General features: G+C 35.6%; 5 protein-coding genes across 6 annotated transcripts; 4 read left to right on the top strand and 1 right to left on the bottom strand.

Annotated features, from left to right (window-relative positions):
* Positions 1 to 14,325: 14,325 nt before the first annotated feature.
* Positions 14,326 to 27,860, bottom strand: LOC129922726 (uncharacterized protein PF3D7_1120000-like). The gene is made up of 4 exons (XM_056009671.1): positions 27,678 to 27,860; positions 26,834 to 27,644; positions 24,938 to 25,044; positions 14,326 to 14,382 (listed from the first exon to the last, which is right to left on the bottom strand). Exons 1-4 carry the CDS (start codon positions 27,858 to 27,860, stop codon positions 14,326 to 14,328), a joined length of 1,158 nt encoding a protein of 385 aa, XP_055865646.1.
* Positions 15,215 to 52,521, top strand: LOC106052499 (uncharacterized). The gene is made up of 11 exons (XM_056010322.1): positions 15,215 to 15,264; positions 32,442 to 33,333; positions 34,651 to 34,771; positions 36,148 to 39,082; positions 41,721 to 41,823; positions 42,517 to 42,618; positions 42,841 to 42,961; positions 43,788 to 43,888; positions 45,697 to 45,910; positions 46,755 to 46,813; positions 47,302 to 52,521. The coding sequence occupies exons 2-11, from the start codon at positions 32,443 to 32,445 to the stop codon at positions 47,347 to 47,349; spliced, it is 4,695 nt and encodes a 1,564-aa protein (XP_055866297.1). The 5' UTR covers positions 15,215 to 15,264; position 32,442; the 3' UTR covers positions 47,350 to 52,521.
* A 3,328-nt stretch (positions 52,522 to 55,849) lies between these two features.
* On the top strand, positions 55,850 to 70,136 carry LOC106052498 (cytochrome P450 3A8-like). The gene is made up of 9 exons (XM_056009968.1): positions 55,850 to 55,930; positions 56,661 to 57,020; positions 57,982 to 58,162; positions 59,971 to 60,109; positions 64,261 to 64,412; positions 65,006 to 65,310; positions 66,740 to 67,024; positions 68,320 to 68,479; positions 68,962 to 70,136. Exons 2-8 carry the CDS (start codon positions 56,661 to 56,663, stop codon positions 68,470 to 68,472), a joined length of 1,575 nt encoding a protein of 524 aa, XP_055865943.1. The 5' UTR covers positions 55,850 to 55,930; the 3' UTR covers positions 68,473 to 68,479; positions 68,962 to 70,136.
* A 7,534-nt stretch (positions 70,137 to 77,670) lies between these two features.
* On the top strand, positions 77,671 to 98,440 carry LOC106068469 (cytochrome P450 3A4-like). 2 transcript variants are annotated; one of them, XM_056009967.1, is made up of 8 exons: positions 77,671 to 77,820; positions 88,374 to 88,734; positions 92,545 to 92,725; positions 93,330 to 93,468; positions 93,572 to 93,723; positions 94,345 to 94,649; positions 95,661 to 95,945; positions 96,371 to 98,440. In XM_056009967.1, exons 2-8 carry the CDS (start codon positions 88,375 to 88,377, stop codon positions 96,521 to 96,523), a joined length of 1,575 nt encoding a protein of 524 aa, XP_055865942.1. In that variant the 5' UTR covers positions 77,671 to 77,820; position 88,374; the 3' UTR covers positions 96,524 to 98,440. The 2 variants fall into 2 exon arrangements, with proteins under 2 accessions (XP_055865942.1, XP_055865941.1); XM_056009966.1 differs by having other exon boundaries at positions 77,787 to 77,874.
* A 2,556-nt stretch (positions 98,441 to 100,996) lies between these two features.
* On the top strand, positions 100,997 to 118,190 carry LOC106068470 (NADH-ubiquinone oxidoreductase 49 kDa subunit-like). Its single transcript, XM_056009969.1, has 13 exons — positions 100,997 to 101,155; positions 103,271 to 103,374; positions 104,074 to 104,264; positions 105,654 to 105,774; positions 107,518 to 107,630; positions 108,281 to 108,355; positions 108,519 to 108,682; positions 109,621 to 109,740; positions 110,091 to 110,220; positions 113,793 to 113,888; positions 114,262 to 114,345; positions 115,949 to 116,006; positions 117,589 to 118,190. Exons 1-13 carry the CDS (start codon positions 101,061 to 101,063, stop codon positions 117,624 to 117,626), a joined length of 1,389 nt encoding a protein of 462 aa, XP_055865944.1. The 5' UTR covers positions 100,997 to 101,060; the 3' UTR covers positions 117,627 to 118,190.
* The last annotated feature ends 5,457 nt before the right edge of the window (positions 118,191 to 123,647 follow it).

Below are 123,647 nucleotides of genomic sequence, written 5' to 3'. Positions count from 1 at the left end.
AAGTGCTTTTTTAACTTTGTTTTTAATATACACAATGATACACACCTATATATATCGTAAATAAGGAGGCAGTGTAGTTTTGTTTAATCTCTAAGAATGAAAATCATGCAACTTTTCATAATTCGGAAATCCGAATACAATAGATATACATGTTTTCAAGTTACATGAAGTTACTTCCTTCGGCCAGTCTATATTTACGTATGTCTATGTTCTAAATATCACTCTCAATAAGTTTGGTGACTATTTCGTGACATAGATCGATGGACCTTACAAGTATCGTATTATTACTTACTTTATACTTAGATTAGCTTATGTATTATTGTAAACAATTATGGAGTTGATTGTACAAGTCTTCCTTTGGTTCTCTGAAACGACCTTTAACATTCCCTCCACAAACTAAATTTGATTGTATCTTGGATCTAACAAAGCAGATAAATACAAAACAGATGAATGCCATCTAAACAAGTTTTGGAATGGTCTAAAAAAACCTATTTCTTTTTTTTTTTTACTTCTAAATAATTGTTTGCTGTTTTGTTAAAATAATTTATTGCGTTATAAAAATATTTTGAAATGAAATTATTAAAACAATTACATTTTGTGCTTGCAAAAAAAAATTTCTTTCTGTTTTGATTTTTGTTGTAATTATGCTTATTGCACTATTGTTAGTGAAATGAAATCGATCTATTTAAACAGTAAATTGAGATACGCTATTGTGCTTCAGGTGTCATGTAATTATCTTCTTTTCAAAGGAAAGTCTGTAATTTATATCATAACAGATATTCATTGTAGGCCTAAGAATTTTATAATATAGGGAGTTTGCAACTTGCTTATCAGAATCAGAAGGCAGCTTAGTTTTTTGTTGGCCTCCTTCAGTCGTAACGACTATGGTTCATCTCGTAGAATACTTCTTCATATGGTTGTGGAGTCACGGAGGTCACGGTGGAGCCCTATTTTGGAGAGACACTCCCGTCCACAAATATCGCAGGTCAAGGTGGCTTTTGCTTTGGTGGTAGAGAAACGGCCATTTTCCTATGGACGTTTTTCTTCCACAGTTGAGGCCCATGGTTTTTCACTGTCCATAGCTTTCTTGGCCACTGTCTCTCCATGCAGCCCCCTCTTAAACTCTGTTGTTGGTTTTAAGCTCCTATCAACTAGTACAACTAAACCGACGTAGGCGTATTATATTTTTAATAAATAACTTGAGCAAACTTCTCTTGTGAACAAAAACTCAATTTAACTTTTCTTACAATATTCAAGGATTTAACTTGAGATGAGATTTAGATCTAATAGTAATGAAGTAAACTGATATTTAAACAAAATCTAATTTACAACAAAAACACGTCTTTACTCTTTCGTGTCTCTAGAGTTTTACATTTGCATGACGCTAGACTCATTGTAATTTCACTGCATAGCCACCAACCAATCACCAATTTGTCACCTTGGAAACACACACATACACATTCCATAGCAGACTTCCCACTACTAGCTAACTACACCACCAATTTCAATGTTGTAAATAAAAAAAGAAATAACGTAGACTTTCATATTTTAGACTGTAACTGCAGAAGCAAGGAAGAGGTTTCTAGCCATGGTAGAGGTTCCTAACCAGGGTAGAGGTTCCTAGCCATGGTAGAGGTTCCTAGCCATGGAAGAGGTTCCTATCCACGGAAGAGGTTCCTAACCTGGGTAGAGGTTCCTAGCCATGGAAGAGGTTCCTAGCCATGGAAGAGGTTCCTAGCCATAGTAGAGGTTCCTAGCCATAGTAGAGGTTCCTAGCCATGGAAAAGGTTCCTAGCCATGGAAGAGGTTCCTAGCCATGGAATAGAAATGTGATAAAAAAGGTTCTATGTATCCCCTGCTACAAAGACCACATCACAGATGAGGAAATTCGAAGGACCACCATGTCGATTTTTAAACTACTGTTTAAAAAATAAAACGCAAGCTAAGACTGTACAGCCATATGACGAGGTCCTCAGGGTCCGTAAAGATCTTCATGCAGGGTAAAGTTCCAGGGAAAAGAAAGAGAGACAGACAAAATTTGTGAAGACAACATCAAGGAATAGACGGGTCTGTCAATAAGACAAAGGGATGGAGAGAGCTCAGCAGATCCTGTGTGATGCCTCAATGGTTCAACAGACCAAGGGTCAGTGCAATGTGAAAAATAAAAGGAACAAGGTTACAAAAGACAGTTTGTGTGGAAACACAAACTCAAAATCGGCCCCCGAAGTGGTCCACCCAGGTAGGCTTCAATATTTTCAGAAAGAACATCCGAATGAAATTATAAAGACAAATCAGAGATAAGAATGGAGAAAGAAGGTTAACAGATCTTGTGTAGTGCCCCAACGGTCCTGCAGATCAAAGGATAGGTGAAAGTGAATGTAAAGTAAGATGCGAACCTGGCCTAACTAGTTCCCCTTTCAGACCTTGTGGTCTATAGGGCAGATGATGTAAAGTTCATCTGTTTTTTGTGGCTTACGGTTAACGAGGGTGTCATGTAGCCAGCACAATGACCAACCGCCTTTAATTTTCCTCAACTAATGTCAGGTACCCATTAGAGCTGAGTGGACGCCCAAAGATTCCAATGGCTTGGCAAAGTTTAAGTCTTAAATTAACACCCACGACAACGTTGACGTTAACACAAAGATATGCATTGGGCGTGATTGGCTTATATTTTAAAGAAACGTCTATAATTTATAAGATAAGAAAAGGTAGTGAGCAGGACTACATTAAGAAATTCGTAAAGATTTTGAGTTTTTATTTACGTAATATATAGGGAATTACATGTAAATACAACATTAAAACATACAGGTGCATTTCTACAAATAGTGTTGAAACTTCAGGGGAGTATGTAAAAAAAAAACAACAAAAAAAACAACAACAGCAATGCTAAATGATGGATGTTTATTTGTAATGGAGACTGGTGTGTAAATGATCACAACAGCGACTGTCCAGTTCTACCACTACATTGTACATAGAGTCTAGTTGTACCACTACATTGTACATAGAGTCTAGTTGTACCACTACATTGTACATAGAGTCTAGTTGTACCACTACATTGTACATAGAGTCTAGTTGTACCACTACATTGTACATAGAGTCTAGTTGTACCACTACATTGTACACAGAGTCTACTTCTACCACTACATTTTACATAGAGTGTAGTTCTACCACTACATTGTACATAGAGTCTAGGTCTACCACTAGATTGTACATAGAGTCTGGTTCTTCCACTACATTGTACATAGAGTCTAGTTGTACCACTACATTGTACATAGAGTGTAGTTGTACCACTACATTGTACATAGAGTCTAGTTCTACCACTACATTGTACATAGAGTCTAGTTGTACCACTACATTATACATAGAGTCTAGTTGTACCACTACATTGTACATAGAGTCTAGTTCTACCACTACATTGTACATAGAGTCTAGGTCTACCACTACATTGTACATAGAGTCTAGGTCTACCACTACACTGTACATAGAGTGTAGTTCTACCACTACAGTGTACATAGAGTCTAGTTCTACCACTACATTGTACATAGAGTCTAGGTCTACCACTACACTGTACATAGAGTGTAGTTCTACCACTACATTGTACATAGAGTGTAGTTCTACCACTACATTTTACATAGAGTGTAGTTCTACCACTACACTGTACATAGAGTCTAGTTGTACCACTACATTGTACATAGAGTCTAGTTCTACCACTACATTGTACATAGAGTCTAGGTCTACCACTACATTGTACATAGAGTCTAGTTCTACCATTACATTGTACATAGAGTCTAGTTGTACCACTACATTGTACATAGAGTGTAGTTCTACCACTACATTGTACATAGAGTCTAGGTCTACCACTACATTGTACATAGAGTCTAGTTCTACCACTACATTGTACATAGAGTCTAGGTCTACCACTACATTGTAGATAGAGTCTAGTTCTACCACTACATTGTACATAGAGTCTAGTTCTACCACTACATTGTACATAGAGTCTAGGTCTACCACTACATTGTACATAGAGTCTAGTTGTACCATTACACTGTACATAGAGTCTAGTTCTACCACTACATTGTACATAGAGTCTGGTTCTACCACTACATTGTACATAGAGTCTAGTTGTACCATTACACTATACATAGAGTCTAGGTCTACCACTACATTGTACATAGAGTCTAGTTCTACCACTACATTGTACATAGAGTCTAGTTGTACCACTACATTGTACATAGAGTCTAGGTCTACCACTACATTGTACATAGAGTCTAGTTCTACCACTACATTGTACATAGAGTCTAGGTCTACCACTACATTTTACATAGAGTCTAGTTGTACCACTACATTGTACATAGAGTCTAGTTGTACCACTACATTGTACATAGAGTCTGGTTCTACCACTACATTTTACATAGAGTCTAGTTGTACCACTACATTTTACATAGAGTCTAGTTGTACCACTACATTGTACATAGAGTCTAGTTGTACCACTACATTGTACATAGAGTCTAGTTCTACCACTACATTGTACATAGAGTCTAGGTCTACCACTACATTTTACATAGAGTCTAGTTGTACCACTACATTGTACATAGAGTCTAGTTGTACCACTACATTGTACATAGAGTCTGGTTCTACCACTACATTTTACATAGAGTCTAGTTGTACCACTACATTTTACATAGAGTCTAGTTGTACCACTACATTGTACATAGAGTCTAGGTCTACCACTACATTGTACATAGAGTCTAGTTGTACCATTACACTGTACATAGAGTCTAGGTATACCACTACATTTTACATAGAGTCTAGTTGTACCACTACATTGTACATAGAGTCTAGGTCTACCACTACACTGTACATAGAGTGTAGTTGTACCACTACACTGTACATAGAGTCTAGGTATACCACTACATTTTACATAGAGTCTAGGTCTACCACTACATTGTACATAGAGTCTAGTTGTACCATTACACTGTACATAGAGTCTAGGTATACCACTACATTTTACATAGAGTCTAGTTGTACCACTACATTGTACATAGAGTCTAGTTCTACCACTACATTGTACATAGAGTCTAGTTGTACCACTACATTGTACATAGAGTCTAGTTCTACCACTACATTTTACATAGAGTCTAGTTGTACCACTACATTGTACATAGAGTCTAGTTCTACCACTACATTGTACATAGAGTCTAGTTGTACCACTACATTGTACATAGAGTCTAGTTCTACCACTACATTGTACATAGAGTCTAGGTCTACCACTACATTGTACATAGAGTCTAGGTCTACCACTACATTGTACATAGAGTGTAGTTCTACCACTACATTGTACATAGAGTCTAGTTGTACCACTACATTGTACATAGAGTCTAGTTGTACCACTACATTGTACATAGAGTCTAGTTCTACCACTACATTGTTCATAGAGTCTAGTTGTACCACTACATTGTACATAGAGTCTAGTTCTACCACTACATTGTACATAGAGTCTAGGTCTACCACTACATTGTACATAGAGTCTAGGTCTACCACTACATTGTACATAGAGTCTAGGTCTACCACTACATTGTACATAGAGTGTAGTTCTACCACTACATTGTACATAGAGTCTAGGTCTACCACTACATTGTACATAGAGTGTAGTTCTACCACTACATTGTACATAGAGTGTAGTTGTACCACTACATTGTACATAGAGTCTAGTTGTACCATTACACTGTACATAGAGTCTAGGTATACCACTACATTTTACATAGAGTCTAGTTGTACCACTACATTGTACATAGAGTCAAGTTGTACCACTACATTATTCATAGAGTCTAGTTGTACCACTACATTGTACACAGAGTCTAGTTGTCCCACTTCATTGTACATAGAGTCTAGTTGTACCACTACATTTTACATAGAGTCTAGTTGTACCACTACATTGTACATAAAGTCAAGTTGTACCACTACATTGTACATAGAGTCAAGTTGTACCACTACATTATACATAGAGTCTAGTTGTACCACTACATTGTACACAGAGTCTAGTTGAACCACTTAATTGTACATAGAGTCTAGTTGTACCACTACATTGTACATAGAGTCTAGTTGTACCACTACATTTTACATAGAGTCTAGGTCTACCACTACATTTTACATAGAGTCTAGTTGTACCATTACACTGTACATAAGTCTAGTTGTACCACTACATTGTACATAGAGTCTAGTTGTACCACTACATTGTACATAGAGTCTGGTTCTACCACTACATTTTACATAGAGTCTAGTTGTACCACTACATTTTACATAGAGTCTAGTTGTACCACTACATTGTACATAGAGTCTAGTTGTACCACTACATTGTACATAGAGTCTAGTTCTACCACTACATTGTACATAGAGTCTAGGTCTACCACTACATTTTACATAGAGTCTAGTTGTACCACTACATTGTACATAGAGTCTAGTTGTACCACTACATTGTACATAGAGTCTGGTTCTACCACTACATTTTACATAGAGTCTAGTTGTACCACTACATTTTACATAGAGTCTAGTTGTACCACTACATTGTACATAGAGTCTAGGTCTACCACTACATTGTACATAGAGTCTAGTTGTACCATTACACTGTACATAGAGTCTAGGTATACCACTACATTTTACATAGAGTCTAGTTGTACCACTACATTGTACATAGAGTCTAGGTCTACCACTACACTGTACATAGAGTGTAGTTGTACCACTACACTGTACATAGAGTCTAGGTATACCACTACATTTTACATAGAGTCTAGGTCTACCACTACATTGTACATAGAGTCTAGTTGTACCATTACACTGTACATAGAGTCTAGGTATACCACTACATTTTACATAGAGTCTAGTTGTACCACTACATTGTACATAGAGTCTAGTTCTACCACTACATTGTACATAGAGTCTAGTTGTACCACTACATTGTACATAGAGTCTAGTTCTACCACTACATTTTACATAGAGTCTAGTTGTACCACTACATTGTACATAGAGTCTAGGTCTACCACTACATTGTACATAGAGTCTAGTTGTACCACTACATTGTACATAGAGTCTAGTTCTACCACTACATTGTACATAGAGTCTAGGTCTACCACTACATTGTACATAGAGTCTAGGTCTACCACTACATTGTACATAGAGTGTAGTTCTACCACTACATTGTACATAGAGTCTAGTTGTACCACTACATTGTACATAGAGTCTAGTTGTACCACTACATTGTACATAGAGTCTAGTTCTACCACTACATTGTTCATAGAGTCTAGTTGTACCACTACATTGTACATAGAGTCTAGTTCTACCACTACATTGTACATAGAGTCTAGGTCTACCACTACATTGTACATAGAGTCTAGGTCTACCACTACATTGTACATAGAGTCTAGGTCTACCACTACATTGTACATAGAGTGTAGTTCTACCACTACATTGTACATAGAGTCTAGGTCTACCACTACATTGTACATAGAGTGTAGTTCTACCACTACATTGTACATAGAGTGTAGTTGTACCACTACATTGTACATAGAGTCTAGTTGTACCATTACACTGTACATAGAGTCTAGGTATACCACTACATTTTACATAGAGTCTAGTTGTACCACTACATTGTACATAGAGTCAAGTTGTACCACTACATTATTCATAGAGTCTAGTTGTACCACTACATTGTACACAGAGTCTAGTTGTCCCACTTCATTGTACATAGAGTCTAGTTGTACCACTACATTTTACATAGAGTCTAGTTGTACCACTACATTGTACATAAAGTCAAGTTGTACCACTACATTGTACATAGAGTCAAGTTGTACCACTACATTATACATAGAGTCTAGTTGTACCACTACATTGTACACAGAGTCTAGTTGAACCACTTAATTGTACATAGAGTCTAGTTGTACCACTACATTGTACATAGAGTCTAGTTGTACCACTACATTTTACATAGAGTCTAGGTCTACCACTACATTTTACATAGAGTCTAGTTGTACCATTACACTGTACATAGAGTCTAGTTGTACCACTACATTGTACATAGAGTCTAGTTGTATCACTACATTGTACATAGAGTCTAGGTATACCACTACATTGTACATAGAGTGTAGTTGTACCACTACATTGTACATAGAGTCTAGTTGTACCACTACATTGTACATAGAGTCTGGTTCTACCATTACACTGTACATAGAGTCTAGTTGTACCACTACATTGTACATAGAGTCTAGTTCTACCACTACATTGTACATAGAGTCTAGGTCTACCACTACATTGTACATAGAGTGTAGTTCTACCACTACATTGTACATAGAGTCTAGGTCTACCACTACATTTTACATAGAGTCTAGTTGTACCACTACACTGTACATAGATTCTAGGTCTACCACTACATTTTACATAGAGTGTAGTTGTACCATTACACTGTACATAGAGTCTAGGTCTACCACTACATTGTACATAGAGTCTAGTTGTACCATTACACTGTACATAGAGTCTAGGTCTACCACTACACTGTACATAGAGTGTAGTTCTACCACTACATTGTACATAGAGTCTAGTTCTACCACTACATTGTACATAGAGTCTAGGTCTACCACTACACTGTACATAGAGTCTAGGTCTACCACTACATATTACATAGAGTGTAGTTGTACCGTTACACTGTACATAGAGTCTAGGTCTACCACTACATTGTACATAGAGTCTAGTTGTACCATTACACTGTACATAGAGTCTAGGTCTACCACTACATTGTACATAGAGTCTAGTTGTACCATTACACTGTACATAGAGTCTAGGTCTACCACTACACTGTACATAGAGTCTAGGTCTACCACTACATTTTACATAGAGTGTAGTTGTACCACTACACTATACATAGAGTCTAGGTCTACCACTACATTTTACATAGAGTGTAGTTGTACCATTACACTGTACATAGAGTCTAGGTCTACCACTACATTGTACATAGAGTCTAGTTGTACCATTACACTGTACATAGAGTCTAGGTCTACCACTACACTGTACATAGAGTCTAGGTCTACCACTACATTTTACATAGAGTGTAGTTCTACCACTACATTGTACATAGAGTCTAGTTCTACCACTACATTGTACATAGAGTCTAGGTCTACCACTACACTGTACATAGAGTCTAGTTCTACCACTACATTGTACATAGAGTCTAGTTCTACCACTACATTGTACATAGAGTCTAGGTCTACCACTACACTGTACATAGAGTCTAGGTCTACCACTACACTGTACATAGAGTCTAGGTCTACCACTACATTGTACATAGAGTGTAGTTCTACCACTACATTTTACATAGAGTCTAGTTGTACCATTACACTGTACATAGAGTCTAGTTGTACCACTACATTGTACATAGAGTGTAGTTGTACCACTACATTTTACATAGAGTCTAGTTGTACCATTACACTGTACATAGAGTCTAGTTGTACCACTACATTGTACATAGAGTCTAGTTGTACCACTACATTTTACATAGAGTGTAGTTCTACCACTACATTTTACATAGAGTCTGGTTCTACCACTACATTTTACATAGAGTCTAGTTGTACCACTACATTGTACATAGAGTCTAGTTGTACCACTACATTGTACATAGAGTCTAGGTCTACCACTACATTGTACATAGAGTCTAGGTCTACCACTACATTTTACATAGAGTGTAGTTCTACCATTACACTGTACATAGAGTCTAGTTCTACCACTACATTTTACATAGAGTCTAGTTGTACCATTACATTGTACATAGAGTCTAGTTGTACCACTACATTGTACATAGAGTCTAGGTCTACCACTACATTGTACATAGAGTCTAGTTGTACCACTACACTGTACAAAGAGTCTAGTTCTACCACTACATTGTACATAGAGTGTAGTTCTACCACTACATTGTACATAGAGTCTAGTTGTACCACTACACTGTACATAGAGTCTAGTTGTACCACTACATTATACATAGAGTCTAGGTCTACCACTACACTGTACATAGAGTCTATGTATACCACTACATTTTACATAGAGTCTAGTTGTATCACTACATTGTACATAGAGTGTTGTTGTACCACTACATTGTACATAGAGTCTAGGTCTACCACTACACTGTACATAGAGTCTAGGTATACCACTACATTTTACATAGAGTCTAGTTGTACCACTACATTGTACATAGAGTCAAGTTGTACCACTACATTATACATAGAGTCTAGTTGTACCACTACATTGTACATAGAGTCTAGTTGTACCACTACATTGTACATAGAGTGTAGGTCTACCACTACATTGTACATAGAGTCTAGGTCTACCACTACATTGTACATAGAGTCTAGGTCTACCACTACATTGTACATAGAGTCTAGTTCTACCACTACATTGTACATAGAGTCTAGGTCTACCACTACATTGTACATAGAGTCTAGTTCTACCACTACATTGTACATAGAGTCTAGTTCTACCACTACATTGTACATAGAGTCTAGTTCTACCACTACATTGTACATAGAGTCTAGTTGTACCATTACACTGTACATAGAGTCTAGGTCTACCACTACACTGTACATAGAGTCTAGGTCTACCACTACACTGTACATAGAGTCTAGTTGTACCACTACATTGTACATAGAGTCTAGTTGTACCACTACATAGTACATAGAGTCTAGTTCTACCACTACATTGTACATAGAGTCTAGTTGTACCACTACATTGTACATAGAGTCTAGTTCTACCACTACATTGTACATAGAGTCTAGTTGTACCACTACATTGTACATAGAGTCTAGTTCTACCACTACATTGTACATAGAGTCTAGGTCTACCACTACATTGTACATAGAGTCTAGTTGTACCACTACATTGTACATAGAGTCTAGTTCTACCACTACATTGTACATAGAGTCTAGTTCTACCACTACATTATACATAAAGTCTAGTTGTACCACTACATTGTACATAGAGTCTAGTTCTACCACTACATTGTACATAGAGTCTAGTTGTACCACTACATTGTACATAGAGTCTAGTTGTACCACTACATTGTACATAGAGTCTAGGTCTACCACTACACTGTACATAGAGTCTAGGTCTACCACTACACTGTACATAGAGTCTAGTTGTACCACTACATTGTACATAGAGTCTAGTTGTACCACTACATTGTACATAGAGTCTAGTTGTACCACTACATTGTACATAGAGTCTAGTTCTACCACTACATTGTACATAGAGTCTAGTTGTACCACTACATTGTACACAGAGTCTGGTTCCTATGTACCGAATACACCTATCCTTTCTGCAAATCCACCTTTCAGGCACCCGTGCCGTTCAGCACCCACAAATACCACTTCACAGTGTTGTGCCTGGTCAATGGCGACCTAATGTCTGTCTTTTAGTGACTATCTTTTAACCAAAATCTAAAAAAATAAGATGACGATCTAGCCTACCTATCATTTGGAGAAATCACAGCTTCCTAAGGGAAAAGACATGGAATAATGTATCTTAAGATATCTGAAATGGCGAAATCTGATAGTTTACAGTATGTTCAACAGCTCTACTGAAGTCTAGCTATAAGTACCGGTAAATAATATATATATATATATATATATATATATATATATATATATATATATATATATATATATATATATATATATATATATATATATATATATATATATATATATATATATATATATATTGATGTATGGCGATATGTAGATATGTACCTCTTGAATATACGTACCAATGCTAAACAAAATAATGATGAAAACCAACTTTAACATAGTTTATTATTTGTAGTAAAGGGAGGTCAAGTAAAGAATCGGCTGGTTTAGTCACACCAGACGGTGCCCTGACAAGAAGAAACTGAAACCAGTGATTCATCTGGGCGCAGCCATTGTCTTTGGAGACAGAAGGAGCCATACATTATTATTTATTAATATAAAATAATTATAAACTTCACCATTAACATATAGGGAACCAGAATCTATGGCTTTTCGAGTTTGGTCATTGTATTAGATTATTTACTTAATATTAAGTAGGTTCCACGTTAAAGGTATTGCTTTGGGAAGTGTATTATTTAAGGACGCCAGCGAATTTAATTTTTATTTACGCTTTACAAGCTTTGAAAAGGGAAACTGAAATATTTATGTTTAAGTTTGGAAATGTGCAGGGGAGGGACACGAAGGAGGAGGGGGTATTTGTACCTAGGCTTACAAAAACGAATTAATAAATACCATGAACTTCATTAACAAAGGGAGATAATATGTCATAATACAGTTTAAAAACTTTACAATATGTGTTCTCCCTTGTTTTGTTTGCAATCGCCCTGCATCCATAACTGGAAAAGCCGAAATTAGTTTTGGGTTGTCTTTCTGTCCAGGTCGCCCATAGACACCCCTTATATTCAGTGGCATAGCAAGGGTGTCACAGCTTTCCTATTATATTTATAATAATAACTCGATAGAATCTACCTTAGGTGTCGATACGTCTAGGTGTCCCTGGTTCAGTTCTAGTTAACGAAATAAAACAATGAAACCACTAGATCGAACACATAAACATCATCTTTACTGCATATCACACACGCTGGTCTCTATCTAACAACCAACACACTTCATGTCATTCGCGAAGAATGTAAAAATAGATTATACATACATACACACATTCATCCGTGACAAAGGGATTTTGGGGCTCTGGAGAAGCTTGGCCTCCCTTAGGGTCCCCCTGCATTTTGACAATCGACATCATGACGTGAGATAATGTACTTAATATATATATATATATATATGTGTGTGTATGTATAGGCTCTATCTATCTATCTATCTATCTATTTATCTATCTATCTATCTATCTATCTATCTATCTATCTATCTATCTATCTATCTATCTATCTATCTATCTATCTATCTATCTATCTATCTATCTATCTATCTATCTATCTGTCTGTCTGTCTGTCTGTCTGTCTGTCTGTCTATCCATCCATCCATCCATCCATCCATCTATCTATCTATCTATCTATCTATCTATCTATCTATCTATCTATCTATCTATCTATCTATCTATCTATCTATCTATCTATCTGTCTGTCTGTCTGTCCGTCCGTCCTACATCCATCCATCCATCTATCTATCTATCTATCTATCTATCTATCTATCTATCTATCTATCTATCTATCTATCTATCTATCTATCTATCTATCTATCTATCTATCTATCTATCTATCTATCAGTTGTTATGACATGATTAGGAATTAGTTATTTGTTTCGGGAATAAGGGGAAAGTTTTAATTAGCGACAAGTGACGTGACAGATCTTTAAAAAATAAGAACGCTCTAAGTGACGCTAAAAGGAAGACGCTTCTTGTAGAGTAGTAGACTTGAGTACGACATAATTGACATCGGACGATTCCCTTCTTGAGTATTAAACATATTTGTAGAACAACATATCAGCGTCGACTACATATTTGATTCTTTCGGCCTTACGCCGGTGTTACTGAAGTAGTTGAGTTCAGCGTTACTTCCAGTCAGATCTACACTAGACAGATTGCCAAGAATCAACACCGCGCGGAGGCCTTAACACTATCTATCTATCTATCTATCTATCTATCTATCTATCTATCTATCTATCTATCTATCTATCTATCTATCTATCTATCTATCTGTCTGTCTGTCTGTCTGTCTGTCTGTCTGTCTGTCTGTCTGTCCGTCCGTCCGTCCGTCCGTCCGTCCGTCCGTCCGTCCGTCCGTCCGTCCATCCATCCATCCATCCATCCATCCATCCATCCATCCATATATATATATATATATATATATATATATATATATATATATATATATATATATATATATATATATATATATATATATATATAAAGTCTGAATTACATGCAACATGGCCACTAATTTACCTAACAACATGATTAACAAGTTAAAATTGCATTGGCTTAATATTTAATGTAAAAAAAAAATTGGACACTCACTTAGGGGGCCCCCTCAAGTGGGTTCAAATTTGGAACCACCCTTACCCACCCTAGCTACGCCACTGATTATATATCTATAATTTATAGGCCAACACCTTAAATTAAATTGAGGAGGGAAATAAAATCTAAATCTAAATTTGTATCTAATCTATACGCTTGATTCTTGAATTTAGTAGGGATCTCCACAAATGTTATGCCCAGGCCTTTTTTGACAGCTTAGTGCTAGACATAGAGTCGACATAAGCGACCCTCCTTACCCGCGCATTGAATTCAAAGTGCTTATCAAGGGCACTAGTCCGAAGACTTTGAAATTCCAACTGCAATCTGAGCCTGAGGCTCTGAGGCAATCTGTTTATAATATTATGAAATAACAGAAATCATACTCCGAAGCGTGATACTTTTTAGGGGAATCCCCTCTTTTTGTCTATTTTGATTGATCCATACAAGCTCAATTGTCAATAGTCTAGCTTTTTAAATAGCTAATCTTCCTTCATGCTCTAAGTGTATTGTAAAAATTTAAAAATTAAAGATCTTTTTTTTCACCACAATAATTTCAGCATTAGTATATCTATGAAGTTGAAGAGTATTATATAGATCTAGAATAAGTCAAGATCTAAATGTATTCATTGTATTGTGGTATTATAGATTCTACTGGATGGTAATTTAAAAGTAGGTCATACACGACTATTTCTAGATACACAGTTTATTTTTAGAAAAACCGGAAAATTTTGTCATGGAGGCGAACAACTTTCGATTGTTGTTCAGTTGTAACTCTTGTTGGCAATACATTTTTAATGTTTACGTTGCAGAAGCTGTTTGTTTTTATAGTGTGATGCCCTGTAATATTTACAATAAAAAAACATAATCTAGATCTAGATAACCTAGCTAGATCTCACAGTTGTCACAGGCACAGGTGTTTCACATCACATCGTCACTGTCGACACTGTTTCACAAGTCAAGACTCAAGAGTGTGACAGTCACAGTGTCAAGAGTCAATAAGTAAGAGACACTGACAAGTCAAGAACCAGTGGACTGGAAGCTGAAAAGGTAGCCTATAGTCGCCTATAGACTTTATTATAATATAGTCAATATAGATCTAGATTCTAGATCTAGATTTCTAGATCTAAGACTCAAGACTAAGTTCTAACTTACACTAACTATTCTAAATTATAGAAGTTAAAAAACAAATAAAGTAAAGCCAGTAAAGGTTACAAGTACAAGCAACAAAAGGTATACAATGATATAATTTATTATAGATCTAGATATAGACCTCTCCCTCTATTTATATATTAATTATTATGATATGTCTAGAGTCTAGATCAAACTTATGATTTATGCTATTGACCTATAATTATATAGGACTATACTGTCTATAGACTAAAGACATTAGTCTATATAAATATAATATTGACTCTACTCTATATATAATTTTAATAGGATCTGATCTACTACTTGATCTAAATTAGAGATTTAATACTAGATCTAGATCTAGATCTTGATCTAAGTCTTTTTTTAGAATACTAATCTAGATTTAGCTCTTACTGAGTCTAAGTAGTAGGCCTACTAATAGTAGTATCTTGAGTTTTTAAGTTTAAGTAAGTGTATTTAGATTTAAATTTTGATCTAGATCAGTGATGGACAAACTATGGCCTGTGGGCCAACTCTGGCCAGCAGAAAGGCTTTATCTGACCCGCCGCATGTTTAAAATAATTTTACTCACACTCATGTAAAAATTCAAACTTTTAACACAAATTGAATCATAAGACTAATGCTAAGTTTTGTAATAATAATTTAAAATAATTTTAATCACTCATGTAAAAATTGAAACTTTTAATACAAATTGAATCATAAGACTATATGCTAAGTTTAATTTTTATGATTCAAGATTAGTTGTTTTGTAGAACGTTAAGTGAGCCTCAATCAAGTGACTGTTAATTTGATGTTATTCTTTATAAAACTTAGAAATATAAACCAGTCCTTTATAATAATTTATATCTAATAGAGAGATCTAGATCTCTCTCTATATATATTGATCTGGACCTAGGTCAAGTAGTAGTATTATATTATAGACTATAGGCTATAGATCTAGAATCTATAGAGTCTGTTACACTTACACAGTAGTACTTAACTTAGTAGACTACTTAGGACTACTAGTCTAGTCACTAGACTTCTCGATTAACTAAATCTATTAAATCTAAAATAGCATTAGACAAATCATGACAGTAATGATTGGAAGTCTTAATATACATCTTTAGTTACTAGAAAATAATTAATTTAATAATGCTTAATATTAATTGATATTATATAGATATTATGAGATTAAATAGATCTAGAAATCTAGTTCAGTAGATCTAGCTTGGGTATGCTTGATCTAATCTAGATTCTAGATAGACTAGGGTTTCCCAAACTTTTGACCTATGTGTAGGCCTACCCCTTTAATAATTTGTGCAATGCTGAGTAACCCTACCCCCCCCCCCCCCCACTTAATTATTAACGGAACATAATAAATGGTTAAAACATCAGCATAGTTAATGAGGTGCAACGCTTATCCCCTCCAAAGTCTTCCTGTACCGCTGGGGGTATGCGTACCCCACTTTGGGAAACACTGGACTAGACTATGTATATAATAATATAGATCTAGGTCTATTTTTTGTTTTATTAACATCATAGGGCAGGGTTTATAAAAAACATTACTCATCAGCGTAATAGTAGGGTTATAATATAAATCTATAATGATTTTGAACATTCTGACTATGAATAGCAAATAGAATTGTGAAACACTGAACCATGACTTAATGAAATAGAAACCACAACTTAATGAAATAGGCCTACTCAGAAAGACAAAAGCAAATTTTTTTTATTCCGTATATGCCAAGACAAGTTTCTATAAACATATTATCCTTCTTTCTTATTGCCATTAGATAATGGACCTATTTAATGGGCAGGCCTGCCCATTCTTTGATGTTATTTTCCCATTACTGCTCTTTGTTTGTGCGTGTGTGTGTGTGTGACTTTGTTTATACCTAAGGTTAGGGTTTGGAAAAAAAAAAGGCTTCCCCCCCCCCCCCCCCCCCCAACTTAAAAGTTATGAATCCACTAGTGACTGGAACTAAGCCTTTACAGCTTCTATGTTTGGATACTTTAAAGGAGCTTCATAACACAGCATCACAGGCCAGATGTGATCCACGGGCCGTAGTTTGGCCATCACTGGTGTATGTATGAACCTATTTAATTTAAGTTCATAATGTAAGCTTCAGTCGCTGTCTAAATTAGTCTCATAAATAATTTTTCACTTAGTACCCAGATAAGCAGATTACAACCATTTCAATATGCTCGCTCATATCCTGTTGTAAACAGCTTTCTTCAAGTGCTCATCAGCATCATAATCTGTCCTTTTTCGTCGTAGGGGGTGATGTGACAGCTCGCGTAACAAAATCCCTCTACTTTTACCGGTCAGCAGCTGTTCTTAGCATGATATCAAGAAAGAGGCCGGTCCATTCTCTAATGTTATCCGGCCAGTGCCAGTGCACTATTTATACAAATTTAGGAAATTTAAAATTCTTTATTGTTATGACACTTTAGTTAGACTCTAGTCAATGGCCAGTTAATTTTCTACAAGACGGGAAGACTTCGGAGGGGGTACGCCTTGCACCTCATTAACCTAAGCTGAATTTTAAAAAATTCACATTTATTATGTTCTGTTAATAAATTAAAGTGTGTATGGGGGGGAGGGACTCAGCATTACAAAAATTATAAAAGGGGTACACATAGGCCAAAAGTTTGGGAAACACTGCTTTTCACACATCTTAAAGAGCAAATAGCCAAGCTTCACTGATTCTTTGTCAATTAGGCATCAGGGGCGTAGCTAGGAATTTTTATTTCCCATCGTTTGGGGGCCCGGGGGGTCTTGACCTCTTTGGGGCCCCTGCATTTTGCATAATATTTAATTTTTAATGCAAAAAACACTCATTTGGGAATTTCAAATTCTCCCCCCTCCTCCCTCACCCTAGCTACGCCACTGTTAGGCTTACAAGCTGATTCCAAAATTCAATTATGAGATCCTACTAATTTTCCTAAGAGTTGAGTCTATGACTCTTGGAACTCTAGGCCCATGCAAACTTGCCCTAAGAGTAGAGTCTATGACTCTTGGAACTCTAGGCCTATGCAAGATTGTCCTAAGAGTTGAGTCTATGACTCTTGGAACTATAGGCCTATGCGAGCTTGTCCTAAGAGTTGAGTCTATGACTCTTGGAACTCTAGGCCTATGCGAGCTTGTCCTAAGAGTTGAGTCTATGACTCTTGGAACTCTAGGCCTATGCAAGCTTTTCTCCATCTGCCTGTAAACTTCTGTCTGAATAGATCCAAGCAGATGTTAAGTATTACATCCCTATTACCGATTGGTCCTATCCCAATGCGCTCGAATTAGAAGCGAGGCCTTTGGCTAAGCACACCAGAAAAACTCCCACACATTTCTTTTCTGTATCACATCAGCCGTGCAGGTGTCCTCCATAAAAACGGTCCTTTAAGGAACGCGTGATCTACAAATATAAGATGAAATCCTACACGGTAAAATTTATTGGGATAATATTTCTTCCCAAAAGTATTGCTTTGTCAGTAAATTTCGTAGACACCTACTATTTGGTGACTGGTCACATTTTTTATTGCAACCGTTAAGACTCAATTAGTCAGCTACCAAATCTGTAACATACATTTTCAATATAAACTCTTCCACATATACACTAATTTCGTTTCGGGTCACGAATTACTGATGACGAAAAAAAAATACATTGGATAGCGCAAATGCTGAGGTTTCCTTTAATAAAAAATAACATTCAGTGGCCTCCTTCAGTCTTGAAACGACTATGGTTCATCGCGAACACTTTTTCATGTGGCTGTGGAGCCCTACTTTGGAGAGACACTACCGTCCACATATTTTGCATGTCAAGGTGGCCATTTTCCGTGTGGCACGCTTTTCTTCTAGAATCGAGGCCCATGTTTTCTCGCTATCCATAGCTTTCTTGGTCACCGTCTCTCTCCGGCTAGTGCGGTCCAAGGCTATGTCTTCCCAATGGTCAGTATCATATATGTTCACAGATTTTAAATCCCTTTTTATCACATAAACTTAAAGGAGGTGGGGGTGACCAGTTTTTCTTGAGCCAGAGGCAAGTTGCCGGAAACAGAATGATTTTCGGGATGCGATTATCCTCCATCCGGCGATCATGTCCGAGCCAGCGCAGGCGGCGTTGCCTGAGGACTGTAAAGATGCTGGGAAGGCCCGTTCTCGCGAGGATCTCAGTATTGCACACTTTTTCTTTCCATGTTATTTTTAAGATCCTTCAAAGGCAGCGCAAGTGGAATGAGTTTAGTTTCCTCTCTTGTTTTGTGTAGGTAGTCCTCACTGACGTACAGTAGCGTGCTATGTACGCATGCCTTGTAGACCTCCATTTAGGTCGCTGTGGTGAGCTTCTGGTTTTCTAGCGAAGGTTGATGAGGCCTTCCCTATGCCTTTTTTTTTATCTCCTCTTCTAGTGACAGGTCACCTTGAATTGTAGACCCAAGGTAGCACTATTGTTATCACCAATACATATTATATAACCTATGTATACTTCAAATTATATAATATTCAAAACTTTCAAGCTTTTTAAAAATTATTATACTCTATTTTTTCAGCTCTTAAATAGTACAATGTACTGCTCAGTACAACAATGCACAAGAAAACATTCTTCAAACATAGTATAATGTACATTTTATGTCTAAATAGTTAGCTTAAGGTGAAATTCTTTAACTGTTAATGGTGAAGTTTGACTGGGTTGGTGCCTCCCATGTTAAAATCATTTGTTCTTTGTAAGTATAAACTATTATGTAGATCCTCAAGTACTTGTTGTCTGCCAGCTAGTATATTGACCGTCATATGCATGAATGATCAGTGTGCCAAGTCTTAAAGCGGTTCTCCAACCATTATTTTCACGTCTCTTTGCCCCAATTAAAACGCTTTGGCGTCTGTTTCAAACTAAAAAAACAGTTTCCACTCCAGCAATCAACAGATAATGGCTTCGCTAGAACTGTGTAGTGGCCACATCGCCAACGAGAACCGAATATAGTTTGGCTGGTTAATGTAAGAGCAATGTCATAATATAGTTTAGCAGGTTAATAAATATAAGATCGATGTCCTAATATAGTTTGGAGGGTTAATAAATATAAGATCGATGTCCTAATATAGTTTGGAGGGTTAATAAATATAAGATCGATGTCCTAATATAGTTTGGAGGGTTAATAAATATAAGATCGATGTCATAATATAGTTTGGAGGGTTAATAAATATAAGATCGATGTCATAATATAGTTTGGTGGGTTAATAATTATAAGATCGATGTCATAATATAGTTTGGAGGGTTAATAAATATAAGATCGATGTCATAATATAGTTTGGTGGATTAATAAATATAAGATCGATGTCCTAACATAGTTTGGCGTGTTAATCTAAAAGCAATGTCATAACATAGTTTGGCGGGTTAATCTAAAAGCGATGTCCTAACATAGTTTGGCGTGTTAATCTAATAGCAATGTCATAACATAGTTTGGCGTGTTAATCTAAAAGCAATGTCATAACATAGTTTGGCGGGTTAATCTAAAAGCATTGTCATAATATAGTTTGGCGTGTTAATCTAAAAGCGATGTCCTAATATAGTTTGGCGTGTTAATCTAAAAGCGATGTCCTAATATAGTTTGGCGTGTTAATCTAAAAGCGATGTCCTAATATAGTTTGGCGTGTTAATCTAAAAGCGATGTCCTAATATAGTTTGGCGTGTTAATCTAAAAGCAATGTCCTGACATAGTTTGGCGTGTTAATGAATGTTCCAACAACGACGTGCAAACTGTCTGGCGGGCTAGTATATGAAGTTTACGAACTTATTCATAAGACACATCCATTCGTTGTGTTTATGCAGTTTGTCTGTAGTGGTATGAGACGAATGATGAGATTGAATCTAGAAGGACTTGCAATAACAGGAAATAGTCTGGAAGTGTTCCGCAACTCCCTCCCCCCTCACACTTCCACGTGCTACAGATAAAAACTCTCTTTTTTTTTTAATTTCTTGATTTAAACTTCCTTGTCATGCCGTCGGTTATTTTTATCTGCACCGTTCATAAATTTTAGTTATCTTTGACTGTCAATGATTGTTATGTCTGACTGGAGTCGTTGGTGCCTCCCGTGGTAGGATCTTTACACATTTTGTAATCATTTTTTTTTGTTGGTTAAGCTTATGGTGAATTATTTTGGTGTATTCAATCTAAGTTTTATTGGACTTTCATAAATTTTAGTTATCTTCGACTGTAAATGGTTGTTAAGTGTGACTGGAGCCGTTGGCACCTCCTATGGTAGGATCTTTAGTTTTGTTACAATTTGTAATCTTTTTTTTTATTTTTTTTTTGGTTAAGCTTATGGTGAATTATTTTGTTGCATTTGATAACATAACTATGTTTTATTGGACACTAGTATTCTTTTATTCTGGCTGTATTCTGCGTCGATGTCTGTATAGTTTTGTAACGAGCTCTTTTCAATATCAAAGCATCACATCACTTAATGACATTTATTTACGGTAGGTTCATGTTCCTGTTACTCGTTCATCAAAAGGTTGCTTCTTAACCAGAGGCGTGGTGAACAAAACATGCGCCCCGGGGCAATGTACTTTATTGGCGCCCCCTCCCCCAACATGAACATAGGCGCCTCTCAGTGTGTGGCACCCCCCATGAGGGTAGCGCCCCACTGAGTATAGCGCCAGGGACATCTTGCCCCCCCTCTCACTACGCCTCTGTTCTTAACGTTAAACATACATTGTAGATCTCCATGTGCCCGTTCTTACGTAACACAGTCAGCAATTTATATTTCTTTGAATAGTGATACTTAATAATAAAAAGATATCTACCAGGATAAGCTAATATCTGTCCGAGCCTCGTTCTGTTTTCCTCTAAAATTAATGATTTCTGTTACATTGTTGTGACTTATCATTCTCAAGACAAGGTCACGAAAAATAGTTCGCGACCCTGGCCAGATAACATTTGCATTTTCTCGGCATTGAAAAAAAAAACGTATATAAAGAGATTAAAATGGAAAGTTGAAGTCGTTACTTAGTGGCAACATTAAGTAGCGGAGACAAAAAATATTGGATTGGATTCTGTCCAAATAATTTGTAAATGTTTGTGTAATTTTTTATTTCCTTCATTCACATTTATACTGGTTTTTTTTTTTTGGTATTTTTTTCATTTCAGTGATTAATGAATGCTTAAAGTTATAAACTTTATTAATATTATTTTTTTTCATTTGGTATGTAAATTATTAATCTTTGGAGAAATTTCACACACACACACAAAACCCGAAACTTAAAGGAGCCCAGATGTTGTTTTTTTTTTATCGACAACGCATGATCAGCTTTTCGCGGTATATTTCCATTGAATGAGAATGCAAATTACAATGGACACTTTCCTCTTGCTACCTTTGTTTTTCAAACAATGGCACTCTGAAACAATACAAACCCATACTTTTGTGAACGCGCTTGGCGCGAACAGTTTCAATCGGGAATAAAACGGTGTCTGGGTCAAGTTAATCTTGCCGGAACAAGACGCAATAAGACAACATATTAATCACTGTTATTCTAACACACTCAGTGTGCGCTCTGGTCGGATTGCAGTTGTGGACATTCGCGGCGAAGGCGTATTTGTGAGATGTTAGACAGCGGTGTTGTATAGCCAGCACAACGACCATCCTCTTTTTCTTTTAGTATTAACCATATAGCAGCTCGAGCTTACATATCGGACCGAACCACTAGCGGATCCAGAGCTTTGGAGTTGGGGGGGGGGGCGATTTTTTTCCAAACCCTAACGCCCAGTAAGTCCTAACCCTATGTATTGATATATATGAGAATGAAAAAAAAAAAAGCAGTGTTTCTCATCCTTCGGCGGAAAAAAAAGTCATGTTGAGGCCTTTCTCTTGCAAGCTTGGGGGTCTGAGGGAGCGCTGTAAGCTTCCCCCATTGGGGTTCGGGGCGAAGCCAAAAGCGTTTCCTTGCATTTTTCACGATCGCCCCCTGCCGCCCCCCCCCCTGGATCCGCCAGTGGTCCGAACACAGTATACGCTCTACTTTCTAAGTACAGTCGTCGTCTGTAGCTCCAAACAGCTAGACCACCTAAACCTCAGTAGATGTACTGTCGTTGTCTGTAGCTCCAAACAGCTAGACCACCTAAACCTCAGTAGATGTACTGTCGTTGTCTGTAGCTCCAAACAGCTAGACCACCTAAACCTCAGAAGTTGTACTGTCGTTGTCTGTAGCTCCAAACAGCTAGACCACCTAAACCTCAGAAGTTGTACTGTCGTTGGAAATCATTTGCATAATGAGTCGTACAGTAAAAAAAAAAAAATAATGGAAAAAACGCAAACTCGCTGCCAAATATCTCAATACTATAGGAATAAGATCCCTTTTTCTTTATTAAACACAGTTAATTACCACCAATTAATGTTAATGTTTTTATTGATACACGTATTTTCATGACCTATGAATGATTATGCAAAGTTTCCACGTGATCCTAACATGGGAAGTGGGAAATAAAATGTGTACAGAACGTAATGAGGGAAATAACTCCAAATATACATCCACATCTCTCAATAAATAGCATTTATTTCCCCTTTTCAGTAGGAAACAAAATAATTAACTACCAATAATTAATTAACTAATTGGTTAATCTTTTGATTGATTTATGTTTTGTTAGGTACAACAGATAATTGTGCAGAGTTTCAGCTTGATCCAAGAATGGGTGTGGGAGAAATAACATGTACAAATATTGTACCAGATAGAAAGCTTTGTACTAAAAAAAAAATGTTGCTTCTGTTTTTTAGTGCATCGAGGGAAAAACCTGGAAATTGTTCAATGCACTTGGATATTACTTGCAACAGAGATGACTCCTACTTGTGTAGAGTCAATTTACTATGAAATTCCTAACCCAAAAAAACGGGAATGTATTGCTTCCCGTGACATGCTAATATATTCATAAACACTCGATGAGGCATGTTGAGTCGTCTGTCTGTGATGAGATAAATTGGTCCTCTTACCAATTTCCTTTCCCTCATCCTCTACGTTCTTTTAAAAGGATGACTTGAAATAGGCGTTTATTTTCCCTTTTGGCTGCGACTGTTTCCCGAAGCATTACCATGGTCTACCAACTGTAAGAAATCCTTCTTCTAGGTCCCTGATGCATTATCATCTCAGAGTACTGTTAAGGTGGGGGAAAAATATGATGTCTTTACATGACCTTTTACTAAATCGTGTTCTTTACTTGTGATAAAGTATATGTATATATGTGTGTGTGTGTGTGTGTGTTGACTGATGCAAGACTTAGATGCTATTGCGTATACCGGGTGTAAAAGAGCAGAACGGCGGATGAAAGGGGAGACACTCATGAATGCTGAAAGGGGAGAGAATATTTGAACGAGAATATTTAAGTGAGTCGAGAGAATGTTGAGAATCCTCCTTGATTTAATTTGTAGTTTGTAATTGTTTACACTGCAATTGAAAGTCTGTAGATATTTGTTATTAAAATTAAGTACATTAAAAAAAATCATTTAATAAATACACCTATAGAATAGGTTGGGTCAGCTGACTGGATCTACCAACTAAAACACATTAACAGTAATAAGTCATGTACTTTTCCAAGTCATGCAGACTCCTACTTCTAGAATAACCACAAATTCCCTGTGTGTGACCCAAAGACTTCGACAGGTCGCGATAGTCACTTTCACCTAACTCTTTCTCTCGTAATTATTTACCACATTCTGCTGAAATCAACGCTGGTATCGTCAGTTAGGAGAGAAAGAGGACTACGCATAACCTTACCGTGACTACCGAATACTTACCCCCAAATGACGATTCAAGCATCTCAAACCATTTAACTTTGACTGATAATGATACCCCTCGTACCCATCTCCATCACCGCCAATATCTGCAGGACGAGAACCTTGTTCTGGGCAGAAATTTGTAATATGCCGAAATTAGTTTTAGATCTAAGCCCGAATTCCCGGATTTTTTTTTGACTTCCTGATGCTGCCAGCACTGACCCATGTTCTTTCTTGTACACATATTGTTTCACTTTCTTAACACTTAGGGGGAAATGGTATTTTGTTCTGTAATTCTTTCGACGTATTCATCAACAAGACGGGCTCGAGCTGCAACTCCACAGTAGAAACAGACTCGGGCCTCGTTGTCTTTCTTAAAGATAGGAACCAGCACCAGAGGGGATGTTGTGATATGTGTGAGTATGTGTGACTTTGAATGGATGGTAAATGGGAGCGAGGACAGTGAAGTAGCGCCCACTCCTCCCCCAGACATCTTCTACGTCATCGACTGTTACGATTGCCTAACACACTGACTCATGCACCCAATGCCATGCTCTTAAAATATGGATGAGACATGCCTAAAGCAATTCAGACCAAAAAAAAATGGTGAAATGTTTACGTCAGTTTGACCTAATTAGATTTCTTCTTCAAGTGGCGCTTAAATTTTTTATTTTATTTTAAATCTCTCAGTGGGATCATCCATTAATGACGTCCTCCACGAAATTGAAGTCACAAGTCTCCATTTCCTTTCTCTTAGACCTTGTTACTAAATATAGACTTAGATCACGTTTGTATTACCGTGAACATTGCCCGACATTCTATGGCTGTTGTCAGGTTTAGGAGTTAATTAGGTTGTTCAATAGCTGAACAAGTCAGGTTTAGGAGTTATTTAGGTTGTTCAAAAGCTGGACAAGTCAGGTTTAGGAGTTATTTAGGTTGTTCAAAAGCTGGACAAGTCAGGTTTAGGAGTTATTTAGATTGTTCAATAGCTGATCAAGTCAGGTTTAGGAGTTATTTAGGTTGTTCAATAGCTGATCAAGTCAGGTTTAGGAGTTATTTAGGTTGTTCAATAGCTGAACAAGTCAGGTTTAGGAGTTATTTAGGTTGTTCAATAGCTGAACAAGTCAGGTTTAGGAGTTATTTAGATTGTTCAATAGCTGAACAAGTCAGGTTTAGGAGTTATTTAGGTTGTTCAATAGCTAAACAAGTCAGGTTTAGGAGTTATTTAGATTGTTCAATAGCTGAACAAAAGTCAGGTTTAGGAGTTATTTAGGTTGTTCAATAGCTGAACAAAATTAAGGTCCCGAGATTCAACCTGACAGGAACATCATTCACACACAGTCGTACATAGAGTAACCAACTATGTGGATGAATTTAAATAACAAAATTAAATAACAAAATTATACCAAATTGTCACCATGGTTTCATAGTAAACCAGGTGCTGACTGATTGACGTCACAATACTGTCGACATCGGCAATGATAGAGTTAGACCTCAACTGATCCCCAACTGGCGCGAACTGTTGTGTAACGGCCACTGACACTCCACGCCGTCAATAATCGCCAATCTGACAAAGACACTCAAGATACTTCCGAGAAGATAAGCGACGCCAACACTGGCAAAGAATCGAGTTCTGTACATACAACTCCAACACTGGCACGAAATAAACACAAAACTCAACTTCTACTCTAAAACTAGAAGTAGTGACAATCTCATACAACCTATAATAAGAGATATCACAAACAAAGTAACTCACCCTAAACAGGGGTCCAAAAATCCCACAGAATAACAAGTCCAAGGAACTAGTATTTTTTTTTACACAGACTAATAATCTTTTTACGGCCCAACACACCGTTCGTTTCAACCAACTTCAGAGGGTGAACTGCCTCATGACAAAGAATGACCAATAAATGTCACCGGACTTTGTGACATAGCAAACTGCCAAGTCATCCTCTGTCAATGCCAAGTCATCCTCTGTCACTTCCAAGTCATCCTCTGTCAATGCCAAGTCATCCTCTGTCACTTCCAAGTCATCCTCTGTTGATGTCAAGTCATCCTCTGTCACTTCCAAGTCATCCTCTGTCAATGCCAAGTCATCCTCTGTCAATGCCAAGTCATCCTCTGTCACTTCCAAGTCATCCTCTGTCAATGCCAAGTCATCCTCTGTCACTTCCAAGTCATCCTCTGTCACTTCCAAGTCATCCTCTGTCAATGCCAAGTCATCCTCTGTCAATGCCAAGTCATCCTCTGTCACTTCCAAGTCATCCTCTGTCACTTCCAAGTCATCCTCTGTCAATGCCAAGTCATCCTCTGTCAATGCCAAGTCATCCTCTGTCACTTCAAAGTCATCCTCTGTCAATGCCAAGTCATCCTCTGTCAATGCCAAGTCATCCTCTGTCAATGCCAAGTCATCCTCTGTCACTTCCAAGTCATCCTCTGTCAATGCCAAGTCATCCTCTGTCAATGCCAAGTCATCCTCTGTCAATGCCAAGTCATCCTCTGTCACTTCCAAGTCATCCTCTGTCAATGCCAAGTCATCCTCTGTCACTTCCAAGTCATCCTCTGTCAATGCCAAGTCATCCTCTGTCAATGCCAAGTCATCCTCTGTCAATGCCAAGTCATCCTCTGTCAATGCCAAGTCATCCTCTGTCACTTCCAAGTCATCCTCTGTCAATGCCAAGTCATCCTCTGTCACTTCCAAGTCATCCTCTGTCAATGCCAAGTCATCCTATGTCAATGCCAAGTCATCCTATGTCAATGCCAAGTCATCCTCTGTCAATGCCAAGTCATCCTCTGTCAATGCCAAGTCATCCTCTGTCACTTCCAAGTCATCCTCTGTCAATGCCAAGTCATCCTCTGTCACTTCCAAGTCATCATCTGTCAATGCCAAGTCATCCTCTTTCAATGCCAAGTCATCCTCTGTCACTTTAATTTTGTTCAACATACCATTTTATAATATGACTAAAGTCTGCTACATTTATTTCATTTGATCTCAAGTTGACTTTGTCTCTACTGGAATACAAGTTTCTATTTAGTCTTAGTTCACAAAGAAGTTACTCAAGTCATTTCAAGTTTTACACGTGAAACTATAATACCCCTACAGCGGTTTAGTTGTCTACCAGCAGTTTGGTGCTACAAGTCAACGACCGTCCACAACACCACTCCGTTTCAGGCTTTTAGAGTCTTGCACCTGGGCTTTAAGCCTCGGCCTTAAGATTAGCAGCCGAGCAGCCGAACGCTTAACCACTCGTCTATCTCGACCGTGTCGATAACTGCGTTCTCATGATTAAAGTACACATCCACATTCCTGTACCATAGTTGGACCTGCGAGTAAGCGTATCTTGAGGACGTCATAACGGAAGGATCCCTAACTGCTTCTTCTCTGTCAATAGCGTTTCATCAGAAGGTCTTGGGCTCAAGGTATTTCCGCTGTTAAAAATTCAATTCACTTCCTGGCCAAAATGTAACAGTCGACGCGCTTTGTCAAGGTCAAGACGTTGATACCGAGGCACTGGGGGAAGGGTCAGGCACGGTGAATCACTATTTCTCTTCCTCCTCTCCCCCCCCCCACTCAACCTTTTAATAAGCTTAAACAAAGAACTCTTTCCCACTGTCATATTAATTACAGCAGAGATTTAGCCTACCGCTGAAGGGGTGAATGACTCTATAAAAAATACAATAAACATGCTTACATGGGACCCTGCCGGACCAAACTAAAAGCATGGGGCAGTTTGTTTGCAGACAGATGTGTAGGGCCCTACCAGAAGTTACTATCTTGGCTTCCTGGAATTTTAACTCAACTAGATTTAACACTGGAATTTTAAAAGAGAGTTGTCTTTACTTTCTTCGTCAATGTGTAATTTGTTCTCAAATGTTCTGAATGTTCTTAATACTGTATAATGATTTGATGATTATTTTTTTATTAAAACAGACTCATCTTTGTGGAAAACATGCAACATTTTGATTAAATTTTGTTTTAACCCAGTACATAACGAATATACAGATACAAAATGACAAGAAAATTGTATTCATACATAGGGTCTGATGTTTTTAGTCTTGGCATCTTTTTCTGGGAGGCGCGGTGGCCGAGTGGTAAAGCGCTCGGCTTCCAGACCGAGGGTTTCCGGGATTTTAGGGCGCCACTGAGTCCACCCAGCTCTAATGGGTACCTGGCATTAGTTGGGTGAAAAGTATTGGCGGTTGGTCGTTGTGATTGCCACTTGACAACCTCGTTAACCGTAGGCCACAGAAGCAGATGACCTTTACATCATCTGCCCCATATATCGCAAGGTCTGAAATGGGAACTTTTCTTTGCTTTTTGCCAACTAAAAACCACATTACTTCTCTCTTACATTAACATATGTCTCTCTAGGCTCTCTAAGTAGTTTGTTCATACACGTTTTATAATCTCGCTAGTTTAAGAATTAGTTTTTCAATTGACAGTTTTTTTCATCGATGTGCTAATACTTTATCAGTGAATCTTTTTTTTTTTCCTCAGAATATTTAGAAGCAACCACTCTTTTTAATAACGAAATTCTTATTTTCTATGCAGGCACACATTGATGTAAGATGGTGTTGTTTTTTGTTTGTTTGTTTTTTTGTCCAAAGTGCTATTGCATTCCCTGAAGCAATCAGGATGATTTTAATTTTAATTGACATGAATAAGTGTAGGGTCGGAATTTAAAAAAAAATTCTTCTATTAGCTCAAACTTTTCTTGGTAGTGGAAGTAAAAAATAAATAACTTATTTGAAACTAAAATTGCGAAAATATTAGCGTGGCTGCTAAAAGAAATTGCTAAGACAATGAGTCGTACATTCTTCCAGTGCGTGGTGTCATCGACAAGAGTGTCCTGGGGGTGGGGGGGGGGGGGGGGAGGGAGTTCATATCAATTCAGTATGAGTGTGAGTGGGGGCTGTCAGATGAAGTGTCACTCATAACACCATAGACCTGTAGGGTTAATAAGTCCTGACTCAGAATTTGAAAGGACTTTCGCTTGGGGGCATGGGAGAGAACTGCAACAGGTTACAATGTTCTTGTAGGGCTGAAACAAACGAAGCAAGCATGGCTTAATGTTCTTTGAGAGAGTGGGGGAAGAGGTATGGATGCAAAATGGTTGTTAATTGAGAAAAACAAAAAGTGATCTGGGAATCCGATGAAAAGATTTTAGAATTTAAAAAAAAAATTATAACGACTAGTTTAGAATAAAATCTTGAGCTTCAAGGAAGTTAAACGTTCTTCCTTCCTTGCGCTCGTTTGTTTTGGGAACGAAACACGTTCTTGTAGTCTGAGTTGTTCGATCTTCCCAGACTTAGATCATGTCCACGTGTTCGATCTTCCCTGACTTAGATCATGTCCAGCGTGTTCGATCTTCCCTGACTTAGATCATGTTCAGCGTGTTCGATCTTCCCTGACTTAGATCATGTCCACGTGTTCGATCTTCCCTGATTTAGATCATGTCCAGCGTGCTCGATCTTCCCTGACTTAGATCATGTCCAGCGTGTTCGATCTTCCCTGATTTAGATCATCTCCAGCGTGTTCGATCTTCCCTGACTTAGATCATGTCCAGCGTGTTCGATCTTCCCTGACTTAGATCATGTTCAGCGTGTTCGATCTTCCCTGACTTAGATCATGTCCACGTGTTCGATCTTCCCTGATTTAGATCATGTCCACGTGTTCGATCTTCCCTGATTTAGATCATGTCCAGCTTGTTCGATCTTCCATGACTTAGATCATGTCCACGTGTTCGATCTTCCCTGACTTATTAGAGGGGAAGGGGGCGATGGTGTGAGAGAAAAATGTACGCGAGCCTTTCAAATCTGATAGGGGTGTACACAATTGTTCCAACGGTTAAAGGATGGTACGTAGTAATACTATACGAGCAGACTAGTTATTAATATAGTTTTGGATCAGCAGCGTATCAGGATGTAGCACCGTATGCTGCAAGCTGCCTAAAGGGTCACCAGCTCCCGATTTCCCTAAGGTTTTGGGGTAGGAAACATTTACCATGTAAGGCATCAGAGATTTTGATGTTTGGACTATAGAAACAGATGACCTTTACATTATCTGCACCAAAGACCACTAGATCTGAATGGGGAACTTTATTTTTTTTTTTACTTCCTTCATGGGTGGGGGGGGGGCGCTCTAGATCGAATTCAGATGCGAGCAGTTTGTTTTTTTTTTGTTTGTTTACCTCGCTTATAACAGCGCAAGTGGGACTCTTGACAACATTGCAAAATAGCAGATGTGTAAAAGTCTCAAGAGCCGAAATATACTTACTCTATTTTGTACAGCTATGATAGATTCTAAAATACTTGATGCAGCTTCACTCAATATAAGCGAGATGTTTTCTTTAGGTATTTAAAAAAAATATTTAACTTATTTTAGACATGTCAGGAAAGGAAGTAGACTCATTTTTTTTTGACAGGCAGTTCATAGATTCAAGTTTGACAAACTCCCCCATATTCGAATTCGCGGCAAACGACTCGCTGTTTTCTTGATCTCTATCTACGTGAAAGTAGTTATCAGCATCCCCTTGTCCCCAATGCGTGTAAAAACCTGACGCCATGTTATGTAGTGCCGTGAAGGTGATGTTCTGATCAATCCTACCTTTCAGATTTACTAAATAATTTAGTTAGACCACAAAATAAGTAATTAAATTTAGTCTTGTATAGCACCAATATCCACACCAGACGACAACGGCTACCGGTATTCACGCGCTCTGACGTCAGTCTCCCATGTGTGTAGCCACATTGGTAATAACTTTCGCCCGTGCTACGCCATTCTGCCAGAGGAAATACATTGAGTTTCAACTTAAAGGGCGAACAAAAAAAAAATGAAATGAATGGCTTCCAAACTAAGTATCGCATTTTTAATTATAGATTTAACTTAAACTTTTTTTTTCTTTTAAATCCTCAATTTCATTTATTCACCCAGCACTTACCATCTTACCCAAGTGTATTCACTTAGTTCACCACAGTAACCAATAGGCCTATCAAGGCTAGACACACATGTCACATACCTCCGCCCCTAACGGATCATTACATCTAACTATTATTATATTGTGTCTGTCTTATCATAGTCTTATGATTATGTTAACTTTATTTGTTGAACAGTATACATCATTGTGTAGATTTAGAAGGTGTCTAATCTGGGTCTGTAGAATTTGTAATGATCAGAAGATTGGTTGCCTGTTTTTGTACGCGTAGTATTACTCCTGAGTTCGTAATAAAATAGACACACCTATCAAGACATTTACAATAAAGTAAATCAACAGGCGCATTATAGCATATGAATGGGAACAGTCTAGTCTCAGTCACTAGAATAAAATATGTTTCTTTGAAAGCCTCAACTGTCCATGTATCTATATCTACACTACAGTCTCGTTTTGAATTCATGTCGTCATAATTTCGCGTTCACTAGCGGTCACCTAAAGTGCGCCTCTACAATCAACACATTTATATTGATTTAAGTAACTTACTACATACATTTTAATTATCTTTTTTTTTTTTTCTTCGTTGTTTTCAGAATGATCAAATCTTCGTGCGCAAAAGTTGAAGTCAGAGGTAACGAGACAAAACAAGTTATGAAAATGTCTAAAGGAGCTATTCAGTGTACCAAGCCTGGCAACCTTCAATCAAGGGGGGATAATAATCTGGACGAAGTGGCGGAGATTTTAAGGAGTAGCTTTCTAAACATGCAGAGTGACAGAACTACGCCGCTGAACTGTCATGAAGATTTAGAGAAAAACCTTGATGACCCCGATTTGATTGATCTGGACATCCTGGAAAAGCTGACCATTGACCCTTGCCTGTTTGTGGGTCAAGGATCAGGTCACAGTGGTTCACGCAGTGAGAAGAAGGTGGAAAAGAGTTTGAAGGTGTTTAATAAGAATGCTCTGTCCGTGGAGCAGGTTAAAGAAAATGGGGCCGATGATGATCAAGAAGAACGTTACTCGTCTGATGACATACTGACAGACATTCACGCTGTCATCACTGCTGACACAACCAATGGAAAGTCTGAAGACAGTGCCGACGGTGCTTCTGTTTCTGCTTCAGCATCAGCAAACATTTTGAACAGCTTTGCCAAATCTCTCCACACTAACAGTGGTGCCAGAGGTGGGAATGCTCATGCTGCGAATGGCCACGCTACCAATGGTCATGTTAGTCCCAAGGACTCAGTTTTCTGGCAAACCAGAGCTGCTCTAGAGCAGAACCAGGACCTGACCGGTGAGCTTTTTGACTTCAGAGAGCTGGAGGAAAACAGCTTAAAGCTTTCACCTTCCAGAGATGACTTGGTTGATACTCCATCTGTGCAGTCATCAGAAATGACTTTGGACTTGGAGAATGGCGATGAAAACCAAGAATCCAGACTGGTCACTTTACAGTATGATTCCAACCCGATAGATAGTTTAAATGATGTAAGTTTGTATTCTAAGCAATCCCTTTAGATCAGTGGTTCTCAACCTTTTATTCTCGGCGACCCTTTTTACCCCCCCCCCCCCCCAACTCTGCCGTGACCCTCTCCCCCCGACACTCACATACAGCAATAGAAGAGTAGACAAATACAATCCATATTTTCGATGGTCTTAGGCGACCCCTGGCAAATCGTCAATCGACCCCCAAGGGGGTCGCGACCCACAAGGTTGAGAACCCCTGCTATAGATACTTATTTTGTAGATACTTGATCTACATTGCTCTACTAGTGCTTCATCCCAGTCTTTATAGAGCAGACTTAAACTTCTAATCTTATAGAACTAGAATCTATTCTTATAAATGGAAAAAACGTTGGTTTGCATTCCAGACAGAGAACAAAAAAATTAAGTATAGTTTCCCGTTCATACCATGCAGTCTATAGCGCAGATAATGTAAAGATCATTTGTTAAGTGGCAATAGTTAATGAGGATTTCATGTGGCCTGCACAATCACTTTTCGCCAACTAATATCAGGTGCCCATTAGAGCTTGGTGGACTCAGAGGCCCCCTTAAAATCCCAAAAATAAAAATCCCAGTCTTCACCAGGATTCAAACTCAGGACCCTGCAGTTCAGAAGCCAAGCACTTTACCACTCAGCCACTGCATCTCCAGACACAGAATGTATGAATGAATCTAAAATTTTAAAATGTTATATAACTCTACTTAAAGACCAATGAATTTTACTCCCTGGGTCCCAATATTCAAATCATTCTTCTGGGGATAGTTTTTTTTTACTCATAACTGGTTTAATAAAAACACTTTTTTTTTCCTTCTTCTTCTGCCCCCCTCATTATTTTGTTTGAGGGTTCAGATGACTAGACCAATTGAGATGAACTGCTCAATGACTTTCAGATCAGGCAGCTCTCCATATAGTTTCTCTTTTTTTAGTGCTGTTTTGGAGCCAGCGTCTTCCTCATGCCTCTGATGGACTTTATTTAATGACTTTAAAACGTACTTTAAAAACAATTTATGATATAGAATATGGTAATGTGTATTTCGCATTAATGTTACTGACTTTTTACATAGAGACTACACAATAAAGTAAGGAAAAAAAAAGGAATTTTTAAACCATCAATCAGAAGACCAACTTACCTTTACCCCTAGCTATTTTTGTTTTCTCTTGTGATATACTGTTGAGGCATGTTTCTGTACCAAATTAAATGGTTCATCTTTTATGACTGAGAAGTCTTTTTAGTCACCAACTCTAATAATGTATGCAATACATAGACTATCAAAATGTTTGTCTTATTTCTGCATCTATAGAGTGACGATCCTTTGTATCAGTCAATTCTGATTGAGAAAGGGAAAAGAGGAAGGCCGGCCCGTCAAAAGGTAGAAAAACCAGCGACCTACATACCCATTTTACCAAGGCCTACAGCCAATGGTGTGTAAAATTATATTTTGTAAAACTAATATTTATAGTGGTTTCCATGCAAGCAAGACAGCAAAATTACCACACATCATGACAATGAAACAGCTATTTTACCTTCTGTTTTGAAGGAACGTAATGAAACAGCTATTTTACCTTCTGTTTTGAAGGAATGTAATGAAACAGCTATTTTACCTTCTGTTTTGAAGGAATGTAATGAAACAGCTATTTTACCTTCTGTTTTGAAGGAATGTAATGAAACAGCTATTTTACCTTCTGTTTTGAAGGAACGTAATGAAACAGCTATTTTACCTTCTGTTTTGAAGGAATGTAATGAAACAGCTATTTTACCTTCTGTTTTGAAGGAATGTAATGAAACAGCTATTTTACCTTCTGTTTTGAAGGAATGTAATGAAACAGCTATTTTACCTTCTGTTTTGAAGGAATGTAATGAAACAGCTATTTTACCTTCTGTTTTGAAGGAACGTAATGAAACAGCTATTTTACCTTCTGTTTTGAAGGAATGTAATGAAACAGCTATTTTTACCTTCTGTTTTGAAGGAACGTCTGTAATTTATAATACAAGTATAGGTCTGAATAGTATAGTATAGTATAGTATCTGAATTGGTCCTAATGTTTCATAAAGCTAAAAAGTGGTGATTTGATAAATCACAGGCAGCTTGAAGAAGAAATGGCGCAGTTCAGTTATCTTCTGGAATCAAACAGTAAAGGCTATTGAAGTAGTGTCCCTTGGTCACTAAGAGTGTTATGTGACCATCGCAATGCTGAATGTCCATTAATTATGCACGTCACAGCTACCATCACATGTCTACACTTTTAAATATTCTAAATCTTGAATAAAAATCCAAGTCTTTTCTAATTAATTCTTGAAACCTTTACTTTGACAGCTAGAGTGTTTTGTTTTTTTGATACCATATCATATTTAGAAATCTGCAAAGAACTTGTTAATAAAAATGTCAAATCTCCTCAGAGTTTAAACCCATGGGACTTGGTTTGATAGCATTGTCACTCACTCATGAAACAGATCTCAATTTCAGGTTTTACCTATATATTTATCTATTTATTTAAAAAAACACAAGCTAAAAATTTATGACCATATCACAAGATCTTCGGAGCTCGCTTAGACCTTCCTTCAAGAAACAGTACCAGGAAAAAGAAGGAGAGGCAGACAGAGAACGCGATGGGAGGACAACATAAAAGAATAGACGGGCATGCCATTGAATGAGGTTCTAAGGCTAAGGACAGAGAGGAATGGAGAAGGATGGTCAACAAATTTTGCGTGGTGCCCCAACGGTGCATCAAACTAAGGGATAGGTAAAGGTAAAAAATGTATCTAGTGCTCCTTGCTGATTTTATTTTGTGTTTTACAGGTCAATTGTTGATCGTGAGAACCTCAGGAAGTTCTGTTTCAAGTGCATCTCCCCAGACTCCAGATACCAACATGACAGCATCTTCTGTGTCAAGAGACAGCTCTAGCAGTGAGAAGGATGTCACTCAGTATCAGAATGGGGGAGCGGGGGCATCCCGTAATTCATCAGTGGATATTGATGGACCTTTTAATGTTAAAATGAACCCCATATCTAGCTCACCGAACACATCTTGCATGTTTCCTGGCAATTTGATCACAAAGACACAAGAGCAACCTTTTGTACAGCTCAGGCCATCGAACTCGGCGGGCAATGTCATGTCTTGGAATCATCATTACCCTTCAAATTCACAAGGCAATGAATCATCTTACAATGGTTACCATGCCAGCTATGGGGGTGGAGCGGTCATGCCACAGCAGTATAAGCCCACGACTACAGCTTCCTGTATGTCCAGCTTTGCTGCTCCTTTGCAGCCCTGGCCTGAGCCTCCACCCTATTCCATTCCTAATTCTGGCATGCAGCCCAACAATTTTGCTGCTGCTAACCAAGCTGTCCAGCAAGCTTCATCCCCATATTCAGGTGGACTCGGGCCACTTGGATATAACCCCCAGAGCCTTGCACAAAGTAATGGAGCCTCACTGTATAACCCTGTCAACAGCCAAATATTTCCTTTCTCTTCAAATACTTATTTTAATACTCAAACTAAAACAACTGGGCAAGAATGTTCAAGCGTGGTGCCACTGCCAGCTCCACCAGACCCACAATACATTACATCCCAACATCCTTCTGGAGCCAGCAATTTTAATCCTGCTTACTGTTCAAAAATTAAGACACCACTCAACCCCACTCGTCCTAACGAAAAACCAAAAATAAACCTTCCACATCAGAAAAAAATTAATTACGTTTCCGATTGGATTTCCAATCATGTGGCTGACCCGCCTCTAGATTCAGGCTGCTTTTATACTAATGATCAGAGTTTAGCCTCTTTTCAAGCCCCAAATCCTTCCAATAATTTCCAAGTAATGGGTGTGTTTGGTGAGGTGTTTCAAATTCAGACTACAGAACAAGAAAAGCCGAAAAAGAAAGTCTCCAAAAAAGTTCCTACCACCCAAAATGGAAAAAGCTCGCAAAGAAATAGAGCCACAAAACGCAATGATAGCGGGAAGTCGTCATCTTCAACTATGCTCAAATCTTCTTACAGCCATGATCAATCCAACAGAATCCCTCAAGCCAATGGCCCAGAAAGACTTTGTGGCAATGTAGTTGAAAGGACAAATGAACTTCCTTTTTATCCCCAAGGGGCTCGGGATGCTTCGGGTAGACACCTTGTAACGTCTGCTGCAACTATCAATGAGACAGAGAAGGCAATTAGTGACGCTGACTTGGAAATCGCTCTGAGTATCATTGAAATGAAGGCCAATAGCATTGAAAAGCATAAAGCTGCTGGTCAGCCCTTGGTTCCAGAATCGGAGCCCAAGCAATCGAGTTTAGATTATATTTTAAACTCTTCTGCTTTCTTGGCTGCAGAACCGTTTGTTATTTCAGCTGGTGGAATTAATGGTTTACCAACTAGCCAGCTTGCTGATTCCTCAAGCTTCGATAAATCAAAATATCTGACACCCAACGATATCAACAGCCTAGAGGCGAAAAAACTTCAGTCAGGCAAGACAAGTTTGGACGATTACCTGTTTACTTCCCAGACTGGGTTCAATCCCTCAGGAACAGCTCAAGGGTCAAAAGAGCCAAATAATCCTGTGTATTTAGGACCAACATTGGTGCCAACAATGAACAGCAAAGCACTTGCAGCCCCGATGGTGACTGAGAATGTCAGCAAGAGCTACTCACAAATGAAACCAGTGATTACAAAACTGAGGTCAGAAGAGGCGAATACTTCCAGCGTAGCTCAGAAGCAGTCATCTCATGCACCACATTTTCAAGTGCCCTCACAAGCTCGTTTCAGCTATGTACAAAATTGGATCAATGTAAACCCAGTTGAACAGAATGCACCATTGCCACTTGTGTCCTCCCAACAGTGCTTTAACATGTCTTTAGGTAACTCAGTGGTGCCGCCTGCCACGTCCCTGTCCTCACAATCTCAGTTAGCCAGAGAATTCAACTCTGGTTGGAGCAACTTGCAAACAGCTCCAACCACAACTAGTCGGCACCCCATATCTTCTAGTGATGCCTCTATGATGAGCATTGAGAATCCAGACAATGCGACACATGACGATAACCTTTACCCCCAGCATTTCAGCAACAGCTCATCCATGGACGTGGTGGACAATGTCCAGGCTACTCCTGGAAGTGCTCTTATTCAATCATCCGAAAGAATGCACTCAAAGACTGCCTGCTCTGCGAATGCTGATAGACAGTTGCCTTCAATGGATGACAGCTGCTTCAGTGAAATCATGAGCTTCCTTGTGCCAGAGATATCAGCAATCTCTTCTAATTCCAGGCCTCAGGTTCAAAATTCAACCACAGTTGATAGTAGAAACAGCTTCCAGAGGAATGGTAATCATGAATATTTCCAAGGGCAGATAAACAATGCTGTACATGCAACTTCTGTTCAGAATTTCTCCACAGGAACACCTGGTCAGTATCGTTCATCACAGAACGTGATGAGCCAGGCAATCCAAAACACTAACGATATCACTTTCCCTCTCTTCTCCCCTGGCTTTGATGACGATCTGATCCTGTCCCCGAGGGGGCCAAGCAGGACATGTGAAGAGAAAGATAGAGGAAAAACACCTGCATCCATTGCCTCAGCATCCATCGGGGCTGCCTCTATTGCCCCTCCATCAATTATTGATCAGCAGCCAGCGGAAATTACTATCAGCAGTCTGGAGTCCAGCAAAATTAGTGGCAGCAGTGACTTGTCAAAGTTTTCCTACAGCAGCTTGCCAGAACAAATGATGGGATTTGACAGCGATGGGGAAACGTAAGCATTTTTTTTTTCAATCGTAATGTTTATTTACATCTCTGTTTACAATTTTTGGCTGCCTGGTCGAGCAGTTTGCGCGCTGGACTGTCGTTCGGATTTATCGACGTCGAGGGTTCAAACCCTGCCCGCTCCCATCCCCCGTCGTCCTGCGGCAGGTTTGGACTAGGAAGTAAACTATCTTCAACTCTGAAGGAACATCCAAAACATGTAAAACATTTTACAAAAACATTTTTGAATTTTGGATCAGTTGAAAAGCTACTTGTGTTTATTTATCTTGCAACATAACAGGATGATATCATTTTTGTATTGGACTGACTGACAACCTTCAGAAATGATTATTACATCCTAGTCCAAACCTTCTAAAGGATGGCGGGGGGTAGGCAGCATGTAGGGTTTGAACCCAGGAGCATTCAGACCATAGTCTAAAGTGCATACCATCTATCTTGCTGCCATCCTTATACTAGGTGTTGTTGAGAAGATTTCATGTTATAAGCAGGAAAAAAATCAAATATGATTATCAGAGTACAATTATATTTCATTATATTTTGATTAAAAATGGTTGTCATTAAAATAGGCATAAAAAGATTCTTGTTACTAGTGTGAAGGTGGTATTTTGCAGAGCTGCCACATTGTAAGAGGATTTCTCAGTGGGCTTGTTTCAGATTTGAATTTTGGCATCATATTACATAGAATGATTATCTGATTGTGATGGATAAAAAATAATGTTCAAAGTTAGCTTGTCTTTCTTAAGGACATTTATTTAACAATAATTCATAACACAGAAAATGTACTAACAAACAAATATTCAGTACAAACATTAACAGCAAAAAAATAATGAAATACTTCAACTAGTACAAGTATCTACACTATAATTGTTTATCAAATCACACTGAAATGTGTACAAAAGAGACCTGGAGAGGGGAAAAAGTCAATTATTAGTAAGTACTTATTTAAACTATGTTTTTACCATCACTTGTACAAATTTGTCCCATTAACTAGTAACATTGAGCAAATAATTAGCAAACTAATTTTTTTTAATCCATACCGCACTGACTGCTAGATAAATAATGCTGTTTCTGTTAGATATATAATGCTGTTTCTCTTAGCTAAATAATGCTGTTTCAGTTAGATATATAATGCTGTGCTTGTTAGATATAATGCTGTTTCTCTTAGAAATATAATGCTGTTTCTCTTAGAAATATAATGCTGTTTCTTTTAGATATAATGCTGTTAGATCTGTAATGCAGCTGTTCAAATTGATAAGTACAAATCTAGCCACTTTCTTTCAAGACTGTGCTAACTACTGTAAACTTATGCACATGTGTTGACTAGGTCAAGTTGTATCCTGGGTGTTATTATCAGGAGTGGGGTGGGTTGTCTTCCTGCTGAGGTATTTTTATTATGTTTGACTAGATATTTTTCCTAAAAAATGTAGCAATAATAGAGAACTGAACTGTGAAAAGACCTTTTTTTTAATGACTTAACTGTATAAATTTAGCTCTCGGGATATGAAGGGGAAATAACTGTTGATGGTTTATGGGATTGACATGGCCTAAATTGTGCCGATATGCCAAAACCCCAAAATATCAAATAAAAAAAAAACAGCCAATGATAGAGATTATTTCACTGGGTCAAGTGCAATCACATTCAGTTTCGATTTATATCAAAGATGAAAATATGTGTCTTGCCAATTATCATGTAGGCCTACCTTTTGATACAAAACTTCAACCACCCCTGATTTTCTTATCTTTTGAAATACAGAAATACAGACGTTACTTCAAAAAAGAAGATGGTTACATCTTATGCGTTTGATACAAAACTTCAACCACCCCTGATTTTCTTATCTTTTGAAATACAGAAATACAGACTTTACTTCAAAAAAGAAGATGGTTACATCTTATGCATTTCCCTAGGTCAATTTAGTCATGCATGTTAATCATTGACATAAGTTTTGCCAAGTGGTTGGTTTTCCTGGCTGATTCAAGCAACCCATGAATAGTTTATTGCAGTGATGCCCTACTTTTTTTTTTTTTTGGGGGGGGGGGGGAATGGGGCCAATGAAATATTCCCTTTTCTTCCCTTTTTTTCTTTTATAAGTCTATTTACTGCATTTTGAGGGACTGGATAGCAATGTGTTAAAGGCAGGACATGGCCTGTGTGTCTTCATTTGGGCATCCCTGATTTATTGCCATTAATTGACTTGTAGAATTAGATTCTTGTTTTCTGTCATTCATTTTTAGAAGTTGGCTAAATTGATTAAAAACCTCAGAAATTGTATTGTCTTGTGACACATGAAGAAAACATATTTCTGACTCCAGCTTGTGCTAATAGCATTAATTTATGTATGCTACTTCTGTCAAATTATCAGTATTTATTATTTAGTAAAATCATTATCATCCATTTTTTCTATTGCTGCTGATTGTTCCTTCAAAAATCAAGACTAGTATGTCCTAAGAGAATTCCCTTTAATGGGCAGAATTTGACCTTGGGACCATCATGATTAGCCCAAAGTGCATGCCACATAACCTGGGCAGCTATCTTATCTTATCTTGTATATTACAGACGTCCTGTTAATTGACATTGTGAATCTAATCAAACATACTAATTAGCCTTCTATTTCTGTCCCACACAACAGGTGCCTCCACTTTCTGTGTGACATGCCGTTAGAAAGTTTGGAAGAGTTTAAACGGCAGCCAGGCTTCAGAGAAGCTTTAGATGTTCAGAACAAGAAGAGGGAGGTAAATCTCACATTTGTTCAACTTGTGGGATAACTCTTGACAACTCTCACTCATATTCGATAGGCATTTAGTGATATGAATTTTAAGCACTAACATTTATAACCTAAATAGTACTATGGTACAATCTTGCTAAATGCAGCTAAAAAGTACTGCCCAGTGTTTGTAACAATTTTTTTTGTTTTGCATTCTGTAGATCTAATACAGCAGTTATTAGTAAAAGTAAATATTCTAAACTCTTATATAACAATCATAGTCAAATATCAGCAAAAACTTTTCCTACTTCTAGATATGAGACAAAGATGCATTCATGGAACTTCAAAAGCACTTTTCTCTTCAAGTGTTAAACATGTATTGATAATAAGGCACTGATAACAACACACACACACAAAATTGAATAGAGCTCCTACAGACTACTGGCTTATATATGTCAGATAAAAAAAATATGTAGGTTAAAGCTGGGTATTCATAGTCTAGTAGAACACCGTTGTCTTCCAAAGTCTTCTAACTTGAATACAATGACTTATTATTTATCTCCAGTTAGTGATCCCTATTCTTCTGAAATGCTGGAGTTTCAGCAGGGAATAAATTATCTTAATGTGTCAGCATTTGAAATGGCTAACTAAAAGGAATTAGTAGATTAATACAATTCTCTAATTGTTATGGTTTAAAGTATCATTTTATTTGTTTCCCCAGACTGCTCTATTTATAGCTGTCAAACGGTCCAACGCGGAAGTGACAGATTTCTTGCTGTCTTGTGGGGCCAATCCAAATATCTGCTGCTCTAGCCAAATACAGGTAAGAAAAACATTGTGAATTATAAATCCTAACACTGCCACATCCAACGAAATAGTGTTTTTTTTTCTGTTTCTAAATTTTCTGACAATATTTGAAAAAAGTATGTTGCATCTCTGACATGCTAAATTCATTCATTTACATTTTAAAGTCGTCGAAAAGAAAGTTTTACAATGTAATTAATGAAAGTGTTAATTTGAACATTTGTTTTTTTAAACTGCTCAGGGCTTGGGTCCCATACAACACTGTGCGCTCCACGAAGCTGTGCTGACTGGCAACTTGAAGATTGTCAAATCCTTACTCTCTGCAAAGAACATTGTTGTGGATTCCAAGGCATCTTATGGAGGTAAACAGTGTGACTTTTGTAGAACATTCATTAAACAAAGATGACTGCCTGGCCTTGTGGTAGGTGCTCTGGACTGTTGTTTGGTGGTCTTGATGGTCCCAGGCTCGAACCCACACAATGACTCCCCCCCCCCCCCCCCCCCTCATCCTGCAGGAAGTTTGGGCCAGGATGTAATAATCTTCAAATCTGAAGGAACATCCAAAACATTTAAAACATTTTATAAGCAATGTGGTAGACAACAAAATCTTTGGATTGTGGGAATTTTTTTTTACACTCCTTGTTTTGAATAAATAGTATTTGTATACAGTGTTATACATTAGTCACAAAAGTAGGTAAAATCATCATTATTAAAATCCATGTGATTGAAGGCTTGAGTGGCTTACTTCTTTGCATCCAAAAGCCCATTGTTTGAGTACAATGCATGCAAGTCAACATGCAGGCCAGGAGCAGGAAAGACCACCTACGATGATTCATAATGATAAAATATATAATTGACAACTAGCATCAATATGAGTTAAACAATTCATTAAGTTCTGAAAAAAAAAAAAAAGCACTTTATAAAATTAGAAAACACAAAGGAAAGCAATGGTAATGAACCTTTGTGTTGTATGCTCTCTGATTTAACTCCCCTGTGACGGCACCATGGTTAAGAACACATTCCCTCCAGTCAACCAAAATGTACATCTGGGGATGCAACTTGGAGGTGAAACTTGTAAATCAAACTTCAGCATTGAATGGTAAACACCACCTACAAGCTAGAGGAATAGTATCCATTGTTTTAGTTACCAGTGAAATGCCAATGTAATCAATCTGTTTTCCCCACCAGGTCAGACGCCACTAATGCTGGCCTTAGCATTGCACAAGATGAATAAAAATAAGGACATCATCCTGTGGTTGATTGAGAAAAAATCTTCACTGACCATCCAGGTTTGTGGCTAGCTAGTGACCCCCCCCCCCCAGTGACCAATTGGGATTAGATACAATCAATCAATGATCATTTGAATTATGCTTCATTTGTTCTCTGTCCTTGTTTTATATACAATGATATATGAATGATATATGTCTGAATTAGGTTAGGTAAATAATTACATCCAAGATGCATAAACAAAATCCAATGTATAACTAGGTACAATTACATCCGCATCACAGCGGTATCAAAGAATAAGTCCTTTAGAATTAGTATATCTCACACTAAGTACAACTATAATAATTCATCACGTCCCCATCACAGTGGGTAACAAAGGCAACTCTATTCTATGTGTACTGCCCCGAGTACAGGAAACTACGACTGAAAAATGAGTTTAACAATTAGTACCTTCTCTTTCTATTCAGAGGTTTCTTGTGCTTTCACCTTCTTGACCCAAGCTGAACAAATAACACTCCATGGGACAACAACCCTCTGTACTTTCCCAGCATAGCTCATTAGAGTTGGGTCATCAATAAAAATCCAAAATCAAATTTCTTTCACCAACATATATATTTTTCATTAGATTATTATTTGCTATTGTGTTACTTTATAAATTTTCTTTCATAATTATTATAATAGTTAGGCTTTTTTTTTCAAAATCTTTATTAAAAGTTCCCCTTTCAGACCTTTAGGGTAGATGATGTTAAGGTCATTGTCGCTACCTGGTTTTGGCTGTAGGCGTAGCGGCGTGGGTGTGTCCGTGTGTTGTAAGTACCTCTTCTGGTACGGCTATGATACTCCTCTTAACGATGTACTCTATTAGGCGCACTAGATTTGCAAGTGCGCAACATTACTAGTATACTGAAGTCTCCAATGACAACATTTTGAATTACTGATGAACACACTTGTAGCAGACGTAAAGTTTATTATATATAAGATAAATTACAGAAAATACTGGCGACTTCAGCCGTCACAAAATATACACCAATAAATACTGGCTGTTCATGCCATGTGGAATAAGTAATCACATCAATGAAATGTTCAAAATATAAGTCCGAAGAAAAACTCTCAAGTTAACATTAAATCAAATTCATTAAGGTACATATTACAGACAGAGAAAATCGTACATCCACTCTCTGCTGGAGTTCTTCACTAACTAACTTTTACCCTTATTTCAGAGTCCTTTAACTTATTCACATAACCTCGTGCTTGCCCGCACGGAATGTTACAATAGGTGACTGAGTGTCACTTCATGTCACAGAGGTTCTAAAACTGGACTGTGACAGTCATCTGTTTTTTTGGTAAACAGTGAATGAGCTGGGTGTCATGTGGCCAGCACTAAGACCAATCCAACCCAACTAAAGTCAGATACCCATTAGAGTTGGGTGCCCTAACAAATCCTAAATTTAAAATCCCTGTCTTCAAAGAGATTCTACCTATGACCCCAGGTTCAAAAGTCAATCACATAACCACTCAGCCATGCGCCCCCTAAAATGTTTATTACTGTCACTAATATAATTGTTATAGTGATGGTCTAATGAATGATTTAACTCTTTCTCTCCGTAATTATTTACCACATTCTGGTGGAATCAACGCTGGTATCCTCAGTTAGGAGAGAGAGTTAACATGTTATTGTTTTTTATATAACATCCCCATAAAGTAATTTCTAACAAAACATTTGAATTAAAAAATCTTAAATATAATTTTTTACTTGCTACATTAAGATTCAAATAAAAAATGATGAAAAAAATGGCTTTTGTTCCATTTCTCTGTCATTATAAATTTCATAAGTTTTTTTTTAAATAACCAAACAATACTTTGTTTAAAGGAACTTCAAGGAAGGACACCGCTGATGTTAGCCATACAATCAAGAGATGTGGCCCTGGTAGAGAGCATTTTACATTTGGTGGGTCCAGTGATGGCGAGAACTCTTGTGACTGCGGCAGACAAAAAAGGTTTGACCTGCCTGCACATAGCCGCAGGGCTCACTCTGGAGCCCAATGAGAAGAAGAGGCTTCTGCAGTGTATAATTACTGCTGGAGGTGCGTAGGATGTTTTGTTGATGTTGTTTATCTTAGCATGTGTAGTGGCTGATACATTACCTTCATTATCAGCTACAGATTGTTTGTTTTGTTTTATATGTTTGGGACAAGTCTTCAGAAATGTAGATTATTATGTTCTACCCAAACATTTTATAGTAAGACAAAAGATGAAATCTAGCAGGGTTTGAACTTGGGACCCTTGTGACAACAAAGTGTTTTCCAAATAACCAGGCAGCCATGCTGTGATATTAATGGTAAACTTTTAAAGAATCGCAGTCTAATTCGTAGCCACTGATTTGAACCTAGACACTCAATTCCATGGTAAAAGACCATACTGCCTTTCTTGTCATCTTGGTACATAAATATAACCTAAGTTATTCTAAAGTCTGGAGACCTTCGTTTCACATTTGATCTCCCAAGGTTTCATTCCAAATTCAGCCTTTGTCTTTGTCTAGGAAGTTTGAGACATTGTAACATTATTACATTATTTCTAGTCTTTTTAGCATGATGAGAGAAGAATGGTGTGAACTAGGGACCAGTTTAAAAAAAAGTCGATGGAAATAAAATACCATAATTAAAAAATTATTCCTTTACTATGAGTGGAGTTTTGGGGAGAGGAAAGGGGCGAATATTTGTTTTAATTTCAACTAAGTGGCCAGAATTTTAGATAAGTTTTAACCATTTCTTTTTCTTTTGAAAATTAAAATTTTCTTTTTTTTTTTGTTTTTTTTTTGTGAGTGTCTTAGTGTCTCAAAACATACTCTTTCATCAAGTAACTTGTTAAACAATGCTAAACACACACATGATAATTGTTTCATTACAATATTTTTTTTCTTGATTGCAGGAGATGCCTCTGTCAAAAATGCAGAAGGAGAAACTCCGAGAGATTGGGCTAAAAATGAGGTCGGTTCCTGCTAGTGACCTAAATATTGATTCGACTTTTTAAAGTTTCATAAACTCTGTAAACATTAGATAGTTTAAACTCTCTATAAAAATAGGAGGAAATAGTTTATATTTCATGTAGATTGTTGAGTAGGCAAAAGAAACTTAACTTTGTTGTTAGGACATTGAGATCCATAGGGAAGATGATGTATGGCTCATCTTTTTTTTTTATGGCCAATATTTAACAAGGCTGTATGTGGCCAGCACATAGACGAACTGCTTTTACTTTATCCAAAGGATATTGCATACCCATTAGAAATTGGCTGAAATAGCATCGCAAATACACTTTTATGTAATGCTGCAGAAATGTCATAGTCTCATTTTGTTTCAAATGTTAAATATAAAAAAAAAATGAAAGAAACAATTTAGATCTAATGGCATGATTTGTTATTATTTGGTTTTGATTCAGATCTAATGGCATGATTTGTTATTATTTGGTTTTGATTCAGATCACTGAAGTTCTACAAAATTTAGCCAAGGTCAACAAGACTTCATGATTTGACTGCTGGGTTGGCATTTTGATTTGCGCATCTGCTGTTATATTCTCCAGTAGTGAGCAAGTAAACTCTGACTTGAAAATTGCTACACTATACAGACATAAATTATTCAATATGATATGTAGCCATTACGTTGTAGCTTTTTAAAAATGTTGTTTTCAAGACAGAAAATCGAATTAAAGATCTGCTGTAAAGACATTGAACATTTTTGTATTATTTTTTTTATTGCCTTGCCATACAATGTTATTATAAACATTCCATTTGCATTGGAAACTAAATCTTAAATATTCATTTGTTATATATTTAGCTTATCATTCCTAATCTTGTACAATTAATAAATGTGCATTTATCGAACAAAGCCATATCATTGTTGACAGCTCTAGTTATAATAATGTAATTTTTTAAAATATTTTTTTTTACATTCATCATTATTTCCAAACATTGTATCTGTGATTGCCAAACATTGTGTCTGTTATTGCTTTAGAATATTTATGTTATACAATGAACAAGACAAGTGTTGATAAGGGAAGACATATTAGGAACTGTATTTGTTACGTAAACAAGCAGTGTTGCACTAACAGGCTACTACTCAGTATGTTAAAATTTCCAAACATTGTGTCTGTGATTACCGAAAATTGGGTCTGTTATTTCTGAACATTGTGTCTGTTTTTCGAACATTGTTGCTAAGATTTCTGCAGTTCGAATTTCGATGCATTTTTATACATTTCTGTTAACAGCTATTTCTGTTATCAATAACATCAGACATCTTTTGTGTGCAAAGTTGTTGTTTTTTTATATTTGTATTTTGCCCAAGACATGGAGACTGATATTTTTTATAAGCACAGTGGAATATTTTGTTTATGCTTTTAGTACTTAATACAGCCTACTATCAACTATTAGTCATAGTGTTGCACTATTTGTTGGCAATCTTGACCAGGATATAAACCTGATGTCTTGGTAGCTAAAGCTCTGCTGTCATTAATGCAATAGTGAAGGACATTCAAGCTCTACATTGGCTTAAATTTTCAGATATAAGCTCTGGGTTTTAAACTAGCCCTGATACCTTGATTTTTCTTTTAAGTTGAACTGGATGCAGATGTCAAAGTTTACTTAACTCTTTAAGGCTAACCTTTCCTACATGTCTAAAGAAATAGTTTAACATCTTGCATTGCACATTCATAGCATTAAAAAAAAAATTTGATAAAACAGTCAGAGCAATACAAACATTACCAAAACATATTCTTTTGCCTGTGCATTCATAAACCATTTGTTGTGCCACATCATTTAAGCTTCAAATGTGTGAATTAAAACAGGTAGAACATCTTTCAGCTTCCCATTATAACAAGATCAGTGAGAATCTGAATTCCTCCCCCTTCATAGCACACAGAGCTACAGGGAATTCACTTCAAAAGATAGAAGTATTTGGGATTCATACATGTTATAAAAAATAATAATAATTATCTTCATTGTAATTAAATTATAATAAATTTATACAGCGCTACTTTCATGCTTATGCCATGCTCAGAGCGCTATGGTCCAATCTCATTTGTGGACCAGTGGGAGGAGGGGGTATCTGGGAGAAGGTTTTTCTGTGCTTCCTTAAGGTGCTCAGTAAACACAACTCTGCTTGAGTTGGGTGTCAAACCTCAAGCCCCCTTCATAGGTGGTCAAGCCAAGTTAAAGCGTACTTAGCCTTTCGACCATACTTCCCATGAATTAAGGAAATATGTCTTCCACATAAAAATACATTAAACATAACAATGCATAACATATTACAATGCATTACTATAATGATAGCAATCATAATATATATTACCAAACAAAAAGTACATTCACAGCAGAGTTCCACTCAAACTTAACATGTGAGGTTTAACTCTGAAAATTGGAATTTATTCAATTATTTTATTTGCAAGGGAACAAAAGAGTTCTAGAGTCTTGTTTTATTGTTTTGTGTTTTCTTTGTAAACTGTGTATTGTATCTTCTCTATGATGGTAAAATGTTAAAATTGAGACCGAAAGGGTGACCACCGCCAATCAAGTTATTAAAAGCATGTTATGAAGTTAATTTGTATGTTTTATTGTTAATGTTGAGCTTGCCATGCCAGGCAATGATGTTGAAACTTTAAATACTTCAGATATTAGCTTTTGGTAAAACATTGACAATGATTTTTCGCTAACGCTAAATGAGAACATTTTCCTTAGTAGTTTTTATCTGTGCTGTCGGTGATAAGAATCTGATATAATTGGGTTTTAACGCACACCCATATGTACATTTATTTATAGCTTTTGTATATATATTTATATTTATAATTTACTATCACTCTTTAATCCTGAATTATGTTTTACAAAGTTCAGCTTTTAACTCTTTCTCTCCTGATTAACGATTCCATCTTTGATTTGACGTCATTAAATTAACTTAATTTTTGGGTTCATAAACTTTAATTGGTGTTATATAAAATGGGCATACATTTATCTATACCACTTATAACATTTTCTGAATAAAAGAAAAATGTTACTGAAGTTTAACCCTAACAGGCTAGTGAAATACAAATGGAAAAAAGGATTAATTCCTTCTGAACATGGAAAATAATTATGGAGAGATGGAGTTAAAAAAATGTTTTTTGGAGCTGAAGACTTTGAAACCAAAGGCTAGTCATGTACATAGATGCATAAGTAAACTTATATGACTCTTTCTCTTGACTTTAAAAGTGACCTTACTATTTAAAATGATTTGTACATTTAACTGGCCTTCTTTTTACATTACCTCTATTCAACTCATAACTTCATGGAGGGGATGAAACCTTCTGGGTGGGTGGAAAAAATGACTAGGTTGACACATGAAATGCATTGGACGTAATTATCTTCTTTTTGAAGTAACATCTGCAATATATAAGATACAAGTAAAACCTGGACACAGATTATGAAAAAAGCTCTAACATTTTTACTAGAAATTTGACAGTGGATGTATATAGTTGGGAACAGTATAACTAGCTCATTGGACACACTGGGAAAACTCTAGTTTAATATATTAATGTTCAGGAACATTCTGTTCATTCTCTAAGTCTAGATCTAAAGGCCTATTAATTGGAATTTTTATAAAGTCTAGTACATCCGCAAAACCAGGATTATTTCTTTTGGGTGGGGGAGGTCCTTTTTGTTTTTCTAATCTAACATTCTTTGGGTCAGGATTTTTTTTATTTTACCATCACAGACACCGATAGCAAAGACAAACAGACACAAACACTCTTTTGTTCCCCTGGCAATCAAATCATGAAACAGAAACAATCTGGTATAAACTTTTTACATGTAAGTTATGAGTGAGTCTGGTGTGAATGTACATTTTGTTTTTTTTCTAGTTACAATGTTTTGTTTGGTGTAATGCACAAATTGTAAGACAAATTTCCTTACGGAAAATAAAGATTATTATTATTATTCATTAGTGATTAAAAGAATGATGATCACTCTATAATATTTATAAAGGAGATATTGTCTTTAACTCTTTCTCTCCTAACCAACGATACAAATGTTGATTCCATCAGAATGTTGTAAATAATTATGGAGAGAAAGAGTTTAAAAAATAATTTGTATGTTTTTCTTGTTTTGTTTTTTTATTTGTGGTCTTGATCTAATTTGAAGCATTTATGAAATAAAATGAAATGTAGACTAAACATTTCTAGCTCAAGATTTCACTCCAGCTTAGCTGAGCAACTAAAGGCAGCATGGTAACTGGTTTCTATCTCTTCAAGTCAAATATCTGTTGTTAAATGAAGGTATCAACTGGTCTTACTGCAAATACAAAAGAAGTGAAAGTTTTTTAATTTTTTTTTGCAAATTGACAGTAATGGCTGGTTCAAAGCCCCAATGGGCAGGTGTTGGTGCTAACGACTTCACCCTATAAAATTACAAGTGCTTTAGAAATGGCAAACTTCAAAAGTAGAGATAAATCAGTAATGGATGAATGCAGTTTTGTCATTATTTTTGTTTCCAATTATAAATATGTTTTGGAGGATCACTCTATATTAATTTCATTATTCTCAATGTTTGTATAAAATAATGACCATAAGCTCAAACTGGAGTAAGTTTTTATTTTTAAAAGCTTTTATAAATCTTTGTAAATATGCTTCCTGCATGTACTCCTTTCATTTTTTTTTCAAATATACATTTATACAACCATTCCCATCATGCAGATTTACATTGGTAGATAATCCCGGTGCTGAAATGGAATGAAGAGCTCCCGGTCCAAGCTGCGGAGGTCAGTAGTAGTCAAACTGAATTTCCATTTGATTGGACCAATAAAAATTATCCTATCTTCGTTGGATAAAAGCTTTTCCAATGATCAATGGGGTGATGGCTCCCTAGGTGCCGATTCTATACTGGACTTTATCAAAGGTGCTGAAATGAGATTTGAATGAACTAGACAGTCTTACAGGAAATAACTTTGCTTGGAACATATTATAGTTTTGAAAAAAACAACATTCATTGGTGAACATACCGTACTACTATTTAAAGAAAATGTTCTAACATCTGAACACAAGATATGGCACCAAATGTAAATATATTGAGGATCTGTATAAATGACTTTTAAGATTTAGATACAAATTTCTGTATTATTTGCCTGGAACATAATCATATTCTTATCATATGACTTTGTGCATTGTTAATTTTGAGTTCTGTTTTGACATTATATTTTAAAGTTTTAAATTTGTTTCATTATTTTGATTGGCTGTTACAGATTGGGGAGGATGTGGATAAAAGATCTAACCATTATTGAAACATTCTGCACTCATATTCACACTAACACTTTCCAGCATATATATTGTTTATTACCACTTTTTACATGATTAGTCCCAATCTGTTTTTATAAATTTCTTTTTTGAAGTCCCATCTCTAAGGTAATGAGTTATTGTTCTTGTCTTCCAACTTTGTTGTAGATGTTAATGTCTATATTCTTATCATATAATGTCTTAAATGAGAATATCCACAATATCCAGTGATATAAGATTGGTTGGTACACCTGTGAATATTTTTATTCTTTTAGTTTATCTTCACTTTACCTGTATTTATGCAGTAATTTTTTTTTTTTTTATTCACTATACTAAGGTCTTTATTTTTTGTTTGTATGTTTCTGTATTTATTTGTATTTTAAAAATAAACACATACATTGCTTGACATGTTCAACGTGTTGTTAAAATGTTTGTAATTTTAAAATCATGTTTGTAATTTTAAAAACTTTTTTTTTTTTAATTTTATTTAAAAGAAAACACATAACATATTATTTTATATTAATAATAATACAAAGAATACTTTAAAAAAAACAACAACAAATTTTAGAAGGAAATACTTTCAAAAACACATTCCAGGATTTCCATCAGGATCTTGGAGTAGACTGCAGCAAAAGTCCAGAAAATGATGACAAAGTCAATTTACATAAATCTTGAACATTTTCCTCAAATCAAAAATATTCTAAAAAAAAATAATTTAAGGGCTTATGAGTTATTAAAATTCATGACTTTTTGCAACAATTTTTCCCCTTAAGACCCAAGACAAAGGACCTCCATCCTATGTCATCAGGAAATCTCTGGGGTCTGTTAGAGTTACAAAAACGTACATATAATGAAACAATATGGTTTCTATAATAGTACAGAACTCACATAAGTATGTGTATGAAGAGGATGAAAATTATTTCATTTTTTAATATTACTCTTTTTTTTTTTAAATTGCGGCCCGATAGTTTGATATGTTGTACTTAGTAGTTTATCATTTGTATTTTATTGTTCTAAAAATGGTTTTCAACAAGAAAGATGATTCCTATTACAAGCTATCCCGACAAGATCAACGTCTGATCTTTCGACTCAGGACCGGACACAACAGAATGAGACATTATGTGTACAGGAAGCTCAAAATTGGAACCAGTGAAATCTGCCCATGTGGAGTGTCACCAGAAAATGCTGACCATGTCCTTCCAAACTGTTCTCTTTACTATGAGGCTCGTACAAGACACTGGCCCCAAAACACCACAATAGGAAGAAAACTATATGCTGATTTGGAAACCATTGCGCAGTTCATCTCATGTATTGGTCTAGTCATCTGAACACTCCAACATAACAATGAGAACGAGGAAGAAGAAGACATTGCTATTCATTGTTATGTGACCGCCACATTGTAGCCACTAGCCACCAGTTAATTACGACTACGAAAGGATATATTGAGTCCATTGGCGTAGCATCCATGGCGCGGGCCCCTCTATTCAGCAAAAGTTCTAGCTTAGGGCCTCCATGAAATATTTAGTAGTTACATACAATATCTGGAATTATATGGGGCCCCATATCTCAAATAGCTCAAGGCCATTACAACTCTAAAAACGACATTTCATGGCACGTATGGGTTTCATATCACCTGGTCCCATGACTAATGACCAATTGTGACCTACCCTACACTGCAATTATGTAATTTAAAAAAATGGTTAACAAATTAAAAAGTTTCCTTAAAATATCCTGCAAGTAATATCAAACTTTATATTAACTTCAAAACATTAACCCGTGTTTTAACGGTTCATTGCAATAAGGTGAGGGTGCGTTGGTGGTGACGTTTGTGCCCCATTCTTTCTTTTGTTTTTTCTCTCTATGTTAATTAAAACGTTGGTAGTATTTCCTTTTTTCTGCTTTTTCTTTAAAGTAAGCATTTTTTTTTTCGTTTTTTTTCCATTACCAGACAACAAGATTTAGACTTAAAATAGGTATTAAACAACAAAAAGAAACATCCTATTCTGTTTGTTACTTAGGGAAACATTAAAGATGTTGACTTTTTAGCTACTTATTGTGACTGTATTGGGGAGGAGGTTTACAACAAACAAATTTAAGATATAGCGACATAACATTTATTGTGGAATAATGTCATTCACTTGAATGGCTGCTTTGGTAGGTGCACTGGAAAGTCGTTCGGATAGTCTCGATGGTCTCGGGTTTATACCCTGACATAGCATCAATGTTGTTTGTTTTATCTTCTTATCTTATATAATACAGACGTTACTTCAAAAAAGAACATGATTACGTCCTACGCGTCATGCATTTAGTCATGCATATTAACCAATTCTTCCAAGTCACTGGTTCTCCTAGCTAGCTCAGGCAACCCATTCCATGCTCTAATAGCACTAGGGAAGAAGGAGTATTTGTACAAATTTGTCCTAGCATATGAGACGAGGAATGTGCCTTTATCTTTGTGTCTTTGTTTTTCAACCGAATCGTCCAAAAAAAAATGATAGGACTACTAATGACTTAACATCATCAACAAGCTTGCCAAACATAGGCCCTTACAGACAACATGAGCGACTGAGAACAGTGGATGGTGTAAACAAGGAGATTATGGAAGAAGTTGACAAGTACTGACGGAAACTAATTTCCTCGCATAGTGAATGTTAGTTTTTAACTTCAGAATGCAAAAACCTTTCATTTAGTGGTCAGCGCGAAGAAAATCGTTTTGGTGACACAAGTAACAACGACAATGTCTTAGCAGTACAAAACAAAAAACACAAACCTTTACTTCGACCCAGAGATTCAAAACGAGATATACGACCTACTGGGCAATGCAATTTAAGCAAAACACCTTAAGGAGATCCAATCTGCGCCATTTTTTCTCTATCATGATTGACAGCATTCAAAGAGAATGAAAAATGTATTAAATTATTTTCTGAAAATGTTTGTGAACTCCGACGATGAAGTATTGAAATCAGAGAGTCATTTGTAGGTTTTCGCATTTGCGAGAACCATAAGTCTGCAGGATTGACTGAACAAATACTCTTAAGTAATACAATTAAATTACATACGATGCCAAGGCAATGTTGGTTTTTCAATTTGAGTGAACAGAACAATAACCTCAGTGGCGTAGCTAGGAATTTGGGGGCCCGGGAGTCTTGACCACTTTAGGGGCCCCTGCATTTTGACAATCGACATCCTGACATTAGATTAAGGCGTAATGTTTAATATTTAATGTAAAACAAATTTAGGGCAGTCATTTGGGGGACCCCTCAAGTAGGGACCCGGGGGGGGGATTTTCAAATTCGGACCCCCCTCCCCCACTCTACCTACGCCACTGAATAGCCTTCATGTATTGTTTCAACAAAAGCAGCCACTTGCCTATACAATACTTCAACATGGTCTTCAATGATTCTGTCAGCTGTGTTCATGAACTTGTATCGGAATCTCTATTTAGTAAATGTACTGATACATACAAACAATTGGATTTCTTTGTCACACAAAATATTTATCATATGGGGGGGGGGGGGCATCAACATATTCTTGAACCTGGGCCCACGGGTACCTTGCTACGCCACTGATTGAGTCATGATTAATTGTGGATTTAAATTGTGTCACTTCATTGCTTACTACTTTGCTTTTTAATCTGCCGTCCTGGAGTGTTTCTTGCCGCTGATGGTGCAACAGAAGAAGTATTGTATAAAAAAAAACAAAGAACTCTGGTCTATAAATTGTCCCGAGTATAAATATAGTTATCTGCCGGGACTTACTTATATTAAAGTGTATAGAGCCCAGTGTAATTTCTTTTGTTACTGGCATATTTCGAAAAGGTAATGCTTCTATTTTTAGTCATAAACTTCCACATAGTTTAGTATTCTACTTCCATTGTTTAGTAGGCAATATTTAAGTGTAGTGAAAAAGAATAAAATGAAAAGTAGCATTTAATTAAAATAGTTTAGTAGTACATGAAAGTATTGTACCAGTTCGTTAGTTTATTTGTAAACAAGCAATATATATATATATATATATACAAATAGGGCCTATATGTATAAAATTACTTTTCCAAAAAGAAAGCTAATTTAAGGGAAATAACCGATCACTATCATATATTTATTTATGTCTATGCATATAGCTCAATACTGCAAGAATTATCATCTCCCTTTTCTACATACAAAAAATATTTAATTGCTACTAATTAATTAATTAGTTCATTTGATCCTCTTTGTTGCTATTAATAGCAATTAATTTGTCCTTACACTGATGACAATAGAAAAACGGAAACTAATGGAAACACTTAGAAAGACACAAAGATAGAGATACATTTCTTATTCCATACGCTAGAACAAATTCATACCAGAGATTCTTCTTCCCTATTGCCATTAGAGAATGGAGTGGGTTGTCTGAATCAGATATGAAAACCAACGACTTAGCACTAACATGCATGACTAGATTGCCACATGAAATGCGTAGGACGAAATTATCTTCTTTTTTTAAGTGACGCTTATAATAATATAAGATAAGACAAGGCTGGCATCAGGCCTACATATTTTCATTCCTCAGATGTATGTCCCACTACTCGGCGAAGTATCCCTATGGCTGCTGGTACTGGTTGGCTTGTTGACTGCCTTTTACCTCTACACCACGAGCTTCGTGGGTGTCCTCAAGGCGTACGGCATACCGGGCCCCAAGCCCTGGCCAGTCATCAACCATATGCCCGAGATGAGGAAGCATGGCCTGTCCAAGATGCTGGACGAGTGGCGGTCACTGTATGGCGACACTTACGGCTTCTACGGTTTGTTTCCGAGATGTGCGACCATAGTGACCCATGACGCGAGACTTCTGGAACACGTCATGGTGAAAGATTTCAGTAACTTTGTGGACAGGGCTGGACGTCGCACAACTCTTAGTGTTGTTTCCAAAGTAAGTAAAACTAGAGCATGGAATGGGTTGCCTGAATCAGCCAGGAAAAACAGTGACAGGGCAGAATTTAAGTCATTGGTTAACATGCATGACTAGATGATAACGCGTAGGACGTAATCTTTTTTTTTTGAAGTAACGTCTGTTACTGATAAGACTGAGCAGACTGCTTAACGCTCATGCCGAGTCTTAACTGCTGCTCGGTTTCAAGACACTCACACTTTCACACTGTCATCAGATACTACTAAGACGTCTGAGACTTTATAGTTTATTTAAATAATAACTTTAAGTTTTTACTTTGATGGAATATTAAATAAAGCGTCTTTACTTAATAAAATACTCAAAAACGACATAAATTTAAAATAAAGGCACATTCCTCGTTCCATATGCTAGGACAAATTTGTACAAATGCTCCTTCTTCCCTAGTGCTATTAGAGCATTGGATTAGGTTGCCTGATCTAGCCAGGAAAACCAGTGACCTGGTCATTTAATATGCATGACTAAATGCATGACGCGTAGAACGTAATCATCTTCTATTTTGAAGTAACGTGTGTATTATATAAGATAATATTGCTCTATTTTAACAAGCTACTAGATCAGGCAACTCTCCATATAGTTTGTTTTTTTTTTATAAAGGGATATTTTGGGACCAGTGTCTTGATAAAATATGCAGCTTTGATGGACATTGGCGGTTTTCTCTGGTGACACTCCACAAGGGCAAATTTCATTAGTCTCAATTTTCAACTTCCAAATAGGCTTATATGAGCCATGCATTGGTTTGTAAGGGTATAATTAAAATCATAATTATTATAAAATATTATAAATAATTAGCTAAACTTTGTTAGTCTTGTTTGATATGAGCATTTTAGTGATATACATCATAACACTTGTGTAATTCTTCTGCGAAACTCATTGATTGTATAAATTGGAGATATTCCAATGATAGAGGTCAACACCTTTTCAGGGGTTGTTTTCATTAAGCGGAGACTATTGGAGGAGATCTCGTCACGTGATGTCCCCGATGTTTACGGTTGGCAGACTGAAGCAGATGTTGTATCACGTGAACACAAGCGCTGCCCTGTTGTTGGAACTGTTCAAGAAGCATAAAGCTGAGGGAAAGTTGATTCCTCTCAAAGTCACAGCTGGTAAGATAAAAATAAAATATATCCTTCCTGGTTGGGTGATAGATAAGTTGACTGTTTAATTATTCATTAACTATTGCATTTGGTTCTAATCCCGCTGGAGACAGTGTATCATTTTAATCGTCATTAAAGAATTTGTTGCTCCTATTGGTTGGGTTACCTGCCTTGAAATGAAGATTGCGTAAGTTTTTGAAATGTGGCGGGGTGGGGAAATGATCTTTTAACACTTTTTACAGGCTTATATCATGGTCTATATTTGCTTCGAAAAGGGCACAAATCACGCACACAAAATAAATGAATAAAAAATAAATAAATAGTTGAAAAAAAAACAACAAGAAAACAATGTACAAAATCAGACGAAAAGCAAGCAAAATAAAAAAAAAATACTTTTAAAAAACAAAGCTTATTAAAGGGGAAGAATTCCACATTTGCAACTTTATCTCTCAATAATGTATAATTTATTTCCCATTTTCGATGTTAAACAAATTACTTAATTACCAATAATTTATTAACTATAATTTATTAATTTTTAAAACCGATTCATGTTTTGTTATGTACAATTAATAATTGTGCAAATTTTTCAACTTGATCCGAGAATGGCTTTGGTAGAAATAACGTGTTGACATTTTTTTACCAGACAGACATTGTAAAAAAAAAATAAAAAAAATAAAACATAACAAAAACAGCCAAAATAAACAAACAAACAAAACAAATACAACAACAAAACAAAGAGCTCAAAGTAACTTCGAGCTCTGTGAACAATAATAGTTTATGCAATTTCATAATGCACCTGATAAACAATAAAAGCAATTTCGTCAGTAAACATCTGGAAGAGTGTCATTAAGTCTACGGTTGAAGTAGAATTCCTTTTATTTTGATCGTGATAATATAATTTAGTAGACTTTAATTTTGACTTACGGAAAAAAAATAGGCCATTTGTATTGCTCCAAAAAAACAACAAAGAATTTTCGGGGACAGACCTGGCCCATGTTGTTTTTTTACAAAGTTTATATCAACTCACTCTGTCTGTCTGTCTGTCTGTCTGTTATTTCTCCCGCAACCATTCTCAATTGAAACTTTGCACAATTATTTATTGGCATATACAAGGCATGAATCAATTTTAAAAATATGACCAATGGACCTCATTCACCAATCGTAAACAAACAACATTTTGCCACGTGGTTCTTTATCTCTTCTATACAAATTACGCAATCCATAAAGGTTGTCACGTGATACTTTTTTTTTCATTGTTTTATCAATATTATCATGTTGCTAATTGTTGTTTGTTTACGATTGGTGAATGAGGTCCATTAGACAATTCTGGTAATTCATTATTTTGTTTAATAACAACTAGGGAAACAGATGATGCTAAACTTGTAGGGTTTAGTCCCCTTAAATAATTGTTAAAACTATTTCTCCCTCACGTATTCTCCGATCAATTATTTATTGTAGCTAACAAAGCATGAACCAATAAACGAAAATTCTCAATTAGTCAATTAATCATTGGTAATTAATTCCTTTGGTTGATGTCGAATAAGGGAAATAACTTGTACATTATTGATAAATATAGTTTTAAGGGCGGAGTTCTCCTTTAGATAAATTTTGTTGTTTTTAACCTTTAATTAACGCGTGTGGTAGTATGGTCTCTAAACATCAAAATTGTAATTCTATTTTGTAGGCCTATATACTCATTGTAAAACAGCTCAGCACTTTAAGGGTTAAAAAAAAGTATTTTGTATATTTTACTTGTTTTCAAGATTATTTTATGATAGAAAAAAACGACTCCATAAACGTCGGTTGAACTTTCACAGGTAGATATACTTCCGATGTCATAGCCCGAGTGGGATTCAGCATTGATTCCAAAGCGCTAACAGAAGAAAACAGCGAGTTCTCCAAAAACATAAATAATTTCATTCGCATTCCTGCGACACGTCTGCAGAGTTACGTAAGGTAGGCCTATTTATTTACTCATTTATTTTTTTTGGCCTTTATTTTGGCTAAGCTGGCAATCACTATTTCTATTAACTTACTGAGTATGTTGGGTCGAGGTGGCTGAGTGGTTAAGCGCTTGACTTCCTAACCTGGGATTCTGGGTTAGAATCTCTGTGAACATTGGGATTTTGAATTTCGGGATTTACAGGGCACCCCTGAGTCCACCTAGCTCTAATGACTCTCTGACTTGAGTTCGGCAAAGTTAATTCTCTTTCTCTCCTAACTGACGATACTAACGTTGATTCCACTAGAATGTGGTAAATAATTACGGAGAGAAAGAGTTAAGGCGGTTGGTCGTTGTGCTGGCCACATGACAGCCTGCTTGTTAACCGTTACCTAAGAAACATGACCTTAAAAGCATCGGCCCCATAGATCGCAAGGTCTGAAAGGGGAAACTTTACTGTTTACTGAATATGTTGGTTTCAAAATTATTAACATCGTGAAGGCAATCATTCTTTGATCTTTGTGTATATTTTTTACAAGGATGTGAGGGGGGGGGGTGACTACCGCATTTACATAATTTTTACTTTTTTTTGGTCCTCTTTAAATTGATTTTATAAAGCGCATCTTTCGTGCGTATAGCATGCTCAGAGCGCTTTGGTCCAGTCACTTTTGTGGACCAGTGGGAGGGGAGGAGGTGGTGTGATACTAAATGTGATTGTTTCGTCAGCCCCGTCCTGTTATTGTAACCCAGTAACCCACATTGCTGACATGTCGAAAGGATGCGCTAATTAACAGATAAGGGCGGGGATAATGGAATTCCTTTTAGGCCTATATATATATATATATATATATATATATATATATATATATATATATATATATATATATCTGTGGCATTTTACGTCTCGAGAGACGATCTTTTCCCTTTGCAACTTCTTGAGACGATCTAAGACGAATAAACCAGCATTTAAACAGACAAGAAAGTGTTTGTTAGTATCAACTAGCCTATATAACAGGTGGTATCTGGGAGAAGGTTTTCCGTGCTTCCTTTAGGCGCTCAGCAAACACAACTCTGCTCGAGTCGGGATTCTGAAGGTGGCCAAGTCGTAGATACGCGTTTTGGTTTTAAAGGTACTCTTGTGATTTGTTATACGAGTGAAGAGAAAATATGTTACCGAAATAACTAATTTAAACGAAGAAAAGTTGCATATTGACTGCAGGACAGTAGGCATAATAAAAAACAATTTTACCATTTAAAATTTCAATTTCCCTTTCAGTGGCGTATCTAAGGGGGGGATGGGGGGGAGAATTTTAAGATCCCCCCGGGCCCCCACCTAGGGGTCCCCCAAATGGGTGTCCGAAATTTATTTGTAAATACATAAATTAATATATTTGATTGACAAATAGTGTCAACGGGTGTCTTTTTTTTTTCAACATTTATGGATTAAATTTATCACAAAGACTAAACCTAAATCTAGGTCTATCAGTACGTTGACTTTATTGACATTTTCAAAATATTTTTTCCCACAGTGATCAAAGTTTTTTTTTAAAGTTAGTTTTATATTTTAAACTTTGTTGCCACGAATAAAACTGCATGATATACAGCGAATTCCAGGTATCTTGTTACCTTTACTAATAATAGATCTAAATGGCGAGAATTTTATGGCTACACTAATTAAGCTTGAAGCAAAATTTACAGAATCGAGTATAACAGATCCAAAAGTTATTCTTAACTATGCTAAAATAGTCCATTATTCGGGTTTGGCGTCTATAATTTCAGAATTAAACTTCACACTCGAGTTATTACCCCTCTATTCATCTTTCCTCATGGATATGAAAACAGTTGGAAAATATGATGTTTACGTAATTTGTGATAATATTCAAGAATTTTTAGATTAAAACCTGAGAGTGTCTTAATATTTGTGAAGAGTCTTGTGTCGTAACACGGATTTCGTTTGGGTAGGGAATCGAATAATAAGTGAAATTTAAGAGTTCGTATAAGAAAATAAATTCGTTTTTGCATTATATTCATTCTTTACTATTCTTTAATAAAAAAGCGTTGATTTCTTCTGTATGTTTTTCCATCGTTTGTCTTTATGATGTAAGATCTGGGTGATGAATGTTTTTTTTTATTACAACTGCTTTCTGCCATGTTTGTCCTAGACGAACTCTCCGACAGAATAATCTTTAGGTAGTCTTGCTTTTGCATCGTATTTCACTTTGCTTTTCATCTGTCATTCGTTGAGTAATGTCTCTGCATTTTCAGCTACCGATGGTTTCAATAGTTTGGGATCAGTTGGAATGATTCTCTGAGTCTTCTACTCGTCAGCAGTTGTGATGGTGAATACGGCAGTCCACTTATCGGAGTATTTCTATACTCGAGCAAAACGAGATATGGATCTTTCCCACTTTTGTATGCTTTGAATACTTTTGCTTTCGCACAAAACATAAACAACCAACAATGATGTAATATCATATAATATTAGAACAGAATCTTCTTCATGCAGTGGAAAATTTTCTGCCTATCTGGAATTCTGGTCAAAGCTCCTGCGCCCAATTAATATAGTTCAGAAGAAACTACAAAAGTCTGGACTGCACATACGGGAAGCTGCTGAAGAAATTAGTACCCTTTCATGCTTTCTGCAAAATGATGAGAAACTGACAAAAACCCAATCCATCGAAAAAGCAATAGAAGGTAGTAAATACTATGGATTCCCTGTAATCAAAACAACCAGAAGAAAGAAAAGACTTAATGGGAAGTTGAGTTCTAATGTAGGACTGTCAATAGAACTGCAATTCAAACGTGTTGCGACAGAAATGCTGATGAAGACACGCTTATGACAAACTGTGCTACAAACTGTTTGTATGATGAAATAAATGGCAAATCGCTTTTTCAATGATGTCATTGATGCACGAGCACTTTTCATCAACAAGCCAGTAATACAATCACCAATAGACATATTGAGGAAACAGGCTCCATATGGTAATTACGTGTGCTCAAACCTGGCATCCTCCTCCGAATACTGCTAACTCAGGCCACTTCCATTACGTCATGTGAGAGATCATTCTCAAAGCTCAAGTTCATCAAAAACTATCTCAGTGTAAATGATGTTGAATGGTGTAACGTTGCGGAATGCGAATGTCGTGTAATGCTGGGTTCTTGCTTCCTGAAGTACTCTTGACACGTGACAAGACAAATACTATAAACTGACTTAAGTCCGTTTCAGCAGACAAATATAAAGTTTATTTTACTACAATAATAATAATACTGCACTCCTTGTTAGTACTACAAATCAAGAAATAATAAACAATCCTATCCGCATAACAGCGGTATCAAAAATATCCAATACGTTAATCACAAATCACGTCCGCATCTCATCGGGTAACACTGTGAAGAAATATAGATCAACTAATACATGTCTCAAAAGACCACTGGCAACAACTGCCCACAAGTTACTTTCTAACTGAAATTACTACAGACTTTTCTTAGTCGCTACTGTCCATCCCGGACCAAAATATACTTGACCACTCGGTCCAAAGAATACCACTTGACTTCACTAACTTGACTGACTTGATTTGACTTACTTAACTGACTGACCTCTAAGTCTAACTTTATTCATTCTACTTCCTGTTTTCTACATCAGGAATTCCACGTGTCTTTTAAACTCTTAACATGACGTGAACTTTAGATCATGCAATGTCAACTAAGACTGTGACACTCAGGAGCACAATGACACAAGAAAGGCTTATCATGGCTTTAATGTCTGTGAAGTCACAAAAGTATCGATGTAGATGATGTTATAGATTTCTTTGCTGCACAGAATGCACGACGTGAAGCGATATCAATTGAGATTTGTCACTTGTGCATTATTTAACTAATAAACAACGGCATTATTCATTAAAAGAGTCTTAATAATTAATTTTTGTTAAGTTTACTGATATACTGAATCAGTTTGATTTTGGGCTTATATATTTTTGCGTACATTATCTCATGTCATATGTCGAATGTCAAAATTCAAGGGGCCCCCAAAGAGGTCAATCCCCCCGGGCCTCCAAATCCCTAGTTACGCCCCTGTTCCCTTTTCTTTGCTTGCCAAAAGCTTAAAATGACTTTATTTCAAATATTATAAACTAGTTGATATCTAAGATTAAAACTTTACACCCAGATCTATCGCAGAGTTCTTTCCGCCTATAATGGACATAGGCCTGAAACTGTTTACGGAACAAGTCGATGCGATCTTACCAGAGACCAACAGATATTTTCTAAACTTGATTAAAGACTCTATCGACAGGAAATTACATGAGAGATCTAGGCCAGGTAATACCATCTATCTGAAACCAATGACTTAGTAGTCTAAATAGTTTGAGTCTCTAATTAACATACACGGCTAGATTAACACATGGGCAAGTGTATGACGTAATGATCTTGTTTGAAGGAGCGTCTGGAATGAATGTTTGGTTTAAGTAAGAAGTTGTTTGTTTTTTTTAGATTGGAGGGGGGGGGGCTAGTGTTGAAACTTTCACTTCACTTCCCCCGTCTCGGCTGTTTGCTGACCTCAGCCTATAATCTTACTCAGGGTCGGCCCTAACAATTGCGGGCCCCAATGCTAAACGCTTAGCTTAGTACATTTTCAATATGGAACTAAATTAATCAATTAGGACTGATTGATTAAATAATTGGTTAACTTGTTGATTGATTCATGTGTTGTCATGAACAATGGATAGTCCTAATTGTGCAGTTTCAACCTGATCCGAAATGGAAAGTGTGAGAAAAACGTGTAAAAAAAATGCATTCCACCCAGACAGACAGACGGACAGACAGAGTGAGTTAGTATAATAATAATAAAAAAAAAGAACACAAACACACCTCTCCCCATCTAACCAAATTAACTATAATAATTCATCCTCTAGACTATAAGAAATCCTCTCACGTGGACATGCTGGACATGCTACTGGACGCTGAAGTGGATGATCAGACAGGGAAACATCTGAAAGCTGAAGATAGAAAGATCACTCGCAATGAAGTGATAGGCAACTCCGCCATTTTGATCTTGGCCGCCTACGAGACTACGTCCACAGCCTTGACCTCTATACTGTACCTGCTGGCCAGGCATCCAGACATACAAGATAAACTTATAGAAGAGGTAGATCAGGTCATGCAAGGTCAGACAGAGCCCAGATACGAAGACTTGTCAAAACTGGTTTATATGACGCAGGTAGACATTGCACTTTTTCCCTTCCAGTAGAGTAGAGCCACGTTTCGTTTGCGCAGTTCAATGTAGCTAGTTATTCCTGGGACTTGTGGTATCTAAGTGTGTCTAAAGTAAAGTTCCCCTTTCAAACCTGGTCATCTATGGGGCAGACGATGTACAGGTCATCTCTTTCTGTGGCCCACGGTTAACGAGGGTGTCATGTGGCCAGCACAACGACCAAGCGCCTTTACTTTTCCCCAACTAATGTCTGGTACCCATTAGAGCTGGGTGGACTCAGAGGCGCCCTAACGATTCCGAAAATAAAAATACCAGTCTTTACCAGGATTCGAACCGTCCCCGTTCGGAAGTCAGGTCTTAAAAGCTCATCCACCACGCTTTTTAAGTGTGTGTGAGGTGTTTTATTACTTCATAGATTGTGCTGTACATTTTAGAACATGATATTGTAACATAATGTATCATAGTATTTATCATCTACCTTTGCACGTCATAAATAAATGTTTATTTAATTTAGACACCGTACGTAGACCATATGTTCAAAGTTAAAGCTAAGTGTTATTTTTTGCTGTCAATTACTGTTGCATTAGCCTGCCTAAATGGGAATCTGGTTAATTTAAACCACCCTCTTGCTAAACTCTGTTCTTCTTCTTCTTCCTCGTTCCCATTATTATGTTGGAGTGTTCAGATGACTAGACCAATACATGAGATGAACTGCGCAGTGGTTTCCAAATCAGGAAACTCTCCTTATAGTTTTCTTTCTATTGGGGTGTTTTGGGGCCAATGTCTTGTACGGGCCTCATGGTAAAGAGAACAGTTTTGAAGGACATGGTCAGCATTCTCTGGTGACACTCCACAGGGGGCAGATTTCACTGGTTCCAATTTTGAGCTTCCGGAACATATGTTGTCCCATTCTGTTGTGACCGGGCCCTGAGTCGAAAGATCAGACGTTGGTCTTGTCGGGATAGCTTATAGTAGGCGTTATCTTTCTTGCTATTTGGATGAGAGCTTGTCCATGTCTCAATTATTCTATTCACTATTAGCTACTTCATTTCTTCTGGATAGAGTGCAGAGTTTATTTGTGTGTTTGTTCTCCCACTCTTGGCGAGTGTGTCAACCTTCTCATCACCTTTTAGTTCTATTATCTATATGCGCTGGTATCCATTGAATAACATTTTTTTTTTGCTGTTGAGCTTCATAAATGCTATCCTGGGTCCTTTCATAAAGTCTGTTCATTTCGCTTGATGATATTTGTTGATGTGTGTTTTATATAGGTTGCACCAATCGGTGTTTGGAAGTAACATCCCTTGTAACTGTTGTTGTCAACCAATATGGCGCTAGATTAAACAGCTGATTTCATGTCTTATAAGTTATATCCAAAGTCTTGTTATTATTCGTTCATAATAATCAACAATATTTGATTTTTTTCTTCTTCGAGGTCATCTACGAATCACTGCGCATGTTTCCCCCATCACCAGACGTGTCAAGAAAAGCCTTAGAGACCAAAACCTATGATGGGTTCACCATACCAAAAGGAGCCGTCATATTCATCCCCATCTACAAGATCGTGAAAGACCCTCGCTATTTTCCTGACCCCTACAAGTTTGACCCCGAGAGATTTTCTCCAGAGAGAAAGTTAGAAATCGACCCAATTACTTTCCTACCATTTGGATTCGGCAGACGTCAGTGTGTGGCAAAAAGACTGGCATTGATAGAACTTAAAGTAAGTAGTTCCCCCTTTCAGGCCCTTTCAGACCTTGCGATATATCGGGCAGATGTTTCTGTGGCCCACGGTTGACGAGCGTGTCATGTTCCAGCACAACGACCAACCGCCTTAACTTTTCCCAACTACTGTCAGGTGCCCATTAGTGCTGGGTGAACTCAGAGGCGCCCAAAATCCCAGTCTTCACCAGGATTCGAACACGGGACCTCGGTTCGGAAGCCAAGCGCTTTACCTCTCAGGTATCGCGCCTCCGATAGAAAATAAGGTGTGGATTTAATTCATCTAGGTTCCAGATCTACAATCATGAATTATGTAGGCTTATGCCAATTAGTTTATCTATTAAGACAAAGTATCTTATATGTCCTATAGTTTAAAAGAAAAAAAATCTATAGATATCTAAATGATCTAGAACTTAAATATTCAAAGTAGTAAAACTAAGTCCAATCTAACTATCTATCTATCTATCTATCTATCTATCTATCTATCTATCTATCTATCTACCTCTCTCTCTCTCTCTCTCTTTATATATATATATATATATATATATATATATATATATATATATATTATATATATAATTTTTTATTCTAAGATCCTGCTGACATTGTTGAAACATTAAAATATAGAAACAAGTGAAAGCATAAAGAGAAATGTTGGGGCTTCATAAGGAACTTAAAAAGAAAACCTAAGAAAATGAAAAGATAAAGATTAAAGATGATTTCAAAATTCTAAACTAAATGATGAACGCTTATCTTATTTTCTCTTATAAATTAAAGACTTTACTTCCATTAAAGAAGAATAGTACGTCCTACACGCATCCATGTGTCAATCTAGTCATGCTTGTTAATCAGAGACTTAAAATCAGCTAGTTTGTACAAGAGTGCAATTAAAGTTTAGAACGGGTTGCCTGAATCAGCCAAAATTACATCTACAGTTTTTAATACATCTAGGTCAGCGGTTCTCAACCTTTTAAGCTCGGCAACCCCTTTTTACAATCCCCCACTCTGCCGCGACCCCCCCTCCCGACACACACATACAGCAATAGAAGAGTAGATAATAACAATCCATAGTTTCGATGGTCTTAGGCGACCCCTTGCAAATAGTCAATCGACCCCCAAGGGGGTCACGACCCACAGGTTGAGAACCCCTGGTCTAGGTCATAATAATCTTTTTTTTTTTTTTTGGTCCACCTTCTCATATTACCCCATTTCCCCCCCCCCCCCTAAATTAGAGTAATGTTTCGCCTAACTATTTGTTTGTTCTCCCAAAGTTCATATCTCATGTATCTTGTACAGGTTGTGTTGTGTCTGCTGCTGTCTAACATGAAGTTTGTCCAGACAGAGAGGACGGAACCTAAAAAAGGAGAAGAAACAGAATACTTACGGATTGATGGTTTCTTTGTGCCCAAAAAGGCGATTGAGTTAGATGTCGTTTTCAGAGAGAAATAAATTTAAGGTTTGACTTTAAAAAATTCTTCCACCACGATAGCCACATGACATCTTCCCCTAGATGCCTTCCTGGCGTCCACGTTTAAAAGGCAAACCAACGTGGACGCTGTCCATTTTGCCGGCATCACTTGTCCTTGTAGTGACTATCCGTTATTGGACTTACGTCGTGGCCGTTGCCAACTGTGCCTAGTTTAACTCTGTGTGTTATTGTGTGGCTGCTGGTCTTTACAGTAAACAGATCTAAATCGGCACACGTGTTGGTTTCTTCATTCATTTGTTCTGTGCTCAACCTACCACATTTACTTTAAATGCGTATATTTTTTAATTCCCGCTTTAACAAAAAGAGAATTGGAGACACGAAATAGAATATGTGTGTTTTTGTCTTTTAGATTTTTTTTTTTAGCTGTAAATAATAAAACGAAATAATAGTGGTCTGATTAAGGTTTGATCATTTTCTGCTCCTGAAATTGTAACTTGTGTTTTTTTCAGTTTCTCTTCGGCGTTTCTCAACTTGGGAGTTACAGTGGCTCAATGTGTTGCTGACAGTACGTTCGGACTGTGGGGTATTCTATGCATTAGGCTGAGAGTATGACTTGCAGTGGTTAAAAGTAAAACATAAGACCCCCTCCCCTCAACCAAAAAAAAAAAGTACAGGCCACAGGCTCCGTTTAGAACTGACTTTAACCTTTGAGTATTACTAACAGTAGGCATACTAAGTGGGCCAAATAATTTAGATACTCAAGATTTTGGTGTGTGTGTGTGTGTGATTAAATGAATAGATGAATAGATTCTTTTGAAAATAATCTAGTTCGATAAAGATGACTTAAAGACAACTTAATTTGTTCCATTTTATATCTGATTACAATTTTTCAATTAGATGTGAACTTTTTTTTAATACTAAAGATGATTGGAGAGGTCCACAGTGAGGATAACTGGCTACGTGAGTCAATATGTGTTTTGGGTAACGGTAACCTAATAGATGATATGATGTAGCATTACCATTGTGACTATGATTTCCTGACGAGTTTGTTTGTGAATTAGTCACATTTATGACTGGAGTGCCCCACCCCCAAAGCTGCACCCTTGGTGTACCTTTGCTTTGATTGATTTGGTGGGTGCAGCGCGGTGCAAACACTTTTCATTGGCTGTAATGACGCAAGTAGAGGTTAGCAGACGACATCATTGTGGGTCGCCATTATTGTTGGTTTAGATATAAATGTATTTAAATGAAATTCGATGTTAATGGAAGTAAAACCTTTTAGTAAATGTGCTCGTCACATCGTTAGAATGACATTTGATAAATCATTTTCATTTTGACAATTAAACTACTTGTGGGAAACTACAGAGGCGTAGCTAGGGTGGGGGAGAATTTGAAACTCCTCCGGGCCCCCACTTGAGGGGGGGTCCCCAATTGAGTGTGTTTTTTTTTATTTAAAATTAAATTTTATGCAAAATGCAAGGGCTCATAAAGAGGTCAAGCACAACGGGCACCCGAATGATGACAAACTCCTAGCTACGCCACTGGGACAATATTTATTATACACATGATATGTCATACATTTTCTTATAGGTTTGCATTATGTATATAATTGAATGCTAAGTTTGTATTTATATCTTTAATGTCTCATTTTAAGTAACTTATTTTTAGTTTTTTATAGCATTAAATAAATAAATAAAAAGAAGAAGAAGACAAAAAAAAAAGGTATAAATTGGCTTAAACATCTTGTCACTTGTGTGTGTGTGTATTATGCTGCATTGACAGTACACAAACAGCTGACCATCAGGAAGTCAACTGTCCTCATTATTTGGGTCACATTAGGATTACGGATGCATGGGAAAATGCATGTGCAGATTTTTTCTGGAAGACAATGGATTAGCAAAAACTAGATATACGGTACAAAAAAAAAATGGAATCATGAAGAAATGAAAGAACATTCTATCAATGACGGTGACTATCCGGTTCGGTACTATATAAAGGTGAAACTACCTTCTCATGAGGTCAATCAGTCGCTAGTCATCAGTCATTGTTCAATGTGGATTATTTAATTGTGATTATTCTTAACTGTGTTGCATTTCAACTAAATTATTGTTACGATTCTATCTCCCTGAAAAGTTCTTCTACTATAACCATTGCCCAACACATCAAACTCAAGAACTTGACAAAAAGAGTTCCAAAAGAACGTGGTACTTTGATGAGTAAATAAAGAAATAACAGCCAATACGACACAATTGGCAACACAATAAACTGACTACACTCTCGAGGACTCACATTGTTCCGCACCGTCCTTTTGCCTTGCTGTCCTGGACTGAGCTCCTTGCACGCTCTGTCTCTGGTCCACAAATGCTTTCAATTACATGATCGTAACCACTGGCGGATCCATGGGGGGGGGGGGGGGCGATCACCCCCCCCACACACACACACACTCGGGCGAACCCGGGGGGGGGGGGGGGTTAGTAAAAAAAAATCACACAATTTGTATACGAATTTATTAGTTATGTTAATAATATATACGAATTATTTATATTTCAACCTATTTTTAGATTATTTCACCCCCCCTCTCTAGTATGTTGACCGATTTGGTGGGATGGGGAGGTGGCGAGGGCATCAATGCCGCCCCCCCCCCCACCATAAACTTTCGAGTGGGGGGGGCGGTCTAATTTATTTGTAGAAATCACAGCTTGTTAACGGAATCAATTAAATATCTTCAATATCTATATAATTAAAACTTCTTATTGATATTTTAACCGATCTTTATATTATGTCGTTCCCCTGTTAGTCGATAGGGTGTAATGGGGAGGGGGGGCGAATACCTCTACTGCCCTTCCAACCTAAACCCTTTCATAAATTGTGAACAAAATGAGTTTAATTACCTCCGTTGCATAGATGTAATAAAACGTGACCTCAAATCAGTGAACATCAATACCGACAATTGGAAAGACATAGCTCTTGACAGCACCAGATGGAGAGAGAGTGACCAAGAAAGCTATGGACAGTGAAAGTACATGGGTCTCAGCTCATGAAGAAAAACGTACAATCCGAAAAATGTCCAGCTCCTCTACCACCGAAGCAAAAGCCACCTTAACCTGCGCTATCTGTGGACGGAAGTGTCTCTCCAAAATAGAGCTCCACAGCCACATGTGTGCTCTGAGATGAACCATAGTCGTTCTACGACTGATGCCAATGAATTTTTATATTATATCGCTACACTTCTTTCCATGCCAAAGTAGACTAAGACTACGACTGCTTTACTGATCCTTAAGGAAATGTGTTGTGATTACAGGGACTTTTTTTCTTATATAAAGACAACACAACAGAAACATTCACATAAATAGAACAGACAACAACAAATTTTATGCAGGGGGAAAAACTCCACATTTACATCAATATAGCTCTATAAAAAAGAATAGTTTCCCCTTTTAGTATCAAACAATAGATACTAATTACCACGATTTAATACAATTGTTTGTTTTGATATACTCGTGCTTTTTTCTTTGAAAATAATTAATATAGTAAAATTTCAGCTTGAAACGAGATTGGGAAGGGGAAGAAATAACGTGTTTAAATTTGTATCAGACGGACAGAATGGGCTGATAATGCAAAATATTTTTATGAACTTGATGACTTGTGAGTTCTTTTTACCCTTTTTGACGACGTTTCGACACGACAGATGTCACAGTTTCTTTACCAAGTGCATGTCTGGGTCAATTTCATAAAGCTAAATTTCTAAACTAATATGCAAAGAAATGTGAATATTTTGGTAATTTTATATGATGCTTATACAGCGGTTCTCAACCTTTTGAGCTCCGCGACCCCTTTTACAATTTTCCACTAGGGGGCGACCATTTTTTTTTTGTTTTATTCATTGGCTTAGGTAAATGTGATTTAGCTAGTGTTCAATTTATATCACGAAGTGATTAGATCTTCTCCCTAGAAATGTTTCATCCCGTGTTGCGAAGCATTTGATGGACAGTAATTTCAGTTGTTGAAAAAGTATTCTGCTACAACGAAGATGTGGTCTGCAACAAATATTTTCGAATCAAAAAAATATAAAAAAAGTAACTACCACTAAAAGTCACGTATCCGTACAATGATGATACATTCACTTAAAGTGTCATTCGTATCCCCTGGCTATATGTCAGTGTTCTTAGATCTGTCTTTGTTATTACCACTTTTTATTTTATTGATACTTGACGATCGTTTCATAAACTGTTTATTAATAATATTATCTGAATAATTTCTAAATCCTACAGCACCTAAAATAGAAATGTATTTCTACTATAGAACAAATATGCTTGTTACAACACGTTAGAGACACACATATATATATATATATATATATAAAACATCCGATGAAAAATAGCTCCCCCCGACAAAATAAAAAATAAAAATTCCGACGATCTATGCAACTTCTCGGCGATTGCGGTGTAGGATTTGTACTTACACTATGAAGCTGTTCCATTTATATAAAAAAGACATTAAAAGTAATTCTGGTTTTTAATAGAAATGTCCAAGAATTAAAATGTTAAAATTTCATTAACAAAGAGAAATAGTTATATTTTTTTATGTATACATTTTTTAAAATATAGAAACATATAAAAGTTTTATTATTTATGCCATTTTGAATTTTCATTTTGAAAAAAGTTTTTTTATGACTTAAATATGCAAAATTTTATTATTAAAACATGTATAGAGTTCTCCTTGTCATTGTACTACGGAAATAGAAAACGAAAGGTCATCAATTGAAAGAAAGGTAACTGTTGGAAAAGATACCATCTATTTTTCATTTCTATAGATATTACTAAATTTAGAATTGCAAAGGTCAACTCTAGTATTTTGCAATAAACATTATATTTTCTATTTTAAATAATGTTTCAAACCATATAAAATGTTTTAATTCATATGGAGCTTGTTATTGTAAAGCATTATTTGCAATACAGGGTATATTATATTTATTTCTTTATATTTCTTAATTTTTTTTTAATAATTTATGTATAAGTAACCACAACATTCGTAATTATCATAAGCTGCGTGGCACTTTCCAAGAGCATCAGCCTGTAAAGCCAAAGTTGATAAATTCGAATCTTAGTAAGGACTTTTTTTTCTCTTTTTTTTTTCTATTTATAATAAGTGAAAATCTTTACTTAATTTATCCTTAAAAAATGGACGATATTTTGAAAATATATATTCAAATATGTATAAATTTAATATCTGCATATGAACCACAAGAAGCCCCTGGCTCAATGGACTTAACATCTCTAGTCATGAAACGTTTCTCCCTCACATGTTTTCAGTTACCTTGCTTAAAACATATTTCTCCCTCACACATTTTCAGATTTTGATAATATATAATTATTTACTCTACCTAACAAAACATGCGCAGCAGGAGCATGCTGGGCCCATAACCCAGAGGTTCATGGATCGGAACCTCGCTATGCTACCACTTAAACTAGAAAAGCCTCACTTGATAATCATAAGTAACGACACCAGATTCATGAGTGAATGTATTAGGACTTTGTTAACACACAACACACACTATACATAACAATCCAACATTCAATCCCTTAGTCAAGGGGAATCATTACAGATACTTATATAAACAATGTCAACAACATGAATCAATTTAAAAAATACACTACTAGTCAAATAATTATTTGTAATTGATATCAAATCAGGGAGATAACTTGTACACTATTGATATACTTTTTTGGGCAGAGTTCTTCCCCTTTAGTATTTATTTTTTTTTTAACGGAATTTTTATAATTTGCTTATTTAAAAATCTTACTATAGAATGAAGCTGTAGGTGAGTCTTAACTTTATTTTTAATGGTCTCAAGTAAAAAAAACTAAAGATGATGAAAAGGTCATTTGTTTTGTGGTCAAAAGTTAACAAGGGTTTCGTGTGGGCAGCACATGAAACAACCAATTTTACTTTTCCCCAACTATTTCCTACCATTTGTATGATGACAGTGAAAGATTCACAATTTATAATAGCAGAAAAACATTAAAACTGTATCAATAACAGTAAATAATTAAAACTTTATTATTGCAGTAAAGCATTTCATTTTATAATAGCAATGAAACATTAAAGTTTATAATAGCATTGAAAAATTAAAACTTTATAATAGCAATGAAACATTAAAACTGTATAATATCAGTAAATTATTCAAACTTCATAACAGCAGTGAATTTAAACTTTATCACAATAAAACATTGAAACTTTATAATACCAGTAACTTTCAAACTTATTAAAAGCAGTAAATTTAGTGCTCTTGTACTAGTCTAGATTAGACAATAGTAGACTATATTTTCTATGTAAATTCTAGTGTAGATATTCTATTTCTATACCTAGAATTGTAGAATTTTTGAAAATCTACTGTTAGAGTAACATAGTGAGTGGGGCTTAATGGTGGACAAGTAAGGCAGATGATATAGGCCTACAGGTCATTTGTGTCTGTAGCCTACAGTAAACATTAAAACCTTATTATTGCAGTAAAACATTTATTTTTATTGGCAGTGAAACTATAATTAAAAAGCAATAAAATTAAAAGAATTACAACTTTATAGCAGTAAAACATTTTAATAGTAGCAAAACATTATAAAAGCTATTGGTCATTGTGCTTGCCACATGACACACTGCTTCTTTTTGATTCTTTAAATAGCACATATTTTTGAGGCTTAGAATTTAGTTCACATTTTCCTTGACAACTCATAAGGAGTTTATAACTTTTTTTAATGTCAATTGGGAGTTTCAAAATTGTTCAAAGTTTCTTAAGAGAACTCATTAAGTGTTTAGTACTTTATATTTCCTTTTACAGGTCATTAGGAGTTAGAAACTTGTTTAAAATAATAATTAATCAAAAAAATAATTAATAATATTAGTATTAATAGTAATGAAAATAATGATAATAAAAAATAATGTATACATTTTGTTCTGCCCATAAGCTACTAGCAGAGGAACAACAAGGTTGCATTGAAGAGTCGATGGGCTGTAAATTACATCTAACCATAGATGATACTATATTGCACCAACCTAATAGAAAAAAAGAAACTTAACATGTGCTACATCGACTACAAAAAAAGCAGTTGATTCAGTTCTGCGAGAGTCTGGATAACTGGAAGATAAATCTACATCTGAGTTTAACCCACTTCCGGTATCTAAATTACTCTAAATTGCAATACGTACGGACGATAAGGTAGACACTTAAATTTAGAAAAAAGTACATCTCGCCTATTATACAGAAATGATTTAAATCTATATGCAGAAAACGCGCAAAGTTACACACCATAATTAAAACTGTCTTTGTAAATATAAGCAAAGATTAAATAAAATCCTCAACACTAATCCACCTGGCAGTAACCTCATCACAGCAATAAATAGCTGGGCCATCCCGACCGACCTACATGACATTTACAGACTATCGAAAATACTACGAACCAGATTTCGATGTTTAGCCTATAACCACAAGTCCACCAAAAGAGATTCGCCATTGGTAAGAAAAAAAACACACCACGAAAATTCCCGGCATTATTAGATGGGGAAAACATTGACAAGGCTGCTTCTCTACCCTAAAACGGAAGGCTTTGTTACAACAATACAAGACAGAGTCATTAGGACAAAAAAATTACGAGAAACATATCCTAGGACTCAATATTGTAGACTATTGCCGAAAATGTGGGTGAGTCAATTGAACACATAATGGCAGGATGTTCAGCCCCAATCGGAATCTGCCTACCTAGGTCGTCATAACCAAGTTGCAAAGCAAATACACTAGCACTTGGCTTTGACACATAATTTGATCGGTAAGGATACTCCTCCTTATTAAAAATAAGAGGTTCTCGAGTCTACTGAACATCTGCTGCACTGGGATATGCCTATTTTGACCGACAAAAGGGTAGATTTTAATCGCCCTGATCTGCTGCTCATCGATAAAAAAGAAAAAGTCGCTACCATTATCGACACCGCGTACCACTATCTCATAATTTAAGAAAAACTGAGTTGGAAAAACAGCGAAAATATGGAAACCTAGGCTTGGAGATTAACCTTTAATGGAAGTTATCTAAAACAACAATGTACCCCATTGTTATATCAACCGAAGGGATAATATAACTGACCTCAAAGATACTTTCAAGAACCTTGTCATACCGTTTGATCGTCTAAGAGCTGAGCCGAAGGCTCTTCGATCTCTAAGTTTGAAAAAAACAAAAAATGTTTGAGCGTCAAACGTTAAAAAAAAAAACAACCTGTGTGAACGCACAGTTCTGTCTGGAAGAGACCCAAGTCAATGCCTATGTAAAGCATTGCTATTTCCGATGCATCTGACCCCCGGCGCATGGGCTAGACATGGTTTTGTTTTGCTACTCAATAATGGTCGTTTCCACACGAGCGCCACGATGAGGCAGAGTAGCTCGCTCGCGCCCTTGGCATTCCTAGGAAGATTCTCGTTGCCTGTCAGAGGCGGTACTGCTGCAGACCTGCTACATCACCAGAAAATTCCTCAGTGTAATTAACTGTTTAGAATTTAGCCCTTGTTATATAAAGGGAGAGTGATCCTTAAAGGATTACGGGCACGACATGGCCTAAACTCAAAACTCAAACTCCTCGGTGTAAACTGTTAAGGGAATACGATGAATTTTCTTTCCCTTTAACAAAACTCGATCCTGGTAGTGCCAGAGAATGAATAGGCCTACTCGTTCTTTTCTAACATAATAATAATAAATAATGATTGAAAATAATGATAAATAATGATTAAAAATAATAATAATTAATTAATAATAATAATAATAAATGATTAAAAATAATTAATAATATGTAATAATAATAATTAATTAATTAAAAAAAAAGTAAGCTACATAAGAACCTTGCTACAGCCACAGTTGTCCACTTTTGCAAAAGTGCAATTTTATTTTTCTTGTGTATTGGAGAGATGTACTCCCCCAGATGGGTATCACCTTGTTCGACCCGGACCCGCACCCCCATTGAGACGCCACTGAATATAACGATGATGAAAAGCTCTGGGAAAAGATATATAGCACTGAACTATACAAAACATTGAAAGTGTATCCGCGAAATATAAACTGTTACAACTGATGGTGCAATCTGAATAATATCCTTATCTTTAGACTATAGCGATCTGTCTAAATTTTAATATTTATTTTACAAATCTATCAGATTTTAAAGGTTGCCTTTTGTTTTCCATTAGCGTTATTAATACGGTTATTTTAATTATTATCATTTTATAACCATAGAGTGTTTTTTTCATCTAGTTGTCTACCTTGACTTAGATCTAGATAATAGACACAATTCTTTTATTTAGAAGTTTAAAATTACTCTTCTGACTTCCAAACAAAGTAAGTAGATCTACACTGTGAGTAGTGAGGAGAGTAAGAAGTTAGTTAGTTAGTGTAAGTATAGATCTAAATCTAGATATACATATATATATATATATATATATATATATATATATATATATATATATATAGTAGTTTATTTAATCCAGACATTCGCTGTTTTTGTGGTCATTAAATAATTATTTTAATATTTATTATAAAACTAGCGCTCTGTATTATATAATAATGTGCTTGTCCATTTTCCAATGATTGATGATTCTGAACCTCTTCACAGCCCAGGCCTAGGCCCGGCCTAGCCTAGGGTTAAGACTATAAATATAACTATAGTATATTTTTTGATTGGCTAAGTCAGCCTAAGTGAGTAAGTCTATACTAATGAGCTCGGCAATATTTATTCTGTTTTTTTTTTAGCTCATTTATTTGAGTTATAAATCAAGTTGTTTGATTCCATTATAAAAAAAAATTAATTAATAGGGAATTAGATCTAAATTACGATTTTCTTACCAAATTTATTTCGGACAGCCAGTTTTGGACATCAATGTTAATGATCTTTGTGATGTACTTGTTCAGGCTGTCTTGAGGTCAACTATAGAGATGACTGTTGAATTTCAATCAATTACTCTGCAAGCGTTTGAGTTTTATTGTTCGGGTGTATTCAATGTAGTTGCTCAACAATACAGAATAAACAAGACGATCGATTTAACGAGTAAAGAGATGTGGTCAACACTGATGAACAATTCATAATATATTTATTCCAAGAAAAGGCCACAGTAAAAGTCTCTGTCAAATAAACATGTCTTTACCCTAGAGAATTCTATCGCTAACTGATTTTCCAGTCTCTAACCCAAAATATCCCAAACATCACTAGTCCCGTTCAATATATGTCTTCTATGGTGCGTCGCTAAATAACTAATGCTATAAACTAGGTGCTGAACAGATTATATTATATTTGTTCGTTTGTTGTTGTTTTTTTAATAGTGAATAAATGGGCAAATGTTTGGAGTGAGTTTGGTACATTGAATGAAGTTAAATGCTTAGATCTAGACCTACTAGATAGATCTAGATTTATATAGAGAAAATATTTAGTTTAGTATAGGCTGGGTGTTTCCTCAGGCTTTTTAAAAATATATAGTCCCCGCATTTTAAGGGAGTTTTCGGTCTTGGCAATTTTCTCCAATACTGACATAAAAGGAAACATCTAGGTCTGAAGACTGTAACCGGAATATCCATGGGACAAGGTGGGGTTAGCCAATGGTCCATTCTCCGCCATCCATAGAGCTCTCCAAATGGAACTTTTCTGCAGTAGAAAGCTTAAAGTGGACTGTGCCCTGGGTATGCTCTGTGGAATCGTCACATCCTGGATCCAGGCCCCTTCACGATATCACATTCACCAGATCCAGAAAAAAACACTTCATGATGGGTTTATATCTAGTATTAGAGTGTAGTGAAACAAGGACCTCCGTCTTGTGTAGTGCAATCCAGACCTCCGTCAAAAAGCACCTAGAGGGGGGAAGGTCCACTATTATTCACTTAGTGAAAGGCAACTAGTGGGGTTATTTATTTCTCTTGGTGGTCATTTCCTAGCCCCGATACTCACACGGGGGAGTATCGCCACAAAGTGGAGGTTTGGAGTCAGAGTTTTCCTTCTCCTATATGGGTTGCATTATTCAGGCTGATGTGCCCCATCAACACGAAGCTAAACTGGTTTGGAGGTGCCAGTGTTCCGCCTTTCATCCCTTCTCCTGTCAGTTTGTAAAAACAGGTTCCGACGGATTTTTGGGAAAATCACACGTGAAGGCCAGGAGCTGGATTTGACTGTCAGAGGCATTTAGAGACGCAAGCCATGGGAGCATTTCTTTGAAAGTGGGTGCTTATCCCTACTTTCACCCCTGGCATTGACAGTCCTTCCTGGACTGCCTGTGATAAGTCGGCTACTGGAAATAAAAAACAGACAAGCAGCAAACACCTAAACCTTTTGCAACTCAACATCTTAGGCCTACAAAACAAGACAACAGAACTCCAAGAAGCATGATATACACATCACAGGCTACACATAGTACAGATGCCTTTGCACCAAATGCCAGGGAATTATGACCCTCATAAGAAACGACACACAAGCAACAGTAAAATAAGTACAGAACAATACAGATATCGACATGCAGGAAATACTTCTTTGGAGAGGAGGAACTAAGTACACCATCAAAACTTCTATTGCCCACCATCATCAACAGCAGATATAGACCTACAACTACCACACTACACAAGGACAATAATAGCTGGCGACTTTAATGCACACACACCTTCCCTAGACTACCCATACTACAACAAGCGTGGCAAAGAAATAGAGGATGTAACAAATGCCTCTAACCTACAACTTCTGCTTAACAAAACCTCACCTCCAATATTTCTCCACAAAGCACACAACACAACTAGCAGACCTGACCTAACTTTTATCTCTACAGACATTACCGACTCTTCTAAAATAACAGTTCTTGAAGACATAGGTAGTGACCACAGGCCTATACTCCTCAATATTGGAATGCCAGGTAGATACCAATCCAGCAAAATAACTAGATGGAACTATAAAAAAGCTAACTGGGCAGCTTTTTCACAAGAAACAGACACCAAGCATAATGGAGACAGACGTCAACTCAACCTACACAACTATAGTCTCCAACATCTTACAAGCAGCAAAAAAACACATCCCTCGAGGCCAAGTTAAGAAATACAAACCTTTTTGGACACAAGCATTAGATAAATTAGTAAAAGAAGAAACATGGCCACTTAGACTATAGAAAAAAAAACTACTAGAGAGAACAAGACAACGTACAACAAATTGACAGGGCTTATAAGATACAAAATTAAAACTGAAAAAATGAAAAAGTGGACCACAACATGCAAACAACTAGATCTAAACAAGGATGGTCGAAAGGCCTGGACCCTTATGCACCGGCTAGCAGGAAAGAAACAAATAACAAACCCCCAACCTATAAAAGACACTGTAATAGACACTAAAACAACATGAGCTTCAATAAACACAATGATTTTATTAGTCTCTATTTATACTCTTTACTCCAGCCACTTGTTCTCTAAACTCACTTCCTTTTACACACAGTCCAGACACACTGTTGTTCATTCAACCATGTACACTCAAGGTCCACTGGTCATTTCATACACAGGCACACACACTGCACTACCAGCCACTCAAAACACATACACTTACTATCACAGGCACTGACGACGTAATAACAGAAAACCTTAAAAAGGCTGAAACCTTCAATAAATATTTTGTCAGCATTAACAAGTCAAAGCCAAGAAAACAACTGGGCCAGGCCTTTAGTAATTTCTTAAAGAAAGAAGAAAAAGCTCCAACTTTCAGATCTTTGACACTCCCTTCACTCTACATGAGCTCAATACTGCCCTAAAAAGCCTCAAGTCAAGAAAATCCCCTGGACCGATAAAATAACAAATTAAATGATCCGGGGACTAGGACCACAGGCCCAAAACTGTATACTTAACTTTATCAACCATACATGGAGAACTGGAGACATACCACAGGAATGGAGAACCGCAAACATAATACCCATTTTAAAGAAAAATAAACCACCTGGAGACCCAAAAAGTTATAGACCAATATCTCCAACATTCAACATTGGCAAAATGGCAGAAAAAATGATCAATAACCGACTTTATTGGTGGTTAGAAAGTACTTGCTCACTCCACAATGCACAAGCTGGCTTCAGGAAAGCAAGTAGAACAGAAGACCACCTCTTTCGTTTTATCCAGGACACAGTAGAAGGGTTTCATGTAAACAAGCACACTACTGCAATATTTATAGATTTGCAACAAGCCTATGATAGAATGTGGAGAAAAGGTATATTTTTGAAGATGAAAAAAATGGGCATCCATGGAAAAATGTACAGCTGGATCAGGGCATTCTTAAAAAACAGAACCCAACAAAACAGCAAAAAGAAACTACATCCTAAAAATAGACTCACAGCTAATAAATGAAGAAGAAAATCCAACATATTTTGGTGTAAAACTAGACCAAAGGCTGTCTCTAAACCCGATTCGAAGGTGCCATCTCTAGTAAAAAAAGTTTGGAAGAAGGACTACTACAAGGTTCAGCCCTTAGCTGCACTCTCTTTCTAATCTTCATGAATGACCTACCGCACTTTATGCAGACAACCTTTTAATTTGGACTACAGAGAAATATCCAGTGTTGACTAGATCCAAACTAAATAGAGCCCTTACAACTATCTCCACTTATTCAAAATTATGGAAAATGGAAATAAACAAAGAAAAGTTTATTCAATCTTTAGCCACAGCAACAAAACAGCAAAAAGAAACTACATCCTAAAAATAGACTCACAGCTAATAAATGAAGAAGAAAATCCAACATATTTTGGTGTAAAACTAGACCAAAGGCTGTCTCTAAAACACTTTATGGCAGATTTAAAAGAAAAGGCATCACAAAGATTAAACATAATAAAACACCTAGCAGGAACATCCTGGGGAGCTGAAAAGAAAACCTTAAGACAGTCAGATACGTCAGATCTGTAATAAATAACTGTCTCTCCATACACGTAGCTGCCCACAAAATCTATCAATCATCATTAGACACAATCCAAAACCAAGCCTTGCGGCTAATTAGTGGGGCTATGAGAACTACTCCAACAGCAGCATTGAAATAGACTACAATATTGAACCTCTTAAGTTAAGGCGCAACAGAGAAGCATTAGAAGCTATTGAGAGATACAGAAGGTTGGAGGACGATCATCCTAATAAATTACTAACACAGAGAAATAGGAAAAACAACAAAAAAAAGCAAAGGTTTCAGATCCAACTTACTGACGAACTAGCCCTAAAACATCACCTACCCAATAACAGAGAAAAAATTACCAGATTACCGGACTAAACTACAAAACTACAAACAACCAACCATCAAAACACATTTACTAAATAACACCTTAACAAAAGAATCAAATCCACTGGAGCTCAAAGTTGGCACGCTTGAAACAATTGAAAGCTATCAAAAAACAGCTATCCATATATATACAGACGGATCAGCTTTCAAAGCCACCATCAATGCTGGTCTTGGTGCCCTCCTGATCTTCCCTAAAAATAAACACTTTGAGATAAGTGCACCCTGTGGCGATTACTGCTCAAACTTCCAAGATGAAATTGAGGCAATTACCATAGCACTACAGGCAGTGGAAAACAAATTATATGAAGGAGTGCAACCACCATCAGATATTGTTGTCTTTACAGACTCCCAATCTACTCTGCAAGCACTTAACAGCAGCACCTAAAACAGCCCAAGAGAGTTGACAACACTAATTGTGATAATCCATCAGATAATATCAAATTTAAATATCAATATCACACTACAGTGGATCCCTGGACACATTGGCATCATGGGAAATGAAAAGGCAGATAAGCTATCAAAGGCAGGTTCATCTATGGAACAACCAGATAGACCTGTTAACTACCTCACCCTAAGGTCAATGTTAGTCAACAATCCACAAAGAGGAGTGGCTCAACTAATGGGCATCAGGAAACACAGGCAGAGCCATGTACAAAGAAATGACTTCGCCTAACAAACTGGACAGCATTAACTTCCTCCCCTGCAAAGAACAATCTACAATTTTCCAACTAAGAACAGGACACACACCACTATTAAATTACCACCTGAACAAAATAAACTCCACACAACTCCCCCTTTGCAGATACTGCGCCCACCCCTTTGAAACCGTAAATCATATCCTCTTTGAATGCCCCTCCCTAATCCACCTTTGGCAGACCCTACTTCCACTACAGCCCAACATAACCAACACCCTGTACGGCAGTGCTGAACAACTGAAGAAAACAGCACACTTTTTTTCCTTGGTGCAGTCTGCAAAAGAGCTCACAGCTCAGCAGCAATAAAGCTGGCTAGAAGAAGAAGAAGATATAGAGAAAATATAGAGGGATCAGCTATATAGGCAAGAATGGCTATAGATCCTAACCTGTACTATACTACAAAAGATCATCTGTATTAGAAATTTATTAAATTAATAAACAAAAAACACAATCATTCAACACACATCTAATCATGCAAACATAAAATAAGTCAAAAAGTCGGTGCAGAAGTCACTATCCCAGTGACCTAATTTTGGTAGAATAAGTGTGTTTTTATATTTTTTTTTTTCTGTTCGTATTTATGCATAATTTGAAAACATCTTAATGATTTAATGTGAGGGGCTATGCCTGGGGATCTTAAAATTTAGTTAATGTTAATATAGAATTAAAATCTGAGTTTATTGATGCCTAAATATAGAGACTGTCCAAAATAAATTTTATGGTGTCCGGAATCAAATAATGTGGGTCAAATTTGTCCGAATTAAATGTAAACACACAGCCTCTTTGACCTTAAATATAATAACAAATATAGGTTAGGGGTACAAATATAAGTGGTCATCCTTATTCTCCTTTAACTAAAGAAGATTTTGATAGTTCATTTTCTTTTCTATGTCGAACCATTGTAAAATAATGCGCTGTCAAAGTCAAACTTACACATTTGGGCATATAGGTGTCCGAATAGCATAAACTACTCTATATATACTATATAGATGTACTAAAGCTAGATCTAGTTTAGATTTTAATTAGATCTAGAGTCGGTAGTCTTTTAATTAAACCACTTGTCTTTATGATATCTAAATATTAAAATTAAATTATTAAGTAAATTCTAATAAGTTTAATAATAATAAGCTTGTCTTCGGGTCCTAAGATTAGTGAGGAATGCAGTATTTCCCGTGGCTGCGCAGCCCCAGCTGTAACCTACATTCAGGGCAAGCATATGTCGACGACTACCTTTTAGCTCACCAAAAAAGACTGCCTTTGGCATATGTTTGTCTCCCATATGGGATACATGCCCTACTCATAGAGCTGGGTCGACTCAGAGGCGCCCAAAGATCCCAAAATTTTAAATCCTAGTTTTCACCAGGATTCAAACCCAGGACCCCTGGTTCAGAAGCCAAGCACTTTATCGCTCAGCCACCACGCCTCCCCATTATTATATAGTCTACATTTAAATTATAAATATTTAGATCTAGATCTATAGTGTAGTTTTCTGAAGACTCAAATGTAACAATGAACATTTTTTTTAGCGGCCCCCGTAAGGGGGAAAAGCCGCTATTAGGTTTGTGCAAAATGTCCGTCTGTCCGTCTGTCCGTCTGTCACACTCAGATCTCGAAAACTAGAAGAGATATGAAAAATATTATTTCATCATTAAATCCGGCTTGAAAAGTTTAGGTGCAACGGCTACTTTTGGTTTTCTAAAAGCAAACCGTTTAATTTATAAAATTAATTATGCAAGCGATTTTTTCATAAAAATACACCAATTCTAAAACAATTACGTAAATGTAAGGGAGGCAATGTTACAATATGCTAACAAAGATGGACAATTTTTGTGTATTTTCAGTATCACTAAGTCAAATATATTTTTAAAATGTACAGGAAATGTTTACAACAAATACAAATAATAGTTAAAGACGTTTTTTCTGGTCAACTAGCTGCTAAAATTAAAAGAAAACATTTCTGTTTGTTTATAAAGGCTAATAATGCACTTTGTATGTAAATATGCTAGGACAAATTTGTACAAATACTCCTTCTTCCCTAGTGCTATTAGAGCATGGAATGGGTTGCCTGAGCTAGCCAGGAAAACCAGTGACTTGGCAGAATTTAAGTCATTGGTTAATATGCATGACTAAATGCATGACGCGTAGGACGTAATCATCTTCTTTTTTGAAGTAACGTCTGTATTATATAAGATAAGATAAGATATCACGCACATTTTTTTAAATGGACTTTTTATGCAGCGATTTTCGTGCAGTAGCGTAACGTCGCAACATGATCAGGTGCTAAACCAATTCCTTAAACTTTTTTTAAAAATCAGATTTTATTTATTTTTTGTTTAGTGCCCCCATCCGAATAAAAGAAGCTTATTTTTGTGCGTTTTGTCTGTTGGTCGGTCTGTCCGTCACGATTAGATTTAAAAAACTAGAACTCTAAAAGCTATTGAAAATCGGATTTACCCTTTAATGTTCCTCCCATAACATCTCAATAGTTTTAAGTATCTAAAATTGATTGTTCCGGATTTTTTTGTGCAAAACTAATCAACGCCAACAAATGTTTGTTTGCTCTTCTAACTTATATTACATTCAATTTCCATGCTTAAACGTTGCAAAAACACATTATCAATAATATGTTGTTCCGTTTTTTATGTAAATAGCATATTAATGCTAAATCATAATCTCTATACTGACTTATATTTCATTAAGTGTAAAAATGTTCCGGATATTGTTTTATAAAACATGAATTATGCCTAATGATTGTTTGAAATCGCATAAGGCTTTTAAAAAAAGTAATTTACTAGAATTGATTACTGAAAATTACTTTTTAGACATTTAATTTTCTTGTAAAACATAACATAGAAGTTTTGTAATCGATAAAGAAAGTTCCGGATTTTGTTTCTTACAAATCGTCGCCAGAAATTTCCGAATTTATTTAAAAATCTACTAACGCCAAATAATTGTTTGAACTCCCTCTTCTAATTAATAAACAAATAATCTTCTCATTTACGAAATAATGTTTTTACGGATTTTTATGAAAAATATTTTAACTCACTACTCTCTTACAGTACATTTAACTTTCTACCTAAAACATTAAAAAATCTAATTATCGTTAATATTATGTTCCGATTTTTAAGGAAAACAGAATCCAAACACCAAAGTAAGGTATGAAAATCTCTCCACGTGGCTGTAGTACATCTAATTTTTATACGAGACCATCCAAAAAATTTAATTAACGGTATTACATTTATCTGAAATTCTCTTTTTCTTTTACTATTTATACAAACATCCGGAACAATCTATTATATAAACTTTTCAATTGTGTTCATACCTAAAAATTATTGCGATGTTTTGAAACGTAAAATAAAGGTTAATCAATTTTTAATAACTTTTAGTTGTTTTTTTTATATCAAGATAACGGACAGACCGACTGACAGACAAAACGCAAAAACAATGTGGCTTTGATCCTTTTTAAATAATATCTATTAGAACTCAGTGCACCAATGTCTATGAACCCTCGTTAAATATCTCGTGTAAATAAAGACATTTTTTTTATGGTACCGGTACTAGCCTATTGTGAGGTAATGGAATTTTTTTTTCTTTGACGTCATATGAATGGACTCTTTAAATGTAATGTTAAAAGAACGCACTCGGTGCACCAATGTCTATTAACCCTCGAAAAAATTGCTTGTATTAATGAAAACATATTTTAGTCTAACTAAGCCGTGTGACGTAGTGTTTTTTTTTCCTTTGACGTCACATGGAATGAATTCTTTAAATGAAATGCTAAAAGAACGCACTCGGTGCACCAATGTCTATGAACACTCGAGAAATGGCTCGTGTTGATAAAGGTGATTTTTAGTCTAGCTAGGCCTTGTGACGTAGTGTTTTTTTTTTCCTTTGACGTCATATGGAATGAATTCTTTAAATGAAATGCTAAAAGAACACACTCGGTGCACCAATGTCTATGAACACTCTATAAAAGGCTCGTAATGATGAAGGCGATTTTTATTCTAGCTAGGCCGTGTGACGTAGTGTTTTTTTTTCCTTTGACGTCATATGGAATGAATTCTTTAAATGAAATGATTAAAGAACGCACTCGGTGCACCAAAGTCTATGAACACTCGATAAATGGCTCTTATAGATGAAGGCGATTTTTAGTCTAGCTAGGCCGTGTGACGTAGTGTTTTTTTTTCCCTCTGACGTTATATGGAATTAATTCTTCAAATGAAATGAAAAAAGAACTCGGTATAGTAATGTTTATTAAGCCTCGTTATGTGACTTGCGTTTAAAAAAGGAATGATATCTTGATTTAGATCTAATCTAGATTTTTTAAACTAGATCTAGATTTTTATTACAGTATATCTAGATCTGGATTTATATTCTAATTAAAATTATTTTAGAGTCTAGATCTAGAATTTCTAGATCTAGTTTAGACTAAAATAGACTAGATTAAGATGTAGAATTTCAATTTCTAAACTTAAAGTGTAAAAAAAAAGTGTAGATTTTCATTTCCAAACGTTTTGATCAATATTGTAATGTTTTAATATACTAAAACTAATCTACTATTTTTTTATTAAATTTAAATTTACGGCAAATGAATCTTTGAAACATTATTACTTTTGACCATCGGATGGCTGCCTGGTCGTGCGGTTTGCGCGCTGGACTGTCGTTCAGATTTATGGATGGCCCAGGGTTCAAACCCTGCCCGCTCCCATCCCCCATCGTCCTGCGGGAGGTTTGGACTAGGAAGTAATTATCTTCAACTCTGAAGGAACATCCGAAACGTGTAAAACATTTTACATCAAAATTAAATCACCTCTTGAATATTATTTGCGAATATGCAGATCCGACAGGGATCCGACTTCGACGGGGGCCGCCTCTGAGTTTGTGTAACACAAACTCTCTTTGTAATCTTGTTTTTAATTGTCTTATTCTAGAATGTATGTCCCACTACTTGGAGAAGTATCTCTTTGGCTGCTGGTATTGGTGGGCTTGTTGTCAGCTTTTTATTTCTATGCTACTAGTTTTGTGGGAGTCTTTAAAGCTTTTGGCATACCTGGCCCTGCCCCATGGCCCATAATCAATCACCTGCCCGAGCTGCGGAAGCACGGCCTATCCAAGATGCTAGATGAGTGGCGATTAAAGTATGGAAACAGCTATGGCATCTACGGCATGTTTCCCAGGTGCCCTACATTGGTGACATATGACGCAAAACTTCTTGAGCACATCATGGTAAAAGACTTCAGCAATTTTGTGGACAGGGTTGGACGGAACACTTCTCTAAGTGTTGTCGTAGAAGTAAGTGGATATTGATTTTTTAAAAATGTTTTGATCCTTTGGGGACCTCAAGATCATAATGTTATCCCATATCTCACAAAAGGATCCTTGGGGAAACTGCCAATGATTTTCGTCAGCCTAGTGTGCCCAGGAAAAGAAATCTTGGCTGCTCACCCCAAGTATCTCCAAGCTTTTCTTTTATTACCTTTCGCAAGAGATGTCAGGTACCATATTCATTTCAGATCAAGTGAACATGCTAAAAATTCACAAATTCAAATCTCAATCTTCACATAGATTTAAAGTTGAGCCTTTTACAACTCTGTCCCCATTGACTCAAGATTATACATCCCAAAAAGTTCACCATTGACCCTGGTCAGTTATTTATGAGGGTGTTTACGTACCACCAGAATGATCAAATATCTTTTCATTTTTTAATAGTCGTTATTGCTCACCTAACTGAAGATTATATATATATATAAGGCTTTGTAAGAGTATTATAAGAGAATTTTCTTATCTCTTTATCACAAAAATGTTTGAGCTCTGCTGTGTTTTGAAAGAGTGGCAGGAACGGTTTGAAAAGGTGTATAAAGTTAACTAGTCAAGGACTACACAAGGAAAACTTGGGGAATCAAAATAAAAAAAAAGATAAAGCATGACTCAGATGTTTAAAAAAGGGACATGTCATGTTTTAAAAATTGTAGGATTACTTAATGAATTTTAGAAAATTTGAATATTTCAATAATATAAATACTTGATTTACTTTTGTTTAAAACCCCATTAAGATCCACTTGATCAAATGTACTGTGACATACAATCTGTTAGACTACTTTTTAATGTCAGGCAATAGTTTTATTGTCTTTACTTGAATCTATTTACCACTGCCAATCTTTTAGTAGGCATTGTCAGTAGGAGTAGCCACACATTCCTTCATTTGACTAGAGGGTAATATGTTTTAATTCTGGCCAGTAGCCAATTTGTCATAATTGGTATATGCTCCTGGAACCTGCCCACAAATTATATGTATATATATATTATATGTCTACTATTCTAGTTATAATAAAGAAGCTTAGTTTTTAAAGAATAATATATTGTTGTGATGACATTTTTACTATATATTTTAAACATGTATACTACTTTACTCTTGTTTTGAGGAATGTTGGCTAAGTTCGATATGATTGGCTTCTGAAACGTGGAGTCTTGAGTTGTATCCCTGTCATGACTGGGATTTTGAACTTCATGATTTTTAGGATGCCCGAGTCCATCCCATTCTAATGGATACCTGACACACATTGCGGAAGTAAAGGCAATTGTTTGTTGGCCATTAGACACACTTGTTAAACCATCAGCCAAAGAAAAAGACTAGCTGTACATGATCTGCCCCCCTCCCCCTTTATTGCATGGTCTTTTACTTAATACTAGTTTTATGTACTCAAAAAAAAAAAAAATTCCCAATATATCTTATCTTACATTTTTTTTATTTAAAAAAAATAATAAATAGCTGGTTGCATCCTAAGATCTTATGATCCATCAGGGAAGGCTACTGCACTCAATCCCAGTCCTATCAAACTGATGTTGTTGTTTTTTTTTGGTGGGGGGAGGGGGGGGGGCGCTACTTATCAACAATTTCAAATTAATTCCATACTTCATCTGTGTTTTAAAAGTAGTGAATTTTTTTTTACAAGTCTAACACTACTATGTGTGTCAGTTTAATGACTGACAGATTCAATCTCTTTAGAATAAAGTCTGCGCTAGGAAGTAGTCCTTCAAACTATACCAGATGTTTAAACAAGATAAATAAAATTTGATCTAGCTTCCCAACCTTTGTTATAAACTCTTTAGTTTAACAGTGTTTTCTTTTGAATACAGATCCTGGTGTCAACAACCAGATTGAAAAATTTTTACTAGCGTGTTTTTTTTTTTCAAGTCAGCATGATTTCTCTGCTACACTTATAATTGATTTAGTCAACCTGCTAATCCTTTGAACTAGATGCTAAATCATTGTGAAAGAGTACTGGATAAGGTTCATGTTTAAAGTCAATCTGTAGCTTAATATTTGGGTTAAAACCTAGGACTTGAACGGCCTAGAAATGCACATTTATGTAAAGAAAGAGGCCACTAAAATGGGAAAAGACGCTATTAGTTTTGTGTGGAATGTCTGTCCTTCCCATCCCGTTTAGATCTCGTAAACTAGAAAAGATAGTGAAAATCCGACATCATAATATTTTAGACCAATCAGAGTTCTGATGCAACGGCTACTATTTTCTTTTCTGAAAGAGAAAAATCTAATTTTTTAAATCGCTTATGCAAGCAGTTTTTTCATAAAAATACACCACTTTTACAACTATTTACTATTGATAGTAACAAACACGGGAGGCTCCTGAGTAGAGGAGAGGACTATTTACTATATTTTTAACACATTTATGCAAATGGTTTTAGATTTTTGTCCAAAAAATATTTTTTGATACATTTGTATTGCTAAGTTAAGTAAGTTCTGTCGGGGGCCGATTTTGAGTTTGTGTTTCCTTGTTTTGTTTTCTTTTACATTCATAATGATAAGATTATAGATTCGTTATTACTATCCTAATACTTTGTTTTAAACCAGATAAAGAAAGACATTACTAACTATTTCTGCTATAGTACAACTAATAGTAAATTGTAGATATTATATTATTTAATTGAGGGTCGAAAAAGACTTGTGTACAATCTTATTGTTAAAAGTCTTATGTAATCTTTTTTTTTTTTTAAAAAAAAAAGGGTCTTTGTGGCTGAGTGGAAAATCACTTGGCTTCCAAACCGAGGGGTCTTGGGCTAGGACTCAAATCTATGGATGCCCCTTAACCAACTAGAACCAACATATTAGATCTCTTCTTAACGCTAACATTAACATTGTTAAAATAAATTGTCTTATAAAACCAAAAAGGAAAATTTTACTGTGGAATAAATGTAACCTAACCCAATACATCCTAATCCACTCAGAATAATGCCAGTTATTAAGAGTAACAAAAAAACTAAAACAAATAAAACTACTTATTTTATTAATGGTAAACCTGTTTCAAGGACTAACAACTCAAACTATCTAGGTGTAATAATAAATGAAAAGTTATCATGGACTCCCCATAGTGATGAAATTATTTTAAAAAAATCAAGCAGAACATCAAGATTTATTAAAAGAAATTTCTATCAATCAAATAAGAACATAATACTAAAATGCTATTTAACCTTGGTTTGGCCAATATCAGAATATGAATCCTCTGTTTGGGGTCCCTCAACATCAAACACTGAACAATAATTTTACAAATAGAAAAACAAAACCTAATACGAAGATAAGGGCACATTCCTTGTTCTGTATGCTAGGACAAATATGTACAAGTGCTCCTTCTTCCCTAGTGCTATTAACATATGGAACAGGTTGTCTGAATTAGCCAGGAAAATCAACAATTAGAATTAAAGTCACTGGTTAACATGCATGACTAGGTTGACACATGGAATGCATAGTGACGTCTGTGATCTATAAGATTAGAGCCCCCAAATCCACCCAACTCTTCTGATTACCTGACAATAGTTGGGGAAAGTAAAGGCATTTGGACATTGTGCTAGCCACATGACACCTGTTTTAACCATTAGCCATAGAATCAGATGGCCTTTACAGATCTGAAAGGAGTACTTTTTTGTTTCAAAGTTTCACAATCTTCCTTTTTTATTCTTCAAATATTTCACTCCAAATGAGTTATACTTCCCCCCCCCCTTTTTTTTTTCTTCACTGCAAGGATTGTATTATTTAACATCACTTCTTCTGATGTATTGAAATTCAAATGTTTATAATTATGTCAGGGTCTGTTCTTCTTAAATGGTGACTATTGGCGTAGATCTCGTCGTGTGATGTCACCAATGTTCACGGTCGAAAGACTAAAACAGATGTTGTACCATGTCAACACAAGTGCTGCTCTATTGCTAGAGTTGATTAAGAAATACAAAGCTCAGGGAAAGTTGATTCCTCTCAAAGTTACAGCTGGTAAATAATTTATAAATGAATTTTTTGAAACTGATTCAATTGATGTGGTAGATGTTTCTTATTAGTTTTTAGCATCTTTTTTGTTTTTTGACCTTACAATTATATAGATCTATATCTTTCACTTGAGCCTCTCAAGCCCTCACTCTAATGGAGTTTGATGATGATGATGATATCTTTCACTTAGCAACTAAGACTAAGCATCTTAAAATGATACACACTAACACCTCACTCAGAAACTCATTGCAACGTACAATTTTTAGACATGCATGGGTTGCATAATCAGCCAGGAAAACCAACGACTTAGCAGAGTTAAAGTCACTGTTAGCATGCAGGATTAGATTGATACATGAAACGTGTTGGATTTAATTATCTTCTCGTTTGAAGTAACGTCTGTAATTAATAAGATAAGATACTTGAATTATTAAAACTATAAAGAAAGACTCAACTTATTCTTAGTATTCTTTCATTAGCCAGAAATTATCAAAGCCAACACTGGCTTACTTTACCAATCATTGCGTTCATAATATTTCTTTAGCTGCCAACTTTTTGATGCTTAAAAAAAACTTTTATAATAATAAACATTTTTTTTCTTTGAAAATTATAGGTAAATATACGTCTGATGTTGTAGTCCGTGTGGGGTTCAGCATTGACTCAAAAGCTCTGACAGACGATAACAGTGAATTTTCATACAACATAAACAATTTTATACGCATTCCTGCCACTCGTCTGCAGGATATTCTTAGGTATGTGTTTATTCTTTTTTTTTTTCTTCCATTTCAGTTATTTCATTCTTCTGGGTAAAAAGACTTTAACAAGATAACTTAGCTGGGTTTTTTTTTCTCACAGATCTATTGGAGAGTTCTTTCCCCCTGCAATGATTTTTGGGCTAAAATATTTCAATGAACAAGTCGATGCCATTTTACCTGAAACTAATAACTACTTTTTAAACTTAATTAAAGACTCCATTGATAGAAAACTTCAAGAGCGATCTAAACCAGGTTAGTTTTGTTTGTTTTTGTTTTATAAAAGTTATAAGTACTCCCTCAGAAATGAAAATAATTACCTCCAAACATCGTGAAGGGCATCAGTGGATGGAAGCAGAAACTGTTTGAATTCAGGACCTTCATGATGAATATCCAAAGCAAATACCCCAATATACCAATCTATGAGGTTGTCAACTTTGTATAATCAAACTTAGAGGAACACTTCTTAATCTTGTATAATACAAACGCTACTTGAAAAAAAGAAGATGATTATGTCCTATGTGTCATGCATTTAGTCATGCATATTAGCCAATGACCTAAATTCTGATAAGTCACTGGTTTTCCTGGCTAGCTCAGGCAACTCATTCCATGCTCTAATAGCACTAGGGAAGAAGGAGCATTTATACACTTCATTTTGTTTACAATGTTTTTGAGTCAAATTATAAATAAGTTGGGATGAAAACTCATCAGATATTCAGAATTGATGATACTGTGGGTATTATGTCGGATTGGTATGTTTGGCAACACCATTGCAGGACTTCTTGGCTCGTCAGGGAGGGCCAACCGCATCTAAAATATTAATGATTAAAAAAAAAGAAAAAGAATAAAAGAACTAATTTTCTATTTATTCTCTAGACTTTAAAAAGCCATCTCATGTGGACATGCTGGACATGCTACTGGACGCTGAGGTGGATGATCAGACAGGGAAACATCTGAAAGCTGATGACAGAAAGGTCACTCGCAATGAAGTAATAGGCAACTCTGCCATTTTGATCTTGGCTGCCTACGAGACAACGTCCACAGCCTTGACCTCGATACTGTACCTGCTGGCCAGGCATCCAGACATACAAGATAAACTTATAGAAGAGGTAGATGAGGTCATGCAAGGTCAGACTACACCCAGATATGAAGACTTGTCAAAATTGGTTTATATGACACAAGTAAGTTAAGGTATTATTCTAAGAAAGAAATAGCATTCATTTTATTGAAGAAAATATACAGTTTTAACTTCTCAAAGAACTCCTATTGTGTTGTAAAAATTATTCTCATTTATGATATTTATGAGTGTTTGATCACAAACCGAGATTTGTAGGAAAAGAACAAGCAAATTTAATTAATTATCACTAATTGGCTAATTTTTTTTATTTATTCATGCAATGTCCTTGGCAATGAATATATCCATCCATCCCAGTGGCGTTACAGCCCATGGAGGGCTTTGGTCTGCTTCAACACATCCTTCCATTCAGATCTCTCCTGGGCCTTTCGTCTCCACACCCTAACCCCCAAGCTGTTGCAGATCTGCTTCCACATCTTCAATCCATCGCATTCCATTCAGGGTGAATGAATAATTGTAAACAATTTCAACTTGATCCAAGAATGGGAATGTTTAATTACATATACTGATTATTTTTTTTTTAATATTAAAAAAAGCCTTAAGCAGGGAAATTTATGGGAGCTATAAAAATATACTTAAAGAATCCTCCTGTTATGTGCACAGCGTAGTTTGGATGTAAAATTGTGCGAATATGTGTTGAAATGGGAAAGAGAGACAGAAATAATGGAATACTGTGGATGAGGATATTATTGACATTATTATTCATTGAAAGTTCTCATAATCTACAACTTGTAGTTCTGTGTTGGTGTAGGATTATCTCATCTGCTCTTAACACCTTCGCACAACCAAAAGAAAAAAATTAATTAATCAAACACTGAAATATATCTATTTGTGAATTGCTTCCCCTTTTACTAAGCCAGGCTTGTTTTACTTTTTAAATTTTTGACTGAATGTATTTTTTGTGTTTTATTTTAATTTAAATGTAATATCAAAGTTTCCTTTAAAGGCCAAATTAAAAAATGTTGTTGCTTTTTTCCATTTTTATCTAAAGATTTAATTTCTATTCACTTTATATGTTATTTTTAATAATATATATTCTTTGATTTTATCTTGGAAGGTCATCTATGAATCACTACGTATGTTTCCCCCATCTCCAGACATAACAAGACGAGCTTTAGAGACGCGGACCTACAATGGGTTCACCATTCCAAAAGGGGTCACCATTTTTATCCCCATCTACAAGATCGTGAAAGACCCACATTATTTTCCTGATCCCTACAAATTTGACCCCGAGAGATTTTCTCCTCAAAGAAAATCAGAAATAGATCCTGTCACATTCTTACCATTTGGATTTGGCAGACGCCAGTGTGTAGCGAAAAGACTGGCATTGATGGAACTTAAGGTTTGGATGTAATTTTAGCTTCTCTTAACAGTTAGAAATGTATACAAGATCTACAACCAAAAAAAGGACATTTCAAATGAAACATTATGTAAATTTAATGCCACCTTTTTGAGAAATAGATTAAATTTGTTGTTAAGTGTAAATAAAAAATTCAGTCTTTAAAAAGTATCACAGATATTAATCTATTAGAAATATCTATTCTTAATAAAATTGTAAGAAAATGCTTTGCAGCTTTCATAAGTGCTGTTTCAATATTTTTCTTTGTGTTTTATTCTAGATTTTGAACCATTAAATTTTAAATTTGATTAAAATCTTGTGTAGTAATTTTCAGTCATTTCTAAAGTATATATTAGTAGTAGACATCTTTCCTCTGAGAGTCTTGCACATTCCTAGTTGGTAACAGACTGTTGTTTTTGCATTTGCAGGTCGTATTGTGTTTGTTACTGTCAAATATGAGGTTCATTCAGACAGAGAGGACAGAGCCTAAAATAGGAACAGAATGTGAATATTTACATATAGATGGTTTCTTTGTACCCAAAAAGGCCATTGAGCTGGATGTAGTGATCAGGGAAAAATAGTAACTTATAATTTTTGTAAATTATGTCAGTGCCATACCAACATTTTCAAAAATAGTTTTTTTGTAAATAACAAATCTTTGTTATAAGATGACAGTCTGTCCTATGGACTGTCGAGAAAGATGGCTGCCTGGTTGTGTGGTATGTTCTCTGGACTGTCGACCCAATTGTCCCTAGGTCAACCCTTCCTACTGTCATCCTCAGTTATCCCACAGAGATTTCGGGCTCATTTTCAAACCTGAAGGAACATCCAAAACAAAAAAAAAGGCTAGAAATCACTTTGCTTGAATTTTGTTTTTTTTAAATTAACAGTTTCAAGTTGGAATTTGTTAAAATATTTTGTATGACTTTCATACTAAATTTATTTCCATGTACTCAGAAATTTTATTTTTACACAAAAATTTTGCTATTGCTTTTGGAATGTCCATTAGTTTATGTTGTCATTCCATTGTATAAATGCTTTTTTTTTCAATCCTGCTTATCTTTTCTTATTTTTGTAATTTTAGAAATAGAATTTTTTTCTTGTACTACATATATATTTTGCTTTATATGTACCTCTGCTATATATTGAAGTGTTATAATAAAAAAAAATAGTCTGGTTAATTCTGAGTTTTCATTTTTTTTCCATATAAAAATGAAATACCAGTACTAAATGCCCAGTACCATTTAGGAAAAATGTATATTAGATTATTTTGTTGATCTATAAGATTTATTTTTGTACTGCTTTAGTAATAGAACATGCAAAATAAAATGTTATTCCAATAGAATGAGCACTTGATCATATTATTTATATGTGTAAATCACATTGTCATGTATATGCCACATACAGTTTTATGTGTGTGAAGCTTTATGTATATGTACCAAAACCTGAATATTGTTTGCTTAGTTATTTTTTTCTTGTAATTCAGGTTTTGTTGTTGTTTTAGATTGTTAAACTGTATTTTGCTAATAATCTTTGTAAATTGTCCTTAGCAGTTTTCATTTCCCAAATAACCAAATAAATTGTTTCTTTTCATTTATGTACATTGTTTTTAAATCGCTGCTAGTCTGATGTTGATGTTGCTTATTCAACATCTAGTGTCAAATGAGGAATGTATTAAAAGATGTTTCTGCTACTATTAGTTTGTTGATGTATCTGTGGTATTTTATGTCTTGAGAGAGGATTTTTTTCCCTTTTTCAACTTCTTATGTGACTAAAGAGGCTAATCTTTGAATGTGGTCACAAGTTGGTCATCTCTAATCACCAGGCTTTGTTGCACTTTCACCCTTCTTTCTACTTCTGGTGTGTATGCCATCTGCAATCCAGGACCATTCTTTTTATGCTTGCTCTCTCCATCTGGAACTATTCAGTGCATCATTTTCCCAACTGTAGCTGCCAACTTTGAAGAGCTTCATGTCGTGTTTGCATACATTAGTATACCTTAAAAGTGGACGACCTGCCTTATGTTAGATCATCATATAGAATATCTTGTGGAAGTTGACCAAGTGCCATTCTGTGAACTTGTGATAACAGTACTGATGTCCTGGCACCCTGCTCTTCGCAGCTCATCCTCATTTATTTTATCTGTTGTGTCATTTTTGGGATGTACATTGCAAGCACGCCACTAAAATTGTTAACTCTGTTTTTGAAGTCGTTATGATTTATAAATATATTTGTATTGATATTGTCAATATACATATAATGCTAACTTATTATTGCTTTAGAATATTATAATGCCAAGAACATTATGTACATTTAACATGCTTCTTATATTTGAAAAGCATTTTGTCTGCTAAATAAACATGTTTTCAGATACATGAAAACATTCCTCTAGCCCTTCATTATTAAAATTGGATTTAAAGCTAACTGGAATTTTATGTGATTAAGTAAATGATTCTACTTTCTGGTATACTAATAAAACAGTGCTGTGAAACAAATTCGTTAATTATTTGTATGATCACTAACAGCTTAACGTAAAGAAATATCAATTTGCCATATAGGTTTTAAAATACAATTACCTTTACCTATCCCTTAATCTGTTGGGGGCACTAAGCAATACTTGTCAACCGTCTTTCTCCATTCCTCCCTGTCTTTTGCCTTGTTTAGAACCTCTTTCAATGGCATGTCCGTCCATTCTTTTTTGTTGTCCTCCCATCGCTTTCTCTGTCTGCCTCTTCTTCTTTTTCCTGGTACAGTTCCCTGAAGGAAGGTCTTTGCAAGCCCTGCAGATCTTGTAATATGGCCATAGATTTTAAGCTTGCATTTTTTTTTACAATAGTTAGCAGGTCATCATGGAACTGATCGCTGCAGTAACCCTGTCTCTGATCTCTTGGTTTGTGGTGCAGTCTTTGAATGTAATATTTTACATAATAATATATATGTAAAATACATACATATTTTGCTTGAGGTGACAGATATAAGATCTAACCAAAGAAAAAGCTTTTTACATTGGATTATGACCTAAAACCTTTGACTCAATCTTTTGAAATGTTTTTTAGGTAAGGGTTAGGGTATTGAAAGTCATTGAAGTTAAGACTGAGTAGGAATTAGTCAAATCTGGGTATTTAAAAAAAATGGAAAATTTTGTTTTGGCAAGAAGAAGACAGATCTTTTTTTTTTAATGAAATGTGTTTTTCAAAAAAAAAATTTTAAATCTATCAGATTACACTACATAATAATGTTCTTGACTTTCGACATAGAGGTGCTGTGACAGTTTGCAGGTCAGCAGCTAAATAATATTTGTTGTTTTTTTTTTGGTTGTTATTAGACTTATTCCATTGCAAAATTATTCTGATAGCATATTACTCTTAAGAAGCAATGTAGTTATGTTTTTGTGTATTCAGGGTGGAAATCATGGTTTATGCACTTTTTGTCAAGAGAATGGCTCAAGCCCTAGACCCAATCACTCATCATCACCCTTCCAAAGATAGGCGATTTACAACTCTGTCAAAACTGCCACACCATCAGCCTCATAACTTATGACATAAGCCTTCCCAGAGAAGTCCTGTTGAAAGTTATGTTAAACCGGGTAAAAACCGATACCAGACAAAATTATATACGGAAAAAAAAAGCAGGCTTTAGACAAGGTCACAGCACAGCAGAACAAATCCTAAACCTCAGGATACTCTGCGAGAAATACCTTCAACAGAATCTTTTTCATGTCTTTATTGATTTCAAGAAAGCTTTTGACAGTGTAGGGCACTCTGGGCGACAATGGAAACGTACAATCAAAACATAAAAAAGTTATCCAGAACCTCTACAAGTAGGCCACTATAGAGTGCAGTGTACTTTAAGAATAATAAACATTGGTAACTGGTTTAAAACCACAGTTGTCATGAGACAAGATCGACTGCCTATTCTCACCAACACTTTTCACTATCTGCCTTGAAAAGATAATGGAAGTTCGATGCTCTTGAGGGCTATATGCTGAATTGTAAGCATTGGAAGAAGAAGAATTACTAAATTGCGCTTCGCGGATGACTGTTCAACTCTTTTCAATCAACGATGACAAATTTACCGGTACGGATTATAGTTGGCATTGATTGCCTGTTAAGCCAACCAGAAAGCATGTAAGATTCGTATCTATATACATTTAGGCCTATTTTTTTTTTCTAGAATTGATATGCAGTAGGCCCAGGCTTACCAATTAATAGGCGTACCATTGCGTGTCTTGAATTGTGGGGATCGACCTATTATAGGAGGTGGTCATTTTTTGTACTCGAGGGATAAAACAAATATATGTTGTATTAATTGCTTCCTTATTTAAATATTGTATAGAACATTACGTTCTAATAAAATTACACTTGGATAAACATTTCTCTGACACGCGATTCTAACCGTCTTTTCTTGCCGGAACCACATGTCCTACCATATATCGTTCTTGGATCGAAGTCTTTTAAATTGCGTGACCAAAGCTGGCACCGGTCCACTACAGGGCGCTAATGATATTACAAGAATAAAGTCCATTACAAAACATACAATTATCTTCACGTGCTTCAAATGTTTCTCGCCTATAATGCCACGCCGTTTCTATGATAAAATAGTTTTAAACTTAATCCTACCGTTTCGCCTTGCAATTGGACTCCCCTAATTATTTGGATGGGGGTATTATATTTGTTATGTATGAGGACAAGTTTTTTTGTTGTTTTTTTTTTGTAGGGAGGGGGGATGGTAGGCCTATCAAAAGTATTGTTGCACTATACTTCGGGTGACTATATTAGTATATAGGCCTACGCATCAAATATCATATAATAGCAAATGCGATAGTATAATTGTTATATTATACATAATATAATGTAATATTAAATTTATAAAAATAGAAAATTAATTATTAAGTAGATAATTGAAGATTTTACACTGAAAATCATTTTCTTTTAGAGCTTTAGAATTTTCTAGATTAGACATTGCTCCTTCTAGACTAGATAAAGTAGAATCTATATATCTAGATTAAATAACATATTATACATTACATAAAAACTCGTGTGGCTACTGCAGTTTAATTTAGGTCAGTGCTATGCTGAAACTAAAATCAAATGAACTGCACTTACATTTGTCACGAAAATGGCCGCTTTAGGGACAGTAATACGAAAGGCCACTTCGTTAGGTATTTTGAAAAATACACTGCTTCGTCATGGACCTGTATGCACATCTGTCCGGTAATAGAGTTACATTTCAGCATATCTTTTTATATTTAAGAAATAAACGTCAATAAGACAAGAAAATGTTTAACTAATACACAAATGAAGAGATTTGCCCTTGGACTTGGACTTCTTCAAATTCAAGTTGTTGGTTTTGTTATTGTTATAAATAAAAATAATTCAATATAATTGTTGCTATTCTTAGAGACCTAGAGAGAGAGTAGTTTTTATGCTATTCGGACACCAATAGGCCCAAATTTGAAAGTTTGACTTTGATTGCGCATTATTTTACAATGGTTTGACTTTTGACATAGAAAAGAAAATGAAGTATACACATCAAAGTTCAAAGTCTTCTTTATAAGTTTATATTTATTATTAGTAGTTTTAAGTTTAGTCACTTTAGTTTAAGTTTAAGGAGAATAACTTATATTAACTTATAAGGATGACTACACTACGTCACTACAGTACTTAGATCTAGATTCTATATTTCAATTTGTACCCCTAAGCCGGCTAAGCCCCTACTAGGGCCTAGCTCAGTAACTGACTCTAACTACTCTAAGTCTAATGCCACTAACTAACAGTGCCTAACTGTAACCTGTCAAAATTTGTTTTTATATTTAAGATCAAAGAGGCTGTGTGTTTTCATTTAATTCGGACAAATTAGACCCACATTATTTGATTCCTGACACCATAATTTAGGCATCAATAAACTCAGATTTTAATGAACTCTATATTAACATTATTTAACATTAAAATTAACTAAATTTTAAGATCCCCACGGCATAGCCCCTCAAATTAAATCATTAAGATGTTTTCAAATTATGCATAAACACAAACACAAAAAATAAAAATATGAAGACACTTATTCTACCAAAATTAAGTCACTGGGATAGTGACTTCTACACAGACTTTTAGACTTATTTTATGTTTGCATGATTAGATGTGTGTTGATCTAGATTAGATCTCGTACAGAGTCAAGAGAGACATCAATCAATGAGTCAACAGACCCAGAAATGTCAATAAGACAGAGACATCAATCAATGAGTCAACAGACCCAGAAATGTCAATAAGACAGAGACATCAATCAATGAGTCAACAATAAACAGAGCCAGAGATGTGTTTCTTTCTCACTGCACAATATAATAATAGCTTAAATTTTAAGTTTATAATTATATTTTATAATTATTATAATGATGACCTTTACCTCTAGCTTTTGGCACAGGGTGTTACAATCTACCTGGCAGAACCTACGACGCTGGTAATTTCAAACTGAATCAGAAATATGCTGATTTAATTCTCTTGGACACATCAGCTGTTGGAGGAAGGGGAACTGCTGTGTGGGCATTATCTTTTTGACGATGAATAATTAATGCACATGTTTTCATCTAAGATTGTAACACACAGAGATACTTGCTCAAATGGGTCTTACCAGGTATCTTCACAAATAAAGTCAAAGCCACCTGTGCTGGGTTGGACATGTCTACCAGATAGAGGATGATCTTATCCCAAAATTCATCCTTTATAGACAACTCCAGATGGGCTCAAGAAAAACTAGTCTTCCTCATCACCAATATATATATTGTTGATGTAATCAAATGGGACCTCAAAGCAGTGGGAATTGATGCTATCTACCAGGAAGACATAGCCCTAGACAGCACAATGTGACAGTGAAAAGGCATTAGTATAGCCTCAGCTCTGGAAGAAAAGTGTGCCAAACCAAAAAATGGATGTCTCCTCTACCACCAAACTGACAGCCACCTCAATGTACATTATATGTGGATGGCAATGTTTCTTGAGAATAGGGCTCTACAATCACATGAAAAATGTGTTCAACAAGATAAACCATAGTTGTTCTACTTCTGAATGAGGCCAACAAAAAAAAAAGATGATTTATTATATATATATAACAGTATTGTATGTAGAAGTTAGCCATAATAAAATTCTTTAATATCCAAGTAATATTATCCATACATTTTGAAATTACACAGTTTGTTTTTATGAAGTGCTATATTATCAATATATTGTTTTTCTCTGAAGATTGTGACCAAATTTTCTTAAAATGAGAATATGTGCTGTTAGATATATTGTGAAACATTAAAACTGATCAAAAGTCTGCATAATTTTATATTTCAGACCTGCCTCACATGTATGGTATCCAGACAAGGATTACTGGGAGCCATATAAGAAGCCATACTTCTACTGTGAAGATCCTGATGTGAAACTTCCCCCATACAATCGTAAGATAATGTTCAGTTCACCTACCTGTATTAGGTTTATCTGAGCAGGATTTATAGGAGCATATAGTATCTTTTTTAGACTGCTACAGCTTAGAGTATTAAAACAATTAAAAAAATCTTTTGCCATGTGAAACTCACAATTACGACAGTGTGAAACAACGCTAATTCGATTTTTCAAAATGTTGAATTTTCCTTTGGTTTTAACATCAGCTTAAAATGGCAATTGAAATTTAAAAAAAGCAAACAAAAAAAAAACAAACTTTGCATGAGTAGAGTGAAATGAAATATTTTAAATACCCAATTTTTAAAACAAAGTTAAACCAAAAATTTTTACTTATTTTTTTTTTCTTGAGATATATCATCACTACAAACAGTTGTGGCACAATATCTTGACCAACTTAAATATTTGTAAACTCTATTTTACCTTATTCTTATATCCTTTCTATTTTCCCAACACTTATTCAAAGTTAGGAAAAAACAACAACTTTCAATTACATTATATTTCTAAATCTTTTTTTACTGTTTCTTATCTTGTTAAAATAAGAAAAACTTTATGTTAAACTTAATATTTATAAACCTGTCCAAATTACAGTCTTAACCTTGTATTAAACTTTATACATTATTAATAAAAACCTTCAAAAATTAGTCTTAACAACTGTGTATTAAACTTCATACATTATTCATATAAACCTTCACCAGTCCGTGAACATGATGCAGAAAGAGAAGTGCACAACATTGTGATGAATTTTGGGCCTCAGCATCCAGCTGCTCATGGTGTCCTGCGTCTGGTGCTGACTCTGCAGGGGGAGAATGTTGTGAGGGCTGACCCCCACATTGGCCTCTTGCACAGAGGAACTGAAAAGCTGATTGAATACAAGACATACACTCAGGTTAGTCTAGTTACTATACACTCAGCTTAGTTTAGTGGCTAAGTACAGACGTGTTGCTTTGGTATTGGGTGGGTAACGGAAATCAGTATTTCCAGTCTAGTGAGCTGTATATTACATCCAAGTGTTGCCAGAGTTGTGAAGTGAGGATAAATGAACAATACACCTTATGAAGTTGAATACTTTAATATTCAGACTTGGAATAAAAAAAATAAACCCACACAATACTATAAACATAAATGCACAATATAAATCACTTTGAATAATAAATTCAAAATCATTAAGTTAGAATAATGCACAACTAACAAGGAAAATTGAGGTTGCATTTTTGCCACTTCATAATCAGAGACTAAACAATACTTTCATGAATATTTTATATTATTTTTATTGTACAGTTTATTATATTTTTATTTCCACATGGGCTTAGTTCTTCTGGACATTTTTAGACTTCTCTGGAAATATGTGTAAAAAAACAAAACAAGTTGTTTTGTAGACCTTGACACATTTAATACTTGACAAAAGACTGTTGTATTAATCCTTATTAGAAATTTGTAAGACACTCAGGCTAGTCACATGAGTACAAAAGATAAAAACTCAGATGAGCAGAGATCACTAGTTGTATAATTCATACAGTTTTCTCTTTCTGAGCACTCGATAAAATTAAGCTTAAAGTGGCTCAACAATAGCAGGGTGTTAGTCTAGTCTAGTAATTACAATGTTGTATACTGTTATTCCTACCTCAGACAGACAACATGCTACTCAACTTTCAAGAAGAACATTAAGACCTACCTGTTTAAAACTTTTTTAGATTAGTTTGTCCTGTTATCTCTCGTGTTTGTGTTTGTAATGTTATCACAGCGCCTTGAGCCTACATTTTGTTTGTTAACAGCACTTTATAAATACAATTATTATTATTATCATTCTTTCGGTCCACATTATTTTTTTCCCCTCATTTCATTTCATCAGCTGATTAGCTACTTGTTAAGGTCATTTTTCCCCCCACCACACTTGACTGTGATATATCAACCTCCCCCCCCCCCACCTTGCTCCATCCCTGTCTTTTTAACTGTGCTCTAGTCTCAGTTTAATTTTGAAATACCTGCCCTACCTGGAAGTCATGGAGCCACCCCTCTTCCTCCATCCATCGCAGGTTTACTTCAACTCCACTCTCTCCTATCTTTCAAATTCAAATAATAGTTCACACCTCCCATAAGTGATTGATTCCGATGCTAGAAGCCTACTTATAAAGTAGATCTAATTACATTTTCATCATTATTTCTTCAATGTATTTCTGAGCGTAAAAGGTATCAAATTATTTCAATATAGAAGTGACAATATTTAAAAAAAAAAAGTTGCTCTAAATATTGTATAGAACTGTCGTATTATTCACAGGCTTTACCCTATTTTGACCGATTGGATTACGTCTCTATGATGTGCAGTGAGCAGGCCTATTGTCTTGCTATAGAAAAACTACTCAACATCGAGGTACCACCTAGAGCCAAAATGATAAGAAGTATGTACTACTTACGATTGCTGGGCCAATGTCAAGTTATGAATTTATGCTTTTTCTAACTCTTACTTTTGGTTTTAAAACTCACCATTCAAATTGTAAGCAATGAAAAATAACGTAAATTAAAAGATAACCCACATATGATGCTTTTTTAAAAAAAAATAGATATGCCTCATTCACTGTCAGTATTTCTGGATAATTTAGACACTGAGGAATGGGCACAATGCATTTTGTAAAAAAAAGTATCCAAAAGTATAGTTTTCTTACAAAATCTTCACTAAAACATGATTTAAAAATAACACTAATATGTAAAAGTGCAAACTCATTCTGTATGAGTCAAAAATAGTTTTTCTTATGACATTTGGAGTTTTGAGTTCACCTTAAATACTTTGTTTGAAGCTAAGAGTAAATAAATAAACTGCTGTTTTTGTACATGTTGTCATAATTTGTTCTACCTATTCAACTTTCCAAGGCTTTCATTAATTTGTTCTTCAGTGCTAAATCGCTGGTTTACTTTTGGTTTTACCAGTCCAAAGATACATTGATTTATTTCAAATTATTAATTTTTTTTTTTTGTTTAGTTATCTCTGTGTTAGGTTAGCATGTTTATTAGACACAGGTCCAATTTTTGTTTTGTAAACGTGTCTGGAAGTTGTGATTTCTAAGTTTTCATGTTGCCATTAAGTGCGCAGTAAATGCAACTCACGTGGAGTTAAATCTCTAAAGAAAATTTTGAAGCCAGCATTGGAGATTTAAACTCAAGTCCCCACAGATATCCATGTGGATTATGCCACTAAGCCACATGTCCCCATGTTGTTGTTTGATTATTGGCTTGTAGCTAGTACAACTGAATAGATAGATGTATGCATTATATATTTTTTAATAAATAAACTTTAAATAGCTTGAACCAAACTTCACTTGTGAACAAAAAACTCAATGTAACTTTTATTACAATATACAGATATTCAACTTGAGATGAGATCTAATAGTGATGAAATAAACTGATATTTAAACAAAATCTAAATCACAACATAATCATGTCTTTACTCTTTCATGTCCCTAGAATGTCTCTCGTTTCACATTTACATTACAACCTTATTGTAATTTCATCATCCTCACTGCATAGCCACCAGCCAATCGCTAGCCTGTTACTTTGGCAACACACGTGCTCCATATCACCCCATGTTAATGAAAATTCTGTATGATGTAATTTGACTAGCATGTTTTCTATTTTGTATTGTTAGGCGCTTTTGCGCTGTGTCTTATGCAGATAAATCAAATGGAGGTAACACTCAATGAAATCCAATAACAGAGGCAAAAGGCTAACAATAGTAGGAGTATTTTTGGCACAATTAGGAATTAGTTATTTATTTCAAAGAAAGGGAATGTTTTGACTTAGGGACTATGTACAAACAAGATGAGGATTTTAGGAAGAATAGCGAAATGTAAACAGACTACTTTTGACGGCTTTAGAGAGAGGCAGTTGTTATGGACGTAGATATTTAGCTTGACGACATTCGACGGTTCTTGTTCGACATGCGCTATCAGCGTCGAACAACTTAAATTGTAGGCCTTTGGCCTGTGTTATTTGACTTCGTTATTCGAGTGTTACCTGTGTTTGATTTATCTGCATAAGACACAACACCGAAGCACTTAAAGGTATTTAGGTATATAACAAACTTATAGAAGGGAACAAGTCTAGAAATTGTAATTCATTTAAGTGTGTGCTTTTTTTTTTCCTGCCAGCACTGTTTGGTGAAATTACTAGAGTTCTCAACCATATCATGTCTATTGGAAGCCACGCTTTGGATGTTGGGGCTATGACTCCTTTGTTCTGGCTGTTTGAAGAGAGAGAAAAAGTAAGCTTATGTTATACTTTTAAAAAAATCTGTTTTGTTAAATCATAGTAAATATAGTTGAAATGGCTTAAACAAAATCTTTTTATTATTTCATTTCAATATGGATTTTTTAATGGGATCCTTTGAAATAATGTACTGAGTAAAAATGTTTTTTAAGTGGAATAAAACTAGTACATTAAGGAAAATTTATTTTGAATGTAAAATGTTTAAAAGTATGATTGTATCACTACGGGCTACACCAGGTTTATATCATGGAAATGTAGATACAGGCTTCACTAGGTTTACATTTAAGGAAATGTAGCTCCTGGCTACACTAGACTTACAAAAATGTAGCTGCAAGCTATACTAGGATTACATTACGGAAAAATTATAGATCAATTTCAATCAGTTTAAAAAAGACTACCAATATATTTTATCTTTCTAACCTAAATTTTTTAAAGATTATAGACTTATTAAAAGACAATGTTATGTAACCTCGCGTTAACATTATAAAAGTTGTTTCTTTTTATAAATTTCATTGTAATTCAAATATTTTTTTCTTAAAATTTTTTTTTACAAAAGTGATGAAGTTTTGCAGTATTGTTTTCATGTTAGTTCTAAGTTTTCCTTTGCTTCCCTGTTAATGTAGGATGTATATTCTGTTTTCGTAGCTCATGGAGTTCTATGAGAGAGTTTCTGGAGCACGCCTGCATGCAGCTTACTTTCGTCCTGGAGGAGTTACACTTGTAAGAAGTTTACGTTTATCAAATAATTGCTCTCTCTTTAAATGTTTAATAGCTTTATTAAAAAAAAATAAATTCCAAAACAAAATATAAAATAATTTTTTAAAAAAATTCCTTGTGTGCCAATTACAAAATGCTAACAGTAAGGTCATACTACTTGTTCTAGGACATGCCCATGGGACTCATGGAGGATATCTATGAGTGGGCCAGCAAATTCAGTCAGCGGCTGGATGAAGTGGATGACCTTCTGACAGAGAACAGGATCTGGAAGGCTAGAACTATTGACATTGGTGTTATATCCGCAGAGGAAGCTATGACCTATGGCTTCAGGTAAGTAGACTAAACAAATGAACCTTAACTAGCCTGAACACACATGAAGAAGTTTTCTTTGTTCTGAATATTTCTATGGCCTCCTACAGTCGCAAAGCAACTATAGATCATCTTATAAATAAGATAAAAGCCTGGGCATTAGCTATGGTCAGAACAATGTCACCTACACAGCTGTTCACTCCTTTCCACACAGCTGATGTGTCCAAAATAACTGCAAGTGCCAATACAGTTTGGGATCACGGTATGGCAGGCTCTGCCAACAGCCCCTCTTGCCCAAAGCTCACTGTTTTAGGTGCAAGTTACCTGCCTTTTCCCTGTTAGTGATAACAGTTCTGTCAAAACATGTGAAAGCTTGGAGTTGGACTGGTTGTTTATTTGAGACATTTCCTGTTGGAAGCATTTTATAGATTGTGGAGTGCTTACACCCAATACTATTTCTGACAATAACAACCTTATGAAACTCTGAATATTTATTTGAAGGTAAAGCAATGGATGACTGTTTACTCACTATTTAAGTATCACATTGACAGACTTCATACAGACCAACTTCTGAAATGTTCCCCCCCCCCCTTTTTTTTTCTTGTTATATTCTTTAGTAAAGACTAAAAGTAAATTTCTTTTTCAGATCTTGCAATCTATTGGGCAGTTGATGTAAAGCTTATCTGTTTCTTTAGCTGACAATTAGCAAGGGTGTCATGTGGTCAGTATAACGACCAACTGCCTATACTTTCCCCAACTAATGTCAAGTACCTATTAGAGTTGGGCGGACTCTAGGGCGTCCAAATATCCTGAAATTTAGAATCCCAATCATCACCAAGCAAGCACTTAAATACTCAGTCCAATAGTCCCCTACTAAAGTATCTTACTAATTACACCCTTAGCTTTTTATACTATGTTTGCTTTTGTTTTATAAATAAGACTATCTTGGTTCACTTCAGTGGTGTGATGCTTCGTGGTTCTGGTATCAAATGGGATGTCCGCAAGGTTCAGCCCTACGATTCTTATGCTGAGGTTGACTTTGATGTTCCAGTTGGAAACAGAGGAGACTGTTATGATAGGTAATATTTCCTTTTTTGTTTTATTTTTAACTGTCCTATTTTTTTTAAAGGCTTGGACATTTAATATCATAAGAATATTTTTTTTAAAACTCTATTAAAAATATAACAGCTTAATGTTTTAGAATCAGGGCTGAAATGCTGTATGCAAAATTTTCACAAGGAAATTTAAAACCAATTGACAGGCTACAGGTTTGGCAGTTATAAAAAAAAATATTTAAAGTTGCCTTTGGGAGTTGAAATTTTGAAGAGAGAAAAATTAAGGGGAAAAAAAAGACACACATTATTAGTCACCTGGTTGAAACAAAGACTCCTCATTTTAGTTGATCTTAATTGTAGCCATTTTTCTCCAGGTATCTTATTCGTATGGAGGAAATGCGACAGAGTTTAAGAATCATCTTACAGTGCATGAATAAAATGCCGCAGGGTGAGATTAAGACTGATGATAACAAAGTTACACCTCCCAGACGTGCAGAAATGAAGGTTTGATTTTACTAAACATTAGTTTTATATCCATTCAAAATGACAGAAAAACAGATGCTGGATTATAAAAACATAGTCTGGCTCTCTTTATAGTAGGTTGTTAGCAGACTAAAATTATTTTTTCATGGTATTATCAGAATGAAAATTAAGAAAGTCAAATTGTTGATTCTTCTTCTTCTTCTAGCCAGCTTTATTGCTGCTGAGCTGTGAGCTCTTTTGCAGACTGTGCCCAGGAAAAATAGTGTGCTGTTTTCTTCAGTTGTTCAGCACTGCTGTACAGGGTGTTGGGCTGTAGTGGAAGTGGGGTCTGCCTAAGGTGGATTAGGAAGGGGAAGCCAAAGAGGATATGGCTTACGGTTTCATAAGGGTGGGCACAGTGTCTACAGAGGGTGAGTTGTGTGGAATTTATTTTGTTCAGGTGGTAATTTAACAGAGGTGTGTAGTTGGAAAATTGTAGATTGTTCTTTGCAGGGGAGGAAGTTAATACTGCCCTGTTTGTTTGGCATGGTCATTTCTTGGTACAGGGCTCTGCCTGTATTTCCTGATGCCCATTGGTTGAGCCACTCCTCTTTGTGATTGTTGACTAACATTGACCTTAGGGTGAGGTAGTTAACAGGTCTATCTGGTTGTTCCATAGATGATCCTGCCTTTGATAGTTTATCTGCCTTTTCATTTCCCATGATGTCATTGTGTCCAGGGATCCACTGTAGTATGATATTGATATTTAATTTTGATATCACTATTAGTGTTGTCAACTCTCTTGGGCTGTTTGAGGTGCTGCTGTTAAGTGCTTGCAGAGTGAATTGGGAGCCTGTAAAGACAACAATATCTGATGCTGATTGCACTCCTTCATACAATTTGTTTTCCACTGTCTGTAATGCTATGGTAATTGCCTCAATTTCGGCTTGGAAGTTTGAGCAGTAATTGCCACATGCTGCACTTATTTCAAAGTGTTTAGGGGGGGGGGGGGGGGTAAGAATGGGAAGGCACCAACACCAGCATTGATGTGGCTTTGTAGGCCGATCCATCGGTATATATATGGATAGCTGTTTTTGGATAGCTTTCAATTGTTTGAGCATGCCTACTTTGAGCTCCAGTGGATTTGATTCTTTTGTTAGGGTGTTATTTAGCAAATGTGTTTTAATGGTTGGTTGTTTGTAGTTGAGTCCAGGCGTTATGTTTGAAAATCTGGTAATTTTATCTCTGTTATTGGGTAGGTGGTGTTTTAGGGCTAGTTCGTCAGTAAGTTGGATCAGAGTTCTTTGCTTTTTTTGGTTGTTTTTCCTATTTCGCTGTGTTAGTAGTTTATTATTATCCTAATTGTTGATTATACATTTTAATCCTTTTTACCTCAGAGTAATTCGCCCTTAAAACACCATCCCCTCTGGAAACCAACTAAAAAAAAAATAAAACATTGTAAACATTTATTTATACATTTTTTAAAATAAATATTAGCTAACAGAATGACTGATTTATCATGAATTTTCAATACCTATGAAGTCATTGATCTTTAAAAGATAAATTGATGGTACAGTGCTATATACCAATATATTCAATATGTTAGTCTTGCAAGGCAAAGATTTTAAATGAACTGACCAAAACATTGACATTGTTTCAAAGGATAAATTAAAAAAAATTATTTGGAAATCATATAAGATAATCTTTTTAAATCTCATAATTTGTTTAATTAATCATTTAGCACTCTCTGAACACCCCACTGCACATATTTTATCTTTTTTAAAGGGCTGAGAAAGATATATATATATAGTAGATTCTTATATTAGGCACACTGTATTCGGGAACTAGGTCAAATTTTTATTTTATTTTTTTATTTGGTGACGGTTTAACTTACAAAAAAAACTGAAAGCAGATTCTTATTCTGCAACTAAAGGACTATAAAAATAGCTGTGTTTCTTTGAATTACCACTCATAGTCAAGATTTTATTTTAAAATAAATCAGGTCACTTCATGCTCCTATAATAAACGCAGTTTTTGTGCTTTCTCCTTTAGCACACATCGAGCACCGTTAAGAAACACCACTATGTTATTGCTAATAAATTATATCTGTGTTAATTAAAAATTATTTAGATTGTATTAAAAGAAGTAGATTCACTTCTGCAATATGTATTTATAGTATATTGCCTCTCTCTCTCTCTCTCTCTCTCTCTCTCTCTAGATATAATATATATATATATATATATATATATATATATATATATATATATATATATATATATATATATATATATATATATATATATATATATATATATGCCTACCTATATAATCTATGTGTAGAAACAGACAGAAATAAATCTATATAATTATAGATCTATAAATTAATTATTATAATTTAATAAACATGATATTTTCAACTAGGCTACATGTATTCTTTGTCTCTTTCTTTTAATTCCCATCCAAGGTCCCTCTTCTTTTCATAATTCGGATGTTCATTTTGTTACACCTTAACATCCCCTTCCTCCCATAGATGCTTATAATTCTTTTCATGACTCTCTCCCCCTTCCCTCCACTGCCTGTATGATAGGTTGTGACACTACACGCTTAGTGTATACCTCGATCCTCACCACCAGCGCTCGCCTGGCGTGATCACCTGCAGTGGGCATATTCTCTGGCTTCAAATTAGCAGCCCGCACTTTTTCTTTCATTCATAAATTATATATTCTAGATATCTCGATCTAGGTCACATTTATTTATTGAAAAAAATCATAGATTTATTAATCCCAATAATATTTCTTATTACGATTTTGCCTTGTGCACTATAGGAGAATGTGTTTAATTCATTATTATTCATTGAAACACCTCCTTTTTTAATTTGATTTAACAGCTAACAGTATGAATGTGATTGAAATGTCTTTCTAAAGATGTTTGGAAGCTTATTTTGATAGATCCACCAGCCTACGATCAAACAGGCTAATAATATAGCCTTCATCCCTTATATGGGTATGAATTGCCGGGGGAGGTTAAAACAATAGCTTTACATACTTGGTTACCGAGAATCTAAAAAACTGCCATCTGCTTTGAAAAAGCGGAACAAAAATACAGGAACTTATCTAAAATTGGACATGCACTGTCCCGAAACGTCGTTTTTAGCTCCAAACATAAAAACAAATTAATTATAAACAAAAAAAGCGACGTGTTTCTTAAAGGAGAATTCGATGAGCTGTGCCTAATATAAGAAGCTACTATATATATAAGGTGTGTTAAGTAAAGTGCTTTGAAATGTCAGAATGGTATTGAATATATTTGATATCTATTTAATTATCATTCTATTTATATTTGAAAATCATACAATCTCAGTTTAGATTGAGTCAGTTTTGTTTGTTTCTTTCTATTCTCTTAGATTATCAGAATTAGACTATAATTCCCCCCCCCCCCCCCTTTTTCAGCACATTACTTATTGTTAGTTTTAATGTATCAAACCTCGTGGAAGCTGTAAGCAGGAACAAGTTGTGCAGATCAAGATTTTGCTGCTAAAACTTCAGTTTCACCTACTCTGTCCATTTATTACCATTCATTGTTTTTTTTTTGTTCTCTGCTTGAATGTAATGTAGGATTCCATGGAGTCTTTGATCCATCACTTCAAGCTGTTTACTGAAGGATTCCAAGTCCCTCCAGGTACAACCTACTCAGCAGTTGAAGCTCCAAAGGTTAGGAATGTTTTACTTTGACAACATTTGATTTTATTGTATTAATGACGAATTGATTGGGGCTTATCATTCAAACCCTCTATCATTTTGTATTGTTTTCCAACAGTTTAGGTAGGCTTCCTAAATTGCATTTAAGCAAATGTATATATAAAACACATTCTGTAATTTTCATTATCTAGTGCAAGGAATATGTGGATAAGTACTGTATAAGTGTAAACTCGGTTCATTTATCTTTAAGCACTTTTTTAGCTCTGTAGTATTCTAGTGTATTTTGTGTATGAGATAATTAGGGGCATATTTCTTTAAATACACAATTATTGTTAGTATTGGAACAGTTTGGTACATGTAGTAAAATGTGTGTTTGTTTGTTTAGGGAGAGTTTGGTGTGTATCTAATATCAGATGGAACCAACAAACCTTACAGATGTAAAATTAAAGCTCCTGGCTTTGCTCATTTGGTAAGTGAAACAGGTTTTCAATTGTGGTTTGGAATATAACTTGAGTTGTACTAATTGTCTCTGTATTGAAATTCATCCTTGATATATTAAGCAAAGTTAACTTACGCTTTAAACAACATTATACTTATTTATAGTCTCGTGGGAAAAAACGACAACAGTTACCATTTTGAAAAAGTTTACCTTTAATAACAAAACATATTCTCATCCATAGTCTGTTGTTACCCCTAGCCTTATTAGACATTGAGTGACACATTCTAGGCATGTGGGCTACAAACATCAAGTTTTCACTATGTAAATTTACAAAAGAAAAGCATCATATTTTCACTTTGAAAAGGTCTTGCCCTAAAGGGAAAAAAAGCAGTGTGTCATACTATACAAGTCATGTGCAATTTGCATAGTATGGAGAACATTTAACCGAAGGGAAAAGTTTCGTCCTTGAGGCCTTGAATGAGGGATTGGTCCAACAATTAAATCAATTAGATAATCATTTAATAACATCAGTTTACATTGAACTATATCTTCATAACTATCAGTTCATTAAGTACATATGAATATTAACTATGTAATCATAACAACATTAATAAATCTCCTTATCCTATAGTATCATGTCATCAGTCAGACTAAATATACAATAATATCGACAACACTTTTGACACCTACACGTTTTTTCTTTTTGTATCGACAGAGATATTCTGATATTCATGCTGAAAATAATGATACCTGCCATTGTATCTGCCAGAGTGGACCACTTTGGGGGGCCGATTTTGAGTTTTATTTCCACAGAAACAGTCTTTGTAATATTGTACTTTTGTCTCTTATTTGTAATTTCCTTTATTTACCACATTAGCTCAGTACATCTCAATATTTTGTACTCTTAGGCAAATATCTCATTTCCAAGTACTCCTCTCTCTCTTTACCTAATTCATTGAAACCAGTTTTTCTTCTTTGGAAGACTTGTCTCTCATTATTTGAAATTCTGTGAGTACTTCAGCTACAGAATCAATTCTTGTTAGCTCATTCCCTCCCTTGTAACTACTGAGAACTGACCTGAATAGGTCAGAGTTTGGCTCTAGATAATTATTCCAAATTAATATGAGAATCTAATCACCTTTATGATAAAAAAAATTTTATGGTCCCTCACTAAATTCTCTACTCTCTTTTTTTTTCCCCCTTTTTTTCTCCTTTAAAACTAAATTGCAATGAAAGAGAAAGCTTGAGAACTTGGAGGTAGCAGGGCACTCATTTTTGTGTTGTTTGTTTTTTTATTTCATTATAATCTAATGCTAAAAATCCCAATCTATTAATTTCTTGATAACTTCATTGTTTTTTAATATCCAAATGCCACACTATCTTTTATGACCTCTTTGTTACACAAAGTCTTGTTTTAACAATTGAGTAAAATCCAGTTGTAAGAAGAATCCAGCTATGAGAAGATGTAACATCTTTTAAAGCATTTCTAGCTACAAGCTGTATCACAAGGCATGAATTGTTCTTTGTATAATATAAAAGTTTGTGTATTTATGACTGCTAAAGAGCTTACAGCTCAGCAGCAAAAAGCTTGCTAGAAGAAGAAGAAATAATCTTAATCTTTCTTTTGTTACAGGCTGCCCTGGATAAATTATCCAAGAAACACATGTTAGCTGACGTTGTAGCTATCATTGGTGAGGTTTTTTAAATGATAATTTTGATAATTGGCACATTCGGTTCTTCTTATTTTTTCATGATGAAAGTAGAAATGGCTGAATTCAGGGTTAAATTAAAGTTAATGTGCAGGAACTTCAGAAAATATGCATAATTTCCAGAAGCTGCACAATAGCTTTGGAATTGCTAACATACTCAAGTCTGGTAAATTTTTTTTTGGTGAAGGGGACTGGGCCTGTCTGTAAACACACTAGTTAATGGACTTTCACCTTTTTGTAAATGCATGGTTGATAGCCATTGTATAGAAAATATGAAAAACATGCATATATGTAACCCTGCCGGACCAAGTAAAACAAAGGACGTTTGGGCCACTAGGCCTTCATCAGCTACAAAACAAAATAAAAAACAACACAAGATAGTCTTAAGTTAACTTATCTGTCCGATGTTGTTCTCTATCAAGGCAGAAAAGAAATGAGCTACGCTTGTGTAAAAGCGCGGGAAAATGGAAGGGGGCGGAGATGTCAGGCAAAGATGAATGAGAAAAGGGTGTACCATAGTGTTAGTGCCCATCGCATATTAAATAAAAGTGTGCTGGTTGTTTTCTATACAGTCGTTTACCCCTGCAGCAGTAAATCTTTATTTTTTGATAGCCATATAAGATTAATTAGGACACAGTCGTCAGAGCCCCATAGATAAAAAGTGAAATAAAAAGTGAATGCTAAAAGCTGAAAACCTGTATTAGAACCTAAAAGATGTAAAAATAGTTGGACTGATACAGGTGGAAGGGGGGATAACAGTGGGTTCTTCTTCTTCCTCGTTTTCATTGTTATGTTGGAGTGTTCAGATGACTAGACCAATTTGCAAGATGAACTGTGCAGGGGTTTCCAAATAAGGCAGCTCTCCATATAGTTTTATTTCTATAGGTGTGTTTTGGGGCTAGTGTCTTGTTTGCGCCTGTTGATGAAGAATGCAGTTTTGAAGGACACGATCAGCATTCTTTGGTGACACTCCACAAAGGAAGATTTTGCTGGTTCCATTTTTTTTTAGCTTCCAGAACATATGTTGTCTTATTCTGTTGTGTCTGGTTCTGAGGCACAAGGTTAGACGTTGGGTGGATGAACAGTGGAAGAGATGGGAGAAAAGAGACAGATTATTGTATCCTGAAGGCAGTAGTTTTGAACCTTAAAGATCCTGAAATAAAAAATCCCAGTTTTCACCAGGATTTGAAACCAAGACTCCTCGGTTTGGAAACCAAGTGCTTTACCACTCAGCCTAAGCGCCTCCCAAACATTTGTGCACTAAGCTTACAAAATTGTAAATTTCTCAAAGAATGTCAATTTTATTTATTATTTCTATTGTTATACACCTACAAAGGTAAGTTGGACTAGCTCTCTGGAGCTACAGCCCAACGCCAAACCCATGAACTAATGATCAGGCCACATAATTGTGATTTCGTTTTTTTTGTGTTGAATGACACACTTCCAGAGCTTATTCAGCCATAGTTATTTAAATGTATTTATGGTTAAGCATCTCGAAATATATATATATATGTATATATTTAAATTTTGAATTTAATGAATTTAATATGAATCTACTTTTCAGGTACCTTAGATATTGTGTTTGGTGAGGTGGACAGATAGACAATCAGGACTATATCTGTCAAACTTAAATTATAACAGTGTTTGTACCTTTTAATACCAGTTTTAGCAATGGTGACTAAGAAATAGGTTTTCATTAATATACTGTACATAAATATGATTTATGATGGCTTAGACAATGTCAGTTGGGTTTGGTTGAATGTGATCTGAGCTCCACTGACACAATCTCATGTTTAGGGTAGTATTAACAAAATGTTCCTTCTGATTATACATTTATTGTTATGTAGTTTTCTTTTTGAAAGCTGGTTCTTGTTTAGTTGGAAAAAATATTAGACGATGTTCTGTGACGTATACACTTTATTTTAGTTATGAATTCTAAAGCTGTACTAAACTGTTTAAAAAAAAAAAAGACAGCAAGGTAAAGGCTATAAAAAGAAGTTTATGCCAAGTGAAAACAATTTGTAGGCTGAGTACTGGACCCTGAAGATTTGAGTTGTCCAGTTGTGAAGAACAGACAGTGACAGACTGACAAATATCTTGCTTTTGTTTGTTCTTTTGTCTTTTGAATTGAGCAAACCAGAAAATAAAAAGAAACATAATATATAATTGATCTTTGTTTTTGATTCCTAGTACAAACATGTCTGAATATGAAATGAGTTGATTGTTACATGTCTGAATGTGAAGTGTGTTTTAAGTAATATTGAGCCATTAAACAAAATCTTGCAATATAGAACAGATTCTCTAAATGAATCTAGTGAAGACTTGTAAAGAACAGATTCTCTAAATGAATCTAGTGAAGACTTGTAAAGAACAGATTCTCTAAATGAATCAGTCTGTAGCATTTTACGACCCCAGAGATTATCTTTTCCCTCTGCAACTTCTTTAGTGACTAATGAGGCCAATCCTTGATACACAGCAGCGGTCACAGGTCGGGCATATGTAATCACCAGGCTTTTCACCTTTCTTTTTACTACTGTTGTGTATGGCATCTGCAATCCGAGACCCTTCCTTTATGCTCGCTCTCCATGTGAATCTATCCAGTGCTACTTTTTCCCAGCTGTTGATTTTGAAGAGCTTCATGTCGCTTTTGCATGCATCACTTGTATATATTTAGATATATAAAGCTTCATTTGAAACATGCTAGATCACTCACCTATATATCTTGCTACCTTTGAACAGATGAACTTAACAAAGCTTATATCTACTCAGTCTGTCTGGTAAAAGTTTGTGCACCCAAACTTGGATCAAGTTAACATTTTGCACAATTATTTCTTATACCTGACAACACAAGAATCCATTACAAAAAATTAACCAATTTGTTAATTAACGTTTGGTAATTAATTATGTTGTTTGGTATCGAACAAGAAAAAGAAATTATACTTAGATGTGGTGTTCTAAACTGAATTAGCCCCCTTGATGAAGCTAGAGCCCTGAGTTCTAATTGAAGTCGTACAACGTTTTTTTTTTTTAAAGCGATCACGCTAACATTAAGGGGAGGTATCCCTGAAAATCTTATTTTTGTTATTTCTAAAGCTAGGCCTTTGAAATTTGTTATGGTAATATATAATGATATTCTAAAATAAATAATGCTAAAAAAAAAGTTTTTTTTTGAATGATGGTTGCCATGGTAACGGCGGCCATATTGTTTATTGTATACAAATTAAAACTCTGAATTTTGTAAAAACTATTGATCAGAAATACATGAAATTGAATTAAAAGATAAGAAAAAAGGATCCTCTAAATTGGTACAACGTCAGAATTAAAGATTTAAGTATGTTAAATTTTTTACAAATTTTTGAATTTTTAGTATTTTTTAGACCTAAAAAAACAGGACAAATATTAATTAAAAATACTTTTAAAAAAAAAGTAATATAAAATATTGAAAAAAAATCATTGTACGAGTAAAGTTAATGATGTCCTTAAGAAGTGTTTCAAATTTCATCAAAATCTATCAAGTAGTTTAGGAGAAATTCCTAGTAAGGCAAAGTGACATGTGCAAAAACTAACATTTTGAGAAAAATGAGTTTAAAGTATAAATTTTATTAAGATTTTGTCTCATAGCCCTTACATAAACATTAAAAAAAACATGTTTTAGACACAGATTTAAGCAATAAAAATGATTGTAATATAAAGAAAAATGATTGATCTACTTAATTATGTTATTAGTTAAAAATCGATATTCTAGACCTAAAACTCAATTTTCTCTAGGGATACCTCCCCTTAACCCAGATACCTTCTTCCCCCCCCCCCCCCAACACTTTCCCAACAGGTCTTAACAAGTGATAGGAAAGCTACAATCTATAATAAAGAAATGCCCTTGTATCTCAGCGAACTAATATGTCCCTCAGAGAACCCTGCGCTCATTAGAGTCAACACTTCTTGTGGTGCCACGTTTATCTCAAAAGCTACGGTCTGCGGGCTTTTTCAGTGCACGGACCAAAGGTTTGGAACTCCCCATTCACCTCAGACAGACAACATGCTACACTACTTTTAAGAAGAACAATAAGACCTATCTGTTTAAAACTTTTAGATTAGTTTGCGGTGGCCGAGCGGTAAAGCGCTTGGCTTCTGATTCGGGGATCCCGGGTTCGAATCCTGGTGAAGACTGGAATTTTTTTATTTCTGGATTTTTGGGCGCCTCTGAGTCCACACAGCTCTAACATTAGTTGGGGAAAAGTAAAGGCGGTTGGTCGTTGTGCTGGTCACATGACACCCTCGTAAACCGTAGGCCACAGAATCAGATGACCTTATCTTATCTTATATAATACAGACGTTACTTCAAAAAAGAAGATGATTACGTCCTACGCGTCATGCATATTAACCAATGACTTAAATTCTGCCAAGTCACTGGTTTTCCTGGCTAGCTCAGGCAATCCATTCCATGCTCTAATAGCACTAGGGAAGAAGGAGTATTTGTACAAATTTGTCCTAGCATATGGGATGAGGAATGTGCCTTTATCTTTGTGTCTTTTAGAGTATTTTATTAAATTTTGTTTTTTGTATTTGAAGATTATGTTTCAGTGTTTTATGTATAATTGCTACTTTACTTTTGAGCCTTCTGTCCTGAAGGCTTTCTAAATTTAGTGATTTTACTAAAGGTGTTACTCTAGTCAAATGTGAATATTCGTTTGTTATGAATCTTACTGCTCTATTTTGTGTCTGTTCCAGTTTCTTAATCTTTTCTTGAGTTGAGGGGTCCCAAACGGAGGATGCATATTCTATTATTGGCCTAACCAAGGTTAAATAACATTTTAGTTTTATGTTCTTATTTGATTAATAGAAATTTCTTTTAATAAACCCTAATGCTTTGTTGGACCTTTACGTCATCTGCCCTATAGATCACAAGGTCTAAAAGGGGAACTTTTTTTTTCATTTGTCATTTTAGCTCTCGTGTTTGTGTTTGTATTGTTATCACAGCGCCTTGAGCCTACATTTTGTTTGTTAATAGCGCTCTATAAATTAAATTATTTTTATTAATTGCGCTAAACAAAAACAAATATTTCTAATCGCACAGATTTATTATCGTTGCTCTAGATCTATTACAAATTTAATAAGGCCTACATGACTGATCCAAACTAATTGATACACTTAATATAAGTTTAAAAAAAAATTATTTTGTTGTTATTTTTTTTTGTTTCTCTCTTGCTTTTAAAGTCTTGTTTGAGTTCCGTAATGTAGGCCTAGACATTTGGCCTAGACTTCTTGTGTATGTAGGCCAGTGTTTCTGCTTTCTTCAGTTTCACATAGTTTTGGAGACTTAAATATAGGTTACACTTCATTTAGTCCCAGAAGATAGGCTTACGTCCACTTATCATACACAGCACGATTGAAAGTTACATTTTAAAATTATATGTCGATAGAGCCTTAATAATGTTATTGATCTGAAGGAAAATTTTTAACCTCAATGTATTTGACACACACCAAGCAATTATTCCAGACCTTTGACAATAAGGCAGTAGGCCTACAAGGCTTTGTCTATGTGATTAGACACAATGGCGCTAGCTTGTAATTGTAACGTTAGGGTCACGGCACTGCGAGATTTTCAATTCTAATTATTGTATTCTTTATGCATTTATGATGACCCCCAAAGGAGGCCTCGGTGACTTTCATGCGACCTCTGGACACGTGACCAGCATATTTGGATAATTATGCAACCGTATCATTGATGAAGACTTTTTTGAAAAATAGATAAATAGGCCTGAGAGCTTTTGAGGAAAGTTGAAAGTCTAATGATACAATATTCATGCCCTTTGATATTCGTACATTGGTTAACATATTGTCTGATGTGGGGAGAGAAAATGACTTATATGCAATGTTTTTTTTTTTTAAGTTTTTGACTAAAAAGCCCAGATAATAGAACACGAGGTGAAAAGTGTCTAGCCATGACAGAGAAACAAAACGATGATGTTGAAGGCTTTTGGTTTGATAATACAACAATGTTGGAGGCTCCTGATAGAAAAAGGAGCTATCACGTTAGAGGCTCTTGGTATGAAGGAACAATCGTGTTAGAGCGTGACCTCCGTAGGCGCCGGTTAGAGGCTCTTTGATAGAAAGGAATAATCATGTTAGAGGCTCTTGGTATAAAGGAACAATCGCGTTAGATGCGCTTGTTATGAAGAAACAGTCGTGTTAGAGGCTCTTTTGATAGGAAGGAACAATCGTGTTAGAGACTCTTGGAGAGGAAGGAACAATCGTGTAGATGCCCTAAGTAGAAAGGAACAATTGTCTTAGATGTCCTAAGTAGAAAGGAACAATCGTATTAGATGCCCTAAGTAGAAAGGAACAATTGTCTTAGATGCCCTAAGTAGAAAGCAAGTGTGGAGTTCTTCCCCTTAGATAAGCTTTCCTTTTTTAACAAAAGTTATTTGCTTATTTCTGGTGCGGTTCATATCGGTACTGAATCCATGTTCTACCAAAGAAGAAGTTAAGAAAGCAACAACTTCTGTACAATGACCTATAATGCAGGATATAAAATTATAATATTTTTTGTTTCAAACATTGGTCTAAGTTTGTAGATATTTTAATAGGCTGTTCCTGTATTAGTATGTATTCGTCTGCGATTTGGACCTGAATTTGTCCACGTGCAAAAGTGTTCAACACCCAGTGAAAAGGGGGGGGGGCATCACGAGGAGCTGCCGCACTGGGCATCATGTACCCTAGCTACGCCACTGATGTTTGGTGATATAAGATAAGATAATTTTTATTGGTCCAATTATTGCTGAACGAGTTCTAATCCTTTGGCTTACTGAGAAGGTCATCAGGGCGTTAAGTTTTAAATTTGAGTCAAATAGAAAAGTCAAAGGAGTGTAGGCCTAATAATCCTGGGCATTATATTTAGTGATCAATTCAATAAGATACAGAGCATTTCAGCATTATAAAATAATAGAAAAATAGCTAAAAAAAAGTAAAAACAATTTATTTTTGTTTGGTCCAGTAATAGAAAGAATGTTGTGTTATATTTAGAGCGAATTGCACAATGACGTTGCACAATGACGGCGCAAGACGCAAATTTTATGTGGGCGAAGTATATTGTGAGAGATTCTCTTGTGACGCAAAGCATGTAAATATACTATAAAATTATGGACACGAAACTGTCAAATTTATATTTTTAAAAATTCCATTTAAGAAAATAAAAATATTAAATAAACAGTAATGCTCTTCTTAAAGGATTACTGAAATCCTATTTATAGTATTGTAATTAATCTTAATGAGTTACCCTACAAACAGTGGCGTAGCTAAGGATTTGGGGGCCCGGGGGGGCTTGACCTCTTTAGGAGCCCCTGCATTTTGAAATTTTACATCATGACATGAAACAATGGCTTCATATTAAATGTGAAAACACATTTCGGACACTCAGTGGGGGCCCGGGAGGGTTTTCAAATTGGGACCCCCCTCCTCCACCTTAGCTACGCCTCTGCCTACGAAGTAAAAATCATTACATCTTTAACTTATTTTGACATCTGTGTGTGTGGTGTGTGGTCGATTATTTTGTATAGAAGCTGAAGAGAAGATTCGGGTGATTTTAAGTAATGGATATACCTTCAATGTGCAAGGCACATCGGA

The sequence above is a fragment of the Biomphalaria glabrata genome, chromosome 14 (assembly GCF_947242115.1).
Source record: "Biomphalaria glabrata chromosome 14, xgBioGlab47.1, whole genome shotgun sequence".
Classification (NCBI taxonomy): domain Eukaryota; kingdom Metazoa; phylum Mollusca; class Gastropoda; family Planorbidae; genus Biomphalaria; species Biomphalaria glabrata.
Note: the sequence above shows the minus strand (reverse complement) of the source record. Positions and strands in the feature narration are given on the sequence as shown.

What these genes read in the sequence shown, in the direction of transcription:
- LOC106052499 (XM_056010322.1), top strand. Translation starts at nt 32,443, where the DNA reads ATGATCAAATCTTCGTGCGCAAAAGTTGAAGTCAGAGGTAACGAGACA. An exon ending in GCTGCTCTAGCCAAATACAG is followed by an intron (nt 42,619 to 42,840) that starts GTAAGAAAAACA and finishes TAAACTGCTCAG; the next exon opens with GGCTTGGGTCCCATACAACA. An exon ending in TTCCAAGGCATCTTATGGAG is followed by an intron (nt 42,962 to 43,787) that starts GTAAACAGTGTG and finishes TTTCCCCACCAG; the next exon opens with GTCAGACGCCACTAATGCTG.
- LOC129922726 (XM_056009671.1), bottom strand. Translation starts at nt 27,860, where the DNA reads ATGTTGAACAAAATTAAAGTGACAGAGGATGACTTGGCATTGAAAGAG. An exon ending in CATTGACAGAGGATGACTTG is followed by an intron (nt 27,645 to 27,677) that starts GCATTGACATAG and finishes GCATTGACATAG; the next exon opens with GATGACTTGGCATTGACAGA. An exon ending in TTGCTATGTCACAAAGTCCG is followed by an intron (nt 25,045 to 26,833) that starts GTGACATTTATT and finishes ATTTCTGCCCAG; the next exon opens with AACAAGGTTCTCGTCCTGCA.
- LOC106052498 (XM_056009968.1), top strand. Translation starts at nt 56,661, where the DNA reads ATGTATGTCCCACTACTCGGCGAAGTATCCCTATGGCTGCTGGTACTG. An exon ending in TCCTCTCAAAGTCACAGCTG is followed by an intron (nt 58,163 to 59,970) that starts GTAAGATAAAAA and finishes GAACTTTCACAG; the next exon opens with GTAGATATACTTCCGATGTC. An exon ending in AACTGGTTTATATGACGCAG is followed by an intron (nt 65,311 to 66,739) that starts GTAGACATTGCA and finishes TTCTTCTTCGAG; the next exon opens with GTCATCTACGAATCACTGCG.
- LOC106068470 (XM_056009969.1), top strand. Translation starts at nt 101,061, where the DNA reads ATGGCCGCTTTAGGGACAGTAATACGAAAGGCCACTTCGTTAGGTATT. An exon ending in CCTGTATGCACATCTGTCCG is followed by an intron (nt 101,156 to 103,270) that starts GTAATAGAGTTA and finishes TTTATATTTCAG; the next exon opens with ACCTGCCTCACATGTATGGT. An exon ending in TGTTTGAAGAGAGAGAAAAA is followed by an intron (nt 107,631 to 108,280) that starts GTAAGCTTATGT and finishes CTGTTTTCGTAG; the next exon opens with CTCATGGAGTTCTATGAGAG.
- LOC106068469 (XM_056009967.1), top strand. Translation starts at nt 88,375, where the DNA reads ATGTATGTCCCACTACTTGGAGAAGTATCTCTTTGGCTGCTGGTATTG. An exon ending in TCCTCTCAAAGTTACAGCTG is followed by an intron (nt 92,726 to 93,329) that starts GTAAATAATTTA and finishes TGAAAATTATAG; the next exon opens with GTAAATATACGTCTGATGTT. An exon ending in CGTCTGCAGGATATTCTTAG is followed by an intron (nt 93,469 to 93,571) that starts GTATGTGTTTAT and finishes TTTTTCTCACAG; the next exon opens with ATCTATTGGAGAGTTCTTTC.